The sequence below is a fragment of the Biomphalaria glabrata genome, chromosome 2, assembly GCF_947242115.1.
Source record: "Biomphalaria glabrata chromosome 2, xgBioGlab47.1, whole genome shotgun sequence".
Lineage (NCBI taxonomy): Eukaryota > Metazoa > Mollusca > Gastropoda > Planorbidae > Biomphalaria > Biomphalaria glabrata.
In genome coordinates this window covers 25,481,955-25,609,363 of record NC_074712.1, presented here as the reverse complement: position 1 = coordinate 25,609,363, position 127,409 = coordinate 25,481,955, and the positions used below count along the sequence as shown (strand labels likewise).

The following is a 127,409-nucleotide window of genomic DNA, read 5'->3' as shown; positions in this document are numbered from 1 at the left end:
GCTAGATTTAGATCTAATCTAGTTTTTTTTATACTAGATCTAGATTTTTTTTACACTAGAGCTAGACTTTTTACACTAGATCTAGATACATTTTTTTTTACACTAGAGCTAGATTTTTAAAACTAGATTTAGATTTAAGTTCTAGTTAAAATCATTGTAGAATCTAGATCTAGAATTTCTTGGTCTAGTTTAGAATGTTTGTTGTTTTACATGTTTCGGATGTTCCTTCAGAGTTGTAGTCCAAACCTCCCGCAGGACGACCGTGGATGGGGGGCGGGCAGGGTTTAAACCTGGGACCATCGATGAATCCAAACGACAGTCCAGCTCGCAAACCGCAGTACGAGACAGTCATGATTTAGACTAGATCAAGATCTATAATTTTAATTTCTATAATTTAAGTGTAGATTTTTATTTCTAAAGTCTAGATTGTCAATATGTTGCAATGTTATAAAATACTAAAACTAATCTACTTATTTTGAAAATTTAATATTGCGATTAGTCTATTAATTGATTATCTAGTGTGTTTTTGTTTTACATAAATCTAATCTAAATTACATCTACATTATCCCAAATATATATTATATATCTAGATCTAGTAGATATAGATATTGAGAGTGCTAAATTAGAAGTTAAAGTTAGGTAATAGGCTATTAGTTTGTAACCAGTTTGTCATTAGGTTAAGAGCAATGCCTGGTCGAGCGGTTAGCGCGCAGGACTGATTATCTCTACGTTCTCTGTTTCATACCCTGCTCGATGCCATCCTCCGACGACCAGCGGGAGATTTTACATTAAAAAAAATATATTTTTTTAACGCCAAATGAATCTTTGAAACATTATTACTTTTAACAATAAAAACAAAATCACGTCTTGAATATTCCTTGCGAATATGTGGATCCGACAGGGATCCGTCTCCCACGGGGGCCGCCTCTGAGTTTGTGTGGCAACACAAACTCTCTTTGTAATCTTATTTAACACGTATTCAGCCAATGTCGGCTTCATGTGTCAAAAAAAAACTAAATTTTTTTTTATACAATGTCTAACAAAGTAAGTTTCGCGCTGAGGAGAAATGTACTTTTTGATATCTCGGCTTGGAAAAAAACATATTGAGTCTGAATTGCGAAAAAAGAAATCGATTTCGGTAAATTTAACCGCTGTGGTTTTAATCGTGAAAGGTGCTTAGTTGTTATAGGCACACAGAAAGTAGTAAATGGTTAAATTTTCGTATTTTTTCTTCCACAGCAAGTGGAACAATTTGTTATATGTCAGTCAATGAATCAGGGCTCTTTGAGGTTATAATATAGATTACACACTGGCTATGCCCTTTGATTTGATCCCAGACTATATATTGTTAATTTTGACCGGAAACACATCTTTTTTTAACTCCCTCAGTCTGTCTTTCTGTCTGGTAAAAAGTGTGTACACGTTATTTCTCCCACACCCATTCACGGATCAAGCTGAAATTTTGCACAGTTACCTCTTTTACTTGACAAAACAAGAATAAAAAAAATTAAACAACTATTTAATTAACTATTGGTAATTATTTTGTTTGTTATCTTGAACAAGGGAAAGAAATTGTAATAAAGGGGTGGTATACGCTGAATTAGTCCCCTTTGTAGGTCGCCGCTCTAAATTGTAGTAAACAATATATAACTATACAATAATCTCTTAAGTGCCTCACTAGCAAAGTGGTTAGCCCGTTTGCCCGAGGAGGTGTGAGCCACGAGTGATAACAACTTTGATTTTTCTGACACCATGTTCTATTTTCACAGAGAAATAATTATTGTAAAAAAAACAACAACATAAGAATTAATGAACAGAAACTTTGTGTTGATAGAAGTAGACATTAAATAAGAGTATCGAAGAAGACATCTCTGGGTATTATGATACAGATGAAGACGCCGAACAACCAACTGTTAGGACTATCGAAACAAACAGGTGTAGACCTACGTCTAGAGAACGTGTTCTACCGGTGAGGACGACCAGAAGTGGTTGAGTTATTAAAGTTTCAAGTAGATTTCAATCTTAACTTTAAAGAAGGTGTGATAGTATGTTTATATTACGTCATTATTTGTTGTGAATGCATTTTTGATAAGCACTTGAAAGGATGTGATAGTTTTTCTAATTTTCTTTCCCAGGGTGGTCATATTACAACTAGAGCAGTGTTTCTCAAACTTCGGCAAAAACAAAAATTCACTTTGGTAGCACTTTCCTTGTCAGCTGGGAGTCTGTGGTGGTACTGTAAGCTCCCCCAGCGGGGTTTGGAGTGGAGCCAAGCGTCTTCTTGCATTCTTCACTGCCAGAAACGCATTCTGCTGACATCTGCAGCTCATTATACATCCTATTTCAAAAAGCAGATTAAATTTAGATATTTGACTACTTTGACGCGAGCACAATGTCTAATTTGTAAGAATGTTTTCTTATCTTATATAATACAGAAGTTACTTCAACAAAGAAGATGATTACGTCCTCGAGTCATGCATCTAGTAATGAATGTTAGCCAATGACTTAAATTCAGCCAAGTCACTGGTTTTCAGGGCTGGCTCAGGCAACCCATTCTATGCTTTTGAATAATGCTTTTGCTTTTAGAATTATAATGTAATGTATATTCCATACGTACATTGCTAATACAACAGATGTGTTCCTTGAAAAGAAAAGATACTCCACACATTTAGAATAAGGCTTTGAGGGTCGTCGCCGAAAAAAAATGTCTTCGAAAAATAATATTTAAAAAAAAATTCATACATAATTTATAAATTTTGTTCAATACGCCTGTTTGTTATTTCGTTTTGTTACAGAACTAGACTACAAATATCTGAACCAAAAAATCCGAAGACGGAGAAGAAATTAAGTAGACCAATTAGATTATGTTTCTTTTTTTTTTATTTTTATTATTTAGGATTCACTATAAAATTGTGACTTATTTATACAATAAATTGGGTGAAGGTGACTAGAAAAAAAAATGTTGGTTTCAGAACGCATCTCCATTGTTACTCTTATACTGAAACATTTCTTATAAATTATAAATTTACCAAAACATATTCTTTAAAATAGTATTTTTAGTTCATGCGCAATTCCATAGACCTTGTTTCTGTCGGGGGCCACTGGCGGATCCAGGGGAAGGGGGGGGGCTGTAGGGGCGATCGCCCCCTCCCCCACTCGGCCGACCCTCGCCCCGAATGGGGGAGGCAGATGTATACAAATTTATTATTTATGTTAAAAATATATGCAAATTATTTATATTTAAACCTATTTTTAGATTATTTGTCCTCCCCCCTTCTTTAGTATGTTGGGCAATTTGGTGTCGAAAGGAAGAGATGGCATCAATCCCGCCTCACCCCTAAACTTTCGAGTGGGGGGGGGCGGTCAAATTAATTTGTAGAAATCACAGCTTGTAAACAGAATCAATTGAATATCTATATGATTAAAACGTACTATTGGTGTTTTCACATATCTTATTATGTCGTTCCCCTGTTGACTGATTAAGTGGGGGTGGGCGAATACCTCTACTGCCCTTCCCACCTTACTTTTACTTACTTTTATAGAGAAATCATAGTTTGTGAACAAAATTAGTTGAATTAAAATATAATTTTTATATTATGTCGCTACCCTTCTGGTATTTTTGCCGATTCGGTGGGGTAAGGGGGGCGGGGGGCGATTGCATCTACTGCCCTCCCCACTCTAGCCCTCTGAATGGGGGGCGGTCCTATTTTTATGGAGAAATCATAGTTTGTAAACAAAATTAGTTGAATATCTATATAATACAAGCTACGTATTGACATGTGAACCCATTTGTATATTATGTCGCGCACAAACTCTAATCTCAAATTTTATCATTTAAATATAAAATGAAAAAGGGTTGTACCAGGTGGGAGAGGCGATACATGCAATCGCCTTCCGTCCATCGGACAAACCAATACTGTTTTATTTGTGTATTTTAGTTAAGAAATTACAAAATTAAAAAAAAAAATGTAACTAATATAATTTATATATGCTATAAATTAAATTCTTATATCGAGTCGCCCCACCCCTATTCTTTAATGTCAAATGCAATCATTAGCAGAAATTATAAAAAGGAGCGAGGATTAATCGTTTTCACTCTACCGCCCCTCCCCTTTCCAGACAAAAACATGATGCTTTAAAACAGAATAGTCAAATATGGCAACAGATTTTATGTAATTTCACATGAATTTATCATTTTTTTTAAAAAGAAAGACTTAGCTTTGGAAAATTTAGAATTCATACAAAATTTTTCGGTATAAGAGTAACGATTGAGATGAGTTCTGAGCCCAAATATTCTTTTCCTAGTCGCTTTTTCCAACCTTTACTCAATCTGCTATTTTTCTAGTTAAATAAATTTGGGTCTATAGCTCATAATTTATGTAAACAAATTTAGAGTAGAATCTAATTGGTCCACTTAATTTCTTCTCCAACTTCCGAAATTTTTTGTTAAAGCTTTGAATTTTAGATCTGTAACAAAACAAAATTACAAACATGCCTATTGAACAAAATGTATAAATTACAAATGAGCATTTTTTATTAAAAAAATCCTATTTTTCTTTTTTTTTTTCGGCGGCGATCTTCAATGCCTTAATCTAAATGTGTGGGGTATCTTCAAATCGTTTCATTAGCAATGTAGTAAGGGCCTATCTAAACCCCCAAGCTTGCAAGAGGAAGTCCTCAACATAACTGGGTTTTTTTTCTCGTCAAAGGTTGAGAAACACTGCTTTGTTTTAAATTCTCATATCTAATATATAAAGTAGAGGCGTATGTAGGCCTATAAATGTCCCCGTATAGAAATCAAAACTGTTTGAACAATCTTGATAAAACTTGAAATGTTCTTTGGGTACTAACTTAGACCGTAGTGTATGTATTGTGACCCTAAAACAAACTTAAGACCCTAAAAAAAACAAAAAAAAACCAACACTATTACAGCTATAGTATTTTATGGATCTAGGCCATGTTTACAATGTTGACATGAGAAAAGATCGAAAGGATTTAGATCTAGATCTAATTTTAAGAACTAAACTTTGCACTTATAGTTTGTTTGTTTTTTGACACATGAAAATACAAAATATATTCTATTGATTTCATTATTTAATAAAATTAACCTTCAAATTTTGTGTTTCAAAAGCATTTTTACATTAATTCGTTATTTATATCTGCGAATTTAGATATCCCGATGTATATTCTTTCATTACCGAATTTCACATTAACACATCTCTCTACTGAGTCTATTCCTAGGTCTAAAACTCTTATTCAACTCTAGGATGATAAAACTTCTTTTCGCAAAGATACTTTAATGCTTTAACACATGAACATACTAATTATAGTCCATTCATTTCATATTTTAATCAGGTAATAGGCGATATTATGCCGCCCACGCCTGATCCGGTTCTTTCTGTGGTCCTACCGTAGACCATAGGCTCATAAACCTACCCTCCAAAGCTGTACCATCGCAAATTAATATTAAGCCGAAAAAAAAATATTTAGTTTTTACGGTTCCTTATTATTGCTGTAATAGAGGCAACGCCATATTGTTATGATGTTCTGGAGAGGAAGTAAAGAAAAAAATGTCACTGAACTATATATCGTTTGGAGCACTATATTATAGTTTAGGATTAGGTTTAGTAGGATCAAAATAAAAGGTTTACTGCTAGGTTTAGGGTTAGGTTTAGAATAAGAATTAGGTATAGAATTAGGGTTAGGTTTAGAATTAGGTTTAGGGTTAGTATTTAGGTTTAGGTTTAGTACTAGGTTTAGGGAATTAAGTTTAGGGTTAGGTTTAGTATTTAGGTTTAGGGATAGAGTTAGTGCTAGGTTTAGGGTTAGGTTTAGTATTTAGGTTTAGGGTTAGGTTTAGGGTTAGTGCTAGGTTTAGGGTTAGGTTTAGTATTTAGGTTTAGGGTTAGTGCTAGGTTTAGGTTTAGGGTTAGTGCTAGGTTTAGGGTTAGATTTAAGGTTGATTTTAAGGTTGGGGTTAGGTTTCACTAAACCTATTCTAAACCTAACCCTAATCCTAAAACTAACCCTAATTCTAAACCTAAACCTAACCCCAAACCTAGCAGTAAACCTAACCCTAATTCTAAACCTAATCTTAAACCTAGCACTAAACCTAACCCTAAACCTATTAAGAACGTAGTAAACAAAATGGCGTATTTTTCATTACAACAATGATAAAAGAACTTGAAAACTAATTTTTTTTTTCGGCTTAATATTAATTTGCGATGGTACAGCTTTGGGGGGTAGGTTTAGGAGCTTATCGTCTACAGTAAGACTACAGAAAGAACCGGATCAGGCGTGGGCGGCATAATATCGCCTATTACCTTTAATCAAATTTGTTTTTCTAAAGCATTTTTAATACATTCGTTCCTTTGATGTCATATTCTTTAAATGAAATGCTAAAAAAAAATCACTTGGTGCACCAATGTCTAAGAACCCTCGAGAAGCTGCTCGTATAGAAGACATTTTTTAGTCTAACTAGGACGTGTGACGTAATGGATTTTTTTTCCTTTGAGGTCATATGGAGTTAATTCTTTAAATGAAATGCTTAAAGATCTCACTCGGTGCACCAATGTCTATGAACCCTCAACAAGCTGCTCGTATAGATGACATATTTTAGTCTAACTAGGCCGTGTGACGTAGTGGATTTTTTCCTTTGACGTCATATGGAATAAATTCTTTAAATGAAATGCTAAAACAACTCGGTATAGTAATGTTCATTAAACCTCGTAATGTGACTCGCATTTTAAAAAAACATAATAGCTAGATTTAGATCTAATCTAGTTTTTTTTATACTAGATCTAGATTTTTTTTACACTAGAGCTAGACTTTTTACACTAGATCTAGATACATTTTTTTTTACACTAGAGCTAGATTTTTAAAACTAGATTTAGATTTAAGTTCTAGTTAAAATCATTGTAGAATCTAGATCTAGAATTTCTTGGTCTAGTTTAGAATGTTTGTTGTTTTACATGTTTCGGATGTTCCTTCAGAGTTGTAGTCCAAACCTCCCGCAGGACGACCGTGGATGGGGGGCGGGCAGGGTTTAAACCTGGGACCATCGATGAATCCAAACGACAGTCCAGCTCGCAAACCGCAGTACGAGACAGTCATGATTTAGACTAGATCAAGATCTATAATTTTAATTTCTATAATTTAAGTGTAGATTTTTATTTCTAAAGTCTAGATTGTCAATATGTTGCAATGTTATAAAATACTAAAACTAATCTACTTATTTTGAAAATTTAATATTGCGATTAGTCTATTAATTGATTATCTAGTGTGTTTTTGTTTTACATAAATCTAATCTAAATTACATCTACATTATCCCAAATATATATTATATATCTAGATCTAGTAGATATAGATATTGAGAGTGCTAAATTAGAAGTTAAAGTTAGGTAATAGGCTATTAGTTTGTAACCAGTTTGTCATTAGGTTAAGAGCAATGCCTGGTCGAGCGGTTAGCGCGCAGGACTGATTATCTCTACGTTCTCTGTTTCATACCCTGCTCGATGCCATCCTCCGACGACCAGCGGGAGATTTTACATTAAAAAAAATATATTTTTTTAACGCCAAATGAATCTTTGAAACATTATTACTTTTAACAATAAAAACAAAATCACGTCTTGAATATTCCTTGCGAATATGTGGATCCGACAGGGATCCGTCTCCCACGGGGGCCGCCTCTGAGTTTGTGTGGCAACACAAACTCTCTTTGTAATCTTATTTAACACGTATTCAGCCAATGTCGGCTTCATGTGTCAAAAAAAAACTAAATTTTTTTTTATACAATGTCTAACAAAGTAAGTTTCGCGCTGAGGAGAAATGTACTTTTTGATATCTCGGCTTGGAAAAAAACATATTGAGTCTGAATTGCGAAAAAAGAAATCGATTTCGGTAAATTTAACCGCTGTGGTTTTAATCGTGAAAGGTGCTTAGTTGTTATAGGCACACAGAAAGTAGTAAATGGTTAAATTTTCGTATTTTTTCTTCCACAGCAAGTGGAACAATTTGTTATATGTCAGTCAATGAATCAGGGCTCTTTGAGGTTATAATATAGATTACACACTGGCTATGCCCTTTGATTTGATCCCAGACTATATATTGTTAATTTTGACCGGAAACACATCTTTTTTTAACTCCCTCAGTCTGTCTTTCTGTCTGGTAAAAAGTGTGTACACGTTATTTCTCCCACACCCATTCACGGATCAAGCTGAAATTTTGCACAGTTACCTCTTTTACTTGACAAAACAAGAATAAAAAAAATTAAACAACTATTTAATTAACTATTGGTAATTATTTTGTTTGTTATCTTGAACAAGGGAAAGAAATTGTAATAAAGGGGTGGTATACGCTGAATTAGTCCCCTTTGTAGGTCGCCGCTCTAAATTGTAGTAAACAATATATAACTATACAATAATCTCTTAAGTGCCTCACTAGCAAAGTGGTTAGCCCGTTTGCCCGAGGAGGTGTGAGCCACGAGTGATAACAACTTTGATTTTTCTGACACCATGTTCTATTTTCACAGAGAAATAATTATTGTAAAAAAAACAACAACATAAGAATTAATGAACAGAAACTTTGTGTTGATAGAAGTAGACATTAAATAAGAGTATCGAAGAAGACATCTCTGGGTATTATGATACAGATGAAGACGCCGAACAACCAACTGTTAGGACTATCGAAACAAACAGGTGTAGACCTACGTCTAGAGAACGTGTTCTACCGGTGAGGACGACCAGAAGTGGTTGAGTTATTAAAGTTTCAAGTAGATTTCAATCTTAACTTTAAAGAAGGTGTGATAGTATGTTTATATTACGTCATTATTTGTTGTGAATGCATTTTTGATAAGCACTTGAAAGGATGTGATAGTTTTTCTAATTTTCTTTCCCAGGGTGGTCATATTACAACTAGAGCAGTGTTTCTCAAACTTCGGCAAAAACAAAAATTCACTTTGGTAGCACTTTCCTTGTCAGCTAGGAGTCTGTGGTGGTACTGTAAGCTCCCCCAGCGGGGTTTGGAGTGGAGCCAAGCGTCTTCTTGCATTCTTCACTGCCAGAAACGCATTCTGCTGACATCTGCAGCTCATTATACATCCTATTTCAAAAAGCAGATTAAATTTAGATATTTGACTACTTTGACGCGAGCACAATGTCTAATTTGTAAGAATGTTTTCTTATCTTATATAATACAGAAGTTACTTCAACAAAGAAGATGATTACGTCCTCGAGTCATGCATCTAGTAATGAATGTTAGCCAATGACTTACATTCAGCCAAGTCACTGGTTTTCAGGGCTGGCTCAGGCAACCCATTCTATGCTTTTGAATAATGCTTTTGCTTTTAGAATTATAATGTAATGTATATTCCATACGTACATTGCTAATACAACAGATGTGTTCCTTGAAAAGAAAAGATACTCCACACATTTAGAATAAGGCTTTGAGGGTCGTCGCCGAAAAAAAATGTCTTCGAAAAATAATATTTAAAAAAAAATTCATACATAATTTATAAATTTTGTTCAATACGCCTGTTTGTTATTTCGTTTTGTTACAGAACTAGACTACAAATATCTGAACCAAAAAATCCGAAGACGGAGAAGAAATTAAGTAGACCAATTAGATTATGTTTCTTTTTTTTTTATTTTTAGCGGCCCCCGTAAGGGGAAAAAGCCGCTATTAGGTTTGTGCAAAATGTCCGTCTGTCCGTCTGTCCGTCTGTCCGTCTGTCCGTCTGTCCGTCTGTCACACTCAGATCTCGAAAACTAGAAGAGATATGAAAAATATTATTTCATCATTAAATCCGGCTTGAAAAGTTTAGGTGCAACGGCTACTTTTGGTTTTCTAAAAGCAAACCGTTTAATTTATAAAATTAATTATGCAAGCGATTTTTTCATAAAAATACACCAATTCTAAAACAATTACGTAAATGTAAGGGAGGCAATGTTACAATATGCTAACAAAGATGGACAATTTTTGTGTATTTTCAGTATCACTAAGTCAAATATATTTTTAAAATGTACAGGAAATGTTTACAACAAATACAAATAATAGTTAAAGACGTTTTTTCTGGTCAACTAGCTGCTAAAATTAAAAGAAAACATTTCTGTTTGTTTATAAAGGCTAATAATGCACTTTGTATGTAAATATCACGCACATTTTTTTAAATGGACTTTTTAATGCAGCGATTTTCGTGCAGTAGCGTAACGTCACAACATGATCAGGTGCTAAACCAATTCCTTAAACTTTTTTAAAAAATCAGATTTTATTTATTTTTTGTTTAGTGCCCCCATCCGAATAAAAGAAGCTTATTTTTGTGCGTTTTGTCTGTTGGTCGGTCTGTCCGTCACGATTAGATTTAAAAAACTAGAACTCTAAAAGCTATTGAAAATCTGATTTACCCTTTAATGTTCCTCCCATAACATCTCAATAGTTTTAAGTATCTAAAATTGATTGTTCCGGATTTTTTTGTGCAAAACTAATCAACGCCAACAAATGTTTGTTTGCTCTTCTAACTTATATTACATTCAATTTCCATGCTTAAACGTTGCAAAAACACATTATCAATAATATGTTGTTCCGTTTTTTATGTAAATAGCATATTAATGCTAAATCATAATCTCTATACTGACTAATATTTCATTAAGTGTAAAAATGTTCCGGATATTGTTTTATAAAACATGAATTATGCCTAATGATTGTTTGAAATCGCATAAGGCTTTTAAAAAAAGTAATTTACTAGAATTGATTACTGAAAATTACTTTTTAGACATTTAATTTTCTTGTAAAACATAACATAGAAGTTTTGTAATTGATAAAGAAAGTTCCGGATTTTGTTTCTTACAAATCGTCGCCAGAAATTTCCGAATTTATTTAAAAATCTACTAACGCCAAATAATTGTTTGAACTCCCTCTTCTAATTAATAAACAAATAATCTTCTCATTTACGAAATAATGTTTTTACGGATTTTTATGAAAAATATTTTAACTCACTACTCTCTTACAGTACATTTAACTTTCTACCTAAAACATTAAAAAATCTAATTATCGTTAATATTATGTTCCGATTTTTAAGGAAAACAGAATCCAAACACCAAAGTAAGGTATGAAAATCTCTCCACGTGGCTGTAGTACATCTAATTTTTATACGAGACCATCCAAAAAATTTAATTAACGGTATTACATTTATCTGAAATTCTCTTTTTCTTTTACTATTTATACAAACATCCGGAACAATCTATTATATAAACTTTTCAATTGTGTTCATACCTAAAAATTATTGCGATGTTTTGAAACGTAAAATAAAGGTTAATCAATTTTTAATAACTTTTAGTTGTTTTTTTTATATCAAGATAACGGACAGACCGACTGACAGACAAAACGCAAAAACAATGTGGCTTTGATCCTTTTTAAATAATATCTATTAGAACTCAGTGCACCAATGTCTATGAACCCTCGTTAAATTTCTCGTGTAAATAAAGACATTTTTTTTTTATGGTACCGGTACTAGCCTATTGTGAGGTAATGGAATTTTTTTTCTTTGACGTCATATGAATGGACTCTTTAAATGTAATGTTAAAAGAACGCACTCGGTGCACCAATGTCTATTAACCCTCGAAAAAATTGCTTGTAATAATGAAAACATATTTTAGTCTAACTAAGCCGTGTGACGTAGTGTTTTTTTTTCCTTTGACGTCACATGGAATGAATTCTTTAAATGAAATGCTAAAAGAACGCACTCGGTGCACCAATGTCTATGAACACTCGAGAAATGGCTCGTGTTGATAAAGGTGATTTTTAGTCTAGCTAGGCCTTGTGACGTAGTGTTTTTTTTTCCTTTGACGTCATATGGAATGAATTCTTTAAATGAAATGCTAAAAGAACGCACTCGGTGCACCAATGTCTATGAACACTCGATAAAAGGCTCGTAATGATGAAGGCGATTTTTATTCTAGCTAGGCCGTGTGACGTAGTGTTTTTTTTTCCTTTGACGTCATATGGAATGAATTCTTTAAATGAAATGCTAAAAGAACGCACTCGGTGCACCAATGTCTATGAACACTCGATAAAAGGCTCGTAATGATGAAGGCGATTTTTATTCTAGCTAGGCCGTGTGACGTAGTGTTTTTTTTTCCTTTGACGTCATATGGAATGAATTCTTTAAATGAAATGCTTAAAGAACGCACTCGGTGCACCAAAGTCTATGAACACTCGATACATGGCTCTTATAGATGAAGACGATTTTTAGTCTAGCTAGGCCGTGTGACGTAGTGTTTTTTTTACCCTCTGACGTTATATGGAATTAATTCTTCAAATGAAATGAAAAAAGAACTCGGTATAGTAATGTTTATTAAGCCTCGTTATGTGACTCGCGTTTAAAAAAGGAATGATATCTTGATTTAGATCTAATCTAGATTTTTTAAACTAGATCTAGATTTTTATTACAGTATATCTAGATCTGGATTTATATTCTAATTAAAATTATTTTAGAGTCTAGATCTAGAATTTCTAGATCTAGTTTAGACTAAAATAGACTAGATTAAGATGTAGAATTTCAATTTCTAAACTTAAAGTGTAAAAAAAAAGTGTAGATTTTCATTTCCAAACGTTTTGATCAATATTGTAATGTTTTAATATACTAAAACTAATCTACTATTTTTTTTATTAAATTTAAATTTAAATTTACGGCAAATGAATCTTTGAAACATTATTACTTTTGACCATCGGATAGCTGCCTGGTCGTGCGGTTTGCGCGCTGGACTGTCGTTCAGATTTATGGATGGCCCAGGGTTCAAACCCTGCCCGCTCCCATCTTCCGTCGTCCTGCGGGAGGTTTGGACTAGGAAGTAATTATCTTCAACTCTGAAGGAACATCCGAAACGTGTAAAACATTTTACATCAAAATTAAATCACGTCTTGAATATTATTTGCGAATATGCAGATCCGACAGGGATCCGACTTCGACGGGGGCCGCCTCTGAGTTTGTGTAACACAAACTCTCTTTGTAATCTTGTTATTATTTAGGATTCACTATAAAATTGTGACTTATTTATAGAATAAATTGGGTGAAGGTGACTAGAAAAAAAAATGTTGGTTTCAGAACGCATCTCCATTGTTACTCTTATACTGAAACATTTCTTATAAATTATAAATTTACCAAAACATATTCTTTAAAATAGTATTTTTAGTTCATGCGCAATTCCATAGACCTTGTTTCTGTCGGGGGCCACTGGCGGATCCAGGGGAAGGGGGGGGCTGTAGGGGCGATCGCCCCCTCCCCCACTCGGCCGACCCTCGCCCCGAATGGGGGAGGCAGATGTATACAAATTTATTATTTATGTTAAAAATATATGCAAATTATTTATATTTCAACCTATTTTTAGATTATTTGTCCTCCCCCCTTCTTTAGTATGTTGGGCAATTTGGTGTCGAAAGGAAGAGATGGCATCAATCCCGCCTCACCCCTAAACTTTCGAGTGGGGGGGGGGCGGTCAAATTAATTTGTAGAAATCACAGCTTGTAAACAGAATCAATTGAATATCTATATGATTAAAACGTACTATTGGTGTTTTCACATATCTTATTATGTCGTTCCCCTGTTGACTGATTAAGTGGGGGTGGGCGAATACCTCTACTGCCCTTCCCACCTTACTTTTACTTACTTTTATAGAGAAATCATAGTTTGTGAACAAAATTAGTTGAATTAAAATATAATTTTTATATTATGTCGCTACCCTTCTGGTATTTTTGCCGATTCGGTGGGGTAAGGGGGCGGGGGGCGATTGCATCTACTGCCCTCCCCACTCTAGCCCTCTGAATGGGGGGCGGTCCTATTTTTATGGAGAAATCATAGTTTGTAAACAAAATTAGTTGAATATCTATATAATACAAGCTACGTATTGACATGTGAACCCATTTGTATATTATGTCGCGCACAAACTCTAATATCAAATTTTATCATTTAAATATAAAATGAAAAAGGGTTGTACCAGGTGGGAGAGGCGATACATGCAATCGCCTTCCGTCCATCGGACAAACCAATACTGTTTTATTTGTGTATTTTAGTTAAGAAATTACAAAATTTAAAAAAAAAATTTAACTAATATAATTTATATATGCTATAAATTAAATTCTTATATCGAGTCGCCCCACCCCTATTCTTTAATGTCAAATGCAATCATTAGCAGAAATTATAAAAAGGAGCGAGGATTAATCGTTTTCACTCTACCGCCCCTCCCCTTTCCAGACAAAAACATGATGCTTTAAAACAGAATAGTCAAATATGGCAACAGATTTTATGTAATTTCACATGAATTTATCATTTTTTTTAAAAAGAAAGACTTAGCTTTGGAAAATTTAGAATTCATACAAAATTTTTCGGTATAAGAGTAACGATTGAGATGAGTTCTGAGCCCAAATATTCTTTTCCTAGTCGCTTTTTCCAACCTTTACTCAATCTGCTATTTTTCTAGTTAAATAAATTTGGGTCTATAGCTCATAATTTATGTAAACAAATTTAGAGTAGAATCTAATTGGTCCACTTAATTTCTTCTCCAACTTCCGAAATTTTTTGTTAAAGCTTTGAATTTTAGATCTGTAACAAAACAAAATTACAAACATGCCTATTGAACAAAATGTATAAATTACAAATGAGCATTTTTTATTAAAAAAATCCTATTTTTCTTTTTTTTTTTCGGCGGCGATCTTCAATGCCTTAATCTAAATGTGTGGGGTATCTTCAAATCGTTTCATTAGCAATGTAGTAAGGGCCTATCTAAACCCCCAAGCTTGCAAGAGGAAGTCCTCAACATAACTGGGTTTTTTTTCTCGTCAAAGGTTGAGAAACACTGCTTTGTTTTAAATTCTCATATCTAATATATAAAGTAGAGGCGTATGTAGGCCTATAAATGTCCCCGTATAGAAATCAAAACTGTTTGAACAACCTTGATAAAACTTGAAATGTTCTTTGGGTACTAACTTAGACCGTAGTGTATGTATTGTGACCCTAAAACAAACTTAAGACCCTAAAAAAAAACAAAAAAAAACCAACACTATTACAGCTATAGTATTTTATGGATCTAGGCCATGTTTACAATGTTGACATGAGAAAAGATCGAAAGGATTTAGATCTAGATCTAATTTTAAGAACTAAACTTTGCACTTATAGTTTGTTTGTTTTTTGACACATGAAAATACAAAATATATTCTATTGATTTCATTATTTAATAAAATTAACCTTCAAATTTTGTGTTTCAAAAGCATTTTTACATTAATTCGTTATTTATATCTGCGAATTTAGATATCCCGATGTATATTCTTTCATTACCGAATTTCACATTAACACATCTCTCTACTGAGTCTATTCCTAGGTCTAAAACTCTTATTCAACTCTAGGATGATAAAACTTCTTTTCGCAAAGATACTTTAATGCTTTAACACATGAACATACTAATTATAGTCCATTCATTTCATATTTTAATCAGGTAATAGGCGATATTATGCCGCCCACGCCTGATCCGGTTCTTTCTGTGGTCCTACCGTAGACCATAGGCTCATAAACCTACCCTCCAAAGCTGTACCATCGCAAATTAATATTAAGCCGAAAAAAAAAAATTTAGTTTTTACGGTTCCTTATTATTGCTGTAATAGAGGCAACGCCATATTGTTATGATGTTCTGGAGAGGAAGTAAAGAAAAAAATGTCACTGAACTATATATCGTTTGGAGCACTATATTATAGTTTAGGATTAGGTTTAGTAGGATCAAAATAAAAGGTTTACTGCTAGGTTTAGGGTTAGGTTTAGAATAAGAATTAGGTATAGAATTAGGGTTAGGTTTAGAATTAGGTTTAGGGTTAGTATTTAGGTTTAGGTTTAGTACTAGGTTTAGGGAATTAAGTTTAGGGTTAGGTTTAGTATTTAGGTTTAGGGATAGAGTTAGTGCTAGGTTTAGGGTTAGGTTTAGTATTTAGGTTTAGGGTTAGGTTTAGGGTTAGTGCTAGGTTTAGGGTTAGGTTTAGTATTTAGGTTTAGGGTTAGTGCTAGGTTTAGGGATAGGGTTAGTGCTAGGTTTAGGGTTAATAGGTTTAGTATTTAGGTTTAGGGTTAGTGCTAGGTTTAGGTTTAGGGTTAGTGCTAGGTTTAGGGTTAGATTTAAGGTTGGGGTTAGGTTTCACTAAACCTATTCTAAACCTAACCCTAATCCTAAAACTAACCCTAATTCTAAACCTAAACCTAACCCCAAACCTAGCAGTAAACCTAACCCTAATTCTAAACCTAATCTTAAACCTAGTACTAAACCTAACCCTAAACCTATTAAGAACGTAGTAAACAAAATGGCGTATTTTTCATTACAACAATGATAAAAGAACTTGAAAACTAATTTTTTTTTTCGGCTTAATATTAATTTGCGATGGTACAGCTTTGGGGGGTAGGTTTAGGAGCTTATCGTCTACAGTAAGACTACAGAAAGAACCGGATCAGGCGTGGGCGGCATAATATCGCCTATTACCTTTAATCAAATTTGTTTTTCTAAAGCATTTTTAATACATTCGTTCCTTTGAAGTCATATTCTTTAAATGAAATGCTAAAAAAAAATCACTTGGTGCACCAATGTCTAAGAACCCTCGAGAAGCTGCTCGTATAGAAGACATTTTTTAGTCTAACTAGGACGTGTGACGTAATGGATTTTTTTTCCTTTGAGGTCATATGGAGTTAATTCTTTAAATGAAATGCTTAAAGATCTCACTCGGTGCACCAATGTCTATGAACCCTCAACAAGCTGCTCGTATAGATGACATATTTTAGTCTAACTAGGCCGTGTGACGTAGTGGATTTTTTCCTTTGACGTCATATGGAATAAATTCTTTAAATGAAATGCTAAAACAACTCGGTATAGTAATGTTCATTAAACCTCGTAATGTGACTCGCATTTTAAAAAAACATAATAGCTAGATTTAGATCTAATCTAGTTTTTTTTATACTAGATCTAGATTTTTTTTACACTAGAGCTAGACTTTTTACACTAGATCTAGATACATTTTTTTTTACACTAGAGCTAGATTTTTAAAACTAGATTTAGATTTAAGTTCTAGTTAAAATCATTGTAGAATCTAGATCTAGAATTTCTTGGTCTAGTTTAGAATGTTTGTTGTTTTACATGTTTCGGATGTTCCTTCAGAGTTGTAGTCCAAACCTCCCGCAGGACGACCGTGGATGGGGGGCGGGCAGGGTTTAAACCTGGGACCATCGATGAATCCAAACGACAGTCCAGCTCGCAAACCGCAGTACGAGACAGTCATGATTTAGACTAGATCAAGATCTATAATTTTAATTTCTATAATTTAAGTGTAGATTTTTATTTCTAAAGTCTAGATTGTCAATATGTTGCAATGTTATAAAATACTAAAACTAATCTACTTATTTTGAAAATTTAATATTGCGATTAGTCTATTAATTGATTATCTAGTGTGTTTTTGTTTTACATAAATCTAATCTAAATTACATCTACATTATCCCAAATATATATTATATATCTAGATCTAGTAGATATAGATATTGAGAGTGCTAAATTAGAAGTTAAAGTTAGGTAATAGGCTATTAGTTTGTAACCAGTTTGTCATTAGGTTAAGAGCAATGCCTGGTCGAGCGGTTAGCGCGCAGGACTGATTATCTCTACGTTCTCTGTTTCATACCCTGCTCGATGCCATCCTCCGACGACCAGCGGGAGATTTTACATTAAAAAAAATATATTTTTTTAACGCCAAATGAATCTTTGAAACATTATTACTTTTAACAATAAAAACAAAATCACGTCTTGAATATTCCTTGCGAATATGTGGATCCGACAGGGATCCGTCTCCCACGGGGGCCGCCTCTGAGTTTGTGTGGCAACACAAACTCTCTTTGTAATCTTATTTAACACGTATTCAGCCAATGTCGGCTTCATGTGTCAAAAAAAAACTAAATTTTTTTTTATACAATGTCTAACAAAGTAAGTTTCGCGCTGAGGAGAAATGTACTTTTTGATATCTCGGCTTGGAAAAAAACATATTGAGTCTGAATTGCGAAAAAAGAAATCGATTTCGGTAAATTTAACCGCTGTGGTTTTAATCGTGAAAGGTGCTTAGTTGTTATAGGCACACAGAAAGTAGTAAATGGTTAAATTTTCGTATTTTTTCTTCCACAGCAAGTGGAACAATTTGTTATATGTCAGTCAATGAATCAGGGCTCTTTGAGGTTATAATATAGATTACACACTGGCTATGCCCTTTGATTTGATCCCAGACTATATATTGTTAATTTTGACCGGAAACACATCTTTTTTTAACTCCCTCAGTCTGTCTTTCTGTCTGGTAAAAAGTGTGTACACGTTATTTCTCCCACACCCATTCACGGATCAAGCTGAAATTTTGCACAGTTACCTCTTTTACTTGACAAAACAAGAATAAAAAAAATTAAACAACTATTTAATTAACTATTGGTAATTATTTTGTTTGTTATCTTGAACAAGGGAAAGAAATTGTAATAAAGGGGTGGTATACGCTGAATTAGTCCCCTTTGTAGGTCGCCGCTCTAAATTGTTGTAAACAATATATAACTATACAATATTCTCTTAAGTGCCTCACTAGCAAAGTGGTTAGCCCGTTTGCCCGAGGAGGTGTGAGCCACGAGTGATAACAACTTTGATTTTTCTGACACCATGTTCTATTTTCACAGAGAAATAATTATTGTAAAAAAAACAACAACATAAGAATTAATGAACAGAAACTTTGTGTTGATAGAAGTAGACATTAAATAAGAGTATCGAAGAAGACATCTCTGGGTATTATGATACAGATGAAGACGCCGAACAACCAACTGTTAGGACTATCGAAACAAACAGGTGTAGACCTACGTCTAGAGAACGTGTTCTACCGGTGAGGACGACCAGAAGTGGTTGAGTTATTAAAGTTTCAAGTAGATTTCAATCTTAACTTTAAAGAAGGTGTGATAGTATGTTTATATTACGTCATTATTTGTTGTGAATGCATTTTTGATAAGCACTTGAAAGGATGTGATAGTTTTTCTAATTTTCTTTCCCAGGGTGGTCATATTACAACTAGAGCAGTGTTTCTCAAACTTCGGCAAAAACAAAAATTCACTTTGGTAGCACTTTCCTTGTCAGCTAGGAGTCTGTGGTGGTACTGTAAGCTCCCCCAGCGGGGTTTGGAGTGGAGCCAAGCGTCTTCTTGCATTCTTCACTGCCAGAAACGCATTCTGCTGACATCTGCAGCTCATTATACATCCTATTTCAAAAAGCAGATTAAATTTAGATATTTGACTACTTTGACGCGAGCACAATGTCTAATTTGTAAGAATGTTTTCTTATCTTATATAATACAGAAGTTACTTCAACAAAGAAGATGATTACGTCCTCGAGTCATGCATCTAGTAATGAATGTTAGCCAATGACTTACATTCAGCCAAGTCACTGGTTTTCAGGGCTGGCTCAGGCAACCCATTCTATGCTTTTGAATAATGCTTTTGCTTTTAGAATTATAATGTAATGTATATTCCATACGTACATTGCTAATACAACAGATGTGTTCCTTGAAAAGAAAAGATACTCCACACATTTAGAATAAGGCTTTGAGGGTCGTCGCCGAAAAAAAATGTCTTCGAAAAATAATATTTAAAAAAAAATTCATACATAATTTATAAATTTTGTTCAATACGCCTGTTTGTTATTTCGTTTTGTTACAGAACTAGACTACAAATATCTGAACCAAAAAATCCGAAGACGGAGAAGAAATTAAGTAGACCAATTAGATTATGTTTCTTTTTTTTTTATTTTTAGCGGCCCCCGTAAGGGGAAAAAGCCGCTATTAGGTTTGTGCAAAATGTCCGTCTGTCCGTCTGTCCGTCTGTCCGTCTGTCCGTCTGTCCGTCTGTCCGTCTGTCACACTCAGATCTCGAAAACTAGAAGAGATATGAAAAATATTATTTCATCATTAAATCCGGCTTGAAAAGTTTAGGTGCAACGGCTACTTTTGGTTTTCTAAAAGCAAACCGTTTAATTTATAAAATTAATTATGCAAGCGATTTTTTCATAAAAATACACCAATTCTAAAACAATTACGTAAATGTAAGGGAGGCAATGTTACAATATGCTAACAAAGATGGACAATTTTTGTGTATTTTCAGTATCACTAAGTCAAATATATTTTTAAAATGTACAGGAAATGTTTACAACAAATACAAATAATAGTTAAAGACGTTTTTTCTGGTCAACTAGCTGCTAAAATTAAAAGAAAACATTTCTGTTTGTTTATAAAGGCTAATAATGCACTTTGTATGTAAATATCACGCACATTTTTTTAAATGGACTTTTTAATGCAGCGATTTTCGTGCAGTAGCGTAACGTCACAACATGATCAGGTGCTAAACCAATTCCTTAAACTTTTTTTAAAAATCAGATTTTATTTATTTTTTGTTTAGTGCCCCCATCCGAATAAAAGAAGCTTATTTTTGTGCGTTTTGTCTGTTGGTCGGTCTGTCCGTCACGATTAGATTTAAAAAACTAGAACTCTAAAAGCTATTGAAAATCTGATTTACCCTTTAATGTTCCTCCCATAACATCTCAATAGTTTTAAGTATCTAAAATTGATTGTTCCGGATTTTTTTGTGCAAAACTAATCAACGCCAACAAATGTTTGTTTGCTCTTCTAACTTATATTACATTCAATTTCCATGCTTAAACGTTGCAAAAACACATTATCAATAATATGTTGTTCCGTTTTTTATGTAAATAGCATATTAATGCTAAATCATAATCTCTATACTGACTAATATTTCATTAAGTGTAAAAATGTTCCGGATATTGTTTTATAAAACATGAATTATGCCTAATGATTGTTTGAAATCGCATAAGGCTTTTAAAAAAAGTAATTTACTAGAATTGATTACTGAAAATTACTTTTTAGACATTTAATTTTCTTGTAAAACATAACATAGAAGTTTTGTAATTGATAAAGAAAGTTCCGGATTTTGTTTCTTACAAATCGTCGCCAGAAATTTCCGAATTTATTTAAAAATCTACTAACGCCAAATAATTGTTTGAACTCCCTCTTCTAATTAATAAACAAATAATCTTCTCATTTACGAAATAATGTTTTTACGGATTTTTATGAAAAATATTTTAACTCACTACTCTCTTACAGTACATTTAACTTTCTACCTAAAACATTAAAAAATCTAATTATCGTTAATATTATGTTCCGATTTTTAAGGAAAACAGAATCCAAACACCAAAGTAAGGTATGAAAATCTCTCCACGTGGCTGTAGTACATCTAATTTTTATACGAGACCATCCAAAAAATTTAATTAACGGTATTACATTTATCTGAAATTCTCTTTTTCTTTTACTATTTATACAAACATCCGGAACAATCTATTATATAAACTTTTCAATTGTGTTCATACCTAAAAATTATTGCGATGTTTTGAAACGTAAAATAAAGGTTAATCAATTTTTAATAACTTTTAGTTGTTTTTTTTATATCAAGATAACGGACAGACCGACTGACAGACAAAACGCAAAAACAATGTGGCTTTGATCCTTTTTAAATAATATCTATTAGAACTCAGTGCACCAATGTCTATGAACCCTCGTTAAATTTCTCGTGTAAATAAAGACATTTTTTTTTATGGTACCGGTACTAGCCTATTGTGAGGTAATGGAATTTTTTTTCTTTGACGTCATATGAATGGACTCTTTAAATGTAATGTTAAAAGAACGCACTCGGTGCACCAATGTCTATTAACCCTCGAAAAAATTGCTTGTAATAATGAAAACATATTTTAGTCTAACTAAGCCGTGTGACGTAGTGTTTTTTTTTTCCTTTGACGTCACATGGAATGAATTCTTTAAATGAAATGCTAAAAGAACGCACTCGGTGCACCAATGTCTATGAACACTCGAGAAATGGCTCGTGTTGATAAAGGTGATTTTTAGTCTAGCTAGGCCTTGTGACGTAGTGTTTTTTTTTCCTTTGACGTCATATGGAATGAATTCTTTAAATGAAATGCTAAAAGAACGCACTCGGTGCACCAATGTCTATGAACACTCGATAAAAGGCTCGTAATGATGAAGGCGATTTTTATTCTAGCTAGGCCGTGTGACGTAGTGTTTTTTTTTCCTTTGACGTCATATGGAATGAATTCTTTAAATGAAATGCTTAAAGAACGCACTCGGTGCACCAAAGTCTATGAACACTCGATACATGGCTCTTATAGATGAAGACGATTTTTAGTCTAGCTAGGCCGTGTGACGTAGTGTTTTTTTTACCCTCTGACGTTATATGGAATTAATTCTTCAAATGAAATGAAAAAAGAACTCGGTATAGTAATGTTTATTAAGCCTCGTTATGTGACTCGCGTTTAAAAAAGGAATGATATCTTGATTTAGATCTAATCTAGATTTTTTAAACTAGATCTAGATTTTTATTACAGTATATCTAGATCTGGATTTATATTCTAATTAAAATTATTTTAGAGTCTAGATCTAGAATTTCTAGATCTAGTTTAGACTAAAATAGACTAGATTAAGATGTAGAATTTCAATTTCTAAACTTAAAGTGTAAAAAAAAAGTGTAGATTTTCATTTCCAAACGTTTTGATCAATATTGTAATGTTTTAATATACTAAAACTAATCTACTATTTTTTTATTAAATTTAAATTTAAATTTACGGCAAATGAATCTTTGAAACATTATTACTTTTGACCATCGGATAGCTGCCTGGTCGTGCGGTTTGCGCGCTGGACTGTCGTTCAGATTTATGGATGGCCCAGGGTTCAAACCCTGCCCGCTCCCATCTTCCGTCGTCCTGCGGGAGGTTTGGACTAGGAAGTAATTATCTTCAACTCTGAAGGAACATCCGAAACGTGTAAAACATTTTACATCAAAATTAAATCACGTCTTGAATATTATTTGCGAATATGCAGATCCGACAGGGATCCGACTTCGACGGGGGCCGCCTCTGAGTTTGTGTAACACAAACTCTCTTTGTAATCTTGTTATTATTTAGGATTCACTATAAAATTGTGACTTATTTATACAATAAATTGGGTGAAGGTGACTAGAAAAAAAAATGTTGGTTTCAGAACGCATCTCCATTGTTACTCTTATACTGAAACATTTCTTATAAATTATAAATTTACCAAAACATATTCTTTAAAATAGTATTTTTAGTTCATGCGCAATTCCATAGACCTTGTTTCTGTCGGGGGCCACTGGCGGATCCAGGGGAAGGGGGGGGCTGTAGGGGCGATCGCCCCCTCCCCCACTCGGCCGACCCTCGCCCCGAATGGGGGAGGCAGATGTATACAAATTTATTATTTATGTTAAAAATATATGCAAATTATTTATATTTCAACCTATTTTTAGATTATTTGTCCTCCCCCCTTCTTTAGTATGTTGGGCAATTTGGTGTCGAAAGGAAGAGATGGCATCAATCCCGCCTCACCCCTAAACTTTCGAGTGGGGGGGGGCGGTCAAATTAATTTGTAGAAATCACAGCTTGTAAACAGAATCAATTGAATATCTATATGATTAAAACGTACTATTGGTGTTTTCACATATCTTATTATGTCGTTCCCCTGTTGACTGATTAAGTGGGGGTGGGCGAATACCTCTACTGCCCTTCCCACCTTACTTTTACTTACTTTTATAGAGAAATCATAGTTTGTGAACAAAATTAGTTGAATTAAAATATAATTTTTATATTATGTCGCTACCCTTCTGGTATTTTTGCCGATTCGGTGGGGTAAGGGGGGCGGGGGGCGATTGCATCTACTGCCCTCCCCACTCTAGCCCTCTGAATGGGGGGCGGTCCTATTTTTATGGAGAAATCATAGTTTGTAAACAAAATTAGTTGAATATCTATATAATACAAGCTACGTATTGACATGTGAACCCATTTGTATATTATGTCGCGCACAAACTCTAATCTCAAATTTTATCATTTAAATATAAAATGAAAAAGGGTTGTACCAGGTGGGAGAGGCGATACATGCAATCGCCTTCCGTCCATCGGACAAACCAATACTGTTTTATTTGTGTATTTTAGTTAAGAAATTACAAAATTTAAAAAAAAAATTTAACTAATATAATTTATATATGCTATAAATTAAATTCTTATATCGAGTCGCCCCACCCCTATTCTTTAATGTCAAATGCAATCATTAGCAGAAATTATAAAAAGGAGCGAGGATTAATCGTTTTCACTCTACCGCCCCTCCCCTTTCCAGACAAAAACATGATGCTTTAAAACAGAATAGTCAAATATGGCAACAGATTTTATGTAATTTCACATGAATTTATCATTTTTTTTAAAAAGAAAGACTTAGCTTTGGAAAATTTAGAATTCATACAAAATTTTTCGGTATAAGAGTAACGATTGAGATGAGTTCTGAGCCCAAATATTCTTTTCCTAGTCGCTTTTTCCAACCTTTACTCAATCTGCTATTTTTCTAGTTAAATAAATTTGGGTCTATAGCTCATAATTTATGTAAACAAATTTAGAGTAGAATCTAATTGGTCCACTTAATTTCTTCTCCAACTTCCGAAATTTTTTGTTAAAGCTTTGAATTTTAGATCTGTAACAAAACAAAATTACAAACATGCCTATTGAACAAAATGTATAAATTACAAATGAGCATTTTTTATTAAAAAAATCCTATTTTTCTTTTTTTTTTTCGGCGGCGATCTTCAATGCCTTAATCTAAATGTGTGGGGTATCTTCAAATCGTTTCATTAGCAATGTAGTAAGGGCCTATCTAAACCCCCAAGCTTGCAAGAGGAAGTCCTCAACATAACTGGGTTTTTTTTCTCGTCAAAGGTTGAGAAACACTGCTTTGTTTTAAATTCTCATATCTAATATATAAAGTAGAGGCGTATGTAGGCCTATAAATGTCCCCGTATAGAAATCAAAACTGTTTGAACAACCTTGATAAAACTTGAAATGTTCTTTGGGTACTAACTTAGACCGTAGTGTATGTATTGTGACCCTAAAACAAACTTAAGACCCTAAAAAAAAAACAAAAAAAAACCAACACTATTACAGCTATAGTATTTTATGGATCTAGGCCATGTTTACAATGTTGACGTGAGAAAAGATCGAAAGGATTTAGATCTAGATCTAATTTTAAGAACTAAACTTTGCACTTATAGTTTGTTTGTTTTTTGACACATGAAAATACAAAATATATTCTATTGATTTCATTATTTAATAAAATTAACCTTCAAATTTTGTGTTTCAAAAGCATTTTTACATTAATTCGTTATTTATATCTGCGAATTTAGATATCCCGATGTATATTCTTTCATTACCGAATTTCACATTAACACATCTCTCTACTGAGTCTATTCCTAGGTCTAAAACTCTTATTCAACTCTAGGATGATAAAACTTCTTTTCGCAAAGATACTTTAATGCTTTAACACATGAACATACTAATTATAGTCCATTCATTTCATATTTTAATCAGGTAATAGGCGATATTATGCCGCCCACGCCTGATCCGGTTCTTTCTGTGGTCCTACCGTAGACCATAGGCTCATAAACCTACCCTCCAAAGCTGTACCATCGCAAATTAATATTAAGCCGAAAAAAAAAAATTTAGTTTTTACGGTTCCTTATTATTGCTGTAATAGAGGCAACGCCATATTGTTATGATGTTCTGGAGAGGAAGTAAAGAAAAAAATGTCACTGAACTATATATCGTTTGGAGCACTATATTATAGTTTAGGATTAGGTTTAGTAGGATCAAAATAAAAGGTTTACTGCTAGGTTTAGGGTTAGGTTTAGAATAAGAATTAGGTATAGAATTAGGGTTAGGTTTAGAATTAGGTTTAGGGTTAGTATTTAGGTTTAGGTTTAGTACTAGGTTTAGGGAATTAAGTTTAGGGTTAGGTTTAGTATTTAGGTTTAGGGATAGAGTTAGTGCTAGGTTTAGGGTTAGGTTTAGTATTTAGGTTTAGGGTTAGGTTTAGGGTTAGTGCTAGGTTTAGGGTTAGGTTTAGTATTTAGGTTTAGGGTTAGTGCTAGGTTTAGGGATAGGGTTAGTGCTAGGTTTAGGGTTAATAGGTTTAGTATTTAGGTTTAGGGTTAGTGCTAGGTTTAGGTTTAGGGTTAGTGCTAGGTTTAGGGTTAGATTTAAGGTTGGGGTTAGGTTTCACTAAACCTATTCTAAACCTAACCCTAATCCTAAAACTAACCCTAATTCTAAACCTAAACCTAACCCCAAACCTAGCAGTAAACCTAACCCTAATTCTAAACCTAATCTTAAACCTAGCACTAAACCTAACCCTAAACCTATTAAGAACGTAGTAAACAAAATGGCGTATTTTTCATTACAACAATGATAAAAGAACTTGAAAACTAATTTTTTTTTTCGGCTTAATATTAATTTGCGATGGTACAGCTTTGGGGGGTAGGTTTAGGAGCTTATCGTCTACAGTAAGACTACAGAAAGAACCGGATCAGGCGTGGGCGGCATAATATCGCCTATTACCTTTAATCAAATTTGTTTTTCTAAAGCATTTTTAATACATTCGTTCCTTTGAAGTCATATTCTTTAAATGAAATGCTAAAAAAAAATCACTTGGTGCACCAATGTCTAAGAACCCTCGAGAAGCTGCTCGTATAGAAGACATTTTTTAGTCTAACTAGGACGTGTGACGTAATGGATTTTTTTTCCTTTGAGGTCATATGGAGTTAATTCTTTAAATGAAATGCTTAAAGATCTCACTCGGTGCACCAATGTCTATGAACCCTCAACAAGCTGCTCGTATAGATGACATATTTTAGTCTAACTAGGCCGTGTGACGTAGTGGATTTTTTCCTTTGACGTCATATGGAATAAATTCTTTAAATGAAATGCTAAAACAACTCGGTATAGTAATGTTCATTAAACCTCGTAATGTGACTCGCATTTTAAAAAAACATAATAGCTAGATTTAGATCTAATCTAGTTTTTTTTATACTAGATCTAGATTTTTTTTACACTAGAGCTAGACTTTTTACACTAGATCTAGATACATTTTTTTTTTACACTAGAGCTAGATTTTTAAAACTAGATTTAGATTTAAGTTCTAGTTAAAATCATTGTAGAATCTAGATCTAGAATTTCTTGGTCTAGTTTAGAATGTTTGTTGTTTTACATGTTTCGGATGTTCCTTCAGAGTTGTAGTCCAAACCTCCCGCAGGACGACCGTGGATGGGGGGCGGGCAGGGTTTAAACCTGGGACCATCGATGAATCCAAACGACAGTCCAGCTCGCAAACCGCAGTACGAGACAGTCATGATTTAGACTAGATCAAGATCTATAATTTTAATTTCTATAATTTAAGTGTAGATTTTTATTTCTAAAGTCTAGATTGTCAATATGTTGCAATGTTATAAAATACTAAAACTAATCTACTTATTTTGAAAATTTAATATTGCGATTAGTCTATTAATTGATTATCTAGTGTGTTTTTGTTTTACATAAATCTAATCTAAATTACATCTACATTATCCCAAATATATATTATATATCTAGATCTAGTAGATATAGATATTGAGAGTGCTAAATTAGAAGTTAAAGTTAGGTAATAGGCTATTAGTTTGTAACCAGTTTGTCATTAGGTTAAGAGCAATGCCTGGTCGAGCGGTTAGCGCGCAGGACTGATTATCTCTACGTTCTCTGTTTCATACCCTGCTCGATGCCATCCTCCGACGACCAGCGGGAGATTTTACATTAAAAAAAATATATTTTTTTAACGCCAAATGAATCTTTGAAACATTATTACTTTTAACAATAAAAACAAAATCACGTCTTGTATGGGGTATCTAGGAGGGGTAGCACCTCTAGTGGACAGGCGGTCGTACCATCTTTTTGAGGGTAGCTTGGCTCACTCTTGGTCCCCACTCGGTACCCAACTCTCACCTCTGGCTCCCAGAAGCTGTAGCATGCGCAGCGGCCACACCCCGGAAACGGCTTTGACTGGCCGGCAAAACCAGGTAGAGGGTATCTGACGTGTCCATGGCACTCAGTACACTGAGGTTCTGTCAAACCTAGCATGTGAAGTCTGGACTTGGCGGCCTGTGCGTAACGTCACAAAACTAGACTAATCGGACAGAAAGGCAAGTACCAGCACAGTGCTGTGGAGTACTCAAGAGCAGGACAAGACACACAGATGCATCCACTGCACCCAAACTTGTCTTGACCAAATCTTGCTTCCGGAAAAGGACGGGCTTTAGGGCGAGAGAGTGAGGTCGACGTGTTGCGCGAATCCTCCTTACTTTAATCTAAATCCCAGCGCAAGTCACTTGTCATCCCCCCCCCCAACACAACCAAACCAAAGTCCTGTGGCGACAGGCAAGCAGTGAAGCGGTAGGTGTGGGCACACTGGAAGCCGTAGCTGCAACCCTGCACACAGGCGGCTCAGGCCATATGGTCGTTCACCACTGACACAGAGCAGCAGTGGAGTCCGGCAGCCCCCTGAGTGGCTGAGAGCCCTATTTAGGAGTGCACTGCTCACCTCCATAGCATGAGGACAGGGCTAGAAAAGGTGTCCCAAAAATTGTCTTCTCAAAACTACCCTAGCCAGCCTACCGCAGTTGGCGGGAACCCTACTCAAGCGGTCGAAATTCAAAGAAAAAGACGAGGATAGTTCCTCTTACCATAGGCGCATGGAATGTGCGCACACTACTAGACATGACACATCTGATAGACCACAAAGACGAACTGCACTAGTAGCCAGGGAGCTCCACAGATACAACATAGACATAGCAGCACTAAGCGAGACTTGGCTTGCAGATGAAGGTGAACTCTGCGAAAGAGGAGCTGGATATACTTTCTTCTGGAGCGGTAGAAGCACTGAAGTACGACGTGAATCTGGAGTCGGCTTCGCCATAAAAACATCAATAGTATCTAAACTAGTTGGGCCTCCCAAAGGAATTAGTGATAGGCTCATGACCCTAAAGCTGCCTTTACAAAACGGAAAGAAACATATTTCCATTGTTAGCTGTTACGCACCCACCATGACCAACCCAGATGATGTCATAGCAAAGTTCTACGAAGAACTAAACTCCCCCTTACTTGATATTCCAAAAACAGAAAAGCTACTCATTCTCTGTGACTTCAACGCAAGAGTTGGCTCTGACCATCACATCTGGAAAGGAGTCTTAGGCAAATTCGGGATAGGTCAATGCAACAGCAACGGATTATTACTACTCCAGACCTGTGCTGAACACAAGCTGCTCATATCGAACACAATATTCAGTCTTCCAATGAGAAAGCTAACTTAATGGATGCATCCCCGCTCAAGATACTGGCACCTCATAGATTACGTCATCACCAGACAATCTGACCGTCAGGACATTCGTGTCACCAAATCTAGCTGTGGTGCAGAATGTGGAACAGACCACCGCCTCATCATCACAAAACTAAACATTCGTATTCAACCAAAGAGACGTCCGCAAAAATCTAAACCCCTAAAAAGGCTAAACACGGCCAGCTTAGCAGATGGCAAAACTGAAAAGTCGCTTGCAGATGCGATAGAGAACTGCCTCTAGTCCACCCTCCTAACTGAATCAAATGTAGATAAAAGCTGGGAATGCTTCAAAGAAGCTATCTATAGCACAGCATTAAACATACTCGGTCAAATGGAGAGAAAGCATCAGGACTGGTTTGATGAAAACAGTACTTAGATCAGAAAACTATTAGACGAAAAGCACAAGCTCCACAAATTGTATCTGAACAACCCAAACTCCCAGTCCACTAAAGATGCATTCACTAACATCCGCAAAAATGTGCAAAAACAGTTACGCCAAATGCAAGATACCTGGCTTAGCAAAAAAGTGGAAACAATACAGGAATTTGCTGACAAGCATGATATGAAGAACTTCTACCATGCCATAAACGAAATCTATGGACCCACAAAGTCAGGCTCATCCCCTCTATTAAATGCCGATGGGACAGTCCTATTGACAGATAAGGAAGAAATCCTAAAACGCTGGGCAGAGCACTTCGAAAAGGTTCTCAATACACCTTCCATCATAAATGAAGCGGCCATATACAGGCTACAGCAAGTACCAATAAATGAAAAAAAGGATGACCCCCCTACGCTAAAGGAAACCGATCTTGCCATTCAACAGCTCGCAAGCGGAAAAGCTCCAGGAGCTGACTCCATTCCCGCAGAGGTCTACAAAAAAGGTGGATTAGCCCTGATTGAAAGACTTCATAAGCTCTTCTTAATTATGTGGGGAAAAGAGTCAATAACACAAGACTTTTAAGGTGCCAAAATTGTTCATTTATACAAGCGAAAAGGAAACCGCCAGTTCTGCGACAACCACAGAGGAATATCTCTTCTCTCTATTGCTGGGAAAATCCTTGCACGCATCCTACTAAATCGGCTCATGCAACACATAGAATATGGTCTACTACCAGAAAGCCAGTGAGGCTTCAGAAAAGAGCGTGGAACCATTGACATGATCTTTGCAGCAAGGCAGCTCCAGGAAAAATGCCAAGAACAAAATGCTGACCTGTTCTCAATATATGTCGACTTAACAAAGGCATTCGACACTGTTAGCAGAGAAGGACTCTGGAAGATCATGTCAAAGTATGGCTGTTCACAAAAATTCATAACCATGGTGAGACTATTACATGATGGCATGAAGGCTCGTGTCCAAGAAAGTGGAGAACCATCAGAGCCCTTCGAAGTATCAAACGGGGTAGAACAAGACTGTGTCCTAGCACCTACACTGTTCAGTATCATGTTCTCGGCTACGCTGACAGATGCATTCACAAATAAAGAAAACAACGGGATAAATATATCATACAGATTTGATGGTGGCCTATTCAACCCGAGGCGGCTTAAAGCAAAATAAAAAACAAATACAGCAGTAATCAGAGACTTGCTATTTGCTGACGACTGTGCCCTAAATGACTGCTCTAAAAACGATCTGCAGAGCATCGTCAGTGACTTCTCTAGAGCATGCTCAGACTTTGGCCTTACCATCAATACGAACAAGACTGAAGTCTTATATCTACCTGCTCCTGGGAAAGCCTACTCGGATCCAAGCATCACTATAAATGGACAGGATATAAACGCAGTGGACAAATTCACATATCTTGGCAGCACACTCTCCAGAAATGGAAAAATCGATAGTGAAATCGACCTGCGTATCGCCAAGGCCAGTGCATCCTATGGCAGACTGTCTAAAAATGTCTGGAACAGACGTGGTATCACCACAAACACAAAGCTAGGGGTCTATAGAGCCATCATCTTCCCTACATTGCTCTATGTCTCAGAAACATGGACAGTGTACAGTAAACATGCAAAGAAACTGAACCACTTCCACATGACATGTCTGAGAAAAATACTAAATGTCAAATGGCAAGACAAAATACCAGATACAGAAGTCCTTCGAAGAGCGTGTCTGCAAAGCATCCACACAATCCTGATGCAGTCCCAGCTGCAATGGGCAGGTCACGTCTACAGAATGGAAGACCACCGCATCCCTAAACGACTCTTGTATGGCCAACTAAGCGAAGGAAAGCGCTCGCAAGGTGGTCAAAGAAATCGCTTCAGGGACACCCTCAAAGCTTCTCTGAAGGCGTTCAGCATAGACCCAGGCATCTGGGAGACAGAGGCACATGACAGAGCATCATGGCGTCGCGCTGTGAAAACTTGCGCACAGGTTGCTGAGGAAAAAAGGACAACGCTGGCAGAAGAAAAACGCCAGAAAAGAAAAGCAAGACAAACGACACTAGCTCCAGCTGGAATAACCTGCCCAGTGTGCGGCCGAACATTCCGGGCTCACATAGGTCTCACTAGCCACATGAGGAGGCACAAAACCCCAGTGCAAAGCCCTCAGCCCCCTGGATAACAAAGTGGTCATCATCGAACCACGATGGACGAACTATATATGGATCTATTTTTTGTTTACAATGTTGACATGAGGAAAGATCGAAAGGATTTAGATCTAGATATAATTTAAGAAATACACTTTGCGCAGATAGTTTTTTACTTTGACACATGCAAATACATAAGAAGTGCCATTGATTTCATTATAAAATAAAATTAACCTTTAAATTTGTGTTTCAAAACCATTTTTTACATACATAAGTTCCTTATATCTGTGACTTCAGATTTCCTGACGAACATTCTTTCATTAGACAATACCGTACTAGTAATGTTACATCTTTCCATTCCTAGATCTAAAACTCTAAGATGATATAACTTCTCTTCGCACAGATAGTTTTATACATTAATACATGAACATCATGGGCGTAGCCGGGGGTGGGGGGTTTTAAACCCCACCACCCCCGGAAATGAAATCCCCCCCCCTGACTGATTTTTGCTTTCATTTTGTTTATCTTAGGTGAGATTTTAATACTAAATCATCACTTACCACAGCACAACTGAGGGGGTTTTTAGTTATAAACCCTCTACCAGGGGGTTTTGAGTTTAAAACCCCTACCAGGGAGTTTTGAGATTAAAAAAACCCTATCAGGGGGTTTTGAGATACAAATCCCTCTACCAGGGGGTTTTGAGTTTAAATCCCTATACCAGGGGGTTTGGATTTTAAAACCCACTACCAGGGGCATTGAGTTTAAAACCCCCTACAGGGGTTTTGAGTTTAAAACCCCCTACCAGGGGTTTTGCAGTTATATCCCCCTCTTCTATAAACAAAACTAAAAAAAAATGCAAACGACAATCCCAAATTCCAAGAAAACAGCTAAGGAAGATTTTAACTTTAAAACCGCCTCCAAAATTTACGATAAACCCCCTCTCAATATAAAAAAAGCAAATTACACACTCACAATTCTATGAGCGTAGCCAAAGGGGTTTTGAGTTTGAATCCCCCTCCTCCGGATGGCTTTTTCTTTAAAGTTTAAAACCCCTCCAGATGGTTTTGAGCTTAAAATTTCCCTACAGAGCGTTTTGAGTTGAAAACCTCTCTCTTCAATATTATTTTAAAGCAAACTACAGTCACCAAATTCTATGATCGTAGCTAAATGGGGTTTTGAATTAAAAAAAAAACAAACTCCAAAGATTTTTTAGTTTAAAACCCCTCAACAGATTATTTTGACGATAAAACTTTCCTTTTCGATATAAAATCTAAAGCGAAATACAGGCATGTAATTCCAAGAGCGTAGTCAAGAGAGGTTACAAATTTCTACCAGTGGCTTGGGCTCCATTAATAAAGTGTGAATAGTCTTCTGCCGAAATTGAAAAACATTAAATGTGGCTCAACAAAAATGGTAAAGACAGATTTTAGGAGTCAGTTATAGAGATCGGGTCTAAATCAAAGAAATCATATGCCGAACTGGTTGTGACAGAGCTTCGCATGAGGTTTTGCGGAACATGTTCTCCGACAAAATGAATTACGCATAGGCCTAATAAGAGTTGCGGAAACAGCTTGCGGGAAAATGCGCCGAACGGTGCGAGAGGGTCTAAGTCAGTAAGAATAGCACGTTAGGTTTTTGAAATAAAACTTTTTAATAGCAAGATAATGCACTGAGGATACCTCAGAATATGTATTTTGTTAGCTTTCAATACCAGAAATAGTGCTTTGCCCCGCGCTGGGGTGCTCTGCGAGCTCCCCCAGACCCCCTTGCTAGCAAGGGCGGGGAATCTACACGTTTTCCACTCATTCCAGGAAGAACATATTTTAGGGCACAATAAACGTCTTCCGTAAGGGTCAGAACGTAATAAAGATTAGTTATGTACACACATACACACACATATAAATATATTTTTTTCGCGGGGGGATCCCCCCAACCCCTTCCCCCCCCAAAAAAAAAATCCTGGCTACGCCCATGATGAACATACTAATTATAGTCTATTCATTTTATATTTTGATCAAATTAACATTCAAATTTGGTTTTCTAATGCATTTTTAATACATTCGTTTACGAAAGCTGCGAAGCCGTATTGAGATAGGCCTATATTCATTCATGAATCGCGAACTAAAAATTATTTCGTTTAATTATTTACTTTATAATTCAATTTAACAAATCGGGTAAACCCGTTTTAATTGTACTATTAATGTATCGCTCTTTTCGTTTTAAATATATATGTTTTAATAGATATGTATGTATCGGCTTCGGGTAAACACATTTTCACAAAACCAAATTTATTTTTGTTGCGAAAGAGAAAAACTTGAAAGGATCATTAGCTACATACATCTAAATCCAATCCACTAGATTGGTAAACACAAACTAGGACCCGCAGGCTGCGGGTAATGTCATGCTAGTATATATATATTTTTTTTCTCTCCCCCCCCCCCCAGCGAATTTTTTTTTAGATGTTTGTATGTGTATGTGTGTACATAATCTTTATTACATTCTGACCCATCATTCTTTCGGAAGACGTTTATTGTGCCCTAGAATAGGTTCTTCCTGGAGTTAGACTCCCTGCCATCATCTTCTTTTTTGAAGTAACGTCTGTATTATATAAGATAAGAAGAAGATAAGATTGGCAGCAAAAGGGTCTGGGGGAGCGCTAGGAGCTCCCCCAGCGGGGGCGGAGACCCGCCGCCGAGCACTATTTCTGGCATTGAAAGCCAACAAAATGCATATTCTGAGGTATCTACAGTGCATTTTCATGCTAATAAAAAGTTTTATTTAAAAAACCTAATGTGCTATTCTTACTGACTTAGACCCTCCCGCGCCGTTCGGCGCATTTGGCGGCAAGCTGTTTCTACAAAAATCTGTCACTGGCAATGTCTGAAGCCTCTTCCCACTTGCTCTGAGGACCTTCATGAATGTGTGGTGCCAAGTTGTACTAGGATGTCATCGCAACTCTTCTTATGCGTAATTCATTTTGTCGGAGAACATGTCACGCAAACCTCATGCGACGCTCTGTCGCAATCTTACTAAGGGGTCGACTCCCAGTTCGGCATAGGATTTCCTTAATTTAGACACGATCTCTATAACTGACTCCTAAGATTTATGTTAGCTATCATTGTTGAGTCACATTTAGTGTTTTTCAATTTTCGGCAGATTCACTGCACTTTATTAATGGAGCCCGCCAACGGTAGAAATGTGTAACCTCTCTTGAATACGCTCTTGGAATTAAGTGATTGTAGTTTGCTTTAGATTTTATATCGAAAAGGGAAGTTTTATCGTCAAAATCATCTGTTGGGGGTTTTAGACTAAAAAATCTCTGGAGTTGTTTTTTTTTTTAATTCAAAACCCCATTTAGCTACGGTCATAGAATTTGGTAACTGTAGTTTGCTTTAGAATAATATTGAAGATAGAGGTTTTCCACCTCAAAACGATCTGTAGGGGGATTTTAAACTCAAAACCATCTGGAGGGGTTTTAAACTTTAAAAAGCCATCTGTAGGAGAGGGATTTAAACTCAAAACCCCCAATCGGCTTGGCTACGCCAAATAATTTTAGTGTGTAATTTACTTTTTTTATATTGAAGAGGTATTTTAAGCATCAAACGCCTCTGAAGGGATGTTTAAACTCAAAACCCCTTTTGGCAACGCTAATAGCATTTTGAGTGTATAATTTGCTTTTTTCTTACATCGAAGATGTATTTTTTTTTAAGCTTCAAACCCCGCTTGCGGGGGGTTTAAACTCAAATCCCATTTTACTACGCTCATAGATTTTAGAGTGCTTAATTTGCTTTTTTTTATATTGAAGAGATATTCTTAGGAAAATCTATGGTGCCATACAGGATGAAACAGGGTGGAGGACACGCACTAACCATGAGTTATATCAATTATATGAAGACCCACCAATAGTGAACGAAATAAAAAAGAACAGACTACGTTGGGCAGGTCACCTTGAAAGAATGTCAGACAACAGAGGGGCGAAAATCGTATACAGGCAAAAACCAAAAGGCAGGCGACCCAAAGGCAGACCCCGAATGCGATGGATAGATGACGTGGAAGCAGATCTGAAGCAGCTAGGGGTTAGGGCGTGGAGACGAAAGGCCCAGGAGAGATCTGAATGGAAGGATGTGTTAAAGCAGGCCAGAGCCCTCCATGGGCTGTAGCGCCACTGGGATGATGATGATGATATTGAAGAGATATTTTTTGAGGTTAGAGTGTGGCGTGACATAATATACAGATGGTTTCAAATAGCAATAAGTAGCTAAAAGTATAAAGATACTCAACTAATTTTGTTCACATAACATTTTGAGTGCGTAATTTGATTTTTTTTTATATACCGGGTATTGAAGAGGTATTTTTTTAGCTTCAAACCCTACTGAAGAGGGGGGGGGGGTAAACTAAAAAACCCTTTGGCTACGCTCATAGAATTTTGAGTGTGTAATTTGCTTTTTTTATATTGAAGAGGGAGTTTATTGTAAATTTTGGAGGGGGTTTTAAAATCAAAATCTTGCTTAACTGTGCTCTTGGAATTTGGGGATTGTCGTTTGCATTTTTTTTTTGTTTTGTTGTATAGAAGAGGGGCATTTAACTTTTAAACTCAAACCCCCCTGGTAGGGTGTTTTAAACTCAACCCCCCCCCCCTCGGGTAGGGGGTTTTAAACTCAAAACCCTCCTTGGCTGCGCTGGGGCAAGTGATGGTTTAGTATTAAAATCTCACCTAAAATAAACAAAATCAAAGCATAAAATCTGTCACTAAATTCCGAAACCACACCCCCCCCCGTGGCTACGCCTATGATATATATATATATATATATATATATATATATATATATATATATATATATATATATATATATATATATGCTGTACGCACGTTTATGCATAGGGTTAGCGTTTACTGGGCGTTAGTGTTAGGGTTTGGAAAAAAAATGCCCCCCCCCCCACTTTAAAGTTCTGGATCCGATCCGCTAGTGCTACTAGCACGTAAGAGCAGTGACGTCACTAGGGTGGGTGTCACCCGGTGTGGTCAACTCAGGGAGCCCCCCCCCCCCCCAGTTTTTAAAATACCTTTTTTTTGTCGTTTGTTTGTTGAGCTGTAATACATATAGTTATAATTCCCTGCGTTATTTGTTGAACAACTATAAAATGAGTGTCTATTAAATTTTACAATTGTTTTATAGAATTTATCTATAGTTCACTGGGTTTGCGTAATTACATGAACTTCTGCACGCATCCTTAAACTTCGGAATCGAAGACATTGCCATTAATCTATAGTTAAATTTTGCAACAATGCAAACATAAATAAATTGCTTTTTTTCTGGATTTCAAACTTGAAGACTAATCATTAAGTTAATAAAAGTTAATGTTTTAACGGTTTTATTTTTAATAAAATTGCCCGTTGTGAAAGTGTCGTCTGTTCCTTAGTCTCAAAAAGTTCAATTTTAAAAATCCTTTTTCAAATGACGCCATCAAACATATGCAAATGATAAAAAAAAAGTTTAAGGCTTTGTTAAATGATTTAGAGATATTCTTAAAGGTCTTAGTAGCATATGAATCATACACTGTCCATTTTTTTAATTTTCTTTAAGAATAACTTTTATTGCTTTTATATTCATATGATATACGCAAAGAAGAAAAATCCCTTAAAATATTCAAGTACATCATTCGACTGACACATTGTAACATTTCCTTCAACTTGGTTAGAGCTTCTTTTGCATCATCATCTTCAGAAATCTCAATGGCCACTTATTTACTTACGATTCTACAATATTTATATTAATTATTTGTGAGATTTCAATAATATTTTATCCGTCATTTGTTTAACAGTGACTATTAATTGGCAGTTTGATATTACGGTGCTAGCTACACATTCAATAGATTCGATTACACCATTATGTTAATCACAGCAGTGTTTATGTACATACATGCAGCTGGTATACATCTGAAAGTAAAGTTTTACGTTTTCCTTGTGATTTTGATAGAATTTCATTAAACAATTAGTCGAAATGAAAAAAAAAAGTAGATAGATCTATTTATTAATTGTGAATAACATGTTCCAATATTTGGCCACTGTCGTTTTTTATTTTTAATTGTCAGTTATTCCCGAAGTGCATTTTTTAACGGGTGTCACCCGGTGCGGACCACACACCCCCTAGTGACGCCACTGCGTAAGAGTCCTCTCTCCTTTTTATAATTATGCTAATGATTGCATTTTGAAAAGGGGGAGGGGGCGACTCGATATAAGAATGTAATTTATAGCATATAGAACTTATATTTAGTGGCAGATTTGTTTTGTAAAAAAAAATTATTTCTTAACTTAACAAAAGAAAAGTAATGGTCTGTCCGTTGGGGAGGGGGTGATTACATATATATATATGCCCCTACCACCTGGTAAAATCCTATTTCATTTTATATTTACTAATAATTTAATTTGAGGTTAGAGTGTGGTGTGACATAATATACAGATGGTTTCAAATATCAATTAGTAGCTTATATTATAAAGATACTGAACTAATTTTGTTCACACACTATGATTTCTTCTTAAAACTTGGAAGGCAGTAGATGCAATCGCCTCCCTCCACTCCCCACAGCCTCAGAATTGGCCAAGTTATGAGAAGGGAACAACATAATATAAAGATTAGCTGATAATTTTACATAAATATCAATAAGTTGCTTTTATTATATATATATGTAACTAATAATGTTAACAAACTGTAATTTCTGCAAAAGAATTGGACCGCCCCTCCCAATTGAAAGTGGGCCCCAAATGATCATGACCCATGAGCCGAAGCGCAATGAAATTTAACCCATACGCGCAATGGTTGCTACTCCACAGGCTGTTTTGCCCCTTATGGTCGTTGGCCCGGCTTCATTGAACCCCTTCGCACCATGGATGCTACGCCACTGAACTACTCTTTTTTGCATGGTAAACACACATATTATCAAATACGTTTTTCTTTTTTTTATTTGAACTTCATAAAATAAAATCGTTTTCTTTCAAAATAATATACAGCTACATTTGTAATAGAAATTTTTATACGTAGTTGACAATTTTTGAAATGATCTGCCCCCAAAAAATCTAGCTAAATTGTTGATCGAGCCTTGACAGCAAAAGAATATCGTAAAAAGGACCCGGCACCCTGATATACAGGATTACCTAAATCTGTGGAAGGTGATGTAGATGTGGCATTTAATATCGGCAATATCAACAAGACTTGTCATTAAGTTCAATTTAATGATTAACGTCAAGAGAGTTGGCAACACTTACGTATATTTACGTTGACTATGTGTTGTTTTATACATATATTAAACATAAATGAATGACAGCACCAGGGACCAAGTTTTTAAGAGAGAAAGTAGTGAATTAAAATGCTACGAAAATAAGGGCATGTGCCGACCGAGGCTCGAACCTGTGACACTGGATTCGACACCACCGCCTAGCGATAATGCACCAAGCGAAACTAGCCTCTAGACCATCGGAATGTCCAATAAAAAACATTCTTCTGATCCAGAGTCATTTCGCCCGTATGCAAATTACCACCCCAGTGGTCAAAGGTCACAAGCTCCAGCTAGCCCCTCCCCCACCCTCGCAGCATCCGTTCACTAACAACTTCGATAGAGCCGACACAGACAGCCGTTAGGCATGTATTAGACAAACGATGGCTCTATCTAATTGTTTATCTCTCACAAAGACAAGTGGACAACATAAACACATTACATATAGAAGCTTCAGTGGGTACGAGCAATAATGCTGTAAACGTAAATGTAAACATAGAGTTGAAGCTAGGTGCTGAAACAAATGATACATACATATATTAAACATAAATGAATGACAGCACCAGGGACCAAGTTTTTAAGAGAGAAAGTAGTGAATTAAAATGCTACGAAAATAAGGGCATGTGCCGACCGAGGCTCGAACCTGTGACACTGGATTCGACACCACCGCCTAGCGATAATGCACCAAGCGAAACTAGCCTCTAGACCATCGGAATGTCCAATAAAAAACATTCTTCTGATCCAGAGTCATTTCGCCCGTATGCAAATTACCACCCCAGTGGTCAAAGGTCACAAGCTCCAGCTAGCCCCTCCCCCACCCTCGCAGCATCCGTTCACTAACAACTTCGATAGAGCCGACACAGACAGCCGTTAGGCATGTATTAGACAAACGATGGCTCTATCTAATTGTTTATCTCTCACAAAGACAAGTGGACAACATAAACACATTACATATAGAAGCTTCAGTGGGTACGAGCAATAATGCTGTAAACGTAAATGTAAACATAGAGTTGAAGCTAGGTGCTGAAACAAATGATACATACATATATTAAACATAAATGAATGACAGCACCAGGGACCAAGTTTTTAAGAGAGAAAGTAGTGAATTAAAATGCTACGAAAATAAGGGCATATGCCGACATCATTTGTTTCAGCACCTAGCTTCAACTCTATGTTTACATTTACGTTTACAGCATTATTGCTCGTACCCACTGAAGCTTCTATATGTAATGTGTTTATGTTGTCCACTTGTCTTTGTGAGAGATAAACAATTAGATAGAGCCATCGTTTGTCTAATACATGCCTAACGGCTGTCTGTGTCGGCTCTATCGAAGTTGTTAGTGAACGGATGCTGCGAGGGTGGGGGAGGGGCTAGCTGGAGCTTGTGACCTTTGACCACTGGGGTGGTAATTTGCATACGGGCGAAATGACTCTGGATCAGAAGAATGTTTTTTATTGGACATTCCGATGGTCTAGAGGCTAGTTTCGCTTGGTGCATTATCGCTAGGCGGTGGTGTCGAATCCAGTGTCACAGGTTCGAGCCTCGGTCGGCACATGCCCTTATTTTCGTAGCATTTTAATTCACTACTTTCTCTCTTAAAAACTTGGTCCCTGGTGCTGTCATTCATTTATGTTTAATATATGTATGTATCATTTGTTTCAGCACCTAGCTTCAACTCTATGTTTACATTTACGTTTACAGCATTATTGCTCGTACCCACTGAAGCTTCTATATGTAATGTGTTTATGTTGTCCACTTGTCTTTGTGAGAGATAAACAATTAGATAGAGCCATCGTTTGTCTAATACATGCCTAACGGCTGTCTGTGTCGGCTCTATCGAAGTTGTTAGTGAACGGATGCTGCGAGGGTGGGGGAGGGGCTAGCTGGAGCTTGTGACCTTTGACCACTGGGGTGGTAATTTGCATACGGGCGAAATGACTCTGGATCAGAAGAATGTTTTTTATTGGACATTCCGATGGTCTAGAGGCTAGTTTCGCTTGGTGCATTATCGCTAGGCGGTGGTGTCGAATCCAGTGTCACAGGTTCGAGCCTCGGTCGGCACATGCCCTTATTTTCGTAGCATTTTAATTCACTACTTTCTCTCTTAAAAACTTGGTCCCTGGTGCTGTCATTCATTTATGTTTAATATATGTATGTATCATTTGTTTCAGCACCTAGCTTCAACTCTATGTTTACATTTACGTTTACAGCATTATTGCTCGTACCCACTGAAGCTTCTATATGTAATGTGTTTATGTTGTCCACTTGTCTTTGTGAGAGATAAACAATTAGATAGAGCCATCGTTTGTCTAATACATGCCTAACGGCTGTCTGTGTCGGCTCTATCGAAGTTGTTAGTGAACGGATGCTGCGAGGGTGGGGGAGGGGCTAGCTGGAGCTTGTGACCTTTGACCACTGGGGTGGTAATTTGCATACGGGCGAAATGACTCTGGATCAGAAGAATGTTTTTTATTGGACATTCCGATGGTCTAGAGGCTAGTTTCGCTTGGTGCATTATCGCTAGGCGGTGGTGTCGAATCCAGTGTCACAGGTTCGAGCCTCGGTCGGCACATGCCCTTATTTTCGTAGCATTTTAATTCACTACTTTCTCTCTTAAAAACTTGGTCCCTGGTGCTGTCATTCATTTATGTTTAATATATGTATGTATCATTTGTTTCAGCACCTAGCTTCAACTCTATGTTTACATTTACGTTTACAGCATTATTGCTCGTACCCACTGAAGCTTCTATATGTAATGTGTTTATGTTGTCCACTTGTCTTTGTGAGAGATAAACAATTAGATAGAGCCATCGTTTGTCTAATACATGCCTAACGGCTGTCTGTGTCGGCTCTATCGAAGTTGTTAGTGAACGGATGCTGCGAGGGTGGGGGAGGGGCTAGCTGGAGCTTGTGACCTTTGACCACTGGGGTGGTAATTTGCATACGGGCGAAATGACTCTGGATCAGAAGAATGTTTTTTATTGGACATTCCGATGGTCTAGAGGCTAGTTTCGCTTGGTGCATTATCGCTAGGCGGTGGTGTCGAATCCAGTGTCACAGGTTCGAGCCTCGGTCGGCACATGCCCTTATTTTCGTAGCATTTTAATTCACTACTTTCTCTCTTAAAAACTTGGTCCCTGGTGCTGTCATTCATTTATGTTTAATATATGTATGTATCATTTGTTTCAGCACCTAGCTTCAACTCTATGTTTACATTTACGTTTACAGCATTATTGCTCGTACCCACTGAAGCTTCTATATGTAATGTGTTTATGTTGTCCACTTGTCTTTGTGAGAGATAAACAATTAGATAGAGCCATCGTTTGTCTAATACATGCCTAACGGCTGTCTGTGTCGGCTCTATCGAAGTTGTTAGTGAACGGATGCTGCGAGGGTGGGGGAGGGGCTAGCTGGAGCTTGTGACCTTTGACCACTGGGGTGGTAATTTGCATACGGGCGAAATGACTCTGGATCAGAAGAATGTTTTTTATTGGACATTCCGATGGTCTAGAGGCTAGTTTCGCTTGGTGCATTATCGCTAGGCGGTGGTGTCGAATCCAGTGTCACAGGTTCGAGCCTCGGTCGGCACATGCCCTTATTTTCGTAGCATTTTAATTCACTACTTTCTCTCTTAAAAACTTGGTCCCTGGTGCTGTCATTCATTTATGTTTAATATATGTATGTATCATTTGTTTCAGCACCTAGCTTCAACTCTATGTTTACATTTACGTTTACAGCATTATTGCTCGTACCCACTGAAGCTTCTATATGTAATGTGTTTATGTTGTCCACTTGTCTTTGTGAGAGATAAACAATTAGATAGAGCCATCGTTTGTCTAATACATGCCTAACGGCTGTCTGTGTCGGCTCTATCGAAGTTGTTAGTGAACGGATGCTGCGAGGGTGGGGGAGGGGCTAGCTGGAGCTTGTGACCTTTGACCACTGGGGTGGTAATTTGCATACGGGCGAAATGACTCTGGATCAGAAGAATGTTTTTTATTGGACATTCCGATGGTCTAGAGGCTAGTTTCGCTTGGTGCATTATCGCTAGGCGGTGGTGTCGAATCCAGTGTCACAGGTTCGAGCCTCGGTCGGCACATGCCCTTATTTTCGTAGCATTTTAATTCACTACTTTCTCTCTTAAAAACTTGGTCCCTGGTGCTGTCATTCATTTATGTTTAATATATGTATGTATCATTTGTTTCAGCACCTAGCTTCAACTCTATGTTTACATTTACGTTTACAGCATTATTGCTCGTACCCACTGAAGCTTCTATATGTAATGTGTTTATGTTGTCCACTTGTCTTTGTGAGAGATAAACAATTAGATAGAGCCATCGTTTGTCTAATACATGCCTAACGGCTGTCTGTGTCGGCTCTATCGAAGTTGTTAGTGAACGGATGCTGCGAGGGTGGGGGAGGGGCTAGCTGGAGCTTGTGACCTTTGACCACTGGGGTGGTAATTTGCATACGGGCGAAATGACTCTGGATCAGAAGAATGTTTTTTATTGGACATTCCGATGGTCTAGAGGCTAGTTTCGCTTGGTGCATTATCGCTAGGCGGTGGTGTCGAATCCAGTGTCACAGGTTCGAGCCTCGGTCGGCACATGCCCTTATTTTCGTAGCATTTTAATTCACTACTTTCTCTCTTAAAAACTTGGTCCCTGGTGCTGTCATTCATTTATGTTTAATATATGTATGTATCATTTGTTTCAGCACCTAGCTTCAACTCTATGTTTACATTTACGTTTACAGCATTATTGCTCGTACCCACTGAAGCTTCTATATGTAATGTGTTTATGTTGTCCACTTGTCTTTGTGAGAGATAAACAATTAGATAGAGCCATCGTTTGTCTAATACATGCCTAACGGCTGTCTGTGTCGGCTCTATCGAAGTTGTTAGTGAACGGATGCTGCGAGGGTGGGGGAGGGGCTAGCTGGAGCTTGTGACCTTTGACCACTGGGGTGGTAATTTGCATACGGGCGAAATGACTCTGGATCAGAAGAATGTTTTTTATTGGACATTCCGATGGTCTAGAGGCTAGTTTCGCTTGGTGCATTATCGCTAGGCGGTGGTGTCGAATCCAGTGTCACAGGTTCGAGCCTCGGTCGGCACATGCCCTTATTTTCGTAGCATTTTAATTCACTACTTTCTCTCTTAAAAACTTGGTCCCTGGTGCTGTCATTCATTTATGTTTAATATATGTATGTATCATTTGTTTCAGCACCTAGCTTCAACTCTATGTTTACATTTACGTTTACAGCATTATTGCTCGTACCCACTGAAGCTTCTATATGTAATGTGTTTATGTTGTCCACTTGTCTTTGTGAGAGATAAACAATTAGATAGAGCCATCGTTTGTCTAATACATGCCTAACGGCTGTCTGTGTCGGCTCTATCGAAGTTGTTAGTGAACGGATGCTGCGAGGGTGGGGGAGGGGCTAGCTGGAGCTTGTGACCTTTGACCACTGGGGTGGTAATTTGCATACGGGCGAAATGACTCTGGATCAGAAGAATGTTTTTTATTGGACATTCCGATGGTCTAGAGGCTAGTTTCGCTTGGTGCATTATCGCTAGGCGGTGGTGTCGAATCCAGTGTCACAGGTTCGAGCCTCGGTCGGCACATGCCCTTATTTTCGTAGCATTTTAATTCACTACTTTCTCTCTTAAAAACTTGGTCCCTGGTGCTGTCATTCATTTATGTTTAATATATGTATGTATCATTTGTTTCAGCACCTAGCTTCAACTCTATGTTTACATTTATGTGTTGTTTTGTCTGTACGTAAATTTCCGAATGTTTATTTTTATTTTTTTTATTTATCTTCCGGTATTACAAATAAGTGTCGACAAAACAATCACATGATTCTTGATTCGCTAGTCTAATGGTAACAATTTTTACATGTCAAACAGCTTTACGATTAGATCTACTCTCTGGTAAAATAAGCTTTATTATTATTCGACGATAGATCTGATAGTCACAGTGATACTTTACTATCAACTAGATCTATGAGTGAAGAGTCTAGACACTCTAACTCTAGTCTAGTCTCTAGTTCTAGAGTATAAAACTTTATGATACAATGATAGTGTATATTTATATTATTATAATTATAGTATTAAGTATATAATTATAAAATATAGCCTAATATTATTAATACTTACTAGATCTAATAGTAATAGGTAAAGTAAATTAAAATAGGAATATAAATATATATAATATATCTATAATATTAATATAGTATTATTATAGTATATAGTCAATAGGTTAGTATTATATAGTAGAATAGTAGGATTATACTACGTGCAGATAGACAGCTGCCAAATAATTGACCTGAAAACCTAGGGTCCTTCGATGTAAAGTTTTACCATAAGATTATAATTATGTCTAATAGAAGTATTTGTATATTATATTTATATGTATTATACATTGTATAATATTTTAAATATTTATAATATTATATTATTATAAAGACTACTAATACTACGGTCACGGTCGTAATACTTACTAATAGGAATATAAATATAATATTAATATAGTTTATATAGTCAATATAGTAGGATTATAGGGAATATTATCAATATTATATTCTAATAAGTCTAAGTATTTGTATATTATATTTTATGTATAATATTTATAATATTATAAAGACTACTAATACTACGGTCACGGTCGTAATACCGACTATTTGTGTATTAGCATTGGACTAATCCTAATTATGTAATATTATACAGAAAATCAGAATAGAATCTAGATCTAGTAGAGGGTCAATATTATATTTATTGACTTGGCTTTGGACTTGGTAGCCTAGGCTATAGTCCTATAATAATACAGCCATGGGCGTAGCCAGTTTTTTTTTCGGGGGTGTACATAATTAATCTTTATTACATTCTGGCCTTTTGGAAGACGTTTATTGTGCCCTAGAATAGGTTCTTCCTGGAATTAGTGGAAAACTTGTAGAATCCCAGCCCTTGCTAGCAAGGGGTCTAGGGGAGCTCGCAGCGCTCCCCCATTTTCGCCCCGCCACCGATCACTATTTCTGGTATTAAAAGCCAACAAAATGCATATTCTGGGGTACCTACAGTGCATTATCTTGCTATCAAAAAGTTTTATTTCAAAAACCTAACGTGCTATTCTTACTGACTTAGACCCTCTCGCACCGTTCGGCACATTTTCCGGCAAGCTGTTTCCGCAACTCTTATTAGGCCTATGCGTAATTCATTTTGTCGGAGAACATGTCCCGCAAAACCTCATGCGACGCTCTGTCACAACCTTACTAAGGGTTCGACTCCCAGTTCGGCATATGATTTATTTGATTTAGACCCGATCTCTATAACTGACTCCTAAAATCTGTCTTAGCCATCTTTGTTGAGCCACATTTAGTGTTTTTCAATTTCGGCAGAAGACTATTCACACTTTATTAATGGAGCCCAAGCCACTGGTAGAAATTTGTAACCTCTCTTGAATATGCTAGGAGAGATTACATGCCTGTATTTTGCTTTAGATTTTATATTGAAAAGGAAAGTTTTATCGTCAAAATAATCTGTTGAGAGGTTTTAAACTAAAAAATCTCTGGAGTTTTTCGGTTGTTTTTTTTTTTATTCAAAACCCCATTTAGCTACCATCATAGAATTTGGTGACTGTAGTTTGCTTTAAAATAATATTGAAGAGAGAGGTTTTCAACTCAAAACGCTCTGTAGGGAAATTTTAAGCTCAAAACCATCTGGAGGGGTTTTAAACTTTAAAGAAAAAGCCATCTGGAGGAGGGGGATTCAAACTCAAAACCCCTTTGGCTACGCTCATAGAATTGTGAGTGTGTAATTTGCTTTTTTTATATTGAGAGGGGGTTTATCGTAAATTTTGGAGGCGGTTTTAAAGTTAAAATCTTCCTTAGCTGTTTTCTTGGAATTTGGGATTGTCGTTTGCATTTTTTTTTAGTTTTGTTTATAGAAGAGGGGGATATAACTGCAAAACCCCTGGTAGAGGGTTTTAAACTCAAAACCCCTGGTAGGGGGTTTTAAACTCAATGCCCCTGGTAGTGGGTTTTAAAATCCAAACCCCCTGGTATAGGGATTTAAACTCAAAACCCCCTGGTAGAGGGATTTGTATCTCAAAACCCCCTGATAGGGTTTTTTTAATCTCAAAACTCCCTGGTAGGGGTTTTAAACTCAAAACCCCCTGGTAGAGGGTTTATAACTAAAAACCCCCTCAGTTGTGCTGTGGTAAGTGATGATTTAGTATTAAAATCTCACCTAAGATAAACAAAATGAAAGCAAAAATCAGTCAGGGGGGGGGGGATTTCATTTCCGGGGGTGGTGGGGTTTAAAACCCCCCACCCCCGGCTACGCCCATGATGTTCATGTATTAATGTATAAAACTATCTGTGCGAAGAGAAGTTATATCATCTTAGAGTTTTAGATCTAGGAATGGAAAGATGTAACATTACTAGTACGGTATTGTCTAATGAAAGAATGTTCGTCAGGAAATCTGAAGTCACAGATATAAGGAACTTATGTATGTAAAAAATGGTTTTGAAACACAAATTTAAAGGTTAATTTTATTTTATAATGAAATCAATGGCACTTCTTATGTATTTGCATGTGTCAAAGTAAAAAACTATCTGCGCAAAGTGTATTTCTTAAATTATATCTAGATCTAAATCCTTTCGATCTTTCCTCATGTCAACATTGTAAACAAAAAATAGATCCATATATAGTTCGTCCATCGTGGTTCGATGATGACCACTTTGTTATCCAGGGGGCTGAGGGCTTTGCACTGGGGTTTTGTGCCTCCTCATGTGGCTAGTGAGACCTATGTGAGCCCGGAATGTTCGGCCGCACACTGGGCAGGTTATTCCAGCTGGAGCTAGTGTCGTTTGTCTTGCTTTTCTTTTCTGGCGTTTTTCTTCTGCCAGCGTTGTCCTTTTTTCCTCAGCAACCTGTGCGCAAGTTTTCACAGCGCGACGCCATGATGCTCTGTCATGTGCCTCTGTCTCCCAGATGCCTGGGTCTATGCTGAACGCCTTCAGAGAAGCTTTGAGGGTGTCCCTGAAGCGATTTCTTTGACCACCTTGCGAGCGCTTTCCTTCGCTTAGTTGGCCATACAAGAGTCGTTTAGGGATGCGGTGGTCTTCCATTCTGTAGACGTGACCTGCCCATTGCAGCTGGGACTGCATCAGGATTGTGTGGATGCTTTGCAGACACGCTCTTCGAAGGACTTCTGTATCTGGTATTTTGTCTTGCCATTTGACATTTAGTATTTTTCTCAGACATGTCATGTGGAAGTGGTTCAGTTTCTTTGCATGTTTACTGTACACTGTCCATGTTTCTGAGACATAGAGCAATGTAGGGAAGATGATGGCTCTATAGACCCCTAGCTTTGTGTTTGTGGTGATACCACGTCTGTTCCAGACATTTTTAGACAGTCTGCCATAGGATGCACTGGCCTTGGCGATACGCAGGTCGATTTCACTATCGATTTTTCCATTTCTGGAGAGTGTGCTGCCAAGATATGTGAATTTGTCCACTGCGTTTATATCCTGTCCATTTATAGTGATGCTTGGATCCGAGTAGGCTTTCCCAGGAGCAGGTAGATATAAGACTTCAGTCTTGTTCGTATTGATGGTAAGGCCAAAGTCTGAGCATGCTCTAGAGAAGTCACTGACGATGCTCTGCAGATCGTTTTTAGAGCAGTCATTTAGGGCACAGTCGTCAGCAAATAGCAAGTCTCTGATTACTGCTGTATTTGTTTTTTATTTTGCTTTAAGCCGCCTCGGGTTGAATAGGCCACCATCAAATCTGTATGATATATTTATCCCGTTGTTTTCTTTATTTGTGAATGCATCTGTCAGCGTAGCCGAGAACATGATACTGAACAGTGTAGGTGCTAGGACACAGTCTTGTTCTACCCCGTTTGATACTTCGAAGGGCTCTGATGGTTCTCCACTTTCTTGGACACGAGCCTTCATGCCATCATGTAATAGTCTCACCATGGTTATGAATTTTTGTGAACAGCCATACTCAAAACCATCTGGAGGGGGATTTAAACTCAAAACTCATAGCATTTTGAGTGCCTAATTTGCTTTTTTTTTGAAATATTGAAGAGGTAGTTTTCAGCTTCAAACCCCGCTGGCAGGGGGTTTTAAACTTAAACCCCTTTTGGCTTCACTCATAGATTTTATAGTGTGTAATTAAATTTTTTTATATTGAATAGGTACTTTTTAGCTTCAAACCCCAACTGTTGGGGGGGGGGGGTAAACTCAAAACCCCTTTGGCTAGGCTCATAGAATTGTGAGTGTGTAATTTGCTTTTTTTTACATTGAGAGGGGGTTTATCGTAATTTTTGGAGGCGGTTTTAAAGTTAAAATCTTCCTTAGCTGTTTTCTTGGAATTTGGAATTGTCATTTGCATTTTTTTAGTTTTGTTTATAGAAGAGGGGGATTTAACTGCAAAACCCCTGGTAGGGGGGTTTAAACTCAAAACCCCCTGGTAGAGGGATTTGTATCTCAAAACTCCCTGATAGGGTTTTTTTAATCTCAAAACCCCCCGGTAGGTTTTTTTTTAACTCAAAACCCCCTCGGCTGTGCTGTGGCAAGTGATGATTTAGTACTAATAAATAAACAAAATGAAAGCAAAAAAAAGAGGGGAGGGGAATTTCATTTCGGGGGGGGGGGGGGTACGCCCATTAAATCAGCGATGGCAATACACCAGTTATCAACCATAATTAATAATGCCAGTAATGGAATCATAAGGAATCATTTGTAAACACTTGTCAAACGATAAGCATTAGTTTTCCTACATACTAACATAGTAGACATTTTGTATATACAATATATTTAGTTACATATTTACATATAATAGATTCATAATTCATACATAATTGCTATCAATTCTACAATATTTTTTATTAGGTACTAAGCTGAAATCATAATACAATATGTCAGCTCCTGCTGCCCCGCCAACCTATAATGAGACTATGCAACAAAATCCATCTTTGCCTGCAGGTGGTAAGTAGTTTTCTTAAATATGTATCAGGTACATCAGAATAATTTACAGTTTTGGCATAAAGCTAAAATTTAAATTTAAAAAAAAAGTATTTTTCTGCTCAAAAATAAGTCAATGATTTCTTAAGTATCCTTTTCCCAAGATAAACTAATGTACCGGTAGTTGGAAAAAAAATAGATACAGCTCACTAAGCATTGTTTTATACTGGAAATTAAACTAATATCATAATACAAATGTCATTTAAAGTAGCTCTCTCTAACTTTTGTAGTTCATTCAGAAATTTTTCTAAATAGTCAATATAAAACATGCACAGACTGTATTGAAAGGGACCACCAACTTAAAAAAAAATTATTATATGTTATAATGGCAGTATGCAATGTAACCTATGTTGTAGACTACAGCAGTAGTATTTTTACTGCTTTTTCCATTAGTAATTATGCACTTGCTTGATTAGTAAGTTTCAGAAATTCCTTTAGAAATAAAGATTAATATGACCTTGCCCAAACATCCATATAAATTTATATCAGTGTGTGTTAGGGTATGTGAATGTCTAGGTGTATATGTACATATTATACAAATTACATATACACCTATCTATTATATATTTTAAGGGTCCTTTCTGACTCTTTCACCACTCACCTATCGCAAATTCTCCCACTTGCGGAGGATGAAAAAACATGTTATTACTAACCTTGCACCTAGAAAATTAAGCCATTTTCACAGTAAATACTGCAGGGGTTAAAATTAACAATTTAAAATGATTTTTTATTAGCAATTTTGAACCAATATAATTTTTTAAGAAAACATTTCAACAAATACAAGATCGTACTTGAAAATGTGTTTTTGTGTGCATTGACTGAATACATGTTTTTATGTGTTAAAAAAAAAATGAAATGTAGGTATAAATATATTATTTTGTTGTAGGACTATTTTTTTATGACATTGAGGGAGGGGTGATACCTGTAATCAAATTCATAGGCAAAACATATTTGGGGGTGGGCGTTATAAAGCAAGCCGTACTAATTAGATGTAATGATTACTTCAATTTACAGGCAGTTGAAAGTGAAAAAAAAAAAGGGAAATTTCAGTTAAAACATTATGGGACTATTAGGATTTGTATGATGTAATGAAGAATAAATAAAATTAAAAATATCATAGAGCCTATCAAACATTTAGAATAAGAAGATAAATAGTCAGATAGTGTAAATAAGACTATTTTTTAAATGAAGAGTGGAGAGTTGGTGGGAGGGGGAGAAGTAAGTGATACCCAAATTTACGAATCAGTCCAATTCAAAGTAATTGATACTGAATCTGTTGGCTAAAGGAATGTTTATTATTATTGTTAAAAGTTTAAAAAAATAGTAAAATAAACAATTTATAGCTTGTGAACAAACCAATGAAAGTAGCTGGTGGTTTATGCTAGTATATAAATACTTCAAATATTTTGAATTAAAGTTTCTTTTTGTTAACTTAAATTTTTTTATCTTAATAATAATATTGAAGTTAATATTTGCTTATAAAATATACTTAGCTATATTAGTAACCTAGTTTAGAAGCATTCTTTTAATCAAATCTCTATTGTATAAGATATCTATTCTTTGTTCAGCCTATCAGCCTTCTTATGGGACTGTAAACCCTCCACCAGCTGGAGGGTATCAGCAGCCACATTATCCACCCTCAGGATCAGCTTATCCACCACCTCCACCACCAGGAAGCTATGATAATAAAGGGTACCCATCACAGCCTATGGGTTATCCATCTGGATCAGTCCCATCATATCATACAAGTAATGTTGTTATACAGTCACCTACACAACAAGTTGTACTGGTTGGAGGGTGTCCTGCTTGCAGGGTAAGATTTACATTTTAACTTAGTATTTAGAATCCAATGAAACCAAAGGCAAAGAATGTTGGGGCAAATATTTTTTTATTTAAATATTTGATCCCTATTACTCAAAATCATAATGTTTAGTGTTGTGTTCCCATTTTGTTTTAATAGATTCATTGAGGGGAATATGTGGTTTCTGTAACACAACAATATGTTGACAATTGGTCTTTATAGCTCAATTATTATATTATTTGTTTCCTAGTTTCCAACCTAAATAACAATATGTTCACAAATTTGTTACTTTGTTCCTTAGTTTTGATTTTTTTCCTTCCTGTTCAAAATAAGTTTGGTTTTAACTCTTTCTCTCCGTAATTATTTTTCTCGTTCCGATAGTATTATTTGTTTTGCTCATATGTATTTCACTATTCTGTTATACTTAAACTTTAATAACTTTTGTGTTTGCCATCAGAAAATGTTATATTTGGTATTGAATTATAGGAGAATGCATGCTCTTTTTACACAATACAAATTAATGTTTTTAAATCGAAAAATCAATTTAGTTTAGTGGGAGTCAAATCAACGTTGGCATCATCAATTAGGAGAGAAAGAGTTAAAGCAAGTGAAATATCTTACAATGATACAAAGTAATGAATGTTTAATCTATATTTTGTAGAAATAAATAGCTAACAATACTGAATGGCTGAGCAGATCAGCGTTTATGTAACACAAAATTTTAAGCATGATTCTTTGTGGAAGCACTGTTTTTTTTTACTTCAAATTGATATAGGGAAAGTAAAGATTACTGAAAGAAACCATTCATTCAAAAACAGGTCACTTTGCTTTGATTGAGAACTAAAAAATTTTTTGTCATTTTCCTCCCTGATTACTTCTTTTTTTTTCCCTAGGTTGGAATTCTTGAGGATGACTTTACCTGTCTTGGTGTCCTTTGTGCTATCCTGTTCTTTCCTATTGGTCTGCTTTGTTGTTTAGCAATGAGACAACGCCGATGTAATCACTGTGGTGCAGTATTTGGATAATTGTCAAAGACTAACACTCATACACTAAAAGTACTTGAATTTGTTCTTTTAGGTGTAATGATTTTTTTAAATAAAATACCATATACTTGTTTGTTGCACTGGTATACATTTTAAATAAACTTGACTTTTAACATGAATAAGAGATTCACTGTTAATGAGAATGTTAGTTACAATCATAGCAACTATTTAATTTATATCTTCAAAGTTATAAGTCATTTAAAGATTTGGGGGGGGGGGGGGGGGTAAAATGATCTTCTACATGATTATTTTTGTCAATTTTGTAAATTGAATTCTTTAAATTTTAGCCTAAAGATTTAATATCAAATATTTAGAAATAAATGTTTAAATGTTGCCAAACATTCAGACATTGAAATTTAAAATACTGAAGACGGAATAATCTATTAGCTTTTTTTCATGATTATTAATTTTTCAATAACGACTGTAATTATTCTACATTCCCTGTAAGCACTTTGGGGCTCAGATCCTTCTTGTTGTCTAGTGTCCATAATAATATTTGTATTGTTAATGTCTTTAGAATTGCAGACAAAAAAGTTAACTAATAAGTTCCTTAAATTATATTTTTATAATTAGTTTAATTGGATTTACTCATCAGCTGAAATTATTCATTTAAAGGAAAATAAAGAACTACTAGGTAGTTGTTTCTATTTACAGAATGTCTTATGACTATCATTACCTTTGAATAAATGAAATACACATAATATTCTTAACCTTGGTGATATTCATTATAGATAGTCCCCCCCCCCCCCTTTTTTTTTTTTTAAATCTACTTGCATTATTTAAATGTGAAATTATATTTTAACATACCAACTTTATTAAAGGGACATATTGTTTACCTTTTCTAGATTTTATGAAAAATGTTTGTGTAATAAAAATTATTCAAATTTCTTTTTGTATTTTATTTGTCATGTTATGTTATTAAGAATTTTGAAATGCATTACTAAAATTTGACTTGTTATCTTTAGTGAAACTCTCATTCTGGCATTCTCTTTTTTACAATTACTGTGTGAATGTCAGTAGAAGTTTAAACCTAAACTTTGTTGTTGCTGTTTTAGGAACATTACTAATTCATTAAATATATATAAATTTTCTGCATTCAAAATACAATGTCAGGGTTGTCTGTCCTTTTAGTTTTGCATGATCACCTATTATTTTATTTAGTTATTTAAGCTTCAAGAAAATGTTTTGTTTTTGAATCAATTTGAAAACATTGAACCAATATTATAGGAAATAAATCTGAGTGTTTTCAAATTAAAATCTAACTCATTGACGAGCCATATCTACCAGGAATAAAGCAATCTAACTTTACAATTACTAGTAGATCTCAGAAAAGGATTACAAAAAAAAAAAAGACTTGCCTATCATATAGCAATTTAAAGCATTTATTTTGAGTTGAGTTTGAGTTTAGGCATTTATTTTAAGTGTCAAAATCAACCATTTGCTCAATGTGGCAACATAAAAAGGTTGTGTATATAAGACCTGACACATTGAAAGTAAATTATTGTGTCAAAATGTTCTTTTTATTGCACTTTCTCATGTTCTCTTAGGAGCTTTAAAGTCTATCCTTTTTATATTAATTCATATTTACAAGCTTTAAAAGTCAATTTAGAAACATTAATTCAGTTTTGTCAAACTTTTATTGGTGATGCCCCATTGACCAAAAATTTACATTTTTACCAGTTATGAGCTAGACATTCTAGGGGAGTGCTGTAAACCAGGCATTTTCCTGCAGCATTTTATTTCTCCTATTAAGCAGAGTACAAGTCAAAGACGTTAAGAAGGGGTGGAAAAAATAAAATTTAAGAGATTATTTGACAACCTCACTCCCCTTTTGTAAGCTAGGGTCTGCATCCCACAGTTTGAGAACTGTTGCATTAATGTTTGATCCCATGTGACTCACTCATGTTTAACTATTTGAAAGGACTGAGAGCATTCTTGTTCAAATGTTGTAACACACGCTATTGATAGATAAAACTATACATTACATACATTTCTTTTACTTGATGTATAAAAATCTATCTTCTACTCTTTCTGTCAACATTGTTTATGTTTCAATTTTCTTGGTATTTCCAATGGAAATGGAAAATAATAACTGCACAATTTCACATATGGGTATTGGTAATCATTGTTTTGTGAGTTGTTTCTATTATCATAACATTGAATGAGTACCAATTTCTTATTGATTTGGCAAATACTGTGATACAAATCCATTGAACTGTTTTATAACCTGTGTCACTAGATTTATTGAAGTTATTTTATAAATTTAAATTGATAAGGTAAATAAGTTAGGAAAACAATAACTTTTTCTATTTGTTAGGTGATTTTTTTTTGTTCATTATTTATTACTTTTTCAAATTACTTTTGACCACCAATATTATTTGTACTTGTATTTAACTTCCATGTCAGCAAGCTTAATTTTTAGGATATTATAAGCAGATCATTGTTAACATTTATCTAGTCACATAACAAGTTTAAGTTTGGATATAGGGTAGAAACTGAATTAAAAAAAAATCTATATTAAATTTACATTTAATTGTTGATCATTTGTTCAGTGTAATTACACAAACGACTTATTCATTAGCTCTTACATTCTCAGTACCTAATGTCAAATGTCTTTAACTAAAATAATGCTTTTATAAACATACACACACAGACTTTTTCTTTTGTACAAAGTAAAACAATTTAATAAATTAAATGTTCACATACAGGAATCTTACACCAAAAATAAAACTTAGGCAACAACTTCATCCCTAAATGCTAAACAAACAACTGCTTTTTCATGACCATTGTATTCTCTTTTGATTTGTCCATCATTTACACTCCATAGTCTGGCATTATTATCAGAAGAGGCTAGTGAAAAAAAAAAGATTCTTATGACTTTAAAAAGTTGTTGAAATTTTTACTTTATACTTTAATTTCAAATCTAGTAATAACACATCATGTTTTATACCGTACCTGTAATAATATATTGTGAGTCACCACTAAAAGCACAATCCCACACCCATCTTTGAGACTTATCCTTAAGTTCAGTACATAAAGATAGATCAGCTGTTCGCCAAATACGACAAGTGCCATCTGCTGATGTTGTAGCCAAGAGCCTGGACACAAATTGAAGATTTTTAATAAGTATTGTTTAATTATCTATCAAAAATATCCATCTATTTGTATATGTTTACATATAGAGAGAGTTGGAGTAAAATTTTTAAAATTGTATTTGGTACAATATGTGGGTGAGGACAGGGGTTTTCATCTATTTATGTTGCCATCACTTTTGTAAACAATTGCCCAATATCTAATACCATACATTGCTTGTCTTATGATTTAAGGAGGAAAAAAAAGGGGTAAAACTAACCAAAGATGCTATGCCTAGAATCCAAAAAAATTAGAGGATTCTAAAAAAAAAAAAAAAAAGCGGTTGTCATTGAAATAAAAAGGGGCGAAAAGTGTAAAAGCAATTGTGTGTAAGGGGGAGGGCTACCGGTCTAATAGCAACAAAGAGTATAGTAAATATTTGGATAGGGAACTGAGAAGCTGAAGAAAAATTGGAGGTAGTATTAGGACAGGGCTGGCGAACCTTTTTCAGTCCGAGTGCTAATTAATTTCAATTTAAAAACAATGAAGATTGTTGCGTGCCCAGTAGGTCTACTAGTGATGCCGCTATATAAGTAAGTCAACTGCACATATAAAAACAGCTTAGTAACAATATTACTTGTTTATTCAATTTTATTATCCTGACCTACAGATTTGAAGTCTTAGGGCAGGTCAATCAGTGCGACTTCTGCTGCTGTGTGGTAGACGATAACAGTTTGATATCTGGTGTATACCGTGAATTCTTCAAAGTTACACACGCTGCACTTAATTCATCGGTCAAGCAACTTCTGGCATCTGATTTAATAAAATTCATTGTAGAAAATAAAGATTTGCATGAGTAAGTAGACAAGAAAATTGACAGAATGGATGTTACTACTTTTATCAGAGAATTGAAAGTTTTAGCCAGGTCATTCCAAACTTGAAGAATCTCATTTTCTGCTAATATCTGAGGTTCTAATGATCCATTTAACCGTTCACGTTCAATTAATTCAAGTCATATTCATAAGTCAATAAATTTCTGTCTCCAAATTGCGCTGGATTGAAACTCAACAAGTTGCATTTCAAAGTCGTGTAATCCCATCCAAGAAAGCATGGTCAAATCCAGAGTTTCAAAATCTACTGTATCTGGATATTTTATAAATTTGGAGGTGTACTCAAATTTTCAAAATTGTTCAAAACGCAGTTGTGTCAATTATCTCTAAAAACAATCTTATCTGATAATCTTTGCCAGTAGTATCATGAACTTTTAAATCATCATAAAATTTCTTCAGCTTGTTAAATTATTATAATTTTTCCTTCTCTATGTCACGTTTATAAATCTTCAACTTTTTCTTAAATGTTGTCAAGATGTCAAATGCCTGATCGACAGATTTTCCGAAACCTTGCAACTTCGTATTAAATTCATTTAAATGGGATGAAAAATCGGTAAAAAAAAGTCTGATAAGCCAGTCAACATTTGTCAATTCTGAGCAATTTTGTTTGTAATCATCCATAAAGATTCGAATTTCATCAAGGCATTCCACAAACCGTTCCAGAATGTGACCTCGGCTTAGCCAACGTACGTTGTTGTACATTAATAAGCCAGAGTAACTGGACTGAACTTCATTTAGCAGCTGTTCAAATTTTCTCTTATTCAAAGTACGGGCAGTAATGAAGTTTACGTTTTTTGTTACACATTTCATTAGTCTTCAAGTTCCTTTAAGCCGTTTTTTGAACATAGGGCTTGTTGGTGCACAATGCAGTGAAAAGTTATTAGTGGGTGTCCAACATGTCCTGTAAACAAAGTAATGAAACCTGCATCTTTTCCAGTCATACTTGGAGCACCATCAGTTGTAAAAGAAACTATTTTTTTGAGATCTACACCTGCATATCAGAGTTCAGTCAAAACAGTTTGACATATATCTGCATCTGTTGTTGTCGTTGGTAAAGTTGCTAATTTTATTAGTTCTTCGTGTATTTCATTTCCTTTGCTATATTTGGCAATGATGGCCAGTCTAGCGGACGATGTCACATCAGTACTTTTATCAAGGCAAATAGAATAGGCTTGACATGTATTAATATCCTTCTTTACTTGTTCTTGAATATTAACGTGCAATTTCATAACTCTCGCTTTAACCGTGTTTCGGCTTATTGGCAAATCCTGAATGACTTTATCCTTGTTTTGAAAGTCTTCAAACAAATAAGACGCACATTCTAACATTGCTTCCTTGATATAATCACCATCACTTAAAGGTTTTCCATGCTTAGCTATAATTTTTGAAACTTCAAAACTTGCAGCCACTAAGTTAGAAGGACTTTTAACAAAATTTACAAAAGAACTGGATTGTGAAATCACTTTTTTAAACTCACGCGATATATGTTCTTTTTGCTCATCCTCGCTTTTGCCTAAAAGCCAGCTGTGATTGGACTCATAATGACGTTTTACTGATGATGTCCGACAAACAACACTTTCCAAACACATGGCACATCAGGCCTTGTTTTCTCTGTGAATTATTCCATATCTTTCAGTCCACCACTCTTGAAAAGGTCTGCCACTTCCTTCTTCTTCATTAAGTTTTCTTTTTTTTTCTTTTTGAGAATGAAATGTTATGGTAATTATTCTGATAAAAGTTTATTGATGGCAACGCTAGCAATCGATGTAAGACCGACACGGTTGCGGAAGCTAAGGAGATCTCATTCAAATACGAGATTTGTCTTGAAAAAAAATTATTATGCCCTATGCTCCCCAAATGAAACACAGTCATATGAAAAAATTATATTGAATATGATCCACTAGCGCTTCTTCCATATTATTTACAGTTCTCGGAAATAATTGAACGTTATTAATTAACCCTAATTTGAGTATCCGTGATTTTTCCAAAAAGCACATTTCTTAATATCATCGTCGTCGCATGCCACACAAAATCGTTTCGGGCATGCGTTCCATAGGTTCGCCAGCCCTGTACTAGGACAAACCTTTTTGGAGGGGAAGGGGGGGGGATAGCTAAATGAATTCATGGGCCAAAAGCATGTGTGTGTGTTGGGAGGGGAAGGGATGAAAAAAACAAAAAGGGGGTTCCAGAGAGAGAGACAGTTCACAGTTTTAAAATTTCATTGTAACTGATACAAATATGTACATTTATTGGAATTTCAAAAAAAAAAAAAAAAAAAAAAAGGAGGGGATGTTCCGGCCTTAGTAAACAGTATAAAGCCTAGGGACAAATCAACGAGTGTAGTCAGTTTGTTATGCTAGTATTTGTATATAATTTACTTTGTTTAAATACTTACGTTGAGTCTGGGCTAAAAAGACATTTGAGAATGTACTTGCTATGAGCTTGAAATTTCTTCTTTGGGTGTAAATTTGAAGGTCCATTTGACCTACTAGTGGTCATTGTCCATAGATAACAATTACCCTACAAATATTTCACAAAAATAAAAAGTGGTTGCCGACAAAGTGAAGAAAAAATTTAATGTACAGTGATCCCTCCATTATCGTTACGTTCCAGAACCACCCTCGAGGACTAAAATCTGTGATATAACTTAATAGGTACTCACTATTATACGCAAAGCTCCTGTGTTTATAGGAGTTGCACAAGCAATGTACATTGATGATGATGAATATTTACACTGATGATGATGATGATTGTCAATAATTATGATGAATGAAGAGAAGAGCTTACTGGGCTTCTTGAGGCAACAAGTTCTGCAGAAAGCCCGCAAAGAAGCGAAGATACGCAAATTATTTTTCTCGTTAATATTTATTGAAAACTGATGGAGCCGCAAAGAATGAAGCGTGAAGTGGCAGAGGATCACCGTACAATACTATGGTTTAAGAAAAAGCATTTATTACACTATGTTGATTTCCAACAGCTCCAGTTTTTAAATCAGATTCTACTGTAATTCTATGTGATAGTAAAAGATTAATATCTTGTAGAGCATTTTTAAAAGAGCAAAAGACCATTTTATTTGGAAAGAGTAATGATTTCTTTTATGTCAATTACTTTTTAACATTGCAAGTTACTTTTACATTTCTTAACAAATAACATTTGACTACCTTATTATTGACAGCTGCCATTAGTGTACCCATTGGATCAATGCTAACAGAAGTAATGGCTGCTTCTGGTTCTGGAATCTAAATTGAAAAGTTGTTAAAATTTAATATATTGAATTACATACATCAATGTTTAAGTCCTCAAGATAATTAAGCATATTCTGAAAAATAAGTGAGATAAAATGGGCTATGTTGTTGAAGTATAAAATATGTGTGTGGACCCAAATTTCCCAACTTGAAGTTACAAAAGTAAAATATGAGAATATATTTAGGTAGGGGCTGCTAACATACCTATATGCTGTATTTTCTATATAAGAGATAATCAATAGTTGCTTCGCAGCTGAAGGAGGCCATAAGTCCAATATATCATAATCTATCATTTAAAATGATCTAAAATTAGCATTTTTTGTCTATTTCATTGGAAATATGCAACTGAATTGGAATGATTTCAAACATTTTAATAAATAGTTCTAACAGTTTAAAATATTAATCTAAACTGATGCGTTATGCAACGTTTCGCCACTGCAGAATCATAGATATTGTCTGCTAAAAATTTTGTACACATTATTTCTCCAACACCCAATCTTGGATCAAGTTGAAATTTTGCACAATCATTTCTTGTACCTGACAAAATAAAAATTTTAAAGAAAAAAAAATGTATTTGTTAATTAACTATTGAAAATTAATTAATTTGTTTGGTATTGAACAAGGGAAAGAAATTGTACTTGACAGATGTGGTATAAGTTGAATTAGTCCCCTTGAGGATAAATGAGCACTGAGTTCAAATTCAAGTAGTACAACTTTTTTTATAAAGTGATCAAGGTAAAATTCACCCAGATACTCTTTCTTCCCCCTCTCCCTTTCCCATCTGGTCCAGACAAATGATAGGATCATAACACATTGAGAAAACTAAAAGCATGACCACAAACTATTTTTAGCAGCCCTTGAAAAGGGAATAACCACTATTAGTTTCTGTCTGTCCATCCATCCCATTTTGATCTCATAAACAAGTAAAGATATTGAAAATTCGATATCATGATATTTTAGATCCTTTTAAGTTCTGATTCAATTGCTACTTTTTTCTTTGCTCAAAGTGAAAAAAATTACTATTAAAATCAACTATGCAAGCAGTTTTTTCATACAAATACACCATTTTTATAACTATTCACTATTGATAGTAAAACAGACTGGAGACTAGTTAGTAAGTATGTAGCATATTATAACACATTTATAGATAAGATAATTTTTATTGATCCAATCAAATGGAAATTCAGCTTGACTACAATTGACAACCTCAAAGTAACTACTGTACAATAACAATATAGATGCAAATACGAACATTCACACACGAAACACATACACTCTCATAACCAGCGCTTTATAAATAGACTTCTATTTACTTCTCGATGACGACAGATGATCTTGTAACACTCTGACCGAAAGTGTGATGAAGGAGTTTTTAAATCTTTCTGTTTTAGTCCTAATGGAAAGGAGATGACCACTTCGTTCAGATCTTATGTAACAGTGGTTTAATGGGTGCAGGTTATCTTTAAAAATCGTGAGTGTTTTGGAAAGGCATCTTTCATGAAAAAATTCTTCAAGATATGGTAGCTGTGTTCGAGTGATATATGATGCTTTTTTAATTAGTCTGTTTAGTCAGTGCCAGTGAAGTATTACCATGCCAGCATGTGATGACAAAGTTAATTAGACTGCTGATGGTTGCTGTATAAGAAAGTTTAATTATTGTTTTGTTGGTGTTAAATTTCCTTAGCTTTCTAAGATAGAAATGTTAGTGAACTTGGGTGTAAAGGTTTTGACAGTGTTCACGCCATTTCAGTTTGTTGTTGATGGTTGTACCTAGGTATTTATATTCTTGCACTTATTCTATGGTTTGGTTGTTTATCTGAATTTCTGCAAGATGGCCTTTATGTTTCCTAAAATCTATTATCATTTCTCTATTTTCTGAACATTTAAAATTTGAAAGTTATCGATACACCATTGGTAAAAAGTGTTAATTGTTGAATGGTACAGCTTTTCGTCACCTGCAATAAGACCAATGATTGCTGTGTCGCTAGCAAATTTTATGATGGGAGTGTCAGCTGATAGGCTCTGAATGTCATTTGTGTATATGATATACAATACTGGTGACAGGACGCACCCCTGTGGCGCTCCAGTGCTAAGTTCTCTCGTGCCTGACACATGCCCGTTCACTTTTACATATTGTGGGCGTTTGATAAGAAAGTTTAGAATCCAAGCTTGTATGTTTTTGCTAACCTTCAATTCAGATAGTTTTTGTATCATGCGATGTGGCTGGATGATGTTGAATGCGAATAAAAATCTACTAATAATACTCTGGCGTAGTGTCTCTGAGTATCTAGATGATGGTATAGATGATTCATTATGAATAGTATTGCATCTTCTGTACTTCTTGACGGTTTGTAAGCGAACTGGTGCAGGTCAAGACGTGTTTCGACTTCTTTCAGTAGATATTTTAAAATCATTTTATTTTCTCAAAGCACTTCATTGGAATTGATGTAAGTGCTAAGGGACGTAAGTTGTTGTTGGAAGCAATGATCTTCTTTTTGGGTACTGCTATTATTTCAGACGTCTTCCAAACGGAAGGTATTTTATTAGTTTGCCAGGACTTGTTGAATAAAGCACAAAAGATATATGCAAGTTGTTCCGCACATAGCTTTACAAGTTTTCCACTTAATTTGCCGGGTCCCGAGGCTTTGGTATTGTGTTTACTTGTTTAAATATTTTAGTCACTTCTTGTTTTATTAAACAGTTCTTGGGATTGGTCTAGATTGCTGTTTTCAAATGATGCCAATAAATCACGGTGTTATGGTAGTCAAAGCGGCTGTAGAAATCATTTAAATCATTGACAAATTTGTTATTGACAGCGACACACATTGGTTCGCGCCTAGGTACATAGCCAGTAATTTGTTTCAAGCCATTCCAACAAGCTTTAGAGTTATTTTTCTTGAAAAAGCTTTTTATTTTTTCCTTGAATCTCCAATGGTTTTAATTTTTGGTCATTTCTAAGTTCAGTATTTTCTGTCATATTAGCTATTTACTTTTTAAAAAACTGTTTACTTTTCTTTAAAAGAGAAAAACTCTATTTTGTAAGCATGTAAGCCAAATAAAATTTAAAAACAACAATTAATAAGTAGTGTTTCATATTTTTCATGTGAAGCGGCAATGTGAGCAAAATGAACCACAAATCTGAACTACAGGGAAATATTTCTTTGTTGAGGCTTTGAATGAGAGATTGGCCCTTTACAAACAAAATCAATTAGATAATCATTCAATTACATCAGTTAGGCCAGGTTCACATTTAACTATATCTTCATAACTATCAGTTTATTTAATACATGTGACTATTAACAAAGTAATAATAATAACATTAATAAATCTTCGTATCCTGTGGTATCAAGTCGTTAGTCAAACTAATAAAAGTATCAGCAACACTTTTGACACAAGCACTTCTCTTCTTTTTGTATTGACGGAGGTAGGGTTGTAGTTGATAGTTTTTAATTCATAGCTTCTGAAAATATGGAAACCTGTATTTTTATTGCCTGAACGGACCACTTTTTTTTCCCAGACAAATTGTCTTTGAAACCTTTTTATTTTCATGTTTCAATGGTGACATTTTTAAAGATGTTTCGATGACATTATTAAACTCATTAATAGGGATGCAGTGATAAATGATTTCTATTCAATTACACATTCCAAGACCGGTGAAACAGAAACAAGCTCAACCTTTGCATTGTGATTGGTTTATGTGCACAGACTGTCACAGCAATATTGTAGCAAAGTAGTTTATTATTGTCTCAGTAACAAAAGAGCCATCATTTAAAAAACTAATAATTTACAAGAAAAATTGAAGCTGTTTTTGGAAAGTATTAAAAAAAAAAACAATCGTTAGTTATTCAACACATTAAGCATATGTTGACGAATGTCCTGGAGATTGTTGATATTTGTTTTCATAAAAATGAACAAGTTGAAATACAGAAGAGCACTCTGAAGCCCTGGATAGCACAAAGGGTGTTAAAAGTAAACCTGGTCAAGTTAATACTACTCCTTAAGCCTATATAACTTCTTTCCTTTTTTGTTAACTTACAAAATTTTCTGAAGCAATCTTTGTTGAAAAATGATGTAGTTATGTAGAAGTGGGTATCATGTACATTTTTAGCTTTACTGAGGCATCTAATTCATTACAGCTACAACTTAAGTTAGCCACTATAAAACTAAACAGCCTTTCTGAAAATAAAAAGTTAGAAATACTACTTACCAGATGTTCATTAATATCTGTTTTCAAATCCCAGCAATGAATAGAGCCACTTTGATCTCCAACATAGAGTTCTCCCTAGTCAAACAATGAAGTACAAGAAAAAAAAACTGAATAAAATCATGTGGATGACATTAAATAAACTATATATATATAGTTTATTAAGAATTTATACAGTACACCTTCTAATAGATAAAGCTTTTATGAACACAATATATAAGTAATATATTTACCATGTAAAAACAATGACAAGAAGAAAAAAAAAAAATAAAAAAAAAAAAAAAAAGCTTATATTAAGCTATGTTGTATCAATTAGTGTGGATCAGTCATGTAATTGACTTTGTAATAGGTCTAACAATAAGAAATCTGTAGGATTAGAAATAGTTTTACCTCTTGTTTTTGTTTAGATAGTGCAATTTCATGCTTTTAGCTTTCTCAATATGCTATGATCCTTCAAATGGTCTTGACCAGTTAGGAATAAGAATAAGGGAGAGAGAAGGGAATATCTGGGTGAATATTACCGTGATCACTTTTTAAATGCACTTATGAAAAAAAAATTTTAAGTTGAACGACTTGGATTCAAACTTGAAGGCTCTTGCCTCTTCAAGCCAACATAATAACTGCTGTACCAGAGAAGTGCTTATGAAAATAGAAGGTTTTATATTTATCTATTGTTAGCTTGAAACATTAAAGCAAAGTATAAAGGTTAATTTTTATTGATTCTTGTTTTTTTAGGTAAAAGAAATAAGTGTGCAAAACTTCAGCTTCATCCGAGATTGGATGTGGGAGAAATAACAAGTACAAACATTTTACCCGAAAGACAGACAGAGTGAGTTGATATAAGTTTTGCAAAAATGTAATTATGTTTTGTCTAGCATTACAAAACCAAAATCTTTATATAAATAATATGGTTGCATGACAAGATTCAATAGCCCTGAAAACTTTTCTGCATGGCAAAGTACAATGTAGCAGTAAGTGAGGAATGAGGAAGAGGAAGATGGTTGCAAAACATACCAGAATTGACCAATTTATCCTTAGCAAGTATAACAGAGAAAACAAGTAAGAAACATAGGATAAATTCTTTTAGGAATCACAAATTTCTCTTCTAAAAAATAAGCATTAAGTCTACATTCTCTTTCCTATAGAATAGATATGAGAAGAGCAGGAAGATAATAAATGAAAAACTAAAACAAATACACTCTACATCAACTTTATTACATGACTTGACCCTATTTAATAAGTTCTAATGAAGTTAAATAAAAAATATTTCAATGTTTGACCAATTTTTCATTTAATAATTTACAAAAAAAAACATTCTTGAAATTAGTACCTGATTAGGATGTAATGTCACACAGTTAACTGGGGCTTTCACTTGAAATATTCGTTGACATTGTAATGTTCTAGACCTTTAAAAAAAATATTAACATAAGCTCAAACACACATTAATAAATTATATATAATATAATTACAATGTTTACCGCAATACCACCAAAACTGTACTCTAACAAATAACATAATTAAATATATACTATGACACCTTCAAATATTTAAACAATGGAACTATTGAACTGCCTGTATTCTTAGATTCAATGGAGATACATTTGACATAAAGAGAGAAGCTATTTAACACATCATCAATGTAATAGAATGAAATTATTCAATAAACTATGGTAGATAAAGAATTTATACAGTACACCTTCTAATAGATCAAGCTTTTATGAACACAATATATTAGTAATATATTGAACCAAATTCATATCAAAACCTTAAATCCCATATTTTGGCAGTATGATCTTCTCCTCCAGTATACATCCACTTCCCATCTTCATGAAACCCAACAGATGTGACATTCTTCTGGACACCTTCATAGTTGATCAGAGCATTAGGATTGGAGGAATTGATATCATACATGCGAATATGCTGATAACCTAAGATTGGAAATATTTAACAAATTTTGGTAGTGAAAATCATGCTAGCCTTTAGTTTAGAGTAAACACAGAATAAAAGATGTAAAAAAATAAAAATTACCTGCAGCAGCTATCAACTGTTTATCTGGAGTTATGTCCAATGCATTTACTTGCTGTTCAATGTCAATTAAGGATTAAAATATATATATATATATATTTATATATTTAAAAACAACAACTAAAGATATGTAAAAAAAAAAACACCACCTTTTAACTGTCATTTGATTGCAAACTAAATGTGAGAACACATTTTTGGTTTCTGTAATAATAATCTTTATTATCTAAAAGGAAATTTGTTTTACAATTTGTGCATTACACCAAACAAAGCATAACTATAGAAAACAAAAATATACATTCAAACATTTCAAACCAGATTCACTCATAATATACAAGCGGAATGTTTATATCAGATAGTTGAATTGTATTTAATGATTTCAAAATTATAAACAAAATATCAAATTACCTATAGATATATTTTTTCCTCGCATTGCACCAAACAAAACAAGATAACTATAGAAAACCAAAATATACATTCACAATAGTTCATAATTTAAATGTGAAAAGTCTATATCAGATTATTCAATTTTATTTAGTGATTTGATTGCCAGGGGACAAAAGAGTTTTTGTGTCTTTTTGTCTTTGCTATCAGTGTCTTGTATCTCTTTTGTAATGGTAAAATCACAAAATCCTGATCCAAAGGGTGATTTTTATTTCTATAATCTTTTTAGCTTTCTTATGAATATTTTTCTCAAACAGCTGCCCAAATGGGGTTTGTTTTTTGCCAATGACTTTACCAGCAGCATTTAGGATTCTCTGGAGTTTATTTTTATTTTTAGTGTTCAGATTGCCATACCAGACAGTGATATTAAAACTCAAAATACTGCAGATTTGAGCCAAGGCCTTTTCACTAACATTAAATGGGGACATTTTTCTAAGTAAATATCATTTTCCTTCTTTTCCCCCCAAAATCGATTATCATTTCTTTTTTTTACATTTAATATTACAAAATTTTCTTTACAGTATTTTCAATGTATTCTATTTCTCTGAAATACTCATTTACCTCTGAGCTCTCAGAGAGCAGGGCAAGAAGAGCTGCATCATTATTATAATATTATAAATAAAATTATTATCATCAGCAAATTTTGTGAAGGAGCAAAAAGGACTATTTGGGATTGAAAATCAATGTACAAAATGAACCATAGTTACAGCCCCCTGGGGCACCCCTGTGTTAATTATACGTGCATTTGATATTACATTGATTACCCTAACTCTCTGAGGTCAATAATTAGCCAAAATTATTATTAATGGACTAATCTTCAACACTTTCATTTTTTAATAAGTAAATGAAGTTAAAAGCTAATAAGAAATCAATAAAGAACAATCTTACATAAGTGTTAGGTAAGTCTAGATGCTAGTAGACACAATTTAAAATATTTAAGATGGCATTCATCTACACCTTTACCCTTTTAATTTAATAATAATAATAATAATAATAATATTTTACTTTCCCCCCTTTTTTAAAAATACTGCTAGTAATCTAGCAATCTAGTCTATATTCCTGTTTAATTTATCATTATACATTAGCTGGCAATATTTATATAGGTCAGTGAGTCTGCTCTACAGGGCAATTATTTCTATATGTTTTATTTTCTTTCTCTTCCTATCAGTTTATAGCTGGCGATATTCTTCTTCTTCTTCTAGCCAGCTTTTCCCTATTGAGCTGTGAGCTCTTTTGCAGACTATGCCAAGGTAAAATAGTGTGCTGTTCTCTTCTGTTGTTCAGCACTGCTGTACATGGTGCTAGATATGTTGGGCTGTAGTGGTAGTAGGGTCTGCCTAAGGTTGATTAGGAAGGGGCATTCAAAGAAGATCTGTTTAGGATTTCATAAGGTTGGGAGCACCTACAAAGGGGTAGGTGTGTGGAATTAAATTTGTTGATTGAACAGAGGTGTGTGTCCTGAAAGATTGTAGATTGCTCTTTGCGGGGGAGGAAGTTAATACTATGGATGATATGTAGATATACATAATCTGTACAAAGAATCTAATTAACAGCATTGTGAATTTGTGGCCAACCATGATCTTACCTGCCGTAAGATTTATAGGAACCTCTCTTTTCTATGTCAAACCATTTTATCAAATAATGCGCTGTCAAAGTCAAACTTTGACTTTTTGGCCTAGCACTCCAAACAGAAACACTCACAATACTCACATTATACAGCATGCTAGTTTCATATTAAATATCAAAATAAAGATGTAATGACCACAAAAACAGTTAGTTTTAGTTAGTTGTTAATTGTTAGGAATAGGATTCATGTAATGTCTAGACTCTAGAACAGGCATGTCAAACTCGTTAAGGTGTATGGGCCGCATAAAACACTTACAATGGCCTGAGGGGCCGCAGCCAAAATTCTGTTGCAAAACAGCATACTAGTTTTATGTAAATTAGAAGCAATACTGTTGTAACCCTGCCTTGCACCAGTGCTTGAGGTGCGCACTAGCGCACTAGTGAATGTAAACAGGAAGACACTATGCTAGAGAGAATAACAGTGCATCAGGGATTGTGAAGAGTCTGAATGTTTGAAAACTAAGAAGCCAGCTTTTGTGCTGCCTGAAGGTTGTAGAAGGGACCTGGCGCGAAGCGGGGAAGGCTGTCGTTGGTCCACATTCGGGTTAAGTAGCAAAGGACTGGTAAATTAGTAGCAAGACTCTGAGGAAGCAGAAGGATGTTATGTGTTTGTCCTAGTGAATAAACACCTGTCTTTATTTCCTGTTAAACTGTGTTGAGTTGCCTGCCTTTATGTTGAGTGCCTACCCAAGAGTTACAACAATTGGTGTCGAAGTGGGATTCGGGCAGCTCAACGAAAGGAAAGAATGACAACGCTTAGGAAGCTAGATGAACTTAGCTGTAAACAGTTCAAAGAGGAGCTCCGAGCCAGGGCGCTGAGGATCTTCTGTGTCAAAGAGAAGATGAGAGCTAGTCTTCGACAGAACCTGGTTGATGAAGGGGCGGATCCCGAGACCTACAAGTTTGAGGTAGAACCAGATATTGGTGAGGTGTTGAACACCATGCAGAACAGGTTACGTGAACTTTGTACCTTCCAGGATTCGATGAATCATTCTATGGACAAACTGATACATAAAGTGCAAGGCCAGATCAATCCTTTAAGAGAGAGGAGTCCAACATCATTCAACAACAATGAACAGTTACTCATTCAGGACTGTGGTTGTACTGAGTTACAAAGAATGCGTCAATCTTAACAAGAAGCACACAGATGAACAGAAAGAGACAGTCGAAGCAATAGAAGAAGTCTGCTACACGACTGAAACTTTTGCTGTACCAGCTTTGAGTGCCACAACGACCCGGACAGAGCAGGACAACTTTGAGCCTGCATTAGAGCCTTTCACTTTGGACCTTAAGGACCCCTATCGATCTGCCAGTGCCTACAAGGGGAACTTGAATTTTGATTGTTGCATTCAGGCAGTATGCAACAACTGACTGTACATGCGGTGCTTCACGAAGGAAGGGAATGCAAATGTCAAGAAATCCATCAACAGGGTCTGAAACCAGTGGACTTCGATACTTCTGTTTTCCCCAGCGAGAGAGGCCCTGAAGGTGGTCGGAAGAACCCTGCAGCTGATGAACTTTTGCACCTGAAACGTTGTAAAGGTGCCTTACAAACAATTCTCCCTGAGACTGCTAAGGCTGACAGTTTCTTAAACAGCGTGGCTTCATGTGGGTCTACAGCTCTTTCACAAGTCATCCTTAGAAAGGGCCTGATAAAAAGGAGTTATGAGTCAAATGCATTAACAACAAGAGCTGTCACTACCACTCTATGTGTCAGGTGGCTGACGCCAGCGAAAACCATCAGGATGGAGAGGCCATGTTTGCGACATCGTGTAGAGAGAAACTTGGTCAACTGGAGAAGGAGAAAACGGCACCTGCAGAGAGCAGTGTGGATTACTTTGTGGGGAGCATGCTCCATGCAATCTGTGACTCCCACTGATCGACCTCCACCTGCACTGATCAACCGTGTACATGCTTCTTTTCGGGACGAAAAGACTAAGATGGGGGTAGTGTTGTAACCCTGCGTTGCACCAGTGCTTGAGGTGCGCACTAGTGAACATAAACAGGAAGACACTATGCTAGAGAGAATAACAGTGCATCAGGGATTGTGAAGAGTCTGAATGTTTGGAAACTAAGAAGCCAGCTTTTGTGCTACCTGAAGGTTGTAGAAGGGACCTGGAGCGAAGCGGGGAAGGCTGTCGTTGGTCCACATTCGGGTTAAGTAGCAAAGGACTGGTAAATTAGTAGCAAGACTCTGAGGAAGCTGAAGTATATGTGTTTGTCCTAGTGAATAAACACCTGTCTTTATTTCCTGTTAAACTGTGTTGAGTTGCCTGCCTTTACGTTGAGTGCCTACCCAAGAGTTACAACAATACAATAGAATACAATAATTAATGGCATATCTGTCCTTTAGTTAGCTAAATTTGTAGTACAATTTGGTAATTAAAAATTACTATGATTGCACATTTTTTTTCCTTGTCCTGATGCTTGACATCTTTCTGGGATACAAGTTTATTAATATCGGGTGGAAGTTTGTTTGCCACTGCCACTAACATCACTGATGACAAATTTTGATCCGATAATTCGAACGGTGAGGTGATTTGTAGCTTTCATTATAGCAAAGAACTGCTCACAGAGATCAGTGCTTGCAAAAATAACTAGAAATCTGGCTGAAAATTTCTGCAATTCAACGTACCGTTTAGATAAATAACTAAATTTTGGCGCACCCACTTCTTTATACTTCGCTTTCAACAAAGAATTTGACTACAATTCTATCAGCTCTAGTTGCCAGCAGCATTTTCTGAAGCAAATGAAAGTGGTTATAAAAACAACGAAAATTCTTGCTCGTATGAAACTGTGACAGGTTGGGGAAAGGGATGTGTTTGGCGCGTTTAATGTCTAGGGGATGATTATTATCACACAGAAACCCGTAAGCATATAAATCGGGAGCAGGCACACGACAAGACAAGCAATGAAAGAGAGATACAAAGTTAAAAATGAAAAATATTTATTTACATAAATATTTACATAAAAGAATAAAAAGGGGGAGGGTTTGTATCTATCTCTAATCAATTCTATGTTTAATCATCACTCTTGCACTTAATAAGAGAGTATGTCACTTTGTCTTCTGAACTTAGCTGGTTGTCCTGTTGATGTCGCAGCTGGCTGTGTCCTGGCTTGAGGTTCTGCAGCTGGAGGTGGCGCTCTAGCAGGAAGAGGGACGCCGGTGATATAGTTCTTGTGGAGTCTCAATCCAAAGTTCTAATATCTGTAGTGGGCACAGTAGGGCAGGTGGCCGGCTACCGTGGGCACAAGGTTGCTGCGGGCAGAGCGGATCTGCCGTGGGCAGCGTAGTGAGCAGGATATGTCCAGTGAGGGTTGGGGTAGCTATGACGTCTCGCACAGATCTAGGTCTATAGGGACGTCGCACCTAATATGTTGACAGATGGGCTGTCGAGTAGGCAAGGACGATAGCGCCAAGTAGTAGAGTTGAGTAGTTCCACGTAGGCGGGAGATGATACTCAATAGCAAGTAGACAAGTGATCCGATAAATAGGCAAGTGCAGTGCTGAATAGCACTAAGCACAAAGGCAGACACCTGAGGGAGGCTGCGGATCAATAAAGACAAGTTAGGACATGTCTCTCATGCATCTTATCGATGCCCTTGACTGAGGTGCATTCGTCAGATTGGTGAAATTGCTTTTGAGTAAAATGAGGAGATGATGACAAATGGGATTTGGAAAATAGATGGCAGATAGTAGCAATATAGAAATGTACATAAAAGGGGAAATAATAATCTCAAATAAACAACACAAGTTGGAAGAGAGAAAGGGGGGGGGGTGAATGGGCGATGGTCAGCGGCCATGACGGTTTGTTTACACACGAACGTCGGCTGAGAATAATGGAGCGTGCCTGAATGGAGAGGGTGTCCATTCAAGGGGCACAATCTCATTGGAGTAAAATGACTACAGGGGAGATAATTTATATCTCTTTACTAAACGCAGTATTAGTGCGCTAGTAAAATTATCAAGGCGGTCAGCCGAGATAAAGGAAATAAAATAAGATGTACAAATATATACATGGTTGCATCAACGATCAATTGAGCAACGTAGCATTAATAGATCAATGCAATACATAAATAAATACATATGCCATGTTTATGTTTTCTACTTACGACAGTGAGAAATACACAATGCACTAATTAAATGTAAATGAAATAATAAAATACACATGACAATATCCAGTGAGAACTATGCACACAAAGTAATTAAGATGGAACTTGTGATTAAGTTCGGCTTACCACCAGGTATTCCTCTAGGAGTAAGGATAAATGATATAGTCCAGACTCGATTGCTCAGATAGAGAAATAAGAGGGTCTGGCTTGATTTAATTTACCTTATATATAGGCCTGGAAAATGTGGGCGGAAGCAGGAAATGTCCTAGGCTAAGGATTATCTTACACGTGGGTGAATATGACTCAAGGTGGGAGTCGCACCTTGGAAAGGTCAATAGATGTGTTGGTCCGAATGATCTAGATCAAAGAGAGACGTGGGAGAGAGGGGGGGGGTAGAAAGATTGGTTGCATTCCACCCAAGCTGGTGTCAACTGGGCCTGTCAGACATCCGGCGGGTAAGATAAAAGAGACTGTGTGTTTATCTTTACCCCAGTCAAGAGAAGATAAGTGAAAAGGCCGCCAAGGTGGTGGATTCAGTCTAGCCTGGAGAGAAAACGGTGGGGCAGGTGAAGAAATTGGGGATAGGACAGGGAAATAATTAAAATAACATAAATAAATAAATAATAATTAATGCTGTGATAAGTATGAGTGACTCTGACAGCAAGCTTTTGACTTGTCACAGAAACGAAGTCATGAAAACGGCCAGTGGAAGCATCTACTAATGATTCCAGGTGTAAGACATATTTACCAAATGTTGTAGCCGTATTTAATCTTTTTAGTTCCAGACACGTTGAGAAGTGAACAAGATTTTCTCTTCATATTTGGTTTATCCATAATGGTAATTTTGCTTGAAAGCACTTCATATGATCACACGTAGTGGTGACAATTTAGTCTTTACTTTGAAGTTTCAAATTCAAGTCTTGCAGGTGACCAGTGAGATCAATTGCAAATGCCAAATCCTGAACCCATTCGTCAGTATGGAAATGTTCAACAGGTTCACCTTTCATGTTCAGAAACAATACAATTTCTTCACGCAGTACAACAAATCTCTTCAATTCTTTATGACAGGAGAGCCAGCAAATTCTTGTCCAATGTTATTCAGAAACATTGAAAATTGGCGATGATTAAAGCCATGGGCACGAATAAAATTGATAGTGACTGAAACCAGTCTTATAAAATGTTGGAACTGTAATGGCTTTGTGTGTTATGTTTCTTGTGATGCACTGAAAATGAGCAAATTTAAAATAGCATTAGTCTCTCTTATTTTTGCAAGTAGCTTTGCATCAAAACCATTTTATAATAGTTAGTGCGCCATCCGTTGTTAGACTAGCTAGCTTTACCAAAGGTAAATTGTTATGCAATATCACCTGTTATTTCTCAAAAACATCCTTGCTTGTTGTGGCGTTATGCATAGAACAAGTAGCTCCTCATGTATCTCAAAATTCCTGTCACAGGCCCTTATGAATATAGCCAAATGTGCTACACCAGTTACATCAGTTGACTCATCGAGAGCCAATGAAAATAATTCAAAATCTATTTTATTCTTTAATTGTTCATGCGAGCTGATTGATATGTCATTTATTCTATCTGCCACAGTGTTCCTAGTTAACGCTATTTCTTTGAATACTTTCACCTTTTCTGGACAAATTACTTCGGCAGCTTTAACGATACACTCCTTCATAAATCCCTTTCACTAAATGATTTGCTATGGCTTGCAATTAAGTTTTATGTAGCTGGCTTTCACTGCTGATTCAATATCGTTGTTCAGTTTAACAAAGGCTAATTTTCAATTTAAGTAGCTTGTATGATCTTTTATTTTCCAGCGTAATAGTTTAACATTATTTTGATAATTTTTTAGGTGGCCAAGCAGGCAGCATGCAAGGTGGTTGTGGGCCGCCCTGAATGCCGTGTTTGACATGCCTGCTCTAGAATAAATAAATTACTCTAGAATACTCTAGATCTATATATATATATATAATATATAGTATAGAGTCTATATGATTATAAATTATCAACTGATAGATCTATACTACTACTAGATCTAGCTGCTAGCTAGATCTACTACTAGTAACGTTTAACAACTAGTTACTAGTACTCACTGGGCAGTGAGTAGTAGTACTACAACTACTTGAACTACTCACAGAACTAGATCTAGATCTAGGATTCTAGTATAGTAGTCTCAACCTAGTAAATTACTGGTAAAGTACTACTACTAGATCTACTACTCAGTACTCAACTACTCTGTCCATAGTGACCATAGCCTGAGGGCAGTGAGGCTGATTGACTCATTGAGCTTGAACCTGCCTACCTGGTATTATTATTTATTATAATTATTAGTCATTGTTAGTTTCTATAACTATAAGTAGAATAACTATAAGTTTATAAATATAACTTTATTTAGTTAAGACTAAACTAAGTTAAGTATAACAAGTAGTGAAGTAAGTTACTTGGCAATATTTACTTAGTAAGTATTATTATTAATAATTAAGTTACTTTATAATTTATATTTTATCTAGAATTCTCTTGACTTTGACTCTTCTGATAAAAAAAAATAGTACACCAAAAGATTATTGAAAGGATACAGAATCAGGATGTTGTACTGTTCTGTGACATATGCCACTATGTGCTTGCCAAAATCTGATTCTGTGATCATAACCAGCAGTTGCTAATATAACTGGATCTCCTCCACCATTGGCCATCTCCACTGTTAAAGTTAAACTTATAATTGCCAGTTCACATACCTATATATATTCTGCTCTATATGTTTCTATGATGGATCCGGATGGATAGACATGTAAATATTTAAACTTTCAATAAAAAAGACCAAAGACTATCACTAAGAGTAGTAAGAGATCTATTAGATTATTATCATTATATAGTCTAAAGTAGTTTTTTTTAATCCGGACATTAGATCTAAATGAATTCGGACACTCGCTGTTTTTGTGGTCATTAAATTTTAAATTAAATCTTTATTTTGATATTTAATATTGAAAGTTCAAACTTTTTTGAAACTAGCAACTACTCAGGACTACTGACTGTGACTCAACTGAGTCGGATAACTGACTGAACTAGCATTTATTATTAATGAGTGATCTTTAAGCATGATTATCATTATGATAAACTGATTTAGTTTACTATTACTAATAAGTATTACTATCATTTTACACAAATTTAGGCAATAGTGCAATAGCCTTAGGCTAAGTCTATGCTAATGAGCCCAGCCATATTTATTCTGTTTTTGGAGCTGATTTAATCATTTATTTGATTCATATTTATAAGTTATAATTAAGCATACAAAAAAAAATTAATAATAATAATAATCTTTATTGTCCGAATGGAAATTTGTCTTTCAATTTGTGCATTACACCAAACAAAAAACATTATAACTATAAGAAACCAAAGTGTACATTCACACCAGACGCACTCATAATTTACATGTGACAAAGGGTGTTGTAATTAAATTACGATTTAATCAAATAATGTGTGTAAAATTTCTCTGAATAAATGAAAACACATGGCCTCTTTGATCTTAAATATAATTTTAATAACAAATATACAGGGTTCCCGCGGCCTCCTGATTTTTCAGGAGCTCCTGGAAATCTCCTGAAATTGCAAAATATATGAAAAAGTCCTGGAAATCTCCTGAAATTATTAAAAATCTCCTGAAAAGTCATAAGAATCTCCTGAAAAATAGACAAAATTGTCTTTTTGGGTGTCATTCAATATGAAAATCGCCGATCCTACGGGCGATTAAGAGAAAAAAAACAACGGCGAATTCAAGCCTAAAACGGAAGTTTCAATACTTTGTTTACTTTAATAGGCACTGGCATATATAAACATAGATCTAAGTACCGGTATTCTAAGTCTAAGTCTGTCTCGATCTCAAAAGTGATTTTTTTAAAAACAAATCTAGATATATGTATAGAATTATAGATCTACATAGATTTGATAGATCTGGAATTAGAATGAAAATGCTAGATCTATTTTATCTAGATCTATCTAAATCTAGAAAGACTTGATATTAAAATTAAGACTAGACCATAAATCTAGATTAGATTGATTAGATCTAATAATATAAATATCTATCATCTAGGCGCTCTATAGCTAGTAGATATCATAATACTTTTATACTAGTCTACTAGATTACTAGAAAATTACTAGTAGTAGATCTAGATATACTATCATGATTTATGATCAGTATGATCTAGATCTAGTCAATCTAGATCTAGTTTATAGTAGTTTAAATTAGTAGTTATCTTCTAGATCTAGTAGTAGTACTAGTTACTAGATCTAGTAGATCTCTAGTCAGATCTAGAGATAGATATATCTAGTCACTAGTCAATCTAGATAGAGACAGATATAGTGATATAGTCAGTTACAGACAGTATATAATAGTTATAGTTACTGAATATAGGGCCTTCTATTCTACTTTTACTGTACTTTTTAGGGTGGAGGCCTTAGACTTAGAGTATATATGGTATATATACCATATATATATATAGAGTATAATGGTATAGTCTATAGTCTACTAGATTTTATTTCTAGAATTCTAGATCTAATAGAGATCTACTTAGATTCTGGAATCTCTCTCTTAGTTTTAGTTTTATAAATCTAGATTGTGAAGTAGATGGGGCTTAGAGTATAGTGTAATATGGTCTATATAGTATTTAAGCTGCTATATAAAATTAAACTATTCATAGTTTTACAATCAAATTCACTTCTAGCTTTATGATTCAGAGCTAGATTTTTATAGATTTAAAGACACCTATTGTTAATAAAAACAATCAATGCAAGAGATTTCCACTGAAATAGGAAACTGATAATGATAATGTGTTATACATTGCAATTTGTTTAATTTTAGAGATTTTAATTAATTCCTAATGTTGACTAATACAAGCAATATTTATAGAGAGAGTAGTGCAAATAGGCTTATTGGTTTACAAGTACTTTTTTTTACTCTTTAATCAGTTACTTTTGAATTCGCTAATTTGAAAAGGAAAAAAAAATTGTATACATGTATATGGTAATTCTTATATTTATTACTAAATATAGATATAGTTCGCATTTTTCCGCTCCTGAAATCGAATATTTTCTCCTGGAAAACTCCTGGAAATCTCCTGAAATCCTAATCTCAGAATGGTGGGGGAACCCTGAATATAGGTTAGGGCTTAGGGGTACAAATATAAGAATGGCTGCCTGGTCATGCGGTTTGCGCGCTGGACTGTTGTTCGGATTTATCGACGGTCGAGGGTTCAAACCCTGCCCGCTCCCGTTGTCCTGCGGGAGGTTTGGACTAGAAAGTAAACTATCTTCAACTCTGAAGGAACATCCGAAACATGTAAAACATTTTACAAGTAGTCATCCTTATTCTTCTTAAACTAAAAAGATTTTGATACTTCATTTTCTTTTCTATGTCGAACCATTGTCAAATAATGCGCTGTCAAAGTCAAACTTTGAAATTTTGGCCTATAGATATCAGAATAGCATAAACTACTTTAGATCTAGTCTATATATACTAAAATATAGAATCTTGCTCTAGAATCTACATAGATCTATACAGCTAGATCTAGAAAATAGAGTTTTGGAGTGGATAGAGATCTCTAAAGATGTCACAATTTAGTGGTGCATTACAGCTAACTGATCTTGACGACTTTATAACACCATCACAGGTAAGAGTCACACTAAGTTTAACTTATACTTAATACTAGTTATACTTTAAATTTTAAATAGTCTACCAGCAGAGACAGTAGGCTTAGGCGCTTAGTAATAGTAGTGGTGGACTGCGTATCAAAATCGTCTCTGGCATTACCATATAATCCGGCCTACAAATAACGTCATATGTAACAATATGTTGTAGCCAGGATTTTTTGTATATATATATATATTCTTGTTGAATTTTAAACAAATTTTTTTTTTTAAATTAATAAACTGTGTTTGGACAACTGTGTCTTGCTGATGTCACTTTCTAAGCTTTCTTTTTTTTTAAGTTGTCTGCATTGAAAAAAAAAATTCTTTGGTCACGACCAGACCGGCCCATTTGGTGCCAGCCCACCGGGCACTTGCCTGTTAGCTCGTATCGCAAGTCCACCCCTGATCTAACAATCTAAGTATCTAAAGTAAAATCTAAGTCTAGTAAGTATAGAGATAAGATAGTAATATAGTATAGTAAGATAGTAATATTAATACTTATAAATAATAGATCTAGTAATATTTTAATTTTATATACTACTATAGTACTAGATCTAAGTCTAAAGAAGGTCTAAGTTAAGGTATATAGTATAATATACTATTACTATTATATAATAATAATAATCTTATTGTCATTAAGGACATTTGTGCATTACACCAAACAAAACATTATAACTTTAAAAAACAAAATATACATTCACACCACTTTCACTCATAATTTACAGTGAAAAGTTTATATCAGATTGTTTTTTATTTAATGATTTGATTGTCAGGGGAACAAAAGAGTGTTTTGTGTCTGTTTGTCTTTGCTATTGGTGTCTTGTTTCTCTTTTGTGATGGTAAAATCGCAAAATCCTGACACAATGTGTGATTTTTTATTTCTAGAATCTTTTTAGCCTTTTATGGATGTTTGTCTCAAACAGCTGCCCAAATGTTGTTGTTTTTTCCAATGACTTTACCAGCTGCATTTAGGATTCTCTTAAGTTTATTTTTTTATTTTTAATGCTCAGATTGCCATACCAGGCAGTGATATTGAAATTTAAAATATTGCAGATGTGATTGTGATAAAACATACTACCATTTCGCTACCATTAATGAGGACAATTTTCTCAGTAATCATAATCTTTGCTGCCCTTTTTTGCTGATATAATCAGTGTTTGCACTAAAATTTAGTTTATCATCTAGGATAGTACCAAGGTATTTAAAAGTTTGCACTATTTCAATAGTCTCTCCAGCTACAGAAACAATATCCAAATTTCCCTATGAAATTTATTATCATATATATATCATACAGAATCAGGATGTTTTACTTTTCTGTGACATATGCCACGATGTGCTTGCCAAAATCTGATTCTTTGATCATAACCAGCAGTTGCAATTTTTTTAATGTGACTATGTGATTACATATATAATATACAAAAGTGTATATCAAATTGAACAATTTCAAAGTAGGAATTTTAATTTATAAGTGGCAAATCAAAATGAAATAAAAATTTTAAAATATCATTAATTAGTAAATTATGAAAAACTAAAATTTTATAATTTTCTTTAAACAGTCTATAAAAAGATAAATGCTCCTCATTGTACTGTTTTCAACACAATAAGCTTTTGAATTGATAAAGATCAATCTAATTATAGAACTATAGTGTAGATCCGAAAAAGAATCTATAGATTTAGATCTATTTAAGTATATTTCTTTGAAGGAATATTTTACATACCTAGATTTCTATATTATCTACTTGTTTCTACTTCGACTGTCCAAAAGCCAAGCATACAGATCTTTGTTATATGTTATGTTAATCATTGATTATGGTATAAAGAAGTAATTAATTCAATTTTACATGTTTTAGTGTTTACACTAGTGTGTACACACTAATTTTTTTTTTTATTTAATATACAAATGGGCATTATTTATAAAAGGTCATTTTAGTACATGAAAAAAGTGTGCTAAGATTTAAATTTAAAGGTTGTTGACTCGTTTAATCATAATAAATTGGTATCATTAGAAAGCTGAATGAATTAATATATTTTCTAAGTGTATGGTTAAAAAATGTATATGTATAGAGAGCTTTTTATTTTTCCTTGTTATTTGAAAATGTATAATTTTTGTCATTAAAATATTTTGGAAATATTAAGAGACAAATAAATTTGTTTCCACTAGCTGTTAGAAGAACCTATTTTCTTTAGAGTAACCTCAAGAAAATGTCATTAAATGTCTTTTCTTGGGACATGCTCAATTTCACTTCTGTAAAACTTGAACAGGATATTGTTTCTGATGTCAAATGTGTTTTTTTAGATCCAAAATGGCTGCCTTTGCAAGTTGCTACATTAATTTTAATAATTATTTTTGTAAATGTAATTAGTTACTCAAATTAGTGATATAACTTTCCTATTTTATTTACCATTCACACCAGCATGTTGTTGATTTCCAGAACTACAAATTTTCTTATTTTTGTCCAATAAAGTTCTAGGCAGTTCTATTCAATCTAATTATATAACTTAATTATCACATTGAAGATCTAGAATTATATTAGATCAACTAATTTAATTAGTTTACTTAAACTTTGTGAGCTTTTATGAGACTAGTCTTTAGAAGTCCTATGTGGCATTCACCTAAGACTAAAGTCAATGTAAGGTGAATGGAGTCAGTTTTATCAAGTTTATCAAAGTGTAAATCTAAGACTAAGACTAAGACTAAGACTAAGACTGCTTTATTGATCCTTACGGAAATTTGTTGTGATTACAAGGACTCGTTTCTCATATAAAGACAACACAACAGAAAAATACACATAAATACAACAGACAACATAAAGAGTTCATTCAGCGACTACACACAGGTATCTTGGTGCATTTCATGTTCCCTGATCAATGAGTGGCGGTGATAGAGTCTGACCGAGTGAGGTACGAACGAGTTTTTGTACTGCTCCGTTCTTGTTTTGATTGACAGCAGTCGCCCACTTCGCGACGACCTGGCGTAGTTCTGATGGAGCGGGTGGCCGTTGTCTTCCAAGATTTTTTCGATTTTTCTTAGGCACGTTTGTTCAAAAAGTTCCTTTAAATGTGGTAATGTTGTGAGTGTAATTTTTGATGCTTTTTTAATGATGTTTTCTAGACGTTGCAACAGTTTAGATGAGGCGTTGCCTTGCCAACAACTTATTCCGTATGTTAGCAGATTTTGTACTGTCGCGCCGTAAAATGTCTCAAGGATCTTCTTGTTTAATTTAAAACTGTTGAGTTTGTATAGAAAAAAGAGTCGCTGGGCTGTTTTCTTTGTCAGAGTTCCAAGGTGGTCTTCCCATGAAAGCTTGTTGTTGATGATAATGCCTAGATATTTATATGCCTTTACTTGTTCTATAGATGTAGTGTTTATTTGCAGTTCACGTATAGTTTGTTTTTTCTTTCTAAAATCTATTATAAGTTCTTTAGTTTTTGTTACATTCAGTTCTAGAAAGTTGTCGGTGCACCAGTTTGTAAACTCTTCTATCGAGCTTCGATACTGAGTTTCGTCTCCTGAAATAAGACCGACTATGGCAGTATCATCAGCGAATTTAATGAGTTTAACTGAGTCATAGATGCTTCTTATGTCATTAGTGTAAAGAGTGTATAGCACAGGAGAAAGTACACAACCTTGTGGAGCACCCGTACATAGTACTCGAGTTGACGATTTGGTGTTGTTGACTTTAACATACTGGGGCCGTTGGGTTAAAAAGTTTAGAACCCATGCTTGCAAGTAAGGGCTTACATTTAAGTTACTCAGTTTGTTTATCATTAGATGTGGCTGTATGGTATTGAAAGCCGAGGAGAAATCTACGAAGAGGACTCGTGCATATGTTTTGGGTATATCGAGATGCTTATAAAGCTGGTCCAAAAGCAATAGAATGGCATCCTCAGTTCCTCTAGCTGCTTTGTATGCAAATTGGTGAGGGTCTAGGCTGTTATTGACTTTTGCTACAAGTTGTTTCAGAATATATTTTTCAAAACATTTCATAACAATAGGTGTTAGTGCTACTGGGCGGAAATCATTTAAGCAATCTATTTTTGGTTTCTTAGGCACTGGTATGATTTCTGAAGTTTTCCAGATGTTTGGAATTACGCACGTTTGCAATGACTGGTTAAAGATATGACAGAAGATAGAAGAAATTTGCTCCGCACATAGCTTGATCAGCTTGCCACTAATTTTGTCCACTAGATCTGTTGGATCTGTCTAAAAATTCTATAATATTATTGAAAAGCTCTGTATAAGTGATATAATCTACTATTTAAAAAAAATGTTATCAAAGAAAAAAAAAATATTTTTAAAAAACAATTTTTTTTATTTTTTTTTTACTTAAAAAAATATAACAATTTCACAGAGTCAAGTTTTACACACACAAAAAATTAATAAAAATGAATATTAATAAATTTTATAAAACAATAAGATACTTTTATTAAGCACATCTTAAGCATTATTTTGATTTATTATTTTTAACTGAAAGATAAAATTTAGAAAAATAATACCCATTTTCATTCCATTAAAAAAATGTCATCTTCTCCTTTGATTTGAATGGTAGTTTTTATTTGCAAAAACATGTTTAAAAAAAAGCATATTTTTTAATGGTTGGACCTATAGTAATATTCTATACATCAACGGAAAGTTAAGGATGAGTGCTTTAATAATCTGCTATAAAAAATTTTTAGTTTAATTTTGAAAAACATGTTTGCATATCTCATATTCTTTTTGGCTGGCATGACTTGCAGAATCTCAGATCACGTTTAAACTTTACACAATTATTTATTGTACCTTAAAAAAACATGAATCAATAAAAAAAATTAGTCAATAAGTTACTGGTTATTAATTATTTTGTTTTGATACCAAAAAGAGAAATTAATTTTTCAGTATTAAGAAATATGACTAAATATGTGGGATTTTGTCCCCTTAGATAATTGTACAGGCTATTTCTCCAACATCCATACTTGGATAATTGTACATGTTATTTCTCCCACACCCATACTTGGATTAGGTTGAAACTTTACAGAATTATTTACCTAACAAAACAAAAATCAATTAGTTATTTTGTTTGATTTTGAAAAAGGGAAATAAATTCTTCATTATTGAGAGACAGTTGTAATTATGAGGTTCTTCCCATTAGATAAGCTTTATTGTGTTTTTTTTTAAAGTATTTCTATATTTTGCTTGTTTAACTAAGCTTAACATCAATGTTAATGTCAATTTGTATAATTTGTGTTTACAGTGTATTTACTTTTTTTTAAAGAAAGTTATCAAAAAATCTTTAAGTTACATCTCTGTTGTGTATTTATGTTCTTGTTGTGTGTTGTGAACTGATCTGTTCGTATGTGTCAAAATGTCTTGGTGTCCAGGTCAGCTTGCGTGTGTATACTGTGTTATTGTGAATTGTTTTGTCATTCTTGTTCAATAAAGCCTAGGATCAAGACATGTCTTCTTGTAGTGTTTCATTAGGTTACTACAATTTATTGAACAAGAATCTTGTGGACTAATTGTGCTTCAAACTTCTAGTATGGATTGCTTCCTAAAACCTGAACGATTGGTGGTTGATCTTAATGATCCATACGCTCAAAGGATCTGGTAGCACTGGCTTCACACATTCGAAAAATTCGCATTAAAACTAGCAGTACCAGAAGGTGAGAAGTTCGATCTATTATGTAACTTTATCTCACATGGTGTGTATGAATTGATATCTGACTGTGCCAATTTTGAAACTGCTGTAACCACACTAAATGGACTCTAAGTCAAACATACCAATGAGGTTTATGCTCGCTATCTCCTATCCAGTTGTAAACAGGAAACGGGACAGAGTGTTGACAAGTATGTTCAAAGATTGAAATTGCTGGTTAAAGACTGCCATTTCAGAGCAGTCTCTGCCCTCGAAAACCAGAGCGAGGCCATCAGAGACGCATTCATTAGTGGCATGTCATCACCAGAGATTAGGCAGAGACTTTTAGAGTACTTATCTCTGGACCTCGCAAAGTCATTGGAGGAAGCTAGATCTCTGGAGATGGCACAGAAACATTCTGTGACATATAACTTGCAATAAGCCACTACTTTTCAAATACCACAAGCACAACAATCCACTACGTCGGAATTGTCACTTTGCTCTGCTGTAGAGGACAAGATTGATTCGGCACCCTTTACCATAACTGCAGCTCAAGGCAAGTGCTACTTTTGTGGAAGTTCTATCCACTCTCGTAGCAAATGCCCCGCTAAAGATGCCATCTGTAATAAATGCGGTAAAAAGGAAAACTACAAAAAGGTATGCAAATCAAAACTTTCTACAGTTTACAGACGTAACTCTGATTCAGCAGCATATACAATAACAGCCGCCTCTTCGTTTTCTCTATCTCGTGCTGTAATGAAAATACAAGTTTACAACATTACACTTGATGCTCTCATCAAAACAGGTAGTTCAGACAGTTACATTTCTGCATCGGCTGTCAAAAAGTATAGATTTAGAACTTTTCACTCATCAAAACTTATATCTATGGCCAACATGAACCTAACTGGTTATATTCCCGGACATGTTAATGCTGACATTAAGAGTAAAGGCTCCACTTATAAAGACTTCAAGCTACACATACTTGACAATCTCTGTGAGGATGTTATTTTAGGCCATGACTTCCTTGAACAACATGAGAGTGTACAGATCACTTTTCAGGGGCGTAAACCAACAATGGTCTTAAATGGAATGAAAGCTGCTAATGTCAAACCCGCTCCTCTTTTCCAAAATATGCTTAAAGAGTGTCGACCTATCACTACAAAATCCAGACGTTATTCTGCAAATGACGCTCTATTCATCAATTCAGAGGTTGACAGACTCTTGAAAGATGTCATCATTGAGCCCTCGTCATCTCCATGGCGGGCTCAAGTCTTAATAACAACTAATGAACGACACAAACGAAGAATGGTAGTGGACTACAGCTAAACGGTTAATTGGTTCGCACTTCGGGATGCTTATCCCTTACCCCGAATTGATGCTATGGTCTCTCAAATAGCTAAATACGAAATATTTAGCACCCATCATCTTCGCAACGCATACTGCCTTTGAAGCTAGAGGAAAGTTATACCAATTCTGTAGGATACCCTTTGGAGTAACTAACGGGGTAGCCTGTTTTCAACAGACAATCAACAAGATCATAGAACAAGAGTCACTGGAGGGTACATATGCTTATATTGACATCCCCATTTGTGGTAAGGACAGAGAAGACCATGATAAAAATCTGCTTAAATTTCTTGGGGCTATAAAAAAAATATGGACTAACTCTTAATGAGGAAAAGTGTGCATACGCTTCTTCAAGAATAAGATTACTAGTTTATGAAGTCTCCCATAATGAGACGAAGCCAGACCCCGACAGACTACTGCCCTTGTGTCAACTTCCTCCACCCGAGAACCTAAATGCACAAAGACGAGCTGTAGGTCTATTCTCCTACTATACCAACTGGATAGGACATTTCTCAGATAAGATCCATCCTTTAGTACACAATAGGACTTTCCCACTCCCTGAGACAGTCAAAGATACATTTCAAGCTTTGAAAGAAGAACTAGAAATGGCTGTTGTCACTAATGTAGACCACAAAATGCCGGTGGAGGTTGAAACAGATGCATCTGATATCAGTATATCTGCTACCTTATCTCAGAACAAAAAGCCAGTTGCTTTCTTCTCCAGAACACTATCTCTTAGCAAGAGACGTCAATCCTCCATAGAGAAAGAAGCAATGGCTATCGTTGAATCAATCAAGAAATGGAGACATTTTCTATTAGGGTCACATTTCAAACTCACCACGGATTAAAGGTCCGTATCCTTCATGCTTAACCCTCGTCATCACGGTAAGGTCAAAAACGACAAAATTCAGAGGTGGAGAATAGAACTATCAATGTACAGCTAAGATCTTTCCTCATAGATAAAGGCATGGTAACAAGCAGGACCACAGCATATAATGCAAAAGGCAACGGGCAAATAAAAAAACTGAACTCGACTCTCTGGAAGTCAATTCTTCTTGTCGTCAGGTCAAGAGGGCTACATAACACACAATGGGAGTTAGCCCTAAACGACGCTCTTCATTCAGTTAGATCCCTACTATGCATTGCTACAAACATGACGCCTCACGAAAGACTATTTTCCTACAAAAGAAGGTCCGCCTGTGGTGTCTCTATACCAACCTGGCTATCTGTTCCAGGGCCGGTCCTAATAAGGCATGCGAGGCAAAGCAAATAGATGAAGTAGATGAAGTGGAGCTTATTGCAGCTAATCAGAACTATGCCCATATACGTCTTCCAAATGGAAGGGAAGAAACTGTCTCACTACATCATTTAGCTCCGAGAGGCGACTTTGAGACATCTTCTGAGGTCTCTCAACATCAATTGGCTCCTGGTAACATTGTGACTTTGCCGGGTGTCTCCCAACACTCAGTGGCTTCTAGGGGTGACATGGAGACATCTGCAGAGAACATGGTTTCACCTGCTTTAAGAGCAGAGGATAATGGACAAAAATCACTTGCCAGAGATACGCCTTTACAGCACTCATATAATCTCAGAAGTAGAGCGAAAAGAAACTAAACAGGGGGTGAATGTTGTGTATTTATGTTCTTGTTGTGTGTTGTGAACTGATTTGTTCTTATGTGTCAAAATGTCTTGGTGTCCAGGTCAGCTTGTGTGTCAATCCTGTGTGTACTGTGTTATCGTGAACTGTTTTGTCATTCTATAAAGCCTAGGATCAAGACATGTCTTCTTGTAGTGTTTCATTAGGTTACGACAATCTCCATTTTCCTTTAATGTATATTTTGAACAATAGAATAGTGTTAAAAAAAAACTTGACGCTGAGATATTCCAAGATTTTAAACACCTCCTATTTACACATTGTGATAGCTAAAAACAGCATAGGTTATGAAATGCATCTTAATCCTTGCCTATTTAGAAGCATAATTTAAAAGCCATCTTTAGCCGATGAATCATGGGTCTAAAAAATGTTCTTAACCCTGGACCTATTTACTTCTTCCCAAGAGGTCAAAATTTACATTTTTAATGCACTTTGATCCCTGGTAAAATTTTTCAGAAACTAAAATGTGACTGAATTGTAAATGAAACATGCACAATAGAAATAGACTAAATTGGCAATACTAAAAAATTTAAGGTTCTTTTTTTTTTTTAACAATGAGGTGTTCTAAAACTAAAAAAAACAAATAGAACACTGAAAAGAATTTTTGTCTCGAAGTAATGTGTATTTATTATAAAAATATTACAAAGTATTATGAAAGCTCAGGGGAATAGATATTTAGTACAAAATAAGGAAAAGTTTGATATCCCTTACCACTTGATCACCCTGTAATTATGATTATAATCTGGTAATTATGATTACACAGCATTCTAGCAAATATAAAGAATAAATTTTACTTAAGATATTTAAGCATGTAAAATATATTATTTTCAGGAATGCATCAAGCCTGTTGAAATTAAAAGAAAGCCTGGTAAAGTTGGAAAATTGCGTGTTGAAGATGATGGTAGTTACACAGAGATATCTCATGAGGGTGAAGAGACTCATTTAGAAAAAGCAAAAATTACATTAAATGACTGTCTTGCATGTAGTGGCTGTATTACATCAGCAGAAAGTGTTCTTATCGCACAACAGAGTCAAGATGAATTATACAGAGTTCTTAAGGAGAATATCTTACTTAAACAGGTTTTGAAATATTGTCTTGTTTGGTTTAACCTTGCCTTGTTTATCAAAACAGATTTCTCTAAAAATCAAAAGAAAATGAAGGAATTTTAGGAAATTTTTTTAACTCCCCCACCCACAGATAATTTATTGTGCTTTTAATTGTGATTTAGCTTGTACTATCAGACAGCACTTTTTTCCATTACACATCTATCTTGAATTCCTTTGTTTCTTATGAGCTGGTTGACCAAAGTATGCCATGAACTGATCTTTAGATGAATTACCCCTATGTGTTTCTCAAACTTGTACCACTAGTAATTAAGGATCACTTGTCTAAAACTTGTTTTGAATGCAAGGAAGGCAAAGGCCTTTAGAAAAATCAAGTTCACACAATGTCAGAAAAAAAAATGCTTTTAACAAAGCTTATATATCAACTCACTCTGTCTGTCTGGTAAAAAGTTTGTGCACATTATTTCTCCCACACCCAATTTACTATCAAGCTGAAATTTTGTTCATTATTTATTTTACCTGACAAACCAAGAATCAATAAAAAAAAAACAATAAGTTAATTAACTATTGGTCATTAATTATTTTGTTTGGTATTGAACAAAGGAAAGAAATTGTACTTGATTGATGTGGAGGTTTAAGTTAAATTAGTCCCCTTTATACTATGTTTTAAAGTTTGAAACTAACAATAACAAACCTTCTATTTTCATAAATCTATCATAAATATTTATATAAGATGTATCAATGATCTTTTAGACAGGGCAGTCCAGTCAAGAGAAGCTTGTTGTTCTCTCCATCTCACCTCAAGCAAGAGCTTCTGTGGCTGCCAAATTTAAACTTTCAGCACAAGCTGCAGCTAGAAAACTAACATCATTTTTCAAAAGTCTTGGTTAGTTTTTAAGAAAATAAAGGAAGTTTTATTGAGTAACAACACGATTTTTGATGAATATTTATATTCTTGATGTTATTGATTTGTTACTAAATTGGTTTATTTTTACATTTCTTAGGAGTACATTATGTGTTTGATGCAGCATTTGCTAACAATTTTAGCCTGATTGAAAGCTGTCTAGAGTTTGAGAAACGTTATAAAGCATCAGAGACTACAAAAGATTCCTTACCAATGCTGGCTTCTGCATGTCCAGGTGTTGTTTTCTTAACAATGAAATAATTGAAGATTTTATTTAAAAATTGTTATGAAAATTATGTTCTGTATCGGTTGTCGTTCTTATGTTTACATGTGCTTGTAACTCGTCCGTGTGAATGTGTTCACGAAATGTGTGTTGTGTAGTCATTCAGTGTATTAAAGCCATACTATACAGACATGGTTCTCGACTCTCTTATCTTTATGTTCATAACAAAACTAAAATGTTCTTAAAGAGATATTATAAACAAAATTACTAAGGTACAGCACCCGATGACTTTATACTAGTCTAACTCTACTTTAACTCAGAATTTGAGAATATTCCTGAGATGTCATGCATACATATTTAATAATTTTTCTTTGTTTTTATATTGTTTAATAGCTTTAAGGTGTGCATTTTATTATTACTCTTTTGTATAAACAAATTAATATAATTGTAGATTACACTATTTCTTGTTAAATTCATAATTAAATAATATTAGTTCACTTAGTTCCAAATGTAATGGTACATGGCTATTTGAATAGAAAATATCTTAGGTCCTCCAACATTGTAGAAAAACCACAGCTCACATGTTGTTTTACATCTTTTGGGTAAACCTATTGGCCTATTATTGGCTTGCAGTGTAACTTCTCAAATGGTTACGTTCAGACATTTAATATTGCAACTAGAGTATTTGCGTCCAAAAGCACTACTGGCCCTGATCAGCTTATCAACCTCCCTTAAAAGGGAGTATCATACTATGCTTTCCAGATTTCTAAAGTTGTCTACCATGTTAAAGGAATGTCTATTCATGGTGATCTCTGGGGCTGAGTAGATTTTATTGGATGACTTCCATTTTTCTGAAATTTGTAGTTATATAGTTGAACCAAAAGAAGCAGTGTTGTACAATATATTTAAACCAAAAGAAGCAGTGTTGTACAATATATTTAAACCAAAAGAAGCAGTGTTGTACAATGTAGATGAACCAAAAGAAGCAGTGTTGTACAAAATAGTTGAACCAAAAGAAGCAGTGTTGTACAATATATTTAAACCAAAAGAAGCAGTGTTGTACAATATATTTAAACCAAAAGAAGCAGTGTTGTACAATGTAGTTGAACCAAAAGAAGCAGTGTTGTACAAAATAGTTGAACCAAAAGAAGCAGTGTTGTACAAAATAGTTGAACCAAAAGAAGCAGTGTTGTACAAAATAGTTGAACCAAAAGAAGCAGTGTTGTACAATATAGTTGAACCAAAAGAAGCAGTGTTGTACAAAATAGTTGAACCAAAAGAAGCAGTGTTGTACAATATAGTTGAACCAAAAGAAGCAGTGTTGTACAAAATAGTTGAACCAAAAGAAGCAGTGTTGTACAAAATAGTTGAACCAAAAGAAGCAGTGTTGTACAATATAGTTGAACCAAAAAAAGCAGTGTTGTACAATATAGTTGAACCAAAAGAAGCAGAGTGTTGTACACAAAGTCATGAGCTGGAGATCATGTTCAGTCTGAGTAATTAAGGCATAGAGAAACTGTGTTATGACCATTTCCTTTGTTTTGGTATGGGGCAGTAGACTTTGAAGATTGAGCGCATTGTAATAATAATTCACCAGCAAAAATAAAATATTGCCCTGCATAGTAGAACTATGTTAATTATTCTAAACTATCTAAACTGAAAATAGTTAATCATTTGCTTTGAAAAGAAAACTTGACCAATCAGATATAGATGACATATATTAGTTTACCAAGTGACAATAAAATTTATTTTTGGAAGAAAAAAAAATTAATTACTTTTGCAGATGTATGATTAGTTATTGTGTTTTATATGCTCTATAAATTGTTTACACTTTAATTGCGGAGAGCCTTGTTGATAGCTTTTACTCTGTTGACTAGGCTAATAGAGCCTGTATTAAGATGGTGCACAAATGTTTAAATAAGCTTATTAATTCATTAAAAGCTGTTCATATTTGCAATGAAATGTTTTAGTGTACTGCTGTAAGCCAATAAAGTAAGTGGTGTCAAGTTTTTTTGTTCCTTTTCTTGCTGTAGGCCTAGTGATGTAAGCGGAGTCAAGTTTTTTCCTTTGAAGTCATATGGAAAATTTTCATTCATAAAACATTCTAGCCAAAATTAATTTTTCGATAATGAAACATTTTCCAACCAATATAATGGTTGACCTCAAAAGTTTTCATGATTTGTGCATTGAGTTGAGAATGTTTTTCTCAATAATGTACACATACCTTGAAATTTTAAAGAAAATCATTCAAGTTTTATTCGAAAAAAAAATTATATATATATATATATATTGTCACGTATCATTTGTCAAACATTATTTTATTTAATAATTATTTAAATAATTAACTCAGTTCAAGGTTATATGTCAGGTCTGGTTTTTCCAATGACGCGGTGATCATGCATGCAGCACTTGATAGAAAATCATATGATCAGCCAAAGAAATGATTTCATTGGTTATGCTAATTATGTTAATTTAGAGGTCAAGACAGTCACGTGGACAGAGAGATGCGCAGGAGCTAGAATTCTTCAGTTGTAGGTTGATTTTCATAAGAGCAAGTCTCGTGGTTATATTCAGAAAGTGTAGTCGCATTGTGAGATCTCAGCACCATCCAACAAAGAGGCAAAGTTTATTCAAGATCTCTCCTAATGACCGTGACATATATATATATATATATACACACACACACACACACATAGATACACATGAGAGAATAGGATTCATAAGTAAATGAAATATAATTTTCATTATCTTGTTGGTTAGCAATTTTTAGTTACAAATAATTGTTTTTATCTGATAACTTTTAGGCTGGATCTGTTATGCAGAGAAAACCCATGGTTCCTACATCCTCCCATTCATCAGTTCTATTAAATCTCCACAACAAATTATGGGATCATTGGTCAAAGACTATTTTGCAGAACAGTGGAAAAGAACTCCAGACTCAATCTACCATGTTGCTGTCATGCCTTGTTTTGACAAAAAATTAGAAGCTTCCAGGGCTGATTTTTTTAATGAAATTTATCAGACTCGAGATGTTGACTGTGTAATTACTTCAGGTGTGTACTTATTTACTGATTAACTAACTATAATAAGTCTCATTCATACTTATTACTTTCATTACTGTATGTACATTTGTATACAAGTTCTTTCTTCATTATATTGAAAAAGGAATATTAGAATATTAGCTTCTTTTTTTTTTTTTTTCTCAGACATATTTTTGCAAGAGAACTATGTGAATTCTTACCAGTAGAAAAAATCATTTCTTTCCAATCATTAATTAAGTTTTTTTTTGTTTGTTTCTTTTTGTTATTTTTATTCCAAAGGGTTTAAGGTTGATAAACTTGTAGTTTCTGCTATTGCAATATTAGTTGAACATAGAAAGGAGTAGGAAAATAAATAATGACTTTTCAAGAGCATGTCAGCTTCACCATAAACACAAGCAAAAAGGAAACCACCAAATCTGCAACAACCACAGTGGACTATCTCTAATCTCTATTGCTGTGAAAATCCTTGCATGCATCCTACAAAATCATGCATCTACTAGAACATGGTCGAACTCTTTCTCTCCGTTATTATTTTTCCACTTTTCAACATAATTCTTCATTTTGCTCATTACTATTTCACTAGCCTGTCATGATAAAGCTTCAATAGCTTTGTTGTTTGTTATCAGAAAATGTTGTATTTGGTATAGAATTAAAGGGCAATGCATGTTATTTTTTTATATAAGACAAAAAAAAATTTGTAAGATTAAACATTAATTTAGTTTAATGAGATCAAATCAACGATGGTATCATCAATTAAGAGAGAAAGAGTTAATACCAGAAAGCCAATGCGACTTCAGAAAGGAGCGTGGAACCATTGGCATGATCTTTGCATCAAGTCAGCTCCTGGAAAAATGCCAAGAACAAAATACTGTTATATGTTGACCTAACAAAAGCATTCAACACTATTAGCAGAGAAGGATTCTGGAAGATCATGTTAAAGTATTGATGTCCACAAAAATTCATATCCATGGTAAGACCATTGCATGATGGCATGACAGCTCGTGTTTAGAAAAGTGGAGAACCATCAGAGCCTTTTGAAGTATCAAATGGGGTAAAACAATTCTGTGTCCTAGCACCCACACTGTTCAGTATCATGTTCTCTGCAATGCTGACAGAAGCATTCAGAAAACGGGATAATTATAACGTATAGATTTGATGGTGGCCTATTCAACCTGAGGCAGCTCAAAGCAAAATCAAAAACAAAATCAGTAGTAATCAGATTACTGTGCCCTAAATGCCTGCTCTGAAAATTATCTGCAGAGCATTCTCAGTGATTTTTCAAGAGCATGTTCAGACTTGGCCTCACTATATACACAAAAAATACTGAAGTCTTATATTCACTGGCTCCAGGTAAAGTCTACTCGAATCCAAGCATTAAGATAAATGGACACAAAATAATGCAGTGGCAGTGCCTACCTAGGCAGCTCACTCTCCAGAATGGAAAGATTGATAATGAAATCGACCTGTATCATCAAGGCCAGTGCATCCTTTGGAAGAAATGTTTGGAATAGATATCACCACAAACACCAAGTTAGGGGTTTATAAGGCTGTCATCCTCCCTACATTGCTCTATGCCTCACATGGATAGTATATAGAAAACATGATCTGTCTCAGTAAAATAAGTAAAGTTTAAGTTCCCTTTTCAGACCTTGTGGTCTATAGGGCAGATGATGTAAAGGTCATCTGTTTCTCAGAAAAATACTGAATGTTAAACAGCAAGAAAAAATTACTGATACTGAAGTCCTTCGAAGAGCAGGCCTCCAAAGCAAGCTGATGAAGTCTCAGCTGTGATGGGCAGACCACAACTGCAGAATGGAAGGACCCCCCCCCCATCCCTAAACAACCCCTGTATGGCCAATTAAGGGAAGGAAAGCACTCATAAAGTTGGACAAAGAAAACACTTCAGGGACACCCTCAAAGCTTCTCTGAAAGCCTTCAGTATTGACCCAGTCACCTAGGAGACAGAAACACATGATAGAACACAATGGCATCACACTGTGAAAACTGGCGCACAAATTGCAGAGGACAAGAGAACAGCGCTGGCAGAAGAAAAGTGTCAGAGAAAAAAAGAAAGGCCAATGACACTAGCTCTAGCTGGAATAACCTTCCCAGCTCATGTGCAGCTAAACATTCTGGGCTCACATAGGTCTCAGCCGCACGAGGAGGCACAAAACCCTAGTGCAAAGCCCTAAGCTCCCTGGATGACAAAAGGGGTCATAATCAAACCATGATGGATGAATTACATTATCAATTAAAAGAGGTTTGAGGTAGATAAATGTACAGTTTCTGAAATTGCAGTATTAGTTGAACATAGAAGGGAGTTGAAAAGTAATTAGTGGTACTATCACAATTCTATAGAGCGTAATTAAATTAATTTTGAAATAAAATTTTTACACAACTTGGAGAAAAGACTTTCTAAAAAAGTGAAAAGCAAGATAAAACTGTAAGCCAAAATATAAAAAAAAATGTTACAATTATGTAAGCCTCATTGGCATTTTTTGTTGGGTTGTTAAATGAGCATGTTGTAAATATTTCTTTTATTCATCTTCATTTAACAATCAAAATTTATTTTATAAATGATAATAGGTAGTGTTCTATTTTATTATTTGTAATTAAATGTTTTTATTGATTTCTTTTTGTTTTTAAAGGAGAAGTTGAAAAAATGTTACTGCAAGAAAATATCAATTTAAATGACATGGAGGAACATAGACTTGATGCTTTGTAAGAAACTTCTATCAAAATAATCATTAGGTGTCGCATATTTTTGTACACATAAATGTATATTATTGGCTTTTTCAATCTACAAATGTTTTAGCTAATGATGTAGGCTTATTAAGATACTAGCATTACACACCAGCTATGCCTGTTGATTTGTTTTTTACTTCCAATAAACAGGCCTTATTTCCCCCAAACATACTTCTTAGCCAGTGATTTCTAGTATTTCTAGTATCTTTTGCACTGACTTGGAATGGATTGCTCTCTTTAATTATTTCTCTCACTCCTTCTCTCCCTCTTTTTCTCTCTCTCTCTCTCTCTGGAATCTTTTTTTTTTTTTTGCTCATCATTGTACCTTAGCGAACTGATTACTCCATATGTCCCCCAGAGAGCCCTACGCTCAATGGACTCAATGCTTTTAGTAGTGCCACGTTTCTCCCTCAAAAGCTACGGTCTGCGTGCTTTTTCAGTTCACTGACCAAAGGTTTGGAACTCACTCCCCATTGATCTCAGACAGACAACATGCTACACCACTTTTAAGAAGAACATTAAGACCTATCTGTTTAAAACGTTTTTAGATTAACTGTCATTTTAGCTCTCGTGTTTTTGTTTGTAAAGTTGTTACAGCGCCTTGAGCCTACATTTTGTTTGTTAACAGCGCTTTATAAATAAAATTATTATTATTATTATCATTATGTTCTCTGACATAGATTTTTGACTTGAATTGAAATGACCTGTTTTATAACACTCCTCTTGACACACAAGCGGGCACATACTTTTCTGCCCTAAATCACTTTTATTCTTTCTCTTTACCCCCCCCCCCCCCCTCTTTTTTCCTGCTCTCCCACCCACAACAAAAAGGTTTGATGTGCATTTTCTGACTCTGCTTTTCAATTTAATAGCCTAACATTTCTCTTTTTGTTCCCATCTGATGGGCCTGCAACCCACGCTTTCACAATTTTTGGACCTTTGTTATTATAATGACACCCTCTACCTTTTTCAGCTTCTGCCAATGGATTGACCCCCTCCCCACACATTTCTCTGCTCTTGAATTATAGATACCGGTATAGTAACTTTGGTTAGTTTTACATCTTTGTTTTGTATCATTCAATCATAAGGCCAGTAATGATTGGTATAAGATACAGCACACCATCAGTTTCACTTCCATCCCTCACACTATATTTATTTTGGCATTGTGTTCTCTAAACAAAAAAGGAAATATCAGTTTGGTTTTATTTATTTGAATTGTTTATTTGACCCCTTTTAAATGTAGAGAAAAGAGAGAGCTACAGAGTATAGTAATCTTATTTACATATGCACATGGGCAAAATCATTATCATTTCTTGCTTTCTCAATACATAGACTCTAGATCTATCTTTTTGATGCTATTAGGCTAAGTTTTATTCATTACTAAAAGACAGTGGAAATTAAAATACAATATGATGTAAGGCAAATTTTTAAAAGTTTACTTAAAGACAAAGAATGAAATTATGTTTTGAAAATATGGAAGTCTTATTTTTTGTGCTATTTCTATTTATGCTTTATAAATAGAATGCAGCCTTTTGGGGAAATTCTGAAAATAAAAGGCAAAGGTTAATTAGAAAACTTGCGGTTTTTCTTGATTCACAGTGTTCAAGCTGTGAATCTGTCAAACTGTATCTTATCATGCACTTAAGAGGTAAAAGGAACCTGTGTGGGACAGTTGGCAAGATCTCTTGATACATAAATCACTCATTGAGTCAGTGGTATTTTTGTGCTTATCATATATAGATAATCTATTCTGACTAAGCAATGGCTGTCAGGTCATGTAGTATGCTCTTCAGACTGTAGTCACGATGGTCCCAATTTCAAACCATGCCCACTTCCATCCATGCAGTCCTGCAGTTTAGGACTAGGACAAAATAGTTCTCATTTCTAAAGGAAAGTTTGAAAATAATGAAAGAAAGTAAGCTGAACGTAGTATTCCTGTTTTCATTCATTTTCTTTGTTTATCAAAACTACCACATAAGTTTTAAAAAAATGTTTCTTAATATAATTTTTTTTTTTTACTTATTACAAAAATACTCTAGAATTTCAAACAAGTAACATTCCAAAATTTGAATTGAAAAGTTTAAAAACTCATGTAATCTGAAAGCTTTTGTTTTTTTTTAATTCACTAGATATTCTAATGATGTTGAAGACCAACTCACTAACCATCAAGGAAATAGTGCTGGTGGATACTTGGAACACATTGCAAAATTTGCTGCTGTACACATACTTGAGACAAATATAGAGAAATTGACTTACACAGTTTTACGGTTTGTGAAAATATTTTATATGTATTGATTGTTATAAAAACAAATGGCTCCAGGCTAGAATTCTTGTATAGACAATATTCTAATTAGGATTGACCTACTTTGATCCTAAAACTCTTTTCATCTGATGTCCATGATATCATTTCTATTGTTAAGGCTTCCGCGCGGTGTTGATTGTTTGAAATAGATCTACGTCTGACTGGAAGTAACACTGAACTCGAACTACTTCAGTAACACCGGCGAAAGGCCGAAACAATCAAAATATGTAGTCGACGCTGATGTTGTTCTACAAATATATTTAATAATCAAGAAGGGATCGTCTGATGTCAGCTGTGTCCGTAAATCCGTATATCTATTGTACTGCTCTACAAGAAGCGTCTTCTTTGTAGCGTCACTTAGAGCGTTCTTGTTTTTTAACCAACTTTACGTCATCGTCGCTAAGTAAAACTTTACCCTATTCCCGAAACAAATAACTAATTCCTAATCATGTCATAACAACTCCTCCCCCTCCTGCTAAAAAAAATTGCATATCAATTTTTTAATCTACTGTCTTAGTCTTACAATGTGCAAGGGCCAAAAATGTAGGGAAACATAAAAGACAACACAACTTGAGTCTTGATTGTGATTTCAGCTTCTCTTCCTGTGTCCACAATCAAGTTCTTCTGAATACATATTTCCCTCAAGTGTCACTAAATGATACTGTCCAATGTGATGTGCCATAGGTGACCGCAGACATAGTTCGTTTGCGCTGACACTATAGGTGTGTCTATCTATACTTCATCACATCACGTTCCAGAGGTTACACCGCTTTCCCTCACACGTCAGGACAGACATTTTACCTAATATGACAAATTAACATTTATCAAAACTCATTCTCCCACTATACACCTAACGTTCTTTTGGGCATTTACAAGCGTATTTTATTTCCTCTCTCCACTTACTTGTCCCCACACGACCTAACTCTTTATGGATGTATGATCATGATCAACAACAAAGAATAAATTATAAAACTTACTTTTCCTTGCTATCAATATATCGTTGCCTTATAAATGCCCTATCTATTCATACATCCATACATACAATTCATACATACTACCCGAAATGAATAACCAACATGAGCCAATCTAATAATGACCCAATTGCATGTATATTATAACATAAATATACTATTCCAAGATACTGTAAAATAACCTAATACCCATCTAGTTATGACTACTAGTTAAGTCAATTAATTAAGAATAAGCAATTTAAATAAAATCCAATTTATTTACACACTACGATCGCATAGTGCTATGGCTATCTACACGACCCATACATTTGTTCTCTCCAACTGGAGTTAACATCTCTTCTTACACCACTATAGCCCGCGTGTGGCCTTCTACCTCGGTATGACTTGCGATTACCTCTACCACAGTCATCTCTTCTATCGTCACTGTCGGATACAGACCTGTGCCTCCTATCCGAACTCGCAATCTTCTGTTCAGACTGTTCTGCCCTACTCCAACAGTCTTTAGCGATGTTCCCATGTTTATGGCAGTTAAAACAAATTCTGTCCTTTCTAGGTTTGTTTCGCCTCATGTTGCCATACCTGCTTTTCCAACTCCTAACCTGTTTGTCAGTAGCGGCTTTGACACCTGCTACATTTCCAAGTAAAACATCTCTAGATAACTTCGGCATGGCTACCCATTCGCAATACCCTGTGTACAATGGAGATCGAAGGAACACTTTGCACGCTTCGAACCTCTTGACTGCGCCGTCTGCCAATCTGACTGATTTGGTATAGCCTAAATAATCCTTAGATTTAACTAATCCTCCTCGAACTGCGATTGTACTGCTAGCTGTGTCCTGGATCACATTTATCTGTTTATTATTTATCATGCCCGGATATAATTTAAATCTATCTTCCCCACAATCAAGGTAGTTAATTTCTTCATCTGGTTCACTATGTCCACTATCAAGATCCCTGTCTTGGATGCTCCTTACAAAATTAATCCTATCTGGTGGCCGATTATCCCTCTCTTGTCTACGGTTTCCTTGATTACTTCTATCACTAGTGCCACTATTATCCTGCGTATTCCCATTGCCAGCTCCATTCCCTCTATGTTTCCTACACTGGTATGCCATGTGTCCCTTTTCCTGACAGTTAAAACATGTAACGTCCCTAAGGTTTCTTTCACATGCTTTTGGTCTATCTATTCTCCTGTCATAACTTTCCCTGCCATTGTTTTCATTTCCCCAGGATCTATCCTTTATGCCATCATAACTATCCCGACCATTGTTTCCACGTTCCCTGGACCTATCATTTCTCCTACCATAGGTGTCCCTATCACTAACATCATTCCTTTTACCATAATCCCTATCATTGCTATCATTTCCCTTTACATAACCTACCAGGTCTTTTTCTGTGGTCTCTAACCGAAAGTGGGTTGTTTAGGTAAGCATTCTTAAAGATCCTAATGATTTCTACCAAGTCTTCAATTACCTTAGGGTTTCTTTCCTTTATAAAGGACTGTAGCTGAGGGTCGCACTTATTGATGAAATAGTCAATCAGAATAAAGTTCCTCAACCCCTCGTAGGTGTTCTTCACATTCTCGAATCCGAGCCATTTAATGAAGAAGTCCTTTTCTGAGTTGATGGTTGTTTGCGGATCAACTTGGCTGGATGGAGTGTTTTCGTAATGCTTCTTTCGGAATGTTGCCTCGTTGTGCCCGTATGCGTTTAGCAGTTCCTTCTTTAGCACCTGATAGCTGTTTTGCATCGAGTGGTCGTGGCTTTGGCAAATCGTGAGGGCTTTCCCATGTACGAAGTCCAAGATTTCGGACCACTCCTTCTTCTGGACATTAAACTTTGCTAGTTTAATTTCAAAACGTTTTAGATAGTCGCCAATGTCATCTTTGTCTTCCGCAAAAGGTTGTATTTTCTTTTTTCATCCATGCGGCGCTACTATGGCTTTCTATGTTGGCGCTATTGTTGCTGTTCCCTTCGGTGGACACACTTACACCAGCCTCTATCCTCATCTGTTCAACTTGAATTCTCACTTTTCTGTCCGCCTCTTCTTTTTTCTCCCTCTCTACACGTTCCGCCTCTCTAACCTTTTCCCTCTCCAACTTTTTTGCCTCTCTAACTTTCTCCCGCTCTATGCGATCTGCTTCTTCTTTTTCTCTGACTCTAGCTTTCTCTCTCTCCAAGCGTTCTGCTTCTCTAATTCTCTCCTTCTCCAAACGCTCTGCTTCTCTAATCCTCCCCTTCCCTAAGCGTTCTGTTTCTGCCTCCACCATCTGTTGCACATAGGCGGCCAGTTCTTTGCCGCGTAGTTCTAGTTCTGTCTTGGCCTCTTGGATTAACTTTTTCCTAAACTCTTCTAAGTCGTAACCTGGAGCAGTTGCCATATTATTTTTATGTTACTTTACCTCGCTTTTTATTTAAATTATCTTACACAAAAGCCTAATAGCTTCTATTACCTATGTTCTATAAATCAAATTACCTTTTGAGCGTACCCTCGCTCCGCGGCTTCCTAATATCTCTTAATTCCAACGAATTAAATTCGTCACTCTACCCTCGGCGTCTAGACTACCAACTTAGACTAATAATCACTTCTACCCTTTCCCAAGATACACTTAGTATCCTTGATACAAGTGTGTAGGCGTGTAGGCTACACTCTGACCCGACTGAATACGATGTGCGACACACACACACTCCAACCGACTACGTGCTACTCAACACGAGTCGCCGGTAAATAGACCAACCTGTCTATTTACAAATACTAAAATTACAAATGGGCAATCAGGCTTCACCTCGATTGTTCCCCAGATCTCGTCTAGATTACGCTAGATCTTAGTTAGTTACTTCTTACCTGCTTTCACAGCCAGGAGTGTAAATAACTTACAACTCATACAAATAAACTATGAAAATAAACTTAAATACGATAAACAACAAACTATAGATCTAGTTCTAATGAATGAGACTTTCGTCTGACAGTACGACTTAGGACGGGAGTATTGCAAACAATTAATACATGACGTTACTAAAAAATGCTTAACTAAATGTTCACATTCACATACAGGACGAATTAACAGCTAAACATATATATGGACCTCTTGCTAGATTACATCTAATTTTAAGGATATCCCCAATCCACCACGATTTAACCTGGTGTGATAATCTAGCGAGTGGTCACTTCCCTACAGACTCTAATTATCCTAAGGAGAAAGTAGTTAAATAACACTTATCTGTCCAAGAAGCGATGATAACTCTACAATCGGTCTCGGGTCCACTCTTCCTACGCTAATGTCTGTCCCGGCGGCAAGGCTCACGGCAATGTCTCCCTAGCGGCGAGATAAGGACAGCGAACGTTTCGGCTCTCCAAGGTCCTTCTGTGCTGGTCTGCAACGGCTCCGGTTCTTCGGTGGTACAGCGTCTGGTTCTGGTTCACGGTGATCTGTCGTCTGGTTCCGGTTCATCGATGGCGTAGAGTCTGGTTCCGGTTGCTGGTTCCGACGCAGGTACGGTGGTTCCGGGTGGTCATCTGTACAAAGCGAAACTGGAACGGTCCAACAGTTGACACAGCGACAAAGTCAGAATCCAGTGCTAAAATACCGGCTATCTGGCTATCTAACGTGTAGTACAGATTCAGCCGAGCCATAGAGCAATATAGCACTACTGCACTTAAGTGTCGTAGGCAGTACGATGGCTCCTACGTCAAAAGTTCTTTGGCGTGACTTCAGCGGTCGATCTTGGCCTTGCAGAGGTGACCTTCACGTTCGTTCTCAAGATGCCGGGCAGGCGATATCTCTTCAGTACGGCTTCGACAGGATGGTTTTCTTCCCTTCAACAAAACTGTAGCCTTCTCGATACCAAACTGCAGGTTTCAATATGATGCCCCAACGTTTGGGCGTTTACAAATAACAAATGTCTCGTTACCTCCTAGGTCTACGAGTCCAGGACCTCACTGGCTTTCCTTCGCCGACGTGGCTGTACAATCAGGGTCTAGCTGCAGACTAGGCCGATGATGTTAACTTCTGCCTCCTCCTAACAGAGGGCTTCTATCCTTCTGGATGTTGATGCCAGTAAGCTCTGAGTCTGGGGTCGCCACGTTGTTAAGGCTTCCGCGCGGTGTTGATTCTTTGAAATATAACTAGTGTAGATCTACGTCTGACTGGAAGTAACACTGAACTCGAACTACTTCAGTAACACCGGCGAAAGGCCGAAACAATCAAAATATGTAGTCGACGCTGATGTTGTTCTACAAATATATTTAATAATCAAGAAGGGATCATCCGATGTCAGCTATGTCCGTAAATCCGTATATCTATTGTACTGCTCTACAAGAAGCGTCTTCTTTGTAGCGTCACTTAGAGCGTTCTTGTTTTTTAACCAACTTTACGTCATCGTCGCTAAGTAAAACTTTACCCTATTCCCGAAACAAATAACTAATTCCTAATCATGTCATAACACTATGAAGGTCCAGCTCCATATTATTTTGGTACAGCACATTTTTCCTTTTCTCTGCCTCCATGTTTTTTACTGTCTTAGGGAACATGTTTCACCTATTCTACAAATTAAATTTGGTCACAATTTCACTAAGAGGATGAGTGTCCATTTTTATTTTACTATTTCTGTTTTGTTACTCAAGTTAATTTAATATAAACATGGTTACAAAGACAGTTTGTGTGGAAACACAAACTTAAAATCGGCCCCCTAAGCGGTCCTCTCAGGCAGGCTTCAATATTTTCAGAAAGAACATCCAAATGAAATTATATCAAAGACAAATGAGAGATAAGAATGGAGATAGAAGGTTGACAGATCTTGTGTAGTGCCCCAACGGTGCAGCAGATCAAAGGATAGGTGCAAGTGAATGCAAAGTTAGATGTGAACCTGGCCTAACTAGTTCCCCTTTCAGACCTTGTGGTCTATAGGGCAGATGATGTAAAGTTCATCTGTTTTTGTGGCCTACGTTTAATGAGGGTGTCATGTAGCCAGCACAACGACCAACCGCCTTTACTTTCCCCAACTAATGTCAGGTACCCATTAGAGCTGGGTAGACTCTTAGGCGCCCAAGGATTCCGAAGTTGAATATCCCAGTCTTCACCAGGATTTTTCTCTTTAAAAAAACTGCTTGCATAACTGATTTTAAAAATTAGATTTTTCGCTTTCAGGGAAAAAAAAGGAGCCGTTGCATCAAAACTTTGAATGGTCTAAAATATTGTGATGTCGGATTTTCAATATCTTTTCTAGTTTACGAGATCTTAACGGGACAGACGGTCAGACGGACAGACATTTCACACAAAACTAATAGCGTCTTTTCCCCTTTCGGGGGCCGCTAATAAATATAAAAACAAAGCTTATCTAATGGAAAGAACTCCACATTTACTACTAAATCTCTTAATGTAGATTTTTTTTCCTTTTTTTATTTTAAACTAAATAATTAATTACCAATAGGTAATTACTAATTGGTTAATTTTTCAATTAGTTAATGTTTTGTTAGGCACTGGTAAATAAATCTTATATGATACAGACGTTACTTCAAAAAAGAAGATGATTACATCCTACGTGTCATGCATTTAGTCATGCATATTAACCAATGACCTAAATTCTGCCAAGTCACTGGTTTTCCTGGCTAGCTCAGGCAACCCATTCCATGCTCTAATAACGCTAAGGAAGAAAGAGCATTTGTACAAATTTGTCCTAGCATATGGAATGAGGAATGTGCCTCTATCTTTGTGTCTTTCTTTGTCATTAAATTTTGTTTTTGTATTTGAAGATTATGGTTCAGTGTTTTATGTATGATTGCTACTTTACTTTTAGCTCTTCTATCCTGAAGGCTTTCTAAATTTAGTGATTTTACTAAAGTTGTTACTCGTCAAATGTGAATATTCATTAGTTATGAATCTCACTGCTCTATTTTGTGTCTGTTCCAGTTTCTTAATGTTTTCTTGAGTTGGAGGGTCCCAAACAGAAGATGCATATTCTATTATTGGCCTAACCAAGGTTAAATAACATTTTAGTTTTATGTTCTTATTTAATTTATAGAAATTTCTTTTAATAAACCCTAAATTGATTTTTTTTTATTATTTCATCAATATGGGGATTCCATGACAGTTTTTCATTTATTATAAGACCTAGGTATTGTGTAAAGTTTCTGTTTGATCTGAAAATGGGTGTGCAAGAATTAAATGTACAATTATCCAAGGCATTGATGGCAAACTTTCTTAGTAGCAGGCCAAAAATTGAAAGAAAAATTTTGGTATACCATACAATTTTTTATATGAAAACAATACAAAATTAAAAAAAAAAAGGTCTGAAAGGGGAACTTTTTTTACTTAATGATATCAAAATGAAACTAATGTGATGCATGAGGATATACTGTTTTGATAACAGTTGCCATAAATTTAGTTTAAATTGGGACGTAATTATTCTTAAGAACAGACTGAGGAATTCACCCATTAATCTATTTCTGACCCAGCATTTTGTATGTAATATTACTGGAAAAGCTGCTTTCCAACAGTCATTTTTAGCTTTACCTAGTGTTAAAATAAATTCTAGAATTGCAACAAACACTTTTATAAAGTTAACATGTAAACAAGATTCTTTATTCAGCCATCACTGTGTCCTACATGCATGGGCATAAATCTTCCTACAATATATCTGTTAGGGGGATAACAGATAATATTATGTAACATTTCATCAACATCTCCTCTCCTCCCTAAAAAAAACAACATGCAAGTATTGGGTGAATTAATGCAAGGGACTTAACACATTTCATCACCATCTAACTTATTACCAAATAGAAATTGTTCCTTGAAATCTCGGATATTGCCTTGCAGAATCAACTATTTCATACAGTATTCAAATTTTTTTATGGAAGAAAGATACTTTTTTTTTTCAGTTCTCTAATTTTCTAGAAGATGCATCCTACACTAAGTCATCTTACTTTCATGTAGTAAATATATAAATATGTTGCATAAAACTAAAGCACTCTTCAAATTACAAGAATGTTGGCCCAAAAAATTAAAAGTATTTACATATATTCAGAGAATGTCCAGCTGTATGATGCAGTGTCTGTAAACAACATTGTGATCATGGTAGACTCCAATTAAATTTGCAAACTTAAATTGTACACTGTTAAGGAATTCTTCATAAATTTGTAGTTTTACTCTGAGCAATATAACTTGCTTATGTTGCAGCTTTATGTGGAACTGTCATGCTTTTGAAAAAGATTTTACTGGCCTAACATAATTTATTTTCAGCTTTTTGTTTTCTTTCATCATCAGTTAAAGATACATAAATGAGAAACAGCGGTTAGACATTATTATGTTTGAAAAAGTACTTCTATAAGTAATCTTCTTAGAAAAAAAAAAGGCTGAATCTACTTTACATTTTCATATTCAACATTTTAGAGTTGCACATAAAATATACATGAAATCAAATGTCACTTGACAAAAATCCCAAATTTCAAATCAGCAGTCACATCAAGTCTTGAATCATCCAAATAACACTAATATTGCTCTTAAGTTTCAACGCATGTTAAAATCTTGAATTTTTACATAATAAGGAATTATTATATTATTTTAAATCATTGTTACAAAACTTTTCGATGGCTGGAGGTTGGTCTACAGGACCCTTTTTGGTATCAGACAAAATAATTGATCACCAGTAATTAATTGACTGATTGGTTAACTCTTTTTATTGATTCATGTTTTGTTAGGTACAATAAAAAATTGTGTAAAGTTTCAACTTGATCTGAGAATGGGTGCTGGAAAAATAAAGTGTTCAAAATTTGTACCAGACAGATGGAGTGAGTTGATATAACTTTTGTAAAAATATGCTGCCATCTGATATTTAATATACCCATATACTATATATCTTACAAGTCATAAATTTTTAAAATAAACACATCTGATTAACAGAGTTTTTTATAATATAAGAGTTGTCACTTGTCTTTTAAAGCCTAAATGTGTACTTTTATATTCAAGGTAAAGATCAAAGTGTAACATATTTTATTATTATTATTACTTGCATTCATTTTCTAAATGTTTCAACTTTGTTCTTTAGGAATCAAGACTTTCAAGAGGTTACTGTTGAAATTTCAGGAAAACCACCACTTAAATTTGCATTAGCTTATGGCTTTAGAAACATTCAAAATATTGTTCAAAAACTAAAGCGTGGCAAATGTCAATATCATTTTGTTGAAATAATGGCATGTCCCTCTGCATGCAACAATGGTGGTGGACAAATACGCTCTGAGCCTAATGAGACTCAAAAAAATCGACTTCAAGCAGTTGAGAAAATCTATTCAAGTGTTGATGTTGTTGATCCTTTTGACTTGAAGCCAGTCAAAGAGTTGTATGAGAAGTGGCTGGGAGGCAAGGGCTCACAGAAAGCTTATGCAATGCTTCACACTCAGTATCATGCTGTGGAAAAATCAAATAATGCCATCAATATTAAATGGTAATGATGGCTAAGTTAAACATTTTTCAATTAAGGAATTATTCAGAAGCATGAAAGGTGTATTTTATCTCTGAGCACTTTAAGTACGTCCATTGTATGTCAACACAAAACAGAATTAACCAAATATAAATTCATATATTTATTCATTTATTCTCCTACATAAAGACAATGAAAAAAGCTCATGTTTTAAGATGCCTTGAAGCTACCATTAACAATTTACTGGTGTTCTAAGTTTAAAAGTATGCATTAAGAATTTTAATAACATATTGTAATGTTTTCATTTTCTTCTCCTGATATTTTTGTATGAGTTGAGGTGAATATTTGCATGGTCCAAATAAACAATAACACTTAAATGGACATTTTCTTTATCAAAACATTGAATAGCTGTGTATGGCTGGGATTGTCTGAAAGGCATTTTATGTTCCATAGATTAAAAAAATGAATGTATTTATAAATATTAATATATTTTAAATAAAGGAGCCAAATAATTGTCAGAGTGTGTATGTAGGCCTATGTATGTTTATAAAATTATATTTGTTTATAATAGGCAGTTTAGAAAGAGGAAGGCAATGGAAAGGTATTTTATGTGAGTGAGTAGAAAGGTTTGTGAGTGTGTATAAAATACAGCTATAAATGGGCAGTTGTAGGATCATTAAGATGTAATCTGTTCTAATTAAATCATAGGCTGCCCAATATGGTATTAAGGCTTGTCCTTCCAAAGATAAGAGTACATTATTATTTTATTTCACATCACTTTGTGTCATGTAATATACAACCAAGGTTTCATGGTTTGAATAAATGTTTACAACAAATTCAGTTATAAAAGATTGCATACTACTGAAAACAGACAATGGATTTTCCATAGAACCTAGATTAAAAATAGATTTGTTTCTCAGAAATGAATACCTGTATAAGAAAGGTTATTCATACAAGGAGAATACAATAATTGGGGGTCTTTGAGTTGATGAAAATGTTTACTATGTCTACTTTTGTGAATCTACTATTGAAATTATGTTGCTTTTAGTGTGATTTCAAGATGAGGATTAAAAATGTCTATTTTGCAAAGAGGATTTCTATTCTGTTTCTTCATTTAAATAATTATCTCCGGCAATACATTGAAGTACTGATAAATAATTTATTGAAGCTTAGTTCTTCCAGAGGAATAGCTTGAAGAAATATTTCTATTCGCAAATTAGTCCACTTTTAACATATTTATTTTCACTTTGTTAGTAATAGGTAAGGTGACCCTACTTGGGTGGGACAGTCACGCTTAGGACCACTCATCATGCTTTTCTTAAAATGTCTGGGCAGGACAGGCAATATCCTTCTTTCGTTAAAAGTTGATCAATGTCAAATTTTTTTTTTCAATATATGATTTAGTACATCGCCTTTATATAAATAGCCTCATAGTTATGGCCTTATGGCATCTCTGTCTTGATGCTTATTTAGACGCTTCTCATGCTCCTACATTTGATGTGTGGTAGACTCCCAGATATAACCAAACACCTGAATACAGATTGTCATAAAAACGCTTAGCAGTTGAAAGCTTCTAGTAGGCTTTTCACAAGGTATTTCTTCAACATTGAAAGTAGTATTTTGGAAATTAAAGCTTAACATCCGCAAAAGTTATTGCCTATCACAGTTTTCTATAATACCAGTTTTAGATCAATGAATTGAACGTTGAAATCACTTCAAAAAATGAATGACCCAAAACTCAAAAGAACTAAATGTGAAGCAATCTAAAACTTCTTTGCCCATTTTATACTGAACAAAGAAAAGAAGTAGGTTAGTGATGGCCAGTTTGTGACAGTGTACACTAGGAACCACAAAGACGGGCTATGGAAAGACTAGATGTGTAACTCTGTAATGGAGAAACTACTTTGAAATCAAATTTCTTGCCTCAAGAGAAGCACCCCACCACAATCAAAAACCTCTTTGAAAACTCGTGTACTGAATTTAGCAGTATTTTGTACATAACATTGTGGAAATATTCCATGCAACAATTCTGCTGCTTATTGATGTTGAATGTCAAGAGTTCTCGAAGTATCTTGTGCCATTAACAGATTGGTTTGATATTTTGAGTTTTTGGCACATCTGCACAATTTAGGCCATGTCGTGCCCATAAATCCTCAAGGGTTACTTCCTCTCTATAGCTCAGGATCTAAATGTTATACAGCTAAGTTATTAAAAATAAGGTCCATTCATAGCTCAAAAATGTATATAATTCAATAATAATCTGTTGTAAATATATATACTTACAATTACTTTGCCCTATCTCAAATCAAATTTTCGTAGTCAACCCCACTTCTCGGATAAAGCCCAGTATTTTTTCAGGTTCACATAATCAAAAAGGGTTTTCAAGTTGTCTGCTCCAAAATATTTCCCTCTAATATCTTAGTATCTGGGGCAATCAAGGAGGATATGTTCCACAGTGAGATAATACTTTGGATTACGTTGGATTGGTTGGAAAAAAAGATGTACCAGCGTAAGCTTTAACCGAGTGTCTGAGAGAGAAGCAACCAATTCTACAGTGTCAACACCTTTGACTATTGCAGCTCCGACCTTAACAAAAAGTCTCTTGAAATCAGAGTTTTTCTCCTTCCATCAGGTGGGCAGAAGGTACTGCATAATATCGTCATAATGGAAAGCCTGCAATTATTTGGGTTCAAACTTCACTTGCAATGATAAAGTTATTGGATGAAATATACTATGTGGCAATTTACCTTCATTTTCAGAAGAATTTATTAGCTCTACAGAGAAATGTAAAAGAATGTTGATTTCTTTTTGTGTCTACTTTCAATGAAGTCCCATTGAACGTTAGAAAGGCTTTTATCCAACCAACAGGCCTGGACGTAGGATTCTTCACCAGCAGTGATGGCCATGGTCCAAGTAAGGCTACCATATCACGTACACAGCTCCTAGGTCCTACTCGCTAGAAGTTGCAGAGGACAGTGCTAATCATGGGGAGTTTGTGTCAACCAGAAACTAACACTGTTACTGAGAAGTATTCTCTGCAGTGAAGGCCTCAAGTGAACCGAGAAAACACAAAAGTGGAAACACTAACATTTTTAATCGTGAAGTGTCATTTTGACATAAAAATCTGATAGAAATCCTAATGAAAAAATGTATGACACAAACTTGCTAAAATCGAAACTTTACAAGCAGATTCATACTTCCATAAATTACGGTTTCAGAGGGAACAAACTCACAAAACGATGAAACTGCTGGACCATCACCATTACAGATTAGATATAACAGGACCAATTTAAATTTAATTTTTAAAATGCCTTATTTAATGAAAACAACAATGCATTGCAACGTCTGAGCAGTCTGCATTTTGTTATTTCCTATGATTGACATATGTCGCGCTTTCACTCCTCAGATATCAGGTCCCCTTATCATAGAACATGTACCCTGGTAGCTAAGAAGACCACAAGACTCCTAATCAACAAAATGAAAACAGAAACTAATAGGATTAATAATAAGCAAGAAAACCCAATCACGCTACTGAGGGAGAACATCCTTGATACACTAGACCACCTCAATTATCTGGGAAGTAGGATTAGCAAAGACGATGGAACGGATGACAATATACGAAATCTAATTAATAAAGCTAGTTTTGCCTTTACCACTCTTGAAACTATCTGGCGCTCCAAAGCACTGTCTCTACAGAAAGAAATCTGAATCTTTAAAACAAGACGGTTCTTAGACATGGAGACTCACAAAAACAAATATGGAAACACTCCTGACCTTCACAAACAGTTGTCTACGTCAGATATTTGGAATTAGGTTGCCTGAAAAGATATCTCTACTGTCAATTGTGGGAAAGAGCTCAGTGGAGAGGTGTGGTTACGGCCCTATACTCCACTGGGGGTTTACAGGAATAAGTAATATATTTAGAGAATCAGCTTATTTAGAATAATCCATGTTCACAAACAGTATTATACAGCCCCAAAGCACACACACACACTCTAATAGTCCTTTATATTCAGATTTTAGGACTTTTTTTATTGTAGATCTAGATATTGTTGTTTTGAAGTTGAGCAACATATTATCATTAACTTTACATTTCTAACTGGAGTCATTTTCTCCACACACCACATGCTTACATACAGATGTAAAAACACATTTGATGATCACAATGATCTAAGGACACTCTGCACCTAGAGGAAAATTACATTAAAGATCTAGACCTGTGAAGACAATAGACATAAAGAAGGAAAATGGAACTAAATAAATGTACGCACCAAAACAATGTTAATAACTACCTAAAGCTGAAGAAATTATATTGTACTTTAAACATTAAAATGGCTTTCAAATACATATTTTGTGAATTTAAAAAAATCATTTTTGGTAAATTTAACCGCTACAGTTTCTCTCTTGAAAATGGCTTAGATGTCTCAGGCTTAAGTAAGAACAAGTTAAATTTTTGTATTTTATCGTGGAAAGCAAGTAGGAGAATTAGTGATTATGAGTGAGTAGTTTGTACCAAGGTGCAGAGTGTCCTTAGATCATTGTGATCATCAATAACATTGATTAAAGAAACCTCAAAATGAGCTACCAGACTTATATAGAAAATTAAAAATATATATACACATATAATTAGTAAAATTACTTATAAAAAAAATAGAAACAACATGAAATAAAATCAGTTGACATTTAATGTACATATTTGTATACATTAAAACTCCATCGTAAATAGAGAGCACAAATCAAGTCTACCATATAAGTTTTTGCCACCAATTTATGGGCTTTATTTTTTACTATTTGCAAATATTGTGTTCTTTATTTGACACCAATTAACATGAAATATGTGAACTCTACGTAAAACTAGAAAAAATATATCAATAACAATTCATAGTAGTAACCAACTCAAAGGGTGAGTTAAAAAAAAAAGGTTCAATAATTCTTTTAGTTCATTAACAATCCTGAACTTATAAACCTACAACCTATCTCAAGTATTAACATTTTGCATTTTGGGTCATATTCATACCATAACTGTGAAACTCTATCCTTTCTACTAGCTGTCAAAATAATAAAGTAAAAAGAAAATATGAACTAATGAAAACTGAAAGACAAGACTTAGAGATGAACAAAAAATCATAACCACTTATACTAGTCTATACCAGGTATTTATTTAATGACACAAATCACAAACACTGTGTAACCATTATGTTAATTAAAATTTACTCCAAAATCTGTATAGATCCTATAGAAATTCATATGTTCTATAACAAAAGGCTTAATTTATTGTTTGTTTTTTTGGCCCCTAGCCATCCATGAACTATAAATCCTTGGTAGAGAAAGATTGACAAGACATAATGTCCGACACTCTGGTTACCTAAGAAAATGTAAAATCAATTTTAAAAAACCCTGTGAAATCAGAGACAATGAGAAGCTTGAAACTATTTAGATACTCTTGTATAAAGTTATCTAACTTTTTATTTACTGTAAGTACATACTGAATGTTTACCATAATAAATGCTACTATAGTTTAGCAACCAACTATAATTGGTACACATTTTTAAAAATAATCTGTTTAAAATCTAGATTGTCACAAATCATAATTATCAAACATTAAACACTTATTGTTCTGAACACATTAAATCCACATTGCGCTGTAGAAAAAATTAATCCAGGTATCTGGGGATGCCAATGCACCTCCTTTATATCTTTCTGGCCTAAATGCATGAAGAGCAACTGAGCTGGCACATCTGGTTCTTCTTGATCTTCTGCTGTTTCATCTCGTTCAACTGCAACATCCCATATGGTAACTTGATCATCAGAGCCTGATGCAATAAAAACTGAACTGTCCATAGGATTCCATTCCACAGAGGTGATGGATCCCTTATGATGTTCAAATACTGCAACCTCTTTACCATCCTGAAAGAAGATCACAATTCAAAGAAATTGTATGCATGTAATTATACAATTTTGTTTATGAAATTTATAAATTGAAGATTCAACAAAAGTTGTAAAACTAAACAGATTGAGAAAAAAATTTTGTGCAAAAATATGAGGACATATATATATATGCTTTGAGTTTTAACATGCTCATTAGCACAACTAGTTTTGTATATTGCCAATGTATAAAGAAGAAGGGACTAAACAACAAGAAAACTTCTCCTGTTTAAACAATAAAGTCTCAATAAGAAACCTTTCTGTGTATTTACTAAGTTCATTTTCGCACAGGTAAATGGCTTTTAAAAGCAAATCTTTGAGTCAGAAATGAGATTGTACTCATATTGGACCATGAAAGAAGAGATTATTATTTTAATGTAAAGAGTTTAATGAGTAAAAAAAATATTATTATTGTTTATTTATTGTTTATAACTATAATGATTATTTCCTTGACATGGTATGTAGGGAAAAAAAACTACTAGTAGAAATATAAACACAAAACTAATAAGATAATGGAATATACAAAACACAACAAAAGATTTTTTTAAATGCTACAAAAACCTTACTGCCTAATAATTAAATAATCAAATGAAGGTAAAAGAGTAGACTTACTGTGAATCTCCTAAGGTCCCAAATTTTAATCAGACCATCATCACCACCCGATATCACCAATGGTTCAAATTCACTCCAGTCAATGACATTAACATCTCTTAGGTGTGCATCATGTGCAACAAGTTTACAAGCTTTACTTGGCTGAGAGCGAGCATCCCATACACGTAAGCTTTTGTCAACAGAGCATGTCATGAAAACCTAAACACAAAGAATTTAATGTTATATACAGGTCAACAATAATTTAATTTTGCATTCAAATTTTTATCTGAGGGATTCAAGTGTCTAAAATAATTTGTAGCATTTAACCCCTCTTCTTGACTTCTTCAAAGGTGGTCATTCACTGTTAATTATCAACACTTCCCTAATACATTGTCTCTCCTTTCACTTGCCGGGCACAACATGGCCTAAAGTGTGCCGATGTGCCAAAAAACTCAAACACCTTTCACTTGCTGCTAAGATGAAACAAGATTTTCCTAACAACAAACGATAGGGCAAATCATGTAGCTCTAACACTGAAGAACAACAACATCAAAAAGAAATTTGCAATAACCTTTCATTTGATAACCTCATTGTTTTCAATGGAAAAGTAAAAGACACAATCATCTATGCTGAACCCTAAAACTTGTACTACCAAGGCTTGAACCACAAAGTGCATGCACAATAACCACATAGTGCATGCACATTAATAGTCTCTAAGCAATTAAGACACAAAGAGAATTAGAACAATGAGGATTCAATAATACAAAGACAAGAAATCAAATAATAGGATCACTCAATAAAAAATCAATGCTAAAAACTATCCATAATGTCATAGCTTCATTTGGACCTTATTGTGACATGAATTTTGAGTCACCTATTTAAATTGTGCTAAAAGCACAAAGGAAAAGTTCTCAGTGAGAGAATGATAGCTGGATATTTTAGTAGTCGTAATTTAGTCCCGAGGAGTGTATTTTCCAGTGGAGTTATTTATTATAGAAGTTGTCACATTAGCATTAACAGTTAACCAAGAGTGTTACATCTTTACATTAATTGGTGGCCAGAATTGATGGCTAGTCATTCTTTACATTCAGACTTTCTTTACACATACTATTCGTACATTTTTCCTTCCATAAATTTGCATATAAATGTAAAATAACATGAGACATATAACTGTTTAAGGAGTCTATTTTGTAATGGAAATTTTCCTTACATTATTTTCTTTAGGAGACCATTTAATGTCCTCTACAGATGCTTTATGTCCCTCAAATGGACGAAGATCAACCTTCCAAGTACTTTCGGTTGGCTGCCAAAGATGGATATTTTTGTTACAATCTCCAGTCAAAAGTCTTCCTAAGATTAGGAAAGAAAATCCTTTAAAAGCATGAAATTACCAATTAAAGATGGGTTGAACTCATGGCATTCTAAATATCTTCAATCAAATCCCAGTCTTCAACAAGATTCAAACTTGAGACTTTTCTGTTTGGAAAACTAAAACTGAAAAATTTTGGAAATGGCAAAATAATAAAATTGCAAAACACTTTATTTTCAAATTTATAGGTAAAAAATCTCTTCCAAATCATTGGTCATACATCAGGCTATAGGTTTTGTGGGTCAAAGATGAGGCCCAACCTAAAGATATGATTGTCACATCACAAGGGCTACACAGTCATTATAAAGCATGAATTTAGAGCATGGAATAAGTTAAGACGTGGCTCATAACTGGAATTTGTGATTTTGGCTTTTAACACCTTCCATTCTTTTAATAAGTACACTTTTGTATAAATATTGAATTAATGTGCTTGGAGAAGCTATTGGGCTTGTAAGTTAATATTTTATCAAGTTTCATCAACTTTTTTTCTTTTTCAAAACTGTATGACATTCTTATAAGAAATTGAGAAGTCAATCATTGAAGCAATCCTGTTTTAATGTGACAGAATACAAGACTTCAAGGAACTCAGGAATACTCAATATGAGTGATAAGTTATCAAATGTAAAGCGACATTGCAGATTGTAGATGCATGTATAACCCATAGAAGCCTTTGGAGTGTGTGTAAGAGAGAAGTTGCAGAATAGTGCATTGACTTGCTTAGAACTGAAATGCTGTAGCTTGGTAACTTAATTATAAGGTTTACAGCTTTGCACTAGTTAAGGAAGATTAAGAGTGTTTTAAAATAGATAAATAAATGTTATCAATTAAAAATAAAAAAAATATATAAAATTTATAGAGCTAACAAATACATTGAAATGAGTTCTTAATAATAATATAAATTATTGACTTGAAGATTTTATATAAATAGTATCCAGAAAAGCAAAAAGAACCCCCACCTAAATCAAGTTTTGACCAAGCTAGTCCATAGCCTTCAATGTTATGACCTTCAAAAGAAAACATAGGACTTGTATGAATATTTATGTTTTCAAATTCTGCAACTCTGTCTGGTGTGTTCAGAATACTTAGATGTGATGTCACATCATAAATGTAGACAATGCCATTCTCAGACCATGATGCGGACAGTACATGACTATCGACTGTAGTTGACTGAAAAAAAAAAATGATAACCTATAATTAGAATCCTAGATCCAACAAATAATAATTGTAATAATAATTGTAAAAATTATGAAATCACCAAAATTTAAGATACTTATTTTTACCTTCATAAAAAAATGTGCACATTAAATAAGAATAAAAAAAATACACATATGAATAAAGATCTTAGAATGTAAAAAAAAAAATTGCTGTGTGTTCATGTAAACCAACAGGATAGGCTAATGTTCATAGATTTGTATTGCTGTACGATGTTTGTAATTCTCTTTGCCAGTGTTGCATATTTCTTCTTTGGACATTACTATCCTGTAGAACTGATGCCTTGTGCAGCAGACCATCAGTGAATATCCACATTGTTGGATGATGGATGACATGAGAATAGAGATTGTTGGGCATGATGACAACCCTCAACAGTGTTGTTTGTACTGGCAGCACCGCCAAGGTATTTAGTCCATGTTTTTGGAGGGAATAAAGCTGAAACATAGTTATCTCCTCCACTGCACTGTCAGCAACCACGTACATATATGTATGCTCAAAGTAGGCTAACGGTTCGATCATTAGTTCATATTGTGGCATTGACTTGGCAAGTAACTCAAAGGAATCCATTAAATGATCTTTGTGAATGTAGGGTAAAGCTGGAAGACATCTAACCATTCCACTAAACTCATCAATGCAGTCATAATCACTTGTCATGCCCAATTCATTTATGTTATGTAATATACCATGACCGAGGTGAGAATAACACCCTGTTACTCTACATGCCTGACACACCCATAATAAAAAAAGCGCAATTGAGATATAATAATAAAGTGAAAGATAACTGCCAGGTTGCCACATCACAGGTCAGTGTTCAGGTCTACTATAACGATTGGTCTCGGATGAAGTGCCCAGACATAATTATACCAAAAACATTTTTTCACAAGCAACTAATGGATTAATAAATTGTAGTCTTACTAAATCTTACAACCTTAACTCTGTTCACACATCCATTATGCTTGATCATAGTTTGATATAGTTGTGGTTTCTTATTTAATCCAGTTTCATTATCTTCCTCATCAGTTTCACTCTCTTCTTCACTCTCATCATCATCATCAACATTATGCTCTTTTAGAGTTTTGTGCAGATTAGCCATTTTCATAACAAGTAAATAGTTAAAATGTCCAGTTTCAGACTGTGTGCCACCCAATAAATAGGATGTAAGTGGAAATTTTTCTCTGTTTTCCAAAAGATCATCTTTTAAGACTTCAAAACTTAAACAAGGATCACCTAAAAAAAAAAAAAATCATAATAAATTAAAGTATAACTAATGTTAAGTCTTAATATATACTTTAAATATAAATATTGATATTGGTAATATTTGTTAACTTGCAGTTATATTTCTTAAATTTGTATGATATGGTAGACACCCTAATGGGTGATTTGCTGATCACAATTTAATTGTTAAAACAGTGGACTAATCAAATTCCAATAGAAAAAGATAATACGTTGGCGTATCATAAAGTAAATAAATGTTTTTAACCATGTGCAAGGAAGTTGGAATGGGATCAAAGTAACAGGGTTTTTTTTTGGCATTTTTAAAACAAGACTCTTGACATAATATTCAGAGACACACTGAAACTCACATAAAGGAGAATTTTAACAGTAAAAAGTCAGTGAATTTTTGTGCCTTTGATCTGAAATATCTTGTGTCTAGATTTATGCTAAATCTGGTAAGATAGTTCACACTTCCTTGATCCTTGAATGTACAGATGAAGTTATAGTAACAATTACTAATATTATGAACTCTTCTCTGACATCAGACATTGTACCACAGCAATTCTAGCATGCACTTGCAAATCCAATATCCACCCACAGTGTATCAACTCTTCCTTTCCTGGCAAACCTCCTGGAGCGCATTGTGTTAGCGCAAATTCTTTCCCATCTCAAACAGTAGTGTCTCTTAGAAGAATTTCAATCTGCAAACAGGAGCTGGAACAGTTGCAAGGATGAGCAAGTGAATGATAGAGAAGTAAGATGAATGAAGATAAGACAAGAGTAATCAAGATTGGCACTCAAAACAACTTGACAAAAGTAGAAAGTACTGAATCCCTATCCATCTAGAACTGCCAGGTTCTTTTTGTGCACATAGTTCACAATCTTTTCTTTGATTCAGCTCTGTCTTTCGACCCACACATAAGTCAGCTTGGCAAGGATCTCTATCTGCAGCTGCACAGATTAGGCTAGATCCAATCTTATTTGGCAACTGAGTCAACAGAAAAGCAAGCTGTGTCATTTATACTCTCCCGCCTTGACTAGTGCAATGCTGTACTAACAGTTATACCAGATGACAAAATCAATAGCTTTCAAAACAACGATGCGTGACTAGTGCTACAAAAATTGTGATTCTGCTACAGCTCTCTTGCATGCACTCCATTAGCTTCCCATGAATGCAAGAATGAACTACAAGATGACCACACTTTGTTATCAGTGCATCTAAAATAAAGAAATGCCCTAGTACTTTAGTGAATTGATCACTCCAAATGTCCCTCAGAGAGCTCTGCACTTTTTGGACTCAATGCTTTTAATCACATCACCTTTCTCCCTCAAAAGTTACATTTTGCAGGCTTTATCAGTGTATGGATTAAATTCTTGGAACTCGCTGCTCATTTATCTCAAACAACATGCTTCGATACATTCAAGAAGAACATTAAGACCTATCAAAATTTTTTTTAGATTAGTTTGACATTTTCATTCTTTTGTCTGTTATGCTATTACAGCACCTTGAGCCTACATTATGCTTGTAAACAGCTCTTTATAAATAAAAAGTTGTTATTAATTATTATTCACTAGTCGACCGGCGGCATAGCATACGCTGCTATTTTGCAGGGCTGGTCTTAGGCCACTGCAACCTATGTGACCGAAGGATCCGCACTTTCATGGAACCCGCGCTAATTCAAGGTGTATAAATTATTAAATGAAACCATTTTATAACTTTAAACAGATTTCCCACACACTCCTGTCGATTTACCAGGAGCTCCTGGAAATGTCCCGAAATTGCAAAATATATGAAAAAGTCCTTAAAATATACGGAAATACATAGAAAAAAAATTTTCATTTTGGGGTGTCATTCAATATGGAAAACGTCAATCCTACGCGCTATTAATAAAAACGGCATTAAGCATTAGCCGTAATTGTGTAATCAGGTGAAAGAAGCTTCTCGCGCCTCAAACTAATGAAGAATTACTTGAGGTCAACAATTCTCAAAGATAGATTGAAACATTTGGTAATTCTTGCTATTGAGCGTGATCTATGTGGGAAACAGAATTATTATGATATACTGTATGACTTTGCTACGCGCAAGGCTCGTAAAATAATTCTGTACGTAGTAAAGAATGAATAAAATGCATAGACGAATTTATTTTCTAATACAAACTCTTAAATTTCACTTATTATCCGCTTCCCTACCCAAACTTGGCCCCACGAAATCCGTTTAAAATAGGGCCCCACAATGCTTAAGTCCGGCCCTGCTATTTAGTGTTAGTAAAATGTTTTGGATGTTCCTTCAGAGTTGACAATAGTTTACTTCCTAGTTCAAACCTCCTGCATGGAATGGGAGCGGACAGGGTTTGACAGTCCAGCGCGCAGCCATCCATAGCGAGCTGTGAAAACGTGTTCTCCCCCCCCCCCTGTTTTTTTTGTGGGGTGACAATTCGCAGAAATAAGAGAGTGATCTTTCCTTTACTTCTTGTTTGACCTGTTTAGGGAAGAAGAGAATTATATATATAGATAAGAAAAATATATTCTTTTGCAAGCATGAATGTGGACAAAAAAGCGCCATCTGCACTTTTTGTGTTCCATAAATGAAATGGAAAACGATCAATCTCATTATAAGATGCGCCATGTATTCCTGTGCAGTGGCGTCTTCCTCTTTCCTTGGGGATTCCAGGTTAGGGCTTGCCTTATTATGTTGGAGACAAACTTGCGAGGGTGTGACCTATCCATTTCCAGCGTCTCTGATGGATATTTATTTCAATGGGCTGCTGTTTTGTTCTTTACCACAGTTTCTCATTCGAATTCTTGTCTAGCCAGAAGATCATAAGAATCTTCCTCAGACAGGCATTGATGAATACCTGGATTTTTTTCAAGGTGGTGATGGTGATTCTCTAAATCTCTGATCAATAAATTAGTATTGGCTTAACGATGGTGTTGAAGAGCCTAATCATGTTGGTGTTGCTTATTTCCCTAGATCCCCAAGTGTTCTTCTGCTGGCGTAAGGCTGCTTAGGTTTTACCAATCCAGCTTCTGACATCTGCATCTGTTCAGAACAGATGCTGTAATGGTTAGACAGTAAACAAAAATAGTATCTTTAAATCCTCGTCCATTCATCTATAAAATTGAAATGATATAATGTATTTCTCTGGATAGGTAGGATTGGTAACAGCAAACGCAACTTTGATCGTGCTGAGTTTTTTTCCTGACCATGAGAATGCACAGCGTGAATCACTATCCATGTCATTTTCTTTTATTTGGACCAGAACAGAATGGACAACATCTCCCTTTATTAAGACAGGCATCATTGACTGAATTTCCACTATTCCAATCAGTCATGGTATAGATCTAGATTCTATGCTTTTGATGCACTGCTGTTTTAACTGGCTGATTGATTTTTCCCATTTTAACTAGATCTAGATAATTTTCTAAATCTCATAGTTTACTCTCTTGTCATGGTTTACAAAAAAAAAATTTTAAAAATTTAAGACTTTTTTTTTAAGTGTGCGGTTAGTGTTGCCATTTTGCAATAGTAGTTTTTATCACTCAACCCCTATTTATTTTACTTAACAGAAAGGAAGTGAAACAAATGTGTTTCCTGTCGATTTCAGAAGCCTAATTTTTGGGTTTTAATTGGCTGATGCATCATGGGTCTAGAAAATCTTCTTAACCCTGAACCTACTTTACTTTATCCGGAGAAGGAAAAAAATGTTTTGACTTTGACATAATTGAACTATTAATTATTATCTTGCAGAAGAAAACAAAATAAATGTGTCTGAAGTATAAAAAATGGAGCATGTGCAATATCCAATAGAAGAAAATTGTGTTTGCCATTACTATCAAAATAAATATGCAAGGAGACAAAAAAAGATGGGAGTGCGCAATCATTGTACAGGAATAGTGTGTGCATGAAAATAGTTCTTTACTACAATAATTCTAAGTTCCTTAATTTAATTTTTTTGCCTATAGATAGATACTAGGACTAGCTAGACACCGTCCCTAGTGTCAATGTAGATCTTTAGAGAATACTATTCAAAATATTGTAACTAGACTCAAGATCTAAATCTAGACATTCTAGATCTAGGAATTAAAAAAGGAATTATAGTTATAATAAAAGTTATAATAATAAGACATCCAAAGTATTCTTCTAGATTAGTCCTAAGGTAAGATCAGTCTAAGTCTAGATTACTAAGTCTAGACTATAACTATAGTCACAGTCTAGTCCAGTAGACGAGTAGTAATAGATCTAATACTAGTTTCTAGATCTAACAGTCTTACTCTTAAATTTAAGAGTCTCTAGTCTAGAATCTAAAGTACTTTTACAAAAAAATCAAAATAAATATATCAGATCTATATCTATTCTATAGCAACAGAAACTAAACTCTAGAGACTATGTTTATCTAGATCTAGATGTCTAGTTATGTACAACTTGATGTAATAAACATTTTTACAAAGTTACAGTTCTAAGAGTAACAAGAACATCAATATTATATAGAGTAAAGTGTGAAGTTCAAGCGAATTAAGCCTGCTAGCAGCCGTTTTCATGTCTAACCAGAGAGTCTACTCTAACCTATGAATTCCTCATCCTTTAGACAACAGTGTTACGTGTAGATCTAGCTGGCCCCACTAGAAATAAAAAATGCCTCTGTTGCAAGAATAATTTAGAAGGGGAGGGAGTGAAGGAGGAGTGATATGTGATCTCATACTCTTTTTCCAATCTTCCAACATGTTCAGTGGGAAAAAAAAAGGGGGGGTCTACGCCCTTTTCTGATTACAACATTATTTGAGACCATACCAAGAGCAGGTCCTCTCTTCTAACAGGCTCAGTCCAAGTGTAACCGGCTTGACACCAGCTCCCGTTAGACACAACAGGCTTTACAGTACATAGGAGTCGATTGATAATTGTATGCACTAGTATCATTTCCAATAGACTTAAGACACAACACACAGTCTTTATTACATTACTCTACTTTTAGCTCTCCCATGTTGAACGTATCAGTGAGTAAAAATGACATAACACTGTACAAAGTGTACATGGTCAATCGATAATTGTATACTATACACTACTCACTAGTATCGCTCCCACTAGACTTTAGACACAACACACTGTCTTTATTAGTCTACTACTATTAACTCTCCAGTGTTGAACATCTCAGTGAGTAAAAATGACATCACACATATTTGTTTTTGTGGTATTTTACTTGTCGACCAATAATTCTTATTCTACTATTCCTATCTTATAAATATAAATATATATCTAGAAAACTAGATTTGCATATATTGATTTAATCTGCATTTTAAAATTTATAATAAATTTATAAATATTATATTAGGTACTTCGATAAACTGACCTAGATCCATTTTTTTTCCTCCCAAAAAATGGCTGAAAAGTGTGTCAGCACATTTTACCCCTTTTTTAAGGGTGGTCATTTCCAGCAAAGTTTTAGCACATTGTATTTGATTTCAGGACTAATTGTGATTACTTTTTGTTAACATAAGATATCAGAGATCATTTTTATTTGCTTTTGAAGCCAATCTGTTAAATTTTTCTTAACAAAAGTTTATGTGAAAGTTGACATTTTTACAACTTTTTTCCTATAAAAGTTACAACAATGCTGTTAGCTACAATAATTTATCATATTATGAAATGTGTATATTTCAAATTTCATTAAATTATCTTGGCGCACTTTAAAGATATTTGATATTAAAATTAACAAAGACAAAGAAGGGTAAAATTTTATTTTTTAAATAAAATAAAAGTGTTTATAGTTACAACAATCTCACTAATTCTATTGAATTTTAGCATGTTAACATATATCTGTGTGCTAAGTTTGAACTTTGTAACTTGGCGCACTCTTTAGATATTAATTTTCAAAGTTGATGGTTAAAATCTATTTTTAGTAACAACCAACACTGTGATTTACTGGAAATGGTCAATTTCTATCTATCACGTCCTATTTTTAGAAGCACAGATAGGAATGTTTCATTTAGATTAGCTTTTATAATGTTTAAATGCTAGATTATGGAGAGGGGATGTGTCTTTATTATAATGACTTTGTATTGTGCAAATTTTAAAGTAAAAATAAATATTTTAAAATAATATTAAATTTTTTATTTTTTTTCATATTTTTTGCTCTGCGCACTATTAATTAATTTTTTTTTCTTCTGTGTGTTGTTTTTTTCTATTAGTATACATGTAAATTAATAGTTAATAAATGAGTATATTACATTTTTAAATGATGAGCTATTACTGCACAAAAAATTAAGTAAAAAATCTTTTAATAACTTCTAAATAAATCGCAAGGTTTCTTTTTTATTTTATTGTCTGTTGCAAGAAATTTTTCATTTACAATCTAATTTTTAAAGCATTTAAATTCAGGCATTTTAAAATGATTAATTGCCAGTGCTCTACAAAAAGGTTCAAACTGTTTTTTATGAAGTTTATTAAACTTATAGTCATTAAATTTTAGCAAATATTTTTCTGCACAGTGCTATTTTCATTTTTAATTTATAAAAATTATCTATCTGATGCATATAAATAGCTATTTAAATACAGTAGAATTCTTTATAATTAAACAAAATAAAACACACTTCAGATCTCTGATTTGTTTTATTTCTGATTTTTGGGCTCATATGATGACAAAATCACATTTATAATATATTTTTATTTTTTGTCAAAGGCTTTTTTTATATATTAATTCACTTTTTTTCAAAGATTTTATTGCTTGGTCTTATTTTTTAAATTGGTTTTAACAGAATACAGTTCAATGAAAAAGACTGTGAAGTTTCAACCCCATATCTTAAAGACTTTTTATAATAGTTAATACAGTTAATTAAAGTTCAACTGTCAGTTGTTTCGGTCACAGATTTTTTTTTTGCTTTACAAAGGCTAAAGAAGGCTAATTTTTGGCCACTAAAAATTTAATAACTTCCCTCAAAATTAACTCAGCAATATAAAATTGGTATCATTGGAAAGCATTTCTCAAGCTCTATCTAACCAAAATAGGTTTCATTGCATTGTGATCATTTTGAAATTTTTATCGAAGTACCTACTTTAGTCTTTGAACCTTTCTACTTGACTCAGTCATGACTCAGTCTTTAGTCTTTGACTCTTTCTATAACTAGACTAAATCTAAGTAAAAATACTAAAATGATCATAAAATCAAAAATGATGATGATTGATTGTTGATTGATAATTAAATTTGATTATTCAGACTATTCAGTATTCACACTATCATAGTGTCTTAGAGTGTCTATGATATCATATCTCACTATTGTGATGATTCATTGATTGATTACCAGTCGTAGCATGATGAAGCATGATGTATGTTGACTCATCGGCTACAAGTTCTTCGTCCTCATCTAACTGAGTTCTCCCTGGGATGTATACTGATTGTTGTGGGGCTTTTTTCTTTTTAACTGACGCAATGTTGTCCAACTGCATGGGTTCCTCTTCTTGCGACTCCATGCTTGAATGTTTACGTTTTTAACTTAACTTACAAGATCTATATAAACATAGAGTATAGAGAATCTAGAGCTAGACGTGTTACCAACTTGAAAATAAAAAAAGGATGCAAGATCTATAAAAAATTTAACTGCTGATATATTGGTTGCGTAGACTCACTGGCGGATCCAGGGGGGGGGGGGGGCGGTAGGGGCGATCGACCCCCCCCCCCCCACTCGGCCGACCCCCCCCCCGAAGGCCGGACGAATTATAGTATAGAATTCACACAATTTGTATGCGAATTTATTACTTATGTTAATAATATATACTAATTATTTATATTTCAACCTATTTTTAGATTATTTCGCCCCCCTTCTAGTATTTTGGCCGATTTGGTAGGGTCGGGAGGGGGCGATGGCATCAATCCGCCCCCCCCCCACCATAAACTTTCGAGTGGGGGGGGCGGTCCTATTTATTTGTAGAAATCACAGCTTGCTAACAGAATCAATTAAATATCTATATGATTAAAACTTGTTATCGGTCTTTTAACCGGTCTTTGTATAATTTCGTTCACCTGTTGGCCGATTGGAAAAGTAAGAGCGAATACCTCCACCGCCCTTCCCATCTAAACCCTTTGAGTGGGGGGGGGCAGTCCTACTTTTATGGAGAAATCATAGTATGTGAACAAAATTAGTCAAATATCCATATAATATAAACAGGTGGAAGTGCGATACATGCAATCCCCTTCCCCCCATCGGACAAATCAATACTTTTTCTTTTTGTATTATAGTAAGAAATTACAAAATTTAAAAAAAATCTGTCACTTATATAATTTATATATGCTATAAAGTAAATTCTTATATCGAGTCGCCCAACCACTATTCTTTAATGCAAAATGCAATCAATAGCAGAATTTATAAAAAGGAGCGAGAATTAATCGTTTTCATTTTACCACCCTTCCCCTTTCCAGACAGAGTTTGTGTAATTTGACATGAATTTATCATAACTATTTTAAGAAAGACTTTGCTTTGGAAAAGTTATAATTCAAACGAAATTTTTCAATATAACAGTCACGGTTGAGATGAGTTCAAAAGCCAGATAATCTTTTCCTAGTCGACTTTTCCCAACCTTTACTCTATCTCATATTTTTCTAGTTAAATAAATTTAGGACTATACCTCACAATTTATGCTAGAATTTTATTGAATATTATTAATCGAATTTTTTTTTCGGCGGCGATTCTCAAAACCTTAATCTAAATATGTGGGGTATCTAATCTTTTCAAAGAACAAATCAGTTGTATTTGCAATGTATTAAGGGACTATAAATTCATATTAGAATATTTTTCTCATTATTCAAAAGGCACTTTATAATAGAATGAATAATGAGCTGTAGGTCAGGAGAATGCGTTACTGCAGTGAAGAATGCCAGAAAACGCTTTTAGCGTCGAGGCTTCGCCCTGAACCTCACTGATGAATAATAAGCTGTAGATGTCAGGAGAATGCGTTTCTGCAGTGAGAAATGCAAGAAAACGCTTTTGGCGTCGGGGTTTCGCCCCGAACACAACTGATAAATAATGAGCTGTAGATGTCAAAAGAATGCGTTTCTGCAGAGAAAAATGCAAGAAAACGCTTTTGGGCGTCGGGGCTTCGCCCCGAACCCCACTTAAGAAGCTTACAGCGCTCTCCCAGACCCCCAAGCTTGCAAGAGAAAGACTTTTTTTTTTTTCTGTTTTTTTCGCCGAAGATTGAGAAACAGTCTTATTTTATTCTCATATGTCGAATATATATATATATATATATATATATATATATATATATATATATATATATATATATATATATATATATATGCTGTACGCACAATTATGCATAGGATTAGGGTTTACTGGGCGTTAGGGTTAGGGTTTGGAAAAAAATCGCCCCCCCCCACTCCAAAGTTCTGGATCCGCCAGTGCGTAGACTATATCATGCAGCGTTTCTCAATCTGTTATAATTACCACCATTTTCAAATAACACGAATTCACTGCTAGATTTACCTAAAAGCAACATAAATAATTAAGTATATATAATTTAGCTTAGCCCCCCCCCCCGCCCCCTGCTTGCATATATGGTGGACCTAAAAGCAACATAAATAATTAAGTATATATAATTTAGCTTAGCCCCCCCCCCCCCCCCCTGCTTGCATGATGGACCCAAAAAAATAGTTATTGGAATATTTTCAATCATTCTTTAGAAAGAGCGAAGGAAAAATTGCATTACTATGGGCCCCATTATAATAGCTTAAATTTATTTTATAGGGCTTTATCAAGTCTAAATAATAATAATAGAACTTTACGAACTCATTTATTGAAGAAATACTTCTCAAGTTCTAAAAATATATTATATATTGCATTCTTTTAAAGGTGTTCGTAGGCCTATATTCTAGTGCTATAGGCTGTTCTAAAGAAAGCTTTACTCAGAGCTCCTGAAAGTAAAGTTCCCTTTTCAGATCTTGAGATCTATATAATATATTATATGGGGCGGAGGATGTAAAAGTCATCTGTGTTTCTGTTGCCCACACTTAACGAGCGTGTTATGTGGCCAACACAATTGTCAACTGTCTTTACGTTTCCCCGCCTAATCTCGAGGTAGGCCTTATCTTATCTTATATAATACAGACACTACTTTAACGTTAGAGCTGGGTGGACTCAGAGGCGCCCAAAGATAAAAATAAATTAAAATCCCAGTCTTCACCAGCATTCGAACCCGTAACCACCGGTTCAGAAGCCATAGCAAATGGGCTAAATTACTGCTCAACCACAGTGCCTCCAGAGAGCTCCTGAAGTAGGCCTACTGTGAATTATTTCTTTTGCATTCCCTCTAACACCGAAGGCGTATAGTTCATTCAAAATAAATATTTCCTAGTTCTCTAGTCAAATGCAAATTAATTTCTTTTTACACTTTGAAAAATTATAATACTGTCAATTTAAACTAGAGTTTTCCCAGTGTGCCAAGAAGCTAGTAATTCTTTTCCTAACAATATACACCAACTGTCAAATTTCTAGAA

The 127,409-nt window shown here is 34.8% G+C and overlaps 4 protein-coding genes across 10 annotated transcripts; 2 read left to right on the top strand and 2 right to left on the bottom strand.

The window, feature by feature from the left end:
* Nucleotides 1–44,920: 44,920 nt before the first annotated feature.
* LOC106057345 (brain protein I3-like) lies at nt 44,921–55,560 on the top strand. 2 transcript variants are annotated; one of them, XM_013214520.2, is made up of 4 exons: nt 44,921–45,039; nt 50,059–50,154; nt 51,759–52,003; nt 52,885–55,560. In XM_013214520.2, exons 2-4 carry the CDS (start codon nt 50,085–50,087, stop codon nt 53,014–53,016), a joined length of 447 nt encoding a protein of 148 aa, XP_013069974.1. In that variant the 5' UTR covers nt 44,921–45,039; nt 50,059–50,084; the 3' UTR covers nt 53,017–55,560. The 2 variants fall into 2 exon arrangements, with proteins under 2 accessions (XP_013069974.1, XP_013069967.1); XM_013214513.2 differs by having other exon boundaries at nt 44,949–45,088.
* LOC106057336 (target of rapamycin complex subunit LST8-like) lies at nt 55,335–75,382 on the bottom strand. The gene is made up of 9 exons (XM_013214504.2): nt 75,233–75,382; nt 66,474–66,525; nt 66,211–66,373; nt 65,776–65,851; nt 64,449–64,523; nt 60,158–60,235; nt 59,392–59,516; nt 55,990–56,132; nt 55,335–55,884 (listed from the first exon to the last, which is right to left on the bottom strand). The coding sequence occupies exons 1-9, from the start codon at nt 75,347–75,349 to the stop codon at nt 55,766–55,768; spliced, it is 948 nt and encodes a 315-aa protein (XP_013069958.2). The 5' UTR covers nt 75,350–75,382; the 3' UTR covers nt 55,335–55,765.
* Nucleotides 75,383–75,413: 31 nt separating this feature from the next.
* LOC106057327 (cytosolic iron-sulfur assembly component 3-like) lies at nt 75,414–107,705 on the top strand. 5 transcript variants are annotated; one of them, XM_056022086.1, is made up of 9 exons: nt 75,414–75,495; nt 78,190–78,319; nt 87,780–88,028; nt 88,767–88,899; nt 89,018–89,152; nt 91,945–92,193; nt 94,830–94,902; nt 97,056–97,193; nt 106,242–107,705. In XM_056022086.1, exons 2-9 carry the CDS (start codon nt 78,257–78,259, stop codon nt 106,639–106,641), a joined length of 1,440 nt encoding a protein of 479 aa, XP_055878061.1. In that variant the 5' UTR covers nt 75,414–75,495; nt 78,190–78,256; the 3' UTR covers nt 106,642–107,705. The 5 variants fall into 5 exon arrangements, with proteins under 5 accessions (XP_055878061.1, XP_055878063.1, XP_055878064.1 ...); XM_056022088.1 differs by having other exon boundaries at nt 75,477–75,595; XM_056022089.1 differs by lacking the exon at nt 75,414–75,495 and adding an exon at nt 76,094–76,538.
* Nucleotides 107,706–111,280: 3,575 nt separating this feature from the next.
* LOC106057320 (glutamate-rich WD repeat-containing protein 1-like) lies at nt 111,281–124,473 on the bottom strand. Of its 2 annotated transcripts, none has more exons than XM_056022090.1 (6): nt 124,192–124,473; nt 116,639–116,937; nt 115,455–115,665; nt 114,340–114,479; nt 113,151–113,348; nt 111,281–112,520 (listed from the first exon to the last, which is right to left on the bottom strand). In XM_056022090.1, the coding sequence occupies exons 1-6, from the start codon at nt 124,385–124,387 to the stop codon at nt 112,215–112,217; spliced, it is 1,350 nt and encodes a 449-aa protein (XP_055878065.1). In that variant the 5' UTR covers nt 124,388–124,473; the 3' UTR covers nt 111,281–112,214. The 2 variants fall into 2 exon arrangements, with proteins under 2 accessions (XP_055878065.1, XP_055878066.1); XM_056022091.1 differs by having other exon boundaries at nt 124,219–124,471.
* Between the last annotated feature and the right edge of the window lie 2,936 nt (nt 124,474–127,409).

Bases quoted from the DNA above. Each gene is read 5' to 3' on its own strand.
- LOC106057345 (XM_013214520.2), top strand. From the start codon at position 50,085: ATGTCAGCTCCTGCTGCCCCGCCAACCTATAATGAGACTATGCAACAA. The intron at 50,155-51,758 runs GTAAGTAGTTTT...TTCTTTGTTCAG, and splicing joins TCCATCTTTGCCTGCAGGTG to CCTATCAGCCTTCTTATGGG. The intron at 52,004-52,884 runs GTAAGATTTACA...TTTTTTCCCTAG, and splicing joins GAGGGTGTCCTGCTTGCAGG to GTTGGAATTCTTGAGGATGA.
- LOC106057336 (XM_013214504.2), bottom strand. From the start codon at position 75,349: ATGGCCAATGGTGGAGGAGATCCAGTTATATTAGCAACTGCTGGTTAT. The intron at 65,852-66,210 runs GTTTTGATATGA...TTTTTTTTAAAG, and splicing joins GCCAAAATATGGGATTTAAG to GTCTAGAACATTACAATGTC. The intron at 64,524-65,775 runs GTACTAATTTCA...TTGTTTGACTAG, and splicing joins TGACATTACATCCTAATCAG to GGAGAACTCTATGTTGGAGA.
- LOC106057327 (XM_056022086.1), top strand. From the start codon at position 78,257: ATGTCACAATTTAGTGGTGCATTACAGCTAACTGATCTTGACGACTTT. The intron at 89,153-91,944 runs GTGTTGTTTTCT...GATAACTTTTAG, and splicing joins GCTGGCTTCTGCATGTCCAG to GCTGGATCTGTTATGCAGAG. The intron at 97,194-106,241 runs GTTTGTGAAAAT...TTTGTTCTTTAG, and splicing joins TTGACTTACACAGTTTTACG to GAATCAAGACTTTCAAGAGG.
- LOC106057320 (XM_056022090.1), bottom strand. From the start codon at position 124,387: ATGGAGTCGCAAGAAGAGGAACCCATGCAGTTGGACAACATTGCGTCA. The intron at 113,349-114,339 runs GTAAGGAAAATT...CTTTGTGTTTAG, and splicing joins GGTCTCCTAAAGAAAATAAT to GTTTTCATGACATGCTCTGT. The intron at 112,521-113,150 runs GTAAGTCTACTC...ATCTTCTTTCAG, and splicing joins GGGACCTTAGGAGATTCACA to GATGGTAAAGAGGTTGCAGT.